Source organism: Silene latifolia, chromosome 11 (genome assembly GCF_048544455.1).
Source record: "Silene latifolia isolate original U9 population chromosome 11, ASM4854445v1, whole genome shotgun sequence".
NCBI lineage: Eukaryota > Viridiplantae > Streptophyta > Magnoliopsida > Caryophyllales > Caryophyllaceae > Silene > Silene latifolia.
This window is the reverse complement of record NC_133536.1, coordinates 189,867,415-190,011,593: the sequence shown is the minus strand read 5'-3', so window position 1 is coordinate 190,011,593 and position 144,179 is coordinate 189,867,415.

Genomic DNA, 144,179 nt, shown 5'->3' with positions numbered 1-144,179 from the left:
TGTCCCATGGCAATTTAACTATAATATCTACTTAGTTGAGTGCACGCTTCTAAGTTATCTTTAATCCAGTTAATGTTACTCCTAGATCGGAAGATTGGATTAAATAGACCTGCTATGAACAGTAGACTACCCTAATGAGGACGGAAGTTAAGTTAGTGGAAATCTAGGATAGAAAGTGGACCGGAAGGACCTTTCTTGTATCCCTCTCACAGTAGATTGTCTAGGCTATTTGCAGCTGAGTCGATAGACTACCATGGTGAACCGAAATCCTAGCATGCTTTCTCTTATTTGATCATCTTTATTATATTTTCTATCTTTATTGCTCTTGTTTAATCTCTCTTTCCCTTAATCCTTTATTAGTTTAGAAACCAAAAATTAAAACCTCCACTTGTGACCTAATAGACGGACCTTTAGCAGATATCTTGCCTCCCTGTGGATACGATACCGACTTCCCTATCTATATTAGTTAGAGACCAGTTGGTTATTTTTGGTAGGTATACGATTAGCCTGTCACAAATCCTTCAAGAAAGCGTGCAAGAGATCTGCTTGAAAAGGATAGTCTGAGGCCTTGCCAAATGATAAAGGGTCAAATACTTTATTCATGATATGGTCTAATGAGTCTATAATTATTCTCCTAAACTAGGATGGCCAAATCTGGTGGTTTGCTCTGGAGTTTTTAGAGCATGGTATCAGTGTATAAAGCACTAGGATTTAAGCATAATAAGCCAAAGGTAAAGGGCATAGCTGATACCGTCATTTGATATCAAAAATAATATTTATAACCTAAATACTATTGGCAGTCAGGGTCGATCCGCAGGGAGGTAGGGAGATTAAAGTTGCTTTCATTTTTAGTCTAATGGTAACTGTGTGGGGGGGGGGGGGGGGGTTGATATGGATTAATTCTAAAGCTAATAACATAAACTAAATAAACAAATAATAGTAGCAAAAGATGTAAACAATGATAAAAAGAATGCTAAAACGGTCGGTTCACTGTAGCTACGACGATGGGTTCCTAAGTAAGTCCGAATAATCACGATAGGCGGGAAAATATGAAGTCCTCTCGGTCCATTCTTAACTAGTAGCGCCTCTCAGCCTATGCCACTGGTCCCTAGGTCTCACTAATACTAGCTCTTGCCCTGAAAAGTGATTCCTAATGCATAAACTTTATCTATCTTTCGATCTTGGTAAGATTTAGTCGTTTAAATTTAGTCCATTTCCCTCCCCTATCTCTCGATCTATGGGTCGGTCAATTCCTAAGTATTTAACAAGTCTCCTCTCGGTCTCGTTGTCAAATATTGCAATTAAAACATTGAAACGGTGCTATTCTATCGTGCGTCGGTCGATCGACCAGCTAAGCTAGTCGATCGACCAACATGTCCAGTCGATCGACTGATTAATCCAGTCGATCGACCATGGTCCTTCATCAGGTCACCTATTTTACGTCGTCCTCGCTACAGATCCCCTCGCATCTTAGCACGGGAATATTTAGCTACGCATGATAGAATTGATAACAACAACTAAATTAACAATTAACGAAAACGAATACATAATTGCATAAAACGAAATATTGATGGCTTTGGGAACTAATCTAATCAATTCTAAACTACTGAAACGAATTAAAGTAACGAATTAAAACTGAAATAAAAGAACAATTACCGAAACAAGAGGCAAAAAGAAGAATTGTAATTGAATGCAAAGAACGAACTTTTATTGAGAAATTTAAAGTAATTGCAAAACTAAACTATGGCGAATACCTAATCTTGGTATTCCCCGAGATTCCGTCCTCCTCCTCTACTGATTACAGGAGTCATCCTTAAATAGAGTAATCACACAACTCTTATTCCTAAACCTAAAATACAATGGGCTTTCTAATTCTCGTTCTTAATTTGCGTCAGATTCGAAGCTTGGTTGATCGACCACTGAGTCTAGTCGATCGACCAAGGTACCTGGCACATTAGCTTCTGGAATTCGCGCTCTGGTCGATCGACCAGAGGTGTTGTACAGTAATGCATTCTGACGAATTCAGCAGCGCGCAACGATCTTAAAACAGCTGCCATTTCTTCGTTACTTTGTCAAATCAGGCGTTCTACGCAGCGTTGGAAAGCTAAAAGGATAAGCTTTCACCTACAATCGAAATCACTCGATTATTAGATATAGAACTCGAGATATAGCCATCTGAATAAGGCTGCAATGTTGAGAAGCATTCTGACGGTCTATAGACCTTGTAGGTCAGTCTATAGACCACTGTAGCTGGCAATCCGCTCCTAAAACTCTCGCAAATATGTCTTTCAGGCCTTGAAATGTGCACTAAGTTCATCTCTCGAGTCACTACTCCATGTCAAATGCAATGCTAACTACTTGGGGGATGGATTTGGCTCTTTTCCCGCTGGATTCTTCACATTTCTGCAATATTATATAAAAACACGAAAGTAGACGAAAATAGGGAAAATAGTAGCATAAACTACATATTTGAGCTCTGAAATGCGTGTAAAATAAGGTGTAAAATATCATATAAATGACACGCATCAATAGCCTAAGAAGTTTTCAGGGTCCAAAGGTTTCCTTTTGAATTAAAACCTTCGAATGTTGAGGGGTATTTGTTAGCGCATAATTTAGTTAAAGTACTAAATTTATTATTTTAAGGGTATGTGGGCCTCATAACTAAGGAATAAAGTTATTGGGCCTAAGTTAAGTCAATCCAAGACAAACGGAGTCCAAGAAGACCAAGAAGTCTAAAAGGAGTAACGTTGGGCTAAGGAGCATGATAAAGCGCTCATATAAAACCTCAAGAAGACTCGACGGTTTACTAACCGCCTCCCATTAAAGAGTAGTTTCCAAAAAACAGGCCGATGCCTATATAAGGAGGCATTTCATTCAAGCAAACAACAACTTAAACAACAACAACTACAACTTAGTCTATCTTTACATTAGTCACTTAGGCGTAGCGTATATTAGTAGTAGAAGTAGAAGTAGCACGGAGAGCCCATCCGATCATGGAGGTAATCAACCATCTATCCCTTAGTCTGTAATTTAGTATCCACAAGTACTCTTGTGAAGACTCTAGTTAATGTTGTGTTATTGGAATCTTCTTGATATATAAGTATCGCTGGGAATTCTTGTGTTTAAGTTTTGGAATTATATCATTCATTGTTGAGGGACAAATTATTATAAGTAATTAACGATGTTTATTAAATGCATCTACAGCCGTAGCTCGAACCCTTACATTTAAGGATAGATCACAAAGTGTAGGAGGGTAATTACGACCTCCAAATATCTTAAGGTACTAATATTGTTTTCACACAAACAAACGAACGTTGTAATATGTTGACAAATGATTACACCAATATTTAAAAATATTCAAGTAAGCTAGTTGATATTTATGAAATCGATGTTTATAAAACTAGTACATAGTAGTATTTAAAATGAATAGTATTATAGTTAGTTGAGAAATATTTTTACCCGATATAAAATTTTCGGGTTACCCGGTTAACTTACCCTTTCTACTTTTACGGGTATGCATTTTTAATTATGGGGAAATAACACATGCATGCATATGAGATATAGGAAGAACCTGTATGTAACATTAAAAAAAAGCCTCTAAAACATCTAGAAATAACTCATTTTTTCACATGCAAATTGAATCAACTAAATGCATCATTAAAATGAAATTACTCAACTACTAGGGAAGGAGTATAAACCTTTGATAATGTGCCACTAATATAAAATACTTGAGCTACTCACATTGAATCAACGCAAAAACATTATTAACAATCTTCAATATTTTCTGAAATTTTTCATCAAACACAACTAACCACATGGCATTCAATGGTCCGTACCAATGCTTCCATGAAAAATGTGAAAATGAAACTGTTATATTTGATTCAAAATCGGATCTTAAAAAACACGGTAAAAGTGTTCATCCGAATTATAACATCCAATGTAGCATTTATGGTTTGAGGTTTCATTATACCGTGACCTACTACGATCATAGTCATGGTGATGGAGGACCACCCGTGCCACGTCTCAACCGCCGTTAAACTCAAACGTACTCTGTTGGCAGCTTTTCAATTTGGTTGCATTAAGTAACTGTTGAGATATTTACAAGAGAGTTAATAAGGTTTTAGGTGTCGGCATATCGTTTAATCATGATAACTAGTTCTTGTTTTTATAAAAGTGTTATGTATTACATAGTTTTATAATATATTGTGGTAAGGAGTATGGTTTACTTGAAAGACACTTAATTTTATATTTTCTCATCTTTGTTTTGGAGCCATAATTAGTTATATTACCCGTAAAATTTACGGAGTTAGATATGTTGTCACGTTAGTGGTGTTATGTAAAGCCGATCGCATTAGGCTATGAGGAAAAAATTCTCTCGTAAGAAAAAAAGAAGAATTATTAATCAATACATATATTGTCATACTATATAGTCAAAGTATATTTATGTTATATTTATGACCACAATATATTAAAATTTTGCCACGTATTATTGGTATTTTTTCATGAATATTATTATGTCTATTAATATTTTACCACGAATATTGTTATTGTTGTTGTCTTCGATTTTTTTATTCTATTTTATTATACTTCCTTTGTCTCGGTCTTTTTTTTGCTTTTACTGTTCTTTTATTAAAAACAGTTGAGTTATGTAATTAATTCAGCTTGAAAAAAGGTTTTTTTTAATATAGAAATTTCTATATTTTTATTTGTGAACAACAATTTAAGGTAGATTGAATGATTAATATTATTTTGAAATAATAATTTTGAAATAATATGGTGAGAACTATATACTTTAAAGAAAATAAGCGATGATTTTATCCGTAAAATTTAATATTTGTTTTGAGGTTTCATGTTTGTTACAACATTTTTCTTATTTTTTTTTTGAAAAAAAATATATTCATGATGATGTGGGATTTTTATTTAAGAAAATGATTTATAACTGACAAACACTAATACAAATAGGCTTTTTTATCTTTTTTTGTGGGTTACTAATTCAATTATCATTCAATGTATATATATATTTTTTAGAGTAAGAATTATCCATCAATGTTTTACTATCACTAATCAATTCAAATCGAATAATTTATAATCAATCAATTACTAAATACAAATAAATGGTAAAAGTGCCACGTGAAATAAAATTTAATGCTTTAAATAATCTTTTAGGTATATTGTATAGATTAAATAAAAATTAAAATAATGTGACGTGATTTGTATTTGTCTTATATAACTTATTCTAACAAAAAAAACTTAAAATGTAAAATGTACTCTCATATTTAATTGTTGTTTAATTTGCATTAAGAATAAAAAAAAAGAAATTTTAATGTTTGTACATTAACTTGTTTATACATTAACTTGTATTTAATGCGACTAATTTCTTAAATGTTTTTTTATAAAATGAAAATGTGACTTTTTAAAACTCTCATAAAAAGAAAATGATGCAATGTGGTTAATCGACTTACTTTTTTTATTATATTTATATATTTTTTCGTCTTTTAAGTCAACTAAAATCGAACTATAATTACTCGCAATTATTGTATATCATAATTTATTACCTTCCGTAAATTACCTAATGTTTCAGTTTGGGCCAAGCTTTATGATAGATAACTATAATTAGTAGCAACTGTTGTATGTATATCATAATTTACCTTACAAAAATTTATTAACACCTAATTTATCAGTTAATATAGGTAATGAAGTATGAGTTTGAAATGAGCCAAACCTATATCAAGTGCTTGATTGACAAAAGTAAAAGTTTCAAACCGTTACTATAATTCATTATCGTATGTATATCGTAATTTACCTTACAAATATTTACTAACACCTAATTCATCACTTCTAAAAACGAATGTGTAATTTACACATTTATAAAACCGACTCCACTACCGGGTAACAAGAAGATATAGGTAGTCAACCATGCAAATTAAGTAATGGTGTGCTCTCATGTGTGAAGTTAACTAGACTACTACAATATGGGTATAATTGTATCATGTGATATGTGATGTTGATGTACAATTGAATATAAGTTTGTTTTTGATGATATTAGCATGCAAATTAATGGGTAATTGGTATTATGATAGTTAATTATTTTTATTTGAAATGTTACACCCTCAGTTTCCGGGCCGAGTGGAGCAAGTGCGTCAGTTGCCTTTTCTCGAACAGTGCACCGGCGAGGAGCTACAACTGTGGCGGTGGAGGACGTTCCGGGCCGAGTGGAGTGATTTTTGCGTCAGTTTCTTTTCGGTGTGGAAATATGGGTCATAGAAGGCGGATTATAAAGTTAATTTGTACAATCAAGGAGGAGGATATGGCAATGGAAATCAAAGTTGGGTTTACCGTACCCCTATTTCAGGCTATGGGAATAATCAGAAGTCAGGAGGTTGGAGCACTGAGAGGAATTTCAACAACTATTCTAATCAGAATCGATTCAACAACAACTAAGGTAATGGAAGTAGAACTTTTCAAAAGATAATGAACAGTGAAAATCAACAAAATGGGTCAGCATCAGCTAGTCAGGGAAGAGCTAAGAGTAGTGGAAAGTTATTTATGATGGGAAAAGAAGCTGCAGAGGAGGATGCTCATGTTGTCATGGGTACTTTTCTTATTAATTCTGAGCCTACCTTTGTTTTATTTGATTCGGGGGCTACCCACGCTTTTATTTGAATTGAGCATGCTAGAGCAATAAAATTAAAAGTATTGGATGTGATAGAAGACTTTATTGATATACCTTCGGGGGATTCTATACATTGTAATCGTCTTTATAGAGATGTGGCTGTCAAGATTAGGGAAGTTGTCTTTCTTACCAACTTAATTGAGTTTCCCTTGGGAGGATTTGAGGTGATCTTAGGGATGAATTGGTTGGGTAAATATAAAGCATTTATTGACTATCATCAAAAGAAGGTCACCTTGAGTGGACCGGAGGGAGTAAAAGTGTCTTATAAGGGATTTGTAGTTAAACCTAAAATAAAAATTATCTCAACAATTGCCTTAAAATCTTACTTGAGGAAGAGAGTAACATTGTTCTTATGCCATATCATAGATATGAGGGAAGAGGCGCAAGGGGCGGCCTGTATAGATGTGGTAATACTTTCAGGATGTGTTTCCAGAGGAGATTCCGAGGTTACCACCTAAAAGGGATATTGATTTTGGCATTGACTTGAAACCGGGGTTAAAACCTATTTCTAAGGCACCTTATAGGATGGGACCTAAGGAGTTGGAGGAGCTTAAGAAGCAGCTATAGGAGTTATTGGATAAAGGCTATGTGAGGCCAAGTGTGTCACCTTGGAGAGCACCTGTGTTATTTGTTAAGAAGAATAATGGGAGTATGAGGTTGTGTATTGATTACAGGGATTTAAATAATATGACTATAAAGAATCGGCACCCTTTGCCTCAAATTGATGATTTGTTTGACTAGTTGAGTGGGGCTGGAGTATATTCTAAAATTGATTTGAGGCCGGGATACCATTAGCTGAGGATTAAGGATGAATATATTCCTAAGACTGCACTCAGGACTAGATACGGACACTATGTATTTGTTGTTATGGCATTTGGATTAACTAACGCACCGGCAGTCTTCATAGACTTAATGAACCGTGTGTTTAGTCTCTAATTGGATCAGTTCGTAGTTGTCTTTATCAATGATATCCTAGTGTATTCTAAGGATAAGGAGGAACATGAGAAGCATTTGAGGATGGTATTGCAAACTTTGAGGAAGCATAATCTTTATGCTAATTAAGTTGAGTAAATGTGAGTTTTGATTGGAGAAAGTTGCCTTTCTGGGGCATGCGGTGTCTAAGGAGAGAGTATCATTGGATCCAAGTAAGATTGAGGTTGTTGCTAAGTGGGATATACTGAAGAATGTATGTGGTATTTGAAATTTTCTAGGGTTTGCTGACTATTATGGGAGGTTTGTAAAAAACTTCTCAAAAATAGCTAAGCCTCTGACTACCTTGATGAGGAAGGAGAATAAGTTTAAGTGGGATGAGAGTTGTGAGAAGGCATTTTTAGCCTTGAAGGAGCGCCTGACTACAACTCTTATTTTAGCTTTACTTGAAAGCAGTGAGAATTTTGAAGTTTACACTGATGTCTCGAAAAATGGGTTGTGGTGTGTACTGATACTAAATGGGAAGATGATAGCCTATGCCTCGAGACAGTTGAAACCATATGAGGAGAATTACCCTACCCATGACTTGGAGTTAGGACCAGTAATGTTTGTATTGAAATTGTGGTGCCATTACCTTTATGGGGCTACTTTTAAGGTATTTTGTGATCACAAGAGCCTTAAGTACATTTATACCCAGAAGGAGTCAAATATGAGATAAAGGAGGTGGATAAAGTTGATTGGAGATTATGATATGGAGATAGTCTACCACAAAGGGAAGGCTTATAAGGTGGCAGATGCACTGAGTAGGAAATATGTTCATGCTTTGTGTACTGCCATGTCAAGGATGAAATTGCATGAAGAGGTAGAGAAGATGGGCATTTCTATGATTAAGAAGGGAGATACAATTGGAGATTTGACCATTGAGCCGGAGTTGTATGCTGAAATCAGGGAGAAGGAAGTGGGGACCCATGGATGGCATAGTGGTGTTCGCCCGTGGGCAATGTCGTGGAAGGTAATGAGGGATCACGGTTTTCCGTGGCTAATGATGGAAGTTTGAGATTTTATGGGAGATGGTGTGTACCTGATGATGAAAAATTAAAAAGGTAGATCTTAACTGAAGCTCATTCCACTCCATATTTTGTTCATCCTGGAGGAGATAAGCTATACAAAGATTTGAAGAAGACTTTTTGGTGGCCTAAGATGAAGAAGTAGGTTGCTGAGTTTATTACAAGATGTTTGGTTTGTCAAATAGTGAAGGGAGAGCATAAGAGACCTTAAGGTAAATTTCAATCATTAGATGTACCTGAGTGGGAGTGGGAGTGGGAGAGCATTTCCATGGACTTCATTGTAGGGTTCCTAGAACTCAGAAAGGGAATAATATGATATGAGTAATAGTGGATCGATTGACTAAGTCAGATCACTTTATTCCTAAGAAAGATACTTGGACTAAAGCTGAGTTGGTTAAAGCCTATGTCAAGTATGTGGTGAAGCTTCATGGTGAGCCTAAAGACATTATTTCTGATCATGATTCAAGGTATATATCTAAGTTCTGGCATGAGTTGCAATCTTTGATGGGGACTCAGTTGAAGATGAGTACAACATTTCATCCAGCTACTGACGGTCAGACTGAGAGGACGATTTAAACACTGGAGGATATGCTGAGGGCCTGTGTGATGGATTTTGGTGGGTCATGGAAGGAGAGGTTCAATTTGATAGCGTTTTCATATAATAATAGTTACCATGCTATCATTAGCAGAGTAGCTTTTGAGGCTTTGTATGAAAGGAAGTGTAGGAGTCCAGTTTATTGGGATGACAGAGCGGGTGCGGTTGTGTTAGACCATAAATGATACAAGAGATGGTGGAGTAAGTGCATATTATTTGACAGAAGAAACGTGCGGGGTAGGATAAGCAGAAAAGCTATGCAGATTTGAAAAGAAGTGGGATATAATTTACTGTGGATGATAAAGTCACTACTACAAATCCAGGCAACTACAACACCCCTTTAACAACGATTATTCACGAAAATCACAATAGACGTTGTAGAATGTATGGCGCGAATTTTACTAAAATAAATTACAACGGGTATGGTTATAAAAACCGTTGTTATTAGTTTTAACAACGGGTCACCCATGCACAACCGTTGTTAATAATTTGGCGCAAAATTGGCGCAAATTTAGTGAAAAGTAATCACAACGGTTATTTTTGAAACCCGTTGTTAAAACTTATTTAACAACGGGTGTTTTTTATAACCGTTGTCAAAACATATTTCACAACGGTTGTTGTTTAATAACCGTTGTCAATACCTTCCATACTATAAACCACACAAACACAAGTCTCCTGCAGCCACAAAACACAAACCTTAATACACAAACACAAACCAAAGAAGCTGAAGCCAAACACAAACACAAAACACACACTTTCTCATCGTCTCTTTCTCTCTTTCTCATCGTCGCTTTATCTTCTCGCCGTCCTTTGTTGATTTCATCGTCTCTTTACGTACGTTCGTAATTATCGGTTTGTTTCATCGTCATTATTTTATTGTTCTAATTATTTCATTTCAATGTATGTATTTTTATCGACCATTAGGTTCCGTTCAGCATCTGCTAATTATTTCATTTCCATGTATGTGTTTCTAATTATTTCATTTCCATCTTCTTTGGCGTCCTTGAGACGGATCGAGCATGTTTTAGCGATTAGGTTTGGAGAATATATTGAGATAATGGAAATGCATGTTAGTTGAGATAATGCAATGTATTTATACTAATGTGTGGGTTGAGTTGTTTTTTAATTAATATATATGTTAGGAAGTTGTGCCATATATGTTAGGAAGTTGTGCCATAATCAGATCTTGATGATGAGTGATAGATCTATGGAGTTGAAAAAATGGAAGCAAATCAAACAAGCATAACTTAACACTTTCAAAATGATCATTTCATTTAATTTTAAACCAAATACATTACAAAGCAATTATCGAAATCAAAAGATGTATAATAAGCGGAACAACCCGGTTAAGCGTAAAAAGCGCTTCTCAACCCGCCACCAATCACGCCACTCTGGTATACCGCTAACTTCCGGGTCATTGGCTTCATATTTTGCAATAACAGATTGAATATATGCAAGGACACGACTTGCATGTGGAGATAAGGTTGGAAGAGTACAACTCAACATATCTCTCGTTGCAGCCAAGTTCGATAAAACAGCCGACTAGGGTATGAAGATGATGATGATGATGATGAGGCTTTGTTGACAAGCCGGACCGCTTCACGCCTCTTAATCCAATAATTCCGTTGATGTTCAAGGGATGCTTTGATTAATGGGTGTTGATCGGCGGAAGCCGGCGAGAACCTTCCCATCATCTTCAATCGTTTGTGTAAGCCATTCTTCGTTGTTGATAAAATTAGGGTTCATTGCCATGTTGTTTCAATTAATGAATGTTAGTAAAGGATGCTTTAATATGTTGGTAAAGGATGCTTTAATATTTATAGCTAGTAATATTTAATTTAATTTTTTTTTATTTTTTAAGAACAAACAACAACGGTTATCTACAAACAACCCGTTGTCTTTAGTTATAACAACGGTTTTGTATATTAAAACCCGTTGTTATAACTTTCCCCCCAAAATTGAGTCACACTTTCCACAACGGGTTTTTATATTTAAAACCGTTGTTAATAGTTTTAACAACGGTTTCCATAAGAAAACTAACCGTTGTTAAAACCTTCTACAACGGACGCTTTAACAACGTCCGCTTTTTTATATAACAACGGTTTTTGACCGTTGTTATAGCCTGTATCTGTAGTAGTGAGTGTTCTTAAAAGTGTCTCCTATGAAGGGAGTGATGAAATTTGGAAAGAGAGGAAAGATAAGTCAGAAGTTTATTGGACCATATGAGATCTTGGACAGAGTTGGAGAGGTAGCTTATCGCTTAGCATTACCTCCAGCTTTAGATAAGGTCCATAATGTGTTTCATGTTTCTCAATTGAGGAAATATATGAGTGATCATACTCATGTATTAGAACCTGAGCATGTTGAGATTGATGAGCATTTGTCTTATGTTGAGGTACCTAAAGAAATCTTGGATAGAAATGTGAGGAAGACTAGTAATGGTAAGACAACTTTAGTGAAAGCTTTATGGTCTAATCATAAGGTAGAGGAAGCTACATGGGAAGTTGAAGCTATAATGAAGCAAAAGTATCCTGGTCTTTTTGTTTAAGTAAGTTGGTTACGGGGACGTAACCCTTTTTGTTTAAGGGGATAGGATGTAACACCTCGTGTTTTGTGAAATTTTGATGTTAATTTGATAATACAAGTATCTTTTAATGAATTTAATTTGTGTAGTTTGAGCTATTTGTTTCGGTGAATTGGGTGAACTTCGGGGACGAAGTTCTTTTCAAGGAGGGAAGACTGTAATACCCTCTATTTTAAGGCATGGTGAATGGTTACTCAGACAGTGGAAATATTAAAATGTGTTTTAGAAAGGTATTTTATAAATTATGTTAATTAGAGAATAATATTGCGAGACGGAAAATAAAATAATAAAATAATAATGAGGCAGGATTGCGAGTTGGGCGTGAGTTTTAGTCGTGTATGACTACTATGAAATAATAATATTACAATACAAATAACAGAATAATACTACAATAATTAGATAATAGTAATATTATAACATATTATAATATTAGGAAACTTAATTCATATAAGATTTCTTAAAACTGTATTCATATAAATCTCACAAATATACAAAAAGGAGGCTTGTCGTACCATAAGACTTTATTCATATAAATTTCACAAATATACAAAAAGGGATAGAGGGAGAAATAAAGAAGGAAAAGAAAGCATTCATCTTAATTAATCGTCTCATGGTAAGATTTCTTAAAACCGTCTCATAATATAACTCATCTTGTAATTATTTCATGTAACTCGTAAGTGTTGGGAAATGTGTCCTCAACAATAGTGCGATCACATGATTTAATATCATAATTAAATCTCATATAAAGAATACATAAGGGATGATTCAATTATATAGTCAACTGATCAACATTAATCGGTAACGGTTGGCTTGCTAGAGTTTGACGTTACTGTCGTGGGACGGTGGTGGTCAGTTGATCCCTTAAGGTCACACCTAAAGGATGATGCCCTTATCTATAAAGTTAATTAATTGTATGTTGATACAAGTTGATTAATTCCTTAAAAATGAAAAATTTATTTTTAATAAGAGGAAATATGTATCTTATGTTAATGTGATTAAATAAGATCACATTTAGTGGATTAATGTGTTAATTCACTAAATTATGTTGAGGTTATATAAATGTTTCGAGGTAGAGGTAATTAGTTATTTACATTTATAAGAGATTGTAAATTTAACTAACTAACTATTATGGGACCCATTATATGTTGATATAATGATAAAATATTACTCAATAAGTTGAGTGAATATATGTTTATTAATTTGTGTCATAATTGTTGTATGATCAAATTAATATTTAATTATGTAAGATAATTAAACATAAGACTTATAAGCATTTGTGGGACAAATATTATAAGACAAAAAAAATGGACCATAATAAGAGCATTGGACCGTTTTTTTTAGAGGTTGTAGGACACTTGTCCTAAGTCTTCTATTTTGTCTAAAAATATTAAGACAACCACAACACTTGTCATGCTCACTCTACCACATAAGAGACTTTCAATAAAGCATTTGAAAAAAATGTTTTGAGAAGTAAAATTTGCTCTTATTAAGAGCATGTGGCCGGTCCACACAAGTAAGAGACAACACTTTTGTTGTTCTTGTTTTACTCTCTCATACTCTCAAAAATACAACATGCAAAACCTCTCTCTTGTTCATAGTTTTTCCTCCAAAAACTTGAGAAGTTTGATTCAATTTGTTCATAAAGATTACTAATATTATTAGTGTAATATATGAATATTAGTAATCAATTTTAAGGTAAACTACTAAACAAATATCTAGCAAATATTATTTAGTGGGGATAAGGGATAATCTTGGGTGCAATCAAGAGGAGTGACTTCTATACTTGAGGTCTTTGGAGGATCATCCTAATACTCAAGAACAAGTGAAGGTAGGAGACCTTACTTGTGCCCATAAAACCGAAATTAACAATGTAAGGGACATTGTTTTCTTATAAATCTTTCATTTTGTTATGCATGCACTAGATCTAAAGAATAAATTATAAACCATTAATTTGTTCACTATTATAGGAGTCTAATAATAGGTATGTGAACCTAACAAGTGGTATCAGAGCATAAGGATGTTGCATGCATAATCGGTTATTGTTTTTCCGAGTTAAAAGGTTAACATATAAAACTTAAAAATTTGTGATTTGTAAGTATAAGCCACGAAATCACCATGCATGTTATATATTATGGTCCTAAAATGTTTTTAGGTCATTTTTATGATTCATGGAAATTTATTGCTCATTTTAAGGATTTTTGGTCATTTTATTACATTTTTATGACTAAAATGGGAATTAAAATGCTAAAAATAGTTAAATTTCGTTTCTGACCTTAGAAAATTTATGTGACCTCACATGCATATTTTACAAGTTGTGTGTAAAAGGACGAGTTAATTTGATTAATATTGCATGATTTATGATTTTTATGAGATAAAGATGGATTAAAAGAGGTAAAATGGTTAAAAATAGTTAAATTTCGAATTAAGCCAAGATATTTTAATATGATGTCACATGCAAGATTTGCAGAGAGTATGTAAATTTCTAGATTTAAATATCTTCTTTAGCATGATTTATGGATTTTTGAGTAAAAATGGCATAAATAGTGACTATTTTAGCAAAAATTAGCTAAAACGTATTGCATGGCTTGAGAAAATTATTTTAAGTTGCATTAATATCCCACTAATCAGATCTGAAGTTGTAAAAATTATTGGTTTAATTTTCGTATACTTTATACATTTTATGAGATAAAAACGATAAAAATGCAACTATATTTTCTCAAAATTAATTCGAAAATTTTAACCATGTTTTTTTGACATTATGAGTGTCATGGAATTATTCCGCAATGTTCAAAATTTTAAAATTCAAATTTTGAAACTTTTATGATTTAATTTGGATTTATTTCATAAATATTGTGTTTTTAAGGTAAAAAATGAGCATAAAATTAAATCAAGTTGAATTATTGTCAAAAATTAAGTGATGACTGATTTTTGAGTCCTAAAATGTGTTAGGATAATTAACTTGAGCTTAGATGTGATTTAAGTGTTAATTAGTGATTTTAAAAGGTTATTATCACGCATTTCCATGAAACCGGGTTATATGTACGACATAAATTAAATAGGGCGATTTGGCACATGATTTTTCATGATAGGTACATATTATAATGCTGCATATTTCAATTGTTGAATGTCTTTTATTTATATAATTTTGAATTATGTAATTTTATCTTAGTATGGCCTTAGTTTTAATCGATATTACCCGTAATGAAAGGGAATATTGATTCGGTTGTAATTTAATGTGATCTCGAATCACTTTTATTTTATTTTTATTAGTTTTTCCATTTTACAAATGTATAATAGGAATAGCTTTGTATTTTTATTATTATTTGTAATCATGGAGCATCTTCAAAGACGGTGCCATTCGGAAAGGTGATCCGACAAAGACGGTGTCTTGGGAGGCGTGCCATTTGAAGATTCAAGGGACCAAAGGAGTTTGTTTCCGAATATGTAATAGATTATTTGATTTTCTATTTTAGGAAGGTCATACTAGGAATTTTATTTATTGCATTGCATTTGTTTTAATATGTTGCATGCATTGCCAAATCGCCATAACAACACATGCATATCATATCGAGTCATCGACCGTGTCAATTATAATTATCGTAGTTCACCGCTTTAGTTCACTTAAAACGTGATAGATAATAAATTGACAAGACCTCTCACATATAATAATTGAGATAAAGCCTTACCAAATAGTAGAAACCCATGAAGTACCAATTTCATGAGGGAGTTAATCCGGCTTCACCGTAATACAAACCTTGTTACGTTGGCGAAGTGGGGTAGTAAAATGTTATTACATCGAAATTTGGATTGAGCTCAAAGGAAGTATTGTTGACCGTAGTCGCATGTGTTCCGGGCTAAAGATGAGAATTAGAGTAATTTTTGACGACCGAGAGTTCTAAAAGTAGAATCGATTAAAGAGTTAATCCATCGAGTTATATTAATAAGGGATGAATCGGCTCACCGTGCCCGAGTTGATATGAATTTGGATCTCGGAATCATTTATGTAGTTGGGTGGAGGTCACTATATAAATGAAATGCTTGTAGTTAAATTTACGAGTATTATTAAAACGATAGATGATAATTATTTCCTTTATTTCCATTTTTTGTAGTTAATTATACGCAATGAATTCGTCTAATACTTCTACACCAATCACCGTTGAAACATGGCTCCAATCATACGATGAAAAATGCTCCGATTATGACAATGAAACGATTAGAGAATTACGCATTGGCATTGGCCAGGATGGAAATTTTTGCTTCTTTACCACCTCCACTCCACCCACTCCAATATTATTGCCCACCACCTTGGAAAGAAAATATTGTGAAGAAAATCTTACAAAACCCAAGGCATCCTTGTTTGAAGAAACAATGAGAAATATCAAATTGAGTGGGAGTTCTAGCAAGAGTGTCCTTGCAAATGAAAGGGGTTTTGGTTTTAATAAAGGGAAGGCAAAAATGGGCGAGAAACCCAAACCTGATTATAAATTGGAAATGGATAGTGGGACTATCAAGACCAAGACCAAGAAGGGTGCCAAATCCTATGAGGAATGTCATTATTGTAATGTCATGGGCCATTGGAGGCGAAATTGCCCCAAGTATTTAGAAGATATCAAAGTTGGGTTTGTTACTCCAAGTGGGACTTGAAAATGTGGAAAAGCTAAACAAGAGTGATATGAATCTCCGACAATGAACTGGAGCTCGGGTAGCCGCCACTTCAAAGAGAAATTTATGTACTTGTTTTAGCAAATAGCTTTGAGTTATAGTTTACATAATTGTTATTATGTATCCACTTAGTCTAAATCATCATTTCCATGTGAGACATGAAAGGATCTATATTTTGTCATCAAAGACAATTGTTGTATTTTAATGAAAATAGACATGGATGTGAGCCATGTCACTTATCTTTATGATACACAAGTTTTAGACAGTTCCAACTCATGTAAAGATATCTATATAATACGATCCAAAAGACTCATAACTGGTAATCCAAATGATTTGTACATTTGATTTTTCAATTAGGTTACATAAAATGAGAAACGCATTAAACGCTAGTGTTGACTAGAATTATTGAACCATTTGATTTTTAATCATATGGAATATGCGAATCTTGTCTCCTTTGCAATATAATTTATACTTCCTTTAGTGGTAAAGGGACACAAGCAAGTGATTTGTTGAGACTAATACATGCCGATGTATGTGTTCTAATGAGCATCACCGCAAGGGGAATTTATGACTACTTCGTCACTTTTACCAATGATTCAAGTAGATAAGGGTATATTTACTTAATCTAATAAAAGGTGAAGCATTTGAGAGATTTGAGAAATTTCTAAAATGACGTAGAGAACCAATTGAATAAAGTTCTAAGCATTACGACCCAATCGTAGTGGCAAAGATCTAAGTAATAAATTTGATTTATTAAAGATGGATTATGACCTAGTGTCACTACCCATAAGATCAAACTAATATGAGTCGGTTTGAGTTGATGAACTCAATTTTGGGAATTTGCAATCCAAAATGGACAAGTAATTCTAATTGGATGGTCAACCATGAGATACCTAGAATAGAGAGTCTATTAAACTATATGACATGAATCAGACTGCCATATTGTATAGCTGCCATGTAAGGATGGCCCTTTTAAAGCTAATACATAGTCTAGATAAACTCCTAATACTCCGTTAAATATATATGTTTGTGCCTCACAAAACTATCTCTCAAGAAGATAGATGTATTTCTGAGAGATAGAGTGGGAGAAGATTGAATCGTCACAAACATCACTTATAGTTGAAATGTTACTTTTTGAAAGTAATAGAATTATAGAGTGGGAGTTGGTATTGAACTATTATCTATGAAGATAGTATGAGAGCATAGTTCAGTGGGAGTTTATCGCACATGTCTTATTGTTCAAAAATATTACTTTGTGAAAGTAATAACATCATGACCTTGTTACATACGAGCCGAAGCATTACAATCCGAAAATTGTTGCTCATGAATAGATTTACTTTAAAGTGAGGGTCTCTTTAAAAGTAAATAGAACTCCAGAGTACACAAATGCATAAGATTTACATGAAGATGCTGATCAAAATAAATTGTGTTAGAAATTGCCGCATTTCATTATAATGAAGAATGGCAAATAAAAATTCACTTTTCTAAAATGGGAATTTTGAGAAGGAAGTGTTTGAAACACAAAACCTTAGATGAAGATCTAAGAATCCTAACATATTATGCATTGCTATCTTAAGTGATCACAAGATGGTCTTAAGCTAGCATTAAAGGATTATACTTTTCGTTCATGTGATTATAGTGAATTGTTTCATTCACATGATTGAAGAATCATGATATACATGAAGTTAAGTGGGAGCTAGAATTGTTTTTCTATGTCTTGTATGTTGATAACATATTACTTATTGAGAATAATGTACCAATTCTCTCTTCTGGCAAGAGTGACTGGGAGACAGGGAAAGGGATGTAAAGTATTCTAGATTTTGAATCTATGTGAGAGAATATTGACATAGAGTTGAGAGTCTTATGAGGATAAGATATTTCACATCTGTTGAACAACAACAAAGTTGAATGGCTTATTCATGATGATGAAAGTGGAATTACTATGATGGAATCATAGTCGTTCACTGAACCCATAAAGTTGTTGATTACATGAAATCGATTACTAATGTTTCCGCCATTAGAACGATTATGTATTCCAATAGACGCACATGCTGTGATGTACCTTATGCTAAGTACATTATGAGTCAATAACAAATTAATTCATAAGAAGGGCTTGTGAAAGCCTTAAAGTGCAATTGATGACTTGTACACATGTTTGGATTATAAACTAAGATAAGGTGTTGAAGGGTTGCACCAACTTTAGTTTCCAAGCTTAAAAGGATTTGATGAAATCCTAAGCTAATGTTATTGACAAAGGAGTAAGAAACTAAGAAATGTGTTTTAGTTTCGCACATTGCAAATTCTACAAAAGGAATCTAAGTAAGTTATGATAAAATAGTCAACGTAGGGATTAAGGGTGAATCCCTCTACAAATGACTTTATCACATGTTATGCGATAACAGTGGGAGCATCTTTCAAGTTAAAGAGCTCAAGTCTAGTATGAAGTCTAGACATATACTTAGCGAAATTCATGTCATTAGAGATAACATTGAATGGAAGGAAATAGCAATTAATAAAGTTGGAATATATGGATATCGGGTATATCCACTTGCCAAGCTTGTATTGCATTTTAACTAGTGTTATTATACACTAAAGATTATAGAATATGAAGTAGTAATAGTGTATTGACTATTCATATGTGATAATCACATTTATTGTTTGAGTTTTATTAAACTCACCCGCTACCTTGTCGTATCCGAATGGGTTGTAGAGACAAATTGAACCCCATCAAAGTGAACTGGATTGACATGGTATTCGCCCCTAGTTACTTATATGAGGTGACGTCTGCAAGTGACTAGAGTGTGATGCGATTGATGGCAAGTTCAAGTGCCATAGAGTCATATGGGATGACTAGTCGATCACATAGGCAGACTGTATGGGACAATCTGTCGGGCAGTGTCCGCTTATAGAGTTCTGGTAATTCATAAAGCCTGGTCGTGGCAAGAGCTACTATAGTATTCTTATGAGTCAATTCTTTTGACTAGAGACTGTTCGCCCAAGTTGGCACAACTTCTGATTAGATTTGATTTATACTCTACGATTTCGTAAATGAGGTCAAACTGGGTATATTTTGGGTTATGATGGACTGTGGCTGAACGAAGGGAATAGGGCGATAGAAATTGTCCACCCCTTGTCAGGGTTGTTTGAAATCTCAAGGCCACTCGAGGAGTAGTTAACTGGAAATGCGTGGCCACGCTCGGAAGGTATCTATGATAGATAATTCCGGTCAGACAGTTAATCTCCAGATCGAGAAAACCACTCAAGATATGATCAAATGTAAGTACGACCTGCAAGACACCTTGCATTGAGTGGGAGATTGTAATAGGACAAGAGAATTGGTGATGCACACTTGTCGAGGACAAGTGGGAGATTGTTGAGAAATGTGTCCTCAACAATAGTGCGATCACATGATTTAATATCATAATTAAATCTCATATAAAGAATACATAAGGGATGATTCAATTATATAGTCAACTGATCAACATTAATCGGTAACGATTGGCTTGCTAGAGTTTGACGTTACTGTCGTGGGACGGTGGTGGTCAGTTAATCCCTTAAGGTCACACCTAAAGGATGATGCCCTTATCTATAAAGTTAATTAATTGTATGTTGATACAAGTTGATTAATTCCTTAAAAATGAACAATTTATTTTTAATAAGAGGAAATATGTATCTTATGTTAATGTGATTAAATAAGATCACATTTAGTGGATTAATGTGTTAATTCACTAAATTATGTTGAGGTTATATAAATGTTTCGAGGTAGAGGTAATTAGTTATTTACATTTATAAGAGGTTGTAAATTTAACTAACTAACTATTATGGGACCCATTATATGTTGATATAATGATAAAATATTACTCAATAAGTTGAGTGAATATATGTTTATTAATTTGTGTCATAATTGTTGTATGATCAAATTAATATTTAATTATGTAAGATAATTAAACATAAGACTTATAAGCATTTGTGGGACAAATATTATAAGACAAAAAAAATGGACCATAATAAGAGCATTGGACCGTTTTTTTTAGAGGTTGTAGGACACTTGTCCTAAGTCTTCTATTTTGTCTAAAAATATTAAGACAACCACAACACTTGTCATGCTCACTCTACCACATAAGAGACTTTCAATAAAGCATTTGAAAAAAATTTTTGAGAAGTAAAATTTGCTCTTATTAAGAGCATGTGGCCGGTCCACACAAGTAAGAGACAACACTTTTGTTGTTCTTGTTTTACTCTCTCATACTCTCAAAAATACAACATGCAAAACCTCTCTCTTGTTCATAGTTTTTCCTCCAAAAACTTGAGAAGTTTGATTCAATTTGTTCATAAAGATTACTAATATTATTAGTGTAATATATGAATATTAGTAATCAATTTTAAGGTAAACTACTAAACAAATATCTAGCAAATATTATTTAGTGGGGATAAGGGATAATCTTGGGTGCAATCAAGAGGAGTGACTTCTATACTTGAGGTCTTTGGAGGATCATCCTAATACTCATCATAGCTCAAGAACAAGTGAAGGTAGGAGACCTTACTTGTGCCCATAAAACCGAAATTAACAATGTAAGGGACATTGTTTTCTTATAAATCTTTCATTTTGTTATGCATGCACTAGATCTAAAGAATAAATTATAAACAATTAATTTGTTCACTATTAGAGGAGTCTAATAATAGGTATATGAACCTAACAGTAAGTTGGACCACCGTATAAACTAGCTACGCCGACCCTAACCGTGGACCACCAGGGGTTGACCGGACCTACTTTAGACCACCTTTGACCGTCGGGAAGTGGGATGTTATTGGTGTTTGCCGTAGTGGTTGGACCGTGGGTTACACAGGTTTTTAGCACCCTAACCGTGGTTGTTTTAGGACCAGGCCAGGGTGGTTGACTCATGGTGGGTGCGTTAACCGTGGTGGTAATCTTGGGATAATGTTGCCGGATAATTCAAACATGGGTGGTTGTTACGGGTTTTGGTTGTTAAACCGTATAATTTCTAGCAATAGGACCACCGTGTCTTGACCTAGACTTGACCTAGGATGGGTGGCTGATGGTGGGACTACCGTGGGTCATGGGAGACCACGGTGGTGACTGGGGGGAGTGGCGGTTGTGGATTAGGAATTGTTGTTATGTGTTGTTGTTGATTGGTGTCGTGAGGGTGGTAGCTAGGGCATGGCCTTGGCAGCCGTGTGTGGTGGTATGGTTGATGTTTAGTGATGCGTGCATTTTATATAAGGTGTTTACTCTATATTTGCATGCATTTCTATGTTATTTATATAGCATCTAGCTACAAATGCCCCCGAATAGTCTACTTTGTTTTGTTTGGCGTTACTTGCAGGTTTGAACCCGAAGTGGGCTAAATCAAGCCTTAACCTGTTCCGTTTGCATGCATTTTGGAGATAGAAGAATCGGGGCCCGGAATCTGTCACTTAGGGATGCGTGAAGTGGCTTCGGAAGTTTTTTTGAGTTCATCCGTGCTGGCACAGTGGTAGCTAACTCGGTCGACTAAGTTGACTGCTAAAACTAGTCCATCGAGTACACTTATGTGCTGAGAAATCCCGATCGAGAAGATGTGTATCCTCGATTGAGAAAGGTTTATGACGAGTCCCTCGATCGAGTACCTGCTTTGCTCGATCGAGGTGTTTGACCTCTATTATGCTCAATCAAGTAGTTTGTTTTTACTCGATCGAGTGGTTTTAACGCTAGAATATTTCTACGCAATCTTTTAGATTTACCTAATGAATATTTTTAGTTTTATCTGATAAAAAGGGAGAACGACGGCAGAACGAGGGCCTCTTCCTTCTCTCTCTCTTTTGGCTCTTTACTCTTTAGATCTAAAACTCTAGTTTTCTCTAATTCATTGTATTGGTTACTTTCGTTCCTTAACCTCAATTATTAATTATTGCAATCGTTCTTTTTTTTTGTCATCTCTTTTTTCTATTACTTTACATCTTGTTTTCTTTAGTCCAATTTCTAGTACTAGGGTTCATAATTTATCATCTTATTATCATGTTCAGGTTAATTGTTTCGTTTGTTATTATTAATTTCTCAATTTTCACCATGCATAGCTAATCTCCTTATGCTAGGACATAGGGGAGCCATGGTAATTAGGGAGGTTAAGATTAGGTGATTAGGCTTGGCTAGAATTAGGTTTGTATTGTTAATCACCGTAATTAATAGCAATTAGCTACTTGAGTCGACACATTTAGCTAGTTGATTTGATACATCTTGACCTAGATCGGAAGATTGGGAGGGGTAAGACCTTCAGTGAACATTTGGACATTCTAATGAGGGCGGAAGCTAAGTTAGTAATGTTTTAGGGCGAAAAGCAGACCAGAAGGACCTTTTCACTACCCTGCACCTAGATTGGATCCCTAGAAAACCATGGTGAACCGACTGTCCTAGCTGTTTCTCTCTTTCTTGTAATTTCATTAAAACTTATTGCTTGTTTCTTTACCGTTCCTTTTCTCTATATCTCCGTAGTTTAGAATCAAACAATCAACCCCCAAGAAACGGTTACCTAGGCAGACTTAGTTAGCATACAAAATTCCCATCTCCCTGTGGATACGATACCCGACTTCCTCTACTACATTTTATAGAGACCGGTTGGTTTTATTTTTGATAGGGTTGCGACAACCGTGTCAAATTTTGGCGCCGTTGCCGGGGAGACGGTGTTATTTTGCTTACTTTATATTAAGTTTGCCTCTAGTCTCAAGGAATTTATTCCTTGAGACAGTTCTTATATATTTCTCTAGTTCTATAGTTGTTTTGCAGGTGATCCGTCCTAGAAGAGGGCACTGAAAGATCTGATATTCTTACAATTTCATTTTCTAAAATGTCTAACGTCGCTAGTCACTCGGAACCTACTGTAGATTCCTTACCTAAGGGTTTCCTACTTCCTACTACAGATGTAGGCACCTTTGTAATTCATCCATCCTACATTTAGTTGGTTGAGAAGAATATTTTCAAGGGAGTAGCTGGTGAGGATCTGGGCAAGCATATGGAGTTGTTCACTGATTACTGCTCCGCTATTCCTTTAGTTGCAGGGGTGACACAAGATAGGGTCAAAGAAATTCTTTTTCCTTTTTCTTTAACTGATGACGCTCGGGAGTGGTTGAGAGATCTGGATAGGGAAGCTTTTGGTGTGACTGACTGGAATTCTCTGGCATTAGCCTTTTACAGAAGGTAATTTCCTCCAGAGCGCACCAACGCATTAAGAGGCCGAATCACTAATTTCACACAATTGGCCACTGAAGATTTGAATGAAGCTTGGACTAGGTTCAAGAAGCTATTTCGCTCTGTACCTCATCATGGCTTCCAATAATGGTTCCTTTGCAACCAATTTTATAATGGGTTGTATGACGATCAAAGAGCCATATTAGATGTTGCCGCCAAAGGAAGATTCTAGAAAAATATTGAAGACAATATGGGATGGCATCTTATTGAAGATATGGCCATTCATGTAGTTAAATATGGGAATCCCAGAGGAAGTAGGCGAGTGAGAGCAACAGATGGTGAATCCCTTGTAGCTGAATTAGAAGTTCTTAATGCTGGGTGTGACAAGTCAGAGAGTCCGACAATTATGGATGATCAACAGCAGGTCCATGCTATGATTGAGCAAGAGGTGTTTTATGGTAGATGTGGCGCGAAAGGACATGATCCTATTACTTGTATGGCAGAAGTAGAGTGAGTCCATGCTTACAAACAATACAAGCGAGGAATTCCGTTCTCCAAACTTTATAAAGATATAGCCATACCAAGTGCTTCTAGTCCTATTAATTTGATGCCGCAGTGAGATAATTCTTCTTCTTCTACAAATACAGAGATATCGGAGTTGAAATCCTTGGTGCTATCTTTGGCACTTCAATTCCATAAAAATGCGGAAGACAACGAGAATTCTATAGAGAAGTTAAAGGATCAATTCACATAATTTGCATCCGAGCAAATGAATCAAGCAAATCGATCACCTTCTTGCAACCCAATTAATGCAATTAATCTCCGAAGCGGTCTTACTTATGACGGACCAATAATGCCGGAAAATGATGATCTGCGTGTTGATGGAAATCCGGGAACTGTTTTGGTAGAGCAATTTGACGTCAACGCTGCTGAACCTCGTCAAAGTGCTCGATCGAGTGATTTGGATACCCGATCGAGTAGTTCTCCCTCTAAAAGTGCTCCATCGAACACCCGCAAAATTGAGGAGCTCGATCGAGCAGGTCGTTCCCCTCGATCGACCAAATCCCATGAGCAAAGTGATCGATCGAGTGGTAAAATTGCTCGATTGAACGCACGCAATGGCGAAGACGATGTTTTGAGGTCTAAACACACTGATGGGTCATCTTCCTGTGCTACGGAGATGCCAAGTTTAGACAAAGGTAAAGAGAAAGTCGCAGACCCGCTCATTGTTACCATAATTCCTTACCCGGGACGACTGAAGGATGCAAAGGTTGAGCGACAGTTCGGCAAGTTCGTGGAAGTGGTCAAGAACCTACAGGTGACCGTTCCTTTTACCGAGCTAATTACTCAGGTACCTTCTTATGCGAAATTTATGAAATATATTTTGACGCGTAAAAGAGAGCTTAGTGAGTTTGAGACTCTTGCCTTTATGGAAGAGTCCAGAAATTTAATTCTTTATAAGGCTACACCCAAACTGAAAGACCCGGGTAGTTTTTCTATTACTTGTACAATAGGAAATGAAGTTATAGAAAAGGCTCTTTGTGATCTAGGAGCCAGTGTCAGTGTCATGCCTTACTCTGTTTGCAAGAAACTTAATATGCTCCACCTTAAAGTGACTTGTATCACCCTCCAGATGGTTGATAGATCAGTCAGACGACCCTTAGGTATCCTAGAAGACGTGCCTGTCAAGGTAGGCAAGTTCTTTATTCCAGTAGATTTCATTATCTTAGACATAGCTGAGGATGCCCGAACCCCGATTATATTGGGAAGACCATTCTTGTGTATAGTTGGGGCTATTATAGATGTCAAACAAGGGCGTTTGACTCTTGCGGTGGGGGATGACGCTATCACTTTCGATTTGCCTGGTACACTTGCTAGACCAATGATAGAGAATACTTGCTATTCAATTGATATCATTGATGAGTGTGTTTATGAGGTCTGGTCAGATTCCTTGATAAGGGATCCGCTGGAAGCTTTGATGTTTCTAGATGAGTGTGCAGATAACCCGGAGAACAATGACGCTGTGTTGGATCTGCTTGAAGCTGCAATAGATGAGCGTGAACTCACTAACGCCGAAGGAGAGAAGGTAAAATAGTTAGTAAACACTTCTTGCGCTATTGAGGTAAAGGTACCTGAGCGTAAGCCTCTTCCTTCTCATCTTAAATATGCATTTTTAGATGATATTGAGCAGTATCCAGTCATTATTAGTGTTAAGCTTGATGATAACCAGCTAACTGCTTTGTTAGTTGTTCTTAAGAAAAATAGGAAAGGGATGGGTTATTCTTTGGATGATATTCAAGGCATCAGCCTTGATATTTGCATGCACAAGATTGAGCTAGAGGAAGATCACAAACCTAGCTTGCAGACAAGGTCAGCGTAGGCTGAATCAGAAGATGCAGGATGTTGTGATGGCTGAGGTAAGGAAGCTACTTGATACAGGTATTATCTATTCTGTTGGTCATTCTAAATGGGTGAGTCCAGTTCAGGTAGTTCCTAAGAAAGGAGGAACTACCATGGTTAAGAATGATAAAAATGAGTTGATACCTACTAAAGTTGTGACTGGTTGGCGGATGTGTATAGACTATAGACAACTAAATGCCGCCACAAAGAAGGATCACTTCCCCCTTCATTTTATTGATCAGATGGTAGAAAGATTAGCCTCCCATAAGTTTTTCTGTTATTTAGATGGGTACTCAGGGTTCTTTCAGATCCATATTCATCCGGATGATCAGGAAAAGACTAATTTTACTTGCCCTCAAGGCGTTTTTGCTTATCGTAGAATGCCTTTTGGTTTGTGCAATGCCCCAACTACCTTTCAAAGGTGTATGATGGGAATATTTTCTGAGTTTATAGAGTCTATTATGGAGGTCTTTATGGACGATTTCAGCGTCTATGGAAGTGATTTTGATAACTGTTTCTCTAACCTTGATAAGGTGTTGCAGCGCCGCATTAAGGTTAATCTTGTGCTTAACTGGGAAAAGTGTCACTTTATGGTCAACGAGGGAGTTGTCTTAGGGCACTTAGTTTCTGATAGGGGCATCGAGGTCGATAAAGCAAAAGTGCAAGTGATTAAGTAATTACCTCTTCCTGTTAATGTTAAAGGAGTGAGAAGTTTCCTTGGACATGCTGGCTTTTATCGCCGGTTCATCAAGGACTTTTCTAAAATTGTTAAACCACTTACACAGTTGTTACTAAAGGATGCCCCATTTTTATTTATTGATGAGTGTCTTTCTGGCTTTAACAAGTTGAAACATGCTCTGATTTCAGCACTGATTATCCAGTGATTATGTGCGATGCTAGTGATTATGCACTAGGAGCGGTGTTGGGCCAGCGGAAAGACAAAGATTTGAGTGTGATTTACTATGTGAGCCGAACTCTGGATGAGGCTCAAGTGAAGTGTACTACCACTGAGAAGGAGTTGTTAGTTGTGGTTTATGTGCTGGAGAAATTTCGCTCTTATTTGATAGGTTCGTAGGTTACTGTTTTTACTAACCATGCAGCGCTGAAACACATCCTTCCTAAGAAGGAGGCTAAGCCACGATTGTTGAGATGGATAATCCTCCTCCAGGAATTTGATCTGCAAATCAAAAACAAGACGGGCGCCGAGAATGTAGTAGCTGATCACCTGTCGCGATTACCACACCAGGAGGGAGAGGATCCTTTACCTATTAATGATTCTTTTCCTGATGATACTTAATTTGCAATTGCTCCTAACACAAGTGTTGATTTGTGGTATGCAGATTTTTCTAACTACGTTGTAGGTGGTGAGATGCCACCTAACCTGTCTTATTAGCAGAGGAAGCGATTTCTTCATGATGTGAAATGATATTTCTGGGATGATCCTTATTTATTAAAGGAGTGTGCTTACGGTCTTTACAGACGGTGTATTCCGCAGTGGAAGACCAAAGCAATCCTAGAGGGATGTCATTCTTCCTCTTATGGCGGTTACCAAGGTCCATCGCAAACCGTGGCAAAGGTACTTCAGTCTGGTTTTTTTTGGCCTACTTTATTTGCAGATGCTAAAGTGTTTGTTTTAGCTTGTGATGCTTGCTAGCGCTTGGGAATATTTCTAGGAGACATGAGATGCCTCAAAATGGCATTCTAGAGGTCGAGGTTTTTTATGTCTGGGGCATTGATTTCCAAGGACCTTTTCCGTCGAGTAAAGGTAACACGTATATCCTAGTAGCTGTAGACTATGTGTCTAAGTAGGTAGAGGCTATTGCTTCACCTAACTTTTATGCCAAGACCGTGATTAAACTTTTTAAAAATATTATTTCCCCCCGATTTGGTTTCCCTAGGGTCGTCATTAGTGATGGGGGCATGCATTTTAAAGAAAAGAAACTTACAGCTTTATTGTCTAAAGTCGGTGTCCAACATCGTAGAGGTCTGGGGTATCATCTCCAAACCAGGGGGCAGGTTGAGGTCTCTAATAGGGAACTAAAGAAGATTTTGGCTAAAGTTGTTTCTAAATCACGGAAGGATTGGAGCTTAAAATTAGATGACACATCATCGGCATACCGGACTACCTTTAAAACACCGATTGGTGCATCACCATATCGGTTGGTTTATGGGAAGTCTTGTCATTTACCTGTTGAACTAGAATATAAGGCTTGGTGGGCTATACGTGAATTGAATTATGATTCTAAGTTATGTGGTGAGCACCGTTTATTTCAGTTAGATGAGCTAGAAGAGTTTAGGCTAAATGCCAATGACAGCTCGCGCATCTACAAGGAGAAAACGAAGAGATGGCATGACAAAAGAATCATACCGCGAGTATTCCATGTCGGGCAGAGGGTGTTGTTGTTTAATGCCCGACTGCGCCTATTTTCTGGTAAGCTGAAGTCCAGGTGGAGTGGCCCTTATACAGTGACTGGTGTCACAATGTTTGGGTCCGTTGAGTTAGAGAATTCCGAGGGCAGAAAATTGAAAGTGAACGGCCATCATGTGAAGCATTACTATGGAGCAGATCATTTTGTTGGCAACGTTGAAGTGTTCTACTTTGACCATCTATAGGAGCAAGATAATTGAAGCCAAAAGGTCGTGGGGGACCTCTTAAACCTGCGCTATCCGGGAGGCAACCCGACGTGTAATTTATTGTACTTTGCTTAAAACATTTAGTTAGTTTCGTGTGCTTTAGTTGTTAGTTTTACTGGCAATAGACTAGAAGGTTTGGACTTGTTTTGTTGGTTCTGTGGGCCGTTTGTTGCGCGTTTGCTAATGTTTCAACTGATGCCTAGGAGTTCGCGCATAGGGGGCTCTCGATCGAGCACTATCCTTTCTCGATCGAGTACTTGACCCTCTCGATCGAGCACTATCCTTTCTCGATCGATTAATTGACCCTCTCGATCGAGCGCTTTCCTTACTCGATCGAGCACCATTAGAAGATGACCTCTCGATTGAGTACTTGCTTTCCCTCGATTGAGCACTTCCGCAGTCCAATTCTACTCGATCGAAGTACTTTGTTCTCTCGATCGAGTTCGCTTGTCTTGACTTGTGTCTTGCGATGTTATTACGGGGCTATTTACGACCTCCCTTGTTGCTGGCTGGTTTGGGGAGGTCCCTACCTCGCGTTATCTTGTAAGTTTTCCGCGGCTACACTCTTCTTTTCAGTTTGCATTTCCTTTCCCTATTGTTGGGTACAATGAGGGCATTGTACGGTTTGGTTTGGGGAGGGTATAGGCATCCATATCCTTGTGTCTACATATTATTTTTATAGCATTTCAGTTTGCACGTTTTATTTTTGCATGCATTGTTTATCTTTATTTCAAAATTAAAAAAAAATCCACGTTTATTTGATTTGCATATAAGTTGACTCGGAACGGTGAGAATTTTATGCTACATTTAGTCTGTTTACCTTTACCTTACGATTTTTAACATTTCTATTGGCATAGTTAATTGCATAATCCACGAGTTTTTGTTTAAACTCAACTGAACGAATAGCCTTGACTCTAATATTGACAAACTACATATACATTATAATATTTAGAGCTTTATAAACTGGTGACATTCATGACCGGTTTTATTTAGGATGTGAGTAGTACTCCTTATAAGACATGTAACATCAAATTGCACAAACATGACACTCTTTTTTATAATACCTGTATGCATTCAGGTTCGTGGCGGTAACACATGTGGAGAGGTAACTTACGATACCTTCTCTCATTTCTACCAATGAGACTCACATAGCCAAATTGACATCTTTTAACCCATTATTTAACTACGATCCTAAATTTAGCCTACCCTGGTCAAGCTAGTTTAGTAGTTATTATGGGTATGTTGTGATTATCAATTTGGTATTCCGTCTTGAAGTAAGAGGATGAGGAGAATGAAAAGAAAAAAAAGTGAAATGGAAAGGATTGAAGAAGGGAAAATATGAAAAAAAATGATGAAAGAAAATTGAAAGAAGAAGAAAAAAAAAACAAATGAAAAAATTCGGAATAGGACTCCCATGCTTATCATTATTTTTCATGCGGAGTTTTTTGATGGTGTGAGTGATGTTTTGCCACAACGACACGATTTTATGTCCTGTATATTGAGTAATGAAGCGGAATGAGTTTATTATTTGGTTACGGTTGTACTAGTTGGCTTTACCTCCACTTATCCAATTTTTTTTTGCCCCTTCTGACCCAAGTACTTTGCCTCACATTATATGTAAGTCCTCGGCGTGTGTCTTGGTCCTGATTGGTTGGAATGCATATGTACGGTCGGTAGAAATCGGTTTCATGTTAGGTTGCATGCATGTTCTTATAAATCGAAGTTAGGTGCGCCGCTTTTCTTCTTCCTATCTCACAAACTTTTACTCACCTTTTGCTTGATCTGTGTGATGAGCGACCCGTGAGAGTCCGATATATAAGAGTCTTGTAAGGTCGACGATTCAGTGGTTTCAAAACATTGATTTAACTCGATTGCATTTGACCCATTGCTACTTTGTTAATCTGTTGCATTAAATTGGTTTGGGTGAACAATTTGTAGCTGGTAAGCTGTGTTGGAATATGTGTCCTCCGACAATAATGCGATCACGACTGTTGATCATGATGATCACATGTTTAAGTCTCATTATAAAGAATACAATAGGGAAGTAATTTTTACTGTCAACTGATCAACATATATCGGTAATGATTGGCTGGCTAGAGTTTGACATTACTGTCGTGCGACGGTGGTGATCAGTTGATCCCCTAGGTCATACCTATAGGGAAACACTCTTAATTGATCATTTAATTAATCGTATAACGTTACGAGTTAATTAAATTACTTGAAAATTGACGGACGATTTTGGAAGTAAAATTTACGTATCACATTGGAATTTGATTAAATGAGATACGGTCTGAGTAATCGAATTGTATTATTACTCAAATGAAATTATTGTTTAAAGAAACAATTGAAATTGAATGAATAATTATAAATACAAGTTGTTGTGATTTATAAATTGGTAAAATATTTTGGTACAAGTAATTATGAATTACTAAGTCGATTTTTGTATATGACGTATTTTTTATTAATACGTTGATTTTTAATATGTTAGAAATACATAACAATTTTTATGTGACATATGACATGTGACATATTGACAAATTTGACAAAAATAAAATGGGTTCCATTTTATGAAGGTGCCGAAATAAGGAGGAGGTTTAGGCTAATATTGTGTTTGTTTAATTAGTGGAGAGCACAATCATTTACCCTAATTATCTAGCCATGCACACCTAGTTTACATTGTGAAGACAAACAAAGGCATGCATTGACTCCCCTACCCTCCTCCTACCCGGTTTCTTGACAAAGAAAGGCAAGGGTTTTTGCTTTATATTTTTGATATAACAATACATAATTTATCGTAAGATTCATTCATTCATTCACCATCAATATTTTAGAGAGATAAAAAGATTTCTCCTTCCTCTTCTCCTCTCTTAAACTGGTTTTTAAGAGACAAAATAAAAATTATTTTGGGTCAATTTTCTACAAAGTTAATATTATCTAGTATTTATAATATTAATTTTAATTAAGTGTGTGCTTTGGGTATAAAGCTTTGGGAGAGATCCTATACTTGGATCTTAGTTCTTCCACTAAGGAAAGCATAAGAACAAGAGAGAAAGGTGATCTCTCTTGTACCCATTTAAACCGAAAATACAATGTAAGATGAACATTTCTTCTTTATCTTGTTTATTTGTTTGCATGCATAAGATCATTCTATAATTTTATGACAAATTAAATTATAATATATATGAATATGTAAGTATAAAGATATACTTTTCCTTCAATCGGTATCAAGAGCCATGGTTGTTTGCATGCAAATCGGTTAAAAGTTTTTCCGAGTTATAAAGATTAACATATAAAACTTATAAAATTTGTGTTATTATGATATATCACGAAATTAATTTATGCATGTTAAAATTTCTGGTCCTAAAATGTTTTTAGGATATTTTGGTTAATTTACGGATTTTTATTGTTCATATTATACAATAATGGCATTAAAATATGATTTTATAAGTAAAAATGTCATTTTCGGACTAAAATTAGCTATACTTCGTATTTTCCAGTGATGTTTGGATATGTTGTCACATATATTTTTTTGAGATAACCTGTAAATTTTCATAATTTTTGGACTTCTTATGCTCGAAAAATGGATTTTTCATTATTAAATTCGGATTTAGGTGAAAAATAGGTTAATATGAGATAAATTTCGAATCTGGTCATAGAAATTTAGTATGTTGTCACATGAAATTTTACAAGATGTGTGTAAACTAATAGGCTATAGTGAAGTCTTTTTGCATGATTTATGGATTTTTGAAGAAAAATAGCATGAATAGTGACTTTATTAGTGAAATATTGATAAAACATACTATATGACGAAAGAAAAACATCATATGTTGCATTTTATTATCTTTTTCAGATCTAAAATTGAAAAGTTGGTGAATATATTTTTTTTCTCATGTTTTTATGATTATTTTAGTTAAAACCGATAAACCGCAACATTGTTTTTCCGGATAAAATTCGAAATTTTTTAAACTAAGTTTTTGAACATTATGAGTGTCATGGTATTTTTCCAGAATGTTCATGAGTTTAAATTTCAAATTTTGAATTTATTTGAAATTTTGTGATTTATTTGAAGTTTATAGTTTATTTTTATAATTTTTGGTCCATTAATGAACAATTTTGTAGAAATATGGGTTAATTATGGTCAAATTATTAGTGAAGACTAAATTTTGAGTCCTAAGAGGTTAGGGTAATTAACTTATGCATAAATATGAATTTATGTAATTTTTGTGATTATAAAATGTTGAAATCATGCAAATTCGTAATAAAAACCGAGTAATATGCGATATTGGCTAATTAAAGGCGATTTAGCATAAAATTGGGCATGTTCATACATATTATAATGCTGCATTTTCTTTATGATTGTCATAATTTAATTTATGTAATTTTTACTTAGTATGACCTTAGATTTTAATTTGTATTTCCCGAAATGTATGGGAATATCGATTCGGTTGTAATTTTATTGTGATCTCATATCACCGTTTTGTAATTTAATAGATTTATTTTATTTTAGTTACAAATGTATAATAGGAAATTATGTAATTTATTATGTAATTTTATTTATCTCGGAGTTCCCCAAGACGGATTTCTTCAAGATGGCGATACATAAAGACGGTGTTACCTCGAGATGCGTGCCACAACCGAAGTTCAAGGGACCAATGGAGTTGGTTTCCGAATATGTAATAGTTAAATCACTACTACAGATACAGGCTATAACAACGGTCAAAAACCGTTGTTATATAAAAAAGCGGTCGTTGTTAAAGCGTCCGTTGTAGAAGGTTTTAACAACGGTTAGTTTTCTTACGGAAACCGTTGTTAAAACTATTAACAACGGTTTTAAATATAAAAACCCGTTGTGTAAAGTGTGACTCAATTTTGGGGGGAAAGTTATAACAACGGGTTTTAATATACAAAACCGTTGTTATAACTAAAGACAACGGGTTGTTTGTAAATAACCGTTGTTGTTTGTTCTTAAAAAAAAAAAAAAAAATTAAATTAAATATTACTAGCTATAAATATTAAAGCATCCTTTACCAACATATTAAAGCATCCTTTACCAACATATATTAAAGCATCCTTTACTAACATTCATTAATTGAAACAACATGGCAATGAACCCTAATTTTATCAACAACGAAGAATGGCTTACACAAACGATTGAAGATGATGGTAAGGTTCTCAGGGCTTCCGCCGATCAACACCCATTAATCAAAGCATCCCTTGAACATCAACGGAATTATTGGATTAAGAGGCGTGAAGCGGTCCGGCTTGTCAACAAAGCCTCATCATCATCATCATCTTCATACCCTAGTCGGCTGTTTACTTTCGCAACTTGGTGCGAGCCAGAGATATGTTGAGTTGTACTCTTCCAACCTTATCTCCACATGCAAGTCGTGTCCTTGCATATATTCAATCTGTTATTGCAAAATATGAAGCCAATGACCCGGAAGTTAGCGGTATACCAGAGTGGCGTGATTGGTGGCAGGTTGAGAAGCGCTTTTTACGCTTAACCGGGGTTGTTCCGGCTTATTATACATCTTTTGATTTCTGATAATTGCTGTAATGTATTTGGTTTAAAATTAAATGAAATGATCATTTTGAAAGTGTTGAGTTATGCTTGTTTGATTTGCTTCCATTTTTTCAACTCCATAGATCTATCAGTCATCATCAAGATCTGATTATGGCACAACTTCCTAACATATATGGCACAACTTCCTAACATATATATTAATTAAAAAACAACTCAACCCACATATTCTCCAAACCCTAACTGCTAAAACATGCTCGATCCGTACTGAAGGACGCCAAAGAAGATGGAAATGAAATAATTAGAAACACATACATGGAAATGAAGATGGAAATGAAATAATTAACAAACCTGATAATTACAGAACGTACGTAAAGAGACGATAAAATCAACAGTGACGGCGAGAAGATAAAGCGACGATGAGAAAGAGAGAAAGAGACGATGAGAAAGTGTGTGTTTTGTGTTTGTGTTTGTTTCTTCTTTGGGTTTGTGTTAGTGTATTAAGGTTTGTGTTTTGTGGCTGCAGCAGACTTGTGTTTGTGTGGTTTATAGTATCGAAGGTATTGACAACGGTTATTAAACAACAACCGTTGTGAAATATGTTTTGACAACGGTTATAAAAAACACCCGTTGTTAAATAAGTTTTAACAACGGGTTTCAAAAATAACCGTTGTGATTACTTTTCACTAAATTTGCGCCAATTTTGCGCCAAATTATTAACAACGGTTGTGCATGGGTGACCCGTTGTTAAAACTAATAACAACGGTTTTTATAACCATACCCGTTGTAATTTATTTTAGTAAAATTCGCGCCATACATTCTACAACGTCTATTGTGATTTTCGTGAATAATCGTTGTTAAAGGGGCGTTGTAGTTGCCTGGATTTGTAGTAGTGAATAGTTTTTCTATTTTAGGAAGGCCATACTAGGATTTATTTTATGCTTTGCATTTTATTTATATGTCACATGCATCGCTAAATCGCCATAACTAAAACATGCATCCATATCTAATCGAGTTTATCGACCGTGTCAATTAGAATTATCGTAGTTCACCGCTTTAGTTCACTTAAAACGTGATAGATAATAAATTGACATGACCTCTCGCTAAAACAATCAATTGAGACATAGCCTTACCAAATAGTAGAAACCATGAAAACCTATTTCGTGAGGGAGTGCACTCGGCCACACCGGGGTACAAACCTTGTTACGTAGGGGAAGTGGGTGATAAATGTCTATCCACCGAATTTATGTTGATAAGGGATGAATCGGCCACACCGTGCCCAAGTTAATGTGGGTTTGGATCATGGACACATTTATTCGAAATTTGGATTGAACTCAACAAAAGTTTTTCGATAAGGGTTTTATCGGCCACACCGTCCCCTTGTTGAATGTGTTTTGGGCTAAAGATAAATGTTAATGTAATATTATCGACCAAGAGTTCTAAAAGTAGAATCGATTAAACGTTAATCCACCGAGTTATATTGATAAAGGATGAATCGGCCCCACCGTGCCTAAGTCGATATGAATTTGGGTCTTGGAATCATTTATCTAGTTGGGTACAGGTCACTAGAAAAATGCTTAAAACTTGTTTAAATTATAAATTTTTACGAGTATTATCGAAACGACATTTGTTTTACTCCTTATATTTTGTTTTGTAGACCATCTCTTTTTCTCATAACAAATGGCAACACCAACCCCCATTGCAACGCCTCTCGCTAATTCATCATGGCTCCGATCCTTCATGGATCGATGTAAACTTGAAAAGAATGGGTCAAATTTCTCCGATTGGGATGCCCAACTCAAATTAGCCGCCCAAGGTGACGACAAGCTTCGTTACCTTACCGAGGCCTCTCCACCCGAACCTACTACTAGGTCGACCACCGCCACTAGGGAAGCATATAAGGCTTACCAAAAGGAGTCCGCCGCAATGAAAATGTCTTGATATTTGCGATGGAGGCGGATCTCCAAAGGAGAGCCTTTAAAATGGGCAATGCTAATGAGATTTACTCCAAGCTTGTGACAATGTTTTCACAAACTCCGCGGATCGTCCAATATGAGGCGGCCGCGGCATTCTTTGATCTCGACTTCAAAGAGGGCCAAAAGGTTAGCCCTCATGTGCTCAAACTTATGGAGCTTGTCGAGACCTTGAAAATTCAAAAGGTTGAAATCCCCAAAGAACTCATTGTAGATAGGATTCTACACTCCTTGTCTAAAGTCAAAGCGTATGTTCAATTCCGGGTGAATTTTAACATGCAAGACAAGGATGTGTCTCTTGAAGAATTGCACAAGTTACTTATGCAAGCCGAGAGGGACATGGGGTTAAATGTGAACCCCCCAAAGGATGTGCTTAACATAAGCACTAATTAGAGTAAGGGGAAGTTCAAGAAGAATGGGAGGAAGGGTAAGAAGCAAGCTCCCACATTCACCAAAGCTAGGACTTATGAAGCTTTCACTTCAAAAATCAAGAAGGGTCCTCTTGATAAATGCCATTATTGTAATGGTATGGGACATTGGAAATGAAATTGTTCCAAATACCTTGGTGATATTAAGGCTGGAAAGATTACTCCAGTAGGTAAATGACTATCTTTTCTTTTATGTTTATAATTCAACTATGGTATTGTGATACAAAGTTGTGATAATGTATCTCCCTTTTTATTGTAAATAGGGCCTCCACCAAGCAAAGACAAAGGAAAAGAAAAGCAAGCTTAAGAAACCATCAAGGAGCTAGGAATAGCTTTCATGGAGCTTCGCTTTTTATTGTCTTATTTTATTCATGTTTTGATTTTTAGAACCTTAAGTTTCCGTGTTCGACATGGAAAGGTATTTTGGATAATGGGTTGTATTTTGGATAATGGTGACTTGGATTGCAACCCAAGTCACCTGTTTTATCATTTTATCCTTTTGTTCTAAAATTCGTGTTTAAATGCCTACTCTTAGAAACATATAACTTAAAGTGATCTAATAGACAAATATAATGACGGGTTTCATTATATGTCCACATGCTTAAGGATTGTGTATGATCATTTATAAAGTGATTTTGAGTCTATGAACTCTATCAAAAGAATGTCAATCACCAAGTACACTTACGAAATCTAAAACTATTAGTCAACCTATGAGATAGTTCTCCTTATACTTCAACATCATTATATGTGTCTCATATGCTATCTTTGAATCTCTAGTGTATTTATTCTAAAGATAGAGTGGGAGAAAAATGAGGACACAACACACGAGGCAAGATATATTTTTGTGTACTTGTGTAAATGAGATCTACGCAAGAGAGAATGATTTGAATAAAGGTATATCTATTCACATAGTATACCCAATAGATGAGATCTATGGTCTCAAATAAGTTCTATATGACTATAGAGACCAAGTGAAGTAATCATAAGAGTATATTCTCAAGATAACTACACGAGGAGACCAAAAGAAAGTTTTGAAACAAAATGACTAATGTAAAGTCTTAACAAAAGTTTTTGACTAAGTTTATGAATATTTTGACCAATAGTTTCAACCTTGAGATTTACTTAAGAGCCTAAATGAATCAAAGGAACATACTAGTTATGATCGAGTTGCAAAGATTGATATACCGATATCTTCAATGGCCAAGTTATAACCACGCAGATGTCATTACTTAACCTCATTATAAAATGGTTAAACCTCCTTCCAAAAGGGTATTTCGAAGGACGTGTTCTAGATATTATTTATAATGACATTGCTACACATTATTATGACATGAGTGTGTTAGAGATTTAAAATCTCTTTCCATAAGGTTAAGATGAGACCTCTTCGAAATAGGAATTTTGAAAGGATATGATGGGAACTTATATGGTTTCATCTTAATAACTTTGCAAAGCAACATACATTCCAAATTTTGAAATGTGTTCAATTGAGTAATCAATTTCGAAACATGTGGAATTGAGTGGGAGTTAGGAAATTAGCATGTGAAGACATAGAATTTAGTGGGAGCAATCATCTTGTAAAAGGTTATAACTCATCACTCATTGAAGAATGACGAGCTAATATCTTCCTTCATTGAGGAAGATTTGAGTTTTCAATTCTGGATGAAAATGGTCTATGATGAATCTAATTACATCAAGGGATGTTGGATAAGTATTAAGAGATACACGTCGAATCAACATTCACATAGGTTATTCATGTAAATGAAAATGGAATTACCATTAGCAGTCATGGTCGTTCATTGAACCTTAGAACGGTTGATCTCATGATTATTAGTGACTAATGTTTCCGCCATTATAATAATCATGCACATGTCCAATTATGAATCATATGCATAAGAGCATGATGGATCATTGGTAAGCCATAATAGAAACGATGTAAACTGAGTAGGTAAGAGTTGAGCAAAACAACAAGTTAACGGAGTTTGACGTTAAACTTAGCTTAAGTCACATTTTGGAGCTATTAATTAAGTTTAGGGGTATACCGGATGATTCACAAAAAAGCGGGGTATATGGTAGAAAGTAAAAAAAAAATTGGAGGGAACATCGTAGAGAACCCAAAAATTATTCTCTGAACCAAACTTTGGCTGAAGCCATATGAACTATCTTAGGGTGTAAGACAGTCTTAGTGTATAATTTGCGTCATCTTTTTCTATACTGGTGAGGGCAATTGCTATACTGACACTTGCGATTAGAGTTACTGATATGTATGCATTTTGAAAGTGCAGCAAGTCTGATAGTGTGTGACATGATGAGAGATTGAAAAATTCAGCCTGCTCATTATATGATCAAGAAGTCAGACTCAAGTGGAATACCCTAGTGCAGATACTCCCTCTCTATTCAGCACTCTCGGGTCATACAAAATAAAACTCCTAATCACTCCAATGGTCTTAGTATCATAAACTTACTCCACAAAAGATAAGTCATACAAAATAAAACTCTTAATCACTCTTCACAATAAACTCCTAACAACCTGTCGCACTGAACTACTAAGTCCTAATGTCTTACACTGAACGCTTTCTCAATGAAACACAGCTAAAAGTCCATGAACAAAAGAAGCTAATCTTGAAGGATATTTCACTTCTCTTATTATCAAAAGCATTAGCTAAATTCTTGTCCTCTAAACACAGCATACACATTTGAAAGAACGAATGTCCAACAAAACATTGGATCACACGGATCACATATATTCAGGCCATTGTGGATTTGTAGTTAAATTCAGGGTACCTCGTAAATACGGAACAAAACATACAGATCTGGAAACACATTACAAGGAGACCAAGAAATTTGAGCTATCTACTAACTTACCTCAACCAAATCATACAATTTGAGCTATCTACTAACTCACCTAAACCAAATCATACAATTGACAAGTAAAGGTCACTAACTCACCTACTGAGCATTCTATGGCACTAAAAGAGGTTAACTCAAACATTCTGGTCAGGTCGAATAAATACGACAAATTACACACATAGCCAAGCAAATTAAAGTCGAATTTGAGCTATCTACTAACTCACCTAAACCAGCTGGCCAGTACAATAAATAGGGAAGGAAGGGGGATTTTAAACCTGTGATCTATATTGTCTCGATACGTCCGTCATAACCATTATACTAAGACCTGGTGGTAATACTAATATACTCATAATGGAGATGTAGACAAACCCAAAAGCTCAGTTAACTTAACCTTCACCAAATTGTACAGCAGTACCACATAATTTCTATCCTCACCAACAAGGGTGTATTTTTTGAGGGGTGGAAGTCAAGGCAGCTGGTAATCTGCAATAATAGTGGGCGGAAGGGTATTAAAACTTAGGTGGGGGAACCTGCCATCTGCATCTGAAACGGGAAAGAGCTGGATCATTACTGAAGTATTGTAGCATTATGTTCTTTAGTTATTTAGGTTTGCAGATGGCCATCTGACCGGAAGGTAATGTGCTTATTTAAATACACTTTAAATTTAGTTCTTAGTTCTGTACACAGGTAAACCTGAATAGCCTTTAAATTATCCTCAAATACTATCACCACATGGTCTGCAACGGACCAAGTTTCAGGCAATGTTTAGAACACACAAAGGGACATCTAGAAATAGCAAGGGCACATGGAACAGTGTTTATTTTAAAACAATAGTTCCACCCTTCAATTATCAAGCAACATCACAAATGCTATCTCAAGTCTCAGTTATCAAACAACACCACAGATGCAAACTAAAATCGTTAAACCCTACCTAAGGCAAGAACTATCTCTAATCCCCAAAATTAACACACTAATCAAATAAATCATCGTCATTATCATAACACCACAATTAATCATAAAATCGTGACATTAAACACCTACAAAAATGAAAATATGAGCAGAAATGAAATTAAAACCAAGCAGAAATTGCATGTTCTGAACAAAAACAAACATTTGGAGAGAAAAATTGAAAAGAAGAGAAAAGATTGATACATACCAAGTGTCTGAATAGTCTCGAGCAACAACTATCTGAATCTTATCAAGCACCGAACTATCTGAAATGGAAACCAATATAGTCAGTCAGTCCAGAATTCGGGATTGGACATGGCGGTGATAATGAAGCAAGGACAGTTCATGGATTATGGAGGGAGGCCTATAGAAAACTATGCTGCTAATGGTGCTGGTTCCTTGGAAGATGTTGTAACTTCAATGTTTCATATAGGCTCATCTTTAGTATCTCTGTATTCAACCTCAAAACATACATAACGAATGGTGAATATTATAATTGACGAATGTCCGTGCTCACCGGTATGCTCTATTGATAATCAATGTCAGGATCATATGAGCTTATTTGCTCTCCACTTCTCTGTACTCCCAAGTAATCAGCTTGTTTAGCATTTCTTTTAATTGAAGAAATTATTTACTGTGAGATATGTACTATATGTACCGCAAATGATATTGGTCATCTTTTCAAATAATATCTTGGTATTTGGGTGAATTTTGATGATAAGGGTGACCCTAAGCAGACCCTAACAAACACTGACCAGAATGTTAATGCTTCTTTGGCTTATAGTTGATGATACGTGTGAATTCTTTTTCCCTTACAGAGTGATGCAGACTACTGGTTGCTGTCGGATGCTGATGTTAGCATCAGTGAAATGTGGGGAACAGATTGTATCCTTTTGACGAATTGTTTCTGTACTTATTGCTCAATCTAATCGTTTGGCACCTTTGCCTAATAAACGCACTATTTGTTTGACACCCCCACGGTCCATCAACATTTTTATATCTTGTTTCTAATTTCCCTATTTTTATGGAGCGAAACACTCATATTAATCGCTAGTCTTTGGTCACGGATCATAATGGAAAAAGAAAAAATACGAGACGACTTAGGTCACTACACTTACTAGGATATTGTTATTGTTGATCTGATTTATAATAAGGATAATTTGGAAACAACCTTCTTCTTGTACATATCTGACCCCTTTACCCTTTAGCCTGCCTATTATAAGAGGCCTTGAGACACTAATAGAATAGCGTTATTTTTGTTGTATATCTAATTTCCTTGGCTTCTTCAAACCAAGAAACTGTTTACCTTGATTCCGCACAGTGGCAGTTGAGTGGAATGAACTCGAGACGGTTCATGAAGACTATGTTAGGGTTAATGTCAATGAACTTGAACCACAAAGCCCAAGTGCCACAGAAGCACCAACCGCAGACAACCGATAGTTGACGGCCATGGAGTTGCAAGTGGGTCTCTCGTTCACGGCATTTGCTCAAATTTAATTGAGCCCCTTATTGTTACCCGATTCTGTCCAGGAACACAGCATAAAAGAGATCCTAGGGTTTAACTACTACTTTGAATCAAAAACTTACTATTCATGATTGATCAATGACCTGAATTAGGAAGAACGCCCATAACCCTAACCCGATTATAACTTACTATTCATGACTGATCAATGACCTTAATTATGACCCTAACAAACACTGACCAGACCCTAAGCAATAACATAATAATATTTCTTGATGATCAAAATTAGGAAGAACGCCCATAACCCGATTATAAAGCAATTAAAATTACCAACAATAACATGCAACGATTGAAAATGAATGAGAAAACCGTACCTATGATTTGCAATAAGCATATTGTATCGTCTTTGTGCGGTGAAGAATTAGAATTGATTGGCAGCGTGAATCGTCTTTGCCGGTGATTGAACAGAAATTTGCTTATGAAATCCAGAATTTTAAAGGTTAGGGTTTCTTATCGATTTTGAAGATGAAATGATGAAGTTGGCGGTGCGCGTGAATTATCTAGCAGGGGACGATTTATTTTAGTGAATTTAGAATTGCGCCATCAGCTAATTTAGCCATAGATATGGCGGTTTTCCAAAAATAAAATTTGGAGGGTTATTTACGGGTCCACGCTTTATAAAAGCATCAATAGAAAAGTGTCATTAGTGTAAGGGATTTGTAGTAGTGAACGTCATGAATTCTCGAGGAGAATCCCATGAGCGATTTCAGTGTTTGTCAGAATACTCTTATATGTGTCAAGAGGTTGCACATATTAATGAAAATCCGAACACATGTAAGGATTTATGAGAATCCCAAACCTTTCAAGCTAGAAAGAGAAATAAGAAGTTTTGGAAAGATACTTAGTTGAATAAGAAGTTGCTCAAAACCAATCTTTCCTAATATACTAGGACTTGTGAGAAGTACTAGGTCAATCATCTTGACAAATTGTTGCAAGACTCTGCAAAACATATACCTAGTGCATTGTGTGTGAATGGAGCACTTGATCAGTACAAGTTATATCGTTCACCACAAATTCGTTCGTTATGTGATAATCGATAAGGAAGTTCTTTCAAGATAAAGAATAGAAACCAAGGTCGGGAACCTTGATGTGTACTTGGTAAGATTCATGCTATGAGAAAGAACATGAATGTAAAGGAAAATGCAAGTATAAGAAGTTTGAACACATGGACACATGGCATGTTCAACTTCTATTGCAAGCAATAAGTGTTTACACTTACGATATGCATCACAAGGTTGTAATATGGTATTGACTACCCGAGTGTGATGTCGACATTTGTCGTTTGAGTTATTATTAACTCACCTTATACTTTGTTACATCCAACGGGTTGTAGAGACAATTGAACCCCGTTTAAGTGAACATGGATTAGCATTGTATTTGCCCATAGTTACTTACATGAGGTGACGTCTCGAAGTGACTACAGTGTGATGCGATTGATGGCGAGTTCAAGTGCCATAGAGTCATATGAGAATGACTAGTCGATCACTTAGGCGGACTGTTAGGAACATTTTGTCAGGCCTAATGACCGCTTATAGAGTTCTGGCAAATTTATATAGCCTGGTCGTGGCGAGAGCTGCTATAGTATTCAAATGAGTCGATTCTTTTGACTAAAGACTATTCGCCTAAGATGGCACAGTTTCAGATTAACTTTGATTTGTGTTACTACGACCTTCGTAAATGGGGTCAAATGGGCATATTTTGGGTTATGATGGCTGTGGCTAGTTGAAGGGAATGAGTGCGATAGGAATTGTCCACCCCTAGTCAGGGTTATAACAATATCTCAGGGCCACTCGAGGAGTAATGAACTGGAAATGCGTGGCCACGCTCAGAATGTATCCATGGTGGATAAATCCGGTCAATCAGTTATTTTCCAGATCGAGGAAACCACTCTCGATATGATCACTTGCAAGTACGACTTGAAAGACACCTTGCATTGAGTGGGAGATAGTAATAGGACAAGAGAATTGGTGACGCACACTTGTCGAGGACAAGTGGGAGATTGTTGGAATATGTGTCCTCCGACAATAATGCGATCACGACTGTTTGACATTACTGTCGTACGACGGTGGTGATCAGTTGATCCCCTAGGTCATACCTATAGGGCAACACTCTTAATTGATCATTTAATTAATCGTATAACGTTACGAGTTAATTAAATTACTTGAAAATTGACGGACGATTTTGGAAGTAAAATTTACGTATCACATTGGAATTTGATTAAATGAGATACGGTCTGAGTAATCGAATTGTATTATTACTCAGATGAAATTATTGTTTAAAGAAACAATTGAAATTGAATGAATAATTATAAATACAAGTTGTTGTGATTTATAAATTGGTAAAATATTTTGGTACAAGTAATTATGAATTACTAAGTCGATTTTTGTATATGACGTATTTTTTATTAATACGTTGATTTTTAATATGTGAGAAATACATAACAATTTTTATGTGACATATGACATGTGACATATTGACAAATTTGACAAAAATAAAATGGGTTCCATTTTATGAAGGTGCCGAAATAAGAAGGAGGTTTAGGCTAATATTGTGTTTGTTTAATTAGTGGAGAACACAATCATTTACCCTAATTATCTAGCCATGCACACCTAGTTTACATTGTGAAGACAAACAAAAGCATGCATTGGCTCCCCTACCCTCCTCCTACCCGGTTTCTTGACAAAGAAAGGCAAGGGTTTTTGCTTTATATTTTTGATATAACAATACATAATTTATTGTAAGATTCATTCATTCATTCACCATCAATATTTTAGAGAGATAAAAAGATTTCTCCTTCCTCTTCTCCTCTCTTAAACCGGTTTTTAAGAGACAAAATAAAAATTATTTTGGGTCAATTTTCTACAAAGTTAATATTATCTAGTATTTATAATATTAATTTTAATTAAGTGTGTGCTTTGGGTATAAAGCTTTGGGAGAGATCCTATACATGGATCTTAGTTCTTCCACTAAGGAAAGCACAAGAAGAAGAGAGAAAGGTGATCTCTTATGTGCCTATTTAAACCGAAAATACAATGTAAGATGAACATTTCTTCTTTATCTTGTTTATTTGTTTGCATGCATAAGATCATTCTATAATTTTATGACAAATTAAATTATAACATATATGAATATGTAAGTATATAGATCTACTTTTCCTTCAAGCTGGTCCCGTTCCACTAGTTGTTTTTAGTTGCATCTATAGTTTGCTTCGGGACAGGCAAAGGTTTGGTTTGGAAAGGTTTGATGCGTGCATTTTATATAAGGTTTTTACCCTATATTTGCACGTATTTTTATGTTATTTATGTAGCATCTAGCTACAAATTCCCCGCGAACAGTCTACTTTGTTTTGTTTGGCGTTACTTGCAGGTTTGGACCTGAAGTGGGCTAAGTCAAACCTGAACCTGTCCTGTTTTCATGCATTTTGGAGATAGAAGAATCAGAGCCTGGAATCTGTCACTTTGGGATGCGTGAAGTGACTTCGAAAGTTGTTTTGGAGTTCATCCATGCTGGCACAGTGCTAGCTAACTCGATCAACTAAGTTGACTGCTAAAACTAGTCGATCGAGTACCCTTATATGCTGAGAAATCCCGATTGAGATGTTTATCCACGATCGAGAAGGGTGTATGACGAGTCCCTCGATCGAGTACCTGCTTTGCTTGATCGAGGTGTTTGACCTCTATTATGCTCGATCGAGTAGTTTGTTTTTACTCGATTCAGTGGTTTTAACGCTAGAATATTTCTACGCAATCTTTTAGATTTACCTATTGGATATTTTTAGTTTTATCTGATAAAAAGGGAGAACGACGGCAGAAGGAGGGCCTTTTCCTTCTCTCTCTCTCTCTCTCTCTCTCTCTCTCTCTCTCTCTCTCTCTCTCTCTCTCTCTCTCTCGGCTCTTTACTCCTTAGATCTAAAACTCTAGTTTTCTCCAATTCATTGTATTGGGTACTTTCGTTCCTTAACTTCAATTATTGATTATTGCAATTGTTCTTGTTTTTGTCATCTCTTTTCTCTATTACTTTACTTCTTGTTTTCTTTAGTCCAATTTCTAGTATTAGGGTTCATAATTTATCATCTTATTATTTTGTTCAAGTTAATTATTTCGTTTGTTATTATTATTTTCTCAACTTTTACCATGCATAGCTAATCTCCTTAGGCTAGGACATAGGGGAGCCATGGTAACTAGGGAAGTTAAGATTAGGTGATTAGGCTTGGCTAGAATTAGGTTTGTGTTGTTAATCACCGCAATTAACAGCAGTTAGCTGCTTGAGTCGACGCATTTAGCTAGTTGATTTGATACACCTTGACCTAGATCGGAAGATTGGGAGGGGTAAGACCCACAGTGAACATTAGGACATTCTAATGTGGGCGGAAGCTAAGTTAGTAATGTTTTAGGGCAAAAAGCGGACCGGAAGGACCTTTTCCTACCCTGCAAACCGAGTTTATGCCGACCTTCGACCTAGATTGGATCCCTAGAAAACCATGGTGAACCGACTGTCCTAGCTGTTTAACTCTTTCTCGTAATTTCATTAGAACTTATTGTTTGTTTCGTTAATGTTCCTTTTCTCTATATCTACGTAGTTTAGAATCAAACAATCAACCCCCAAGAAACGGTTACCTAGGCAGACTTAGTTAGCATACATAATTCTCATCTCCATGTGGATACGATACCCGACTGCCTCTACTACATTTTATAGAGACCGGTTGGTTTTATTTTTGATAGGGTTGCAACAGCCGTGTCATTTAGAGTGTGGTAGGATAGTAGGTGGTGGTGACTGACGGTAGAAGTGGTGGTTGGTTGTGTGGTTGGGTGAATACCGCGGGTTTTGTGTGGGTTGTGCAAGGGGATAAAACACGGGCTAAAACCGTGTCTGGTGAGGTGTTTGGTGGTTGTAAACACGGGTTGGACACGGGTGGTTTGTTATTTTGGGATTGTTAAGACGGGTTTGATAAATAGTAAATTACATAATAATGTAATTAATATAATTAAAAAGATAATTAAATCAACTAATTATAAATAATTAGTAATTTCAAATATTATTTGTGATAAGTGAAAGATTTGTTGAAGAATGCTTTTAATTGATTGTTGGATTGCGTAATTTGAATATTTGCTTGCCATGTAGGATATCCACTCAACTGTGTTTTTCTGTATTTATATCATTCATATGGGCATGTTTGATTGGTTGGACTATAGCCTTTGGCTGAGATATTATTGTGGATTGTTTCATGGAATTGTATTATCGTTCTTGCATTCATTGGCATGTCATATGCATTTTGGTTATCAGTTATTTTGATTTAGGCCCAGGCTGGTGCTGCAATTGCAGACTTGTCACTGGTGTCTTTAGATTTATTCTGGTTTAAGGCCCAGGTTGGTTCTGCAGACTTGTCTCTGGTGTCCTTGGGTTTATCCTGGTTGATTCAACTTCGAGTTGAGGATTTTCCCCGGGCCAGGGATTGGCGAGATGAACAGGTATCTCGGGTGATAAGCGCAGCTGCATTGCATTGGTATATCATACATATTTATAATTGTGTTTCATAATTGTTGTTTATATATCCTACTCGACCTTTTGGTTAATGTGTGTTTGTTGTGTCAAAATAAAATGATGCCTGTTTTAATTGATGGCGTCCTGTGGTGAATCAATTAATATTTTCGGTTAATTGGGGAACAGATTAAATAACATGTACTTTTTTTGGTATAATGTGAGTAATTGTATTAAAACAACTAGAAAAACGTCAAAAAAATATTTACAAGACCCGTCTAAAGGAACCCAAAAAGTCCCTTTTCCGGAAACCCATATCGCTCATACAACACATAATCAGATCATCCGATCAACAAAACCCAGATTTATCCAACACATAACAGGGACTTGAGTTGGCGACATGGGAGCACGGGATGCGTGAGGCTTGGGCAACATATTTAGTAGTCTAGATCACTTAGTTCATAGAATTGCTAATTTGTTATTCAATTTATTTATTTTCCGCTGCGAGATGTATTTAATTACTTTACAGTTATTCAATTTGAATACGTTGTAATAAGACCATAATTAATCGTTTAAATTATTTAAAGTACTTTGGTTACCTTTGCCTTTGTAATCACTGCCTCAGGAAACTGAGATGGTAACACTCACATTAATCTAGGAATGCCTAGTAAAGGCTCTTAAATAAATGGGGTGTTACAGTCTAAGCTTTTGAATCGCTCGATTAGGAGTTCAAATGAGCAAATGACTCCCATTTTTACAACCGTTGCTAGAGCTGAGCCATAGCTTGCTCGACCCAAGCTCAACTCGCTGAACCTATACCTCAGCTCGCTCGAGCTCATGTTCAAGGTTTCCTCTAAAGCCTAGAGCTCGCTTAAGCTCACCCATGGCTCGAGCAAGGCAAAAGTTTCTCGCCTTTCCGACACTTTACTTAGCCCTCTAATTAAACCTAAATCTTGTGAACCATATAAATACCCTCTTTGTAATAATTTGGGATTATGTCCTCTTATGCTTTAGTTAAGCTTCATTAGAGTAAATTATGCATCCTTAGTTTAGATCTGTCTCTCAAGATTAGAAGTATATTAGACTTAATGTAACACCCTCTTCTTACCCAGCCTAGGTAATTGGGATATGTTAATTACCATCTCGATTTCCCCAGGCAATGAAATTGGAGTTATAATTAAGAAAAAAATAGTATAAATAAAGTATTTAGTGGATTACATAGCCATAAATGAATAAATAAAGTGAATGATACAACTCATGACTACCATCCTATTCTAATGAGATGACACTCGGCTTTAAGTCCAAAGCTCGTCCCGTCTCCCACGTGATACCAACTCAACCTGTAGTCCACCTTCTCCCCATATGATCAAAAATATCATCTGTATCAACACTGGCCACCTCGGAAATAGGTGACAAGTACACAGACACACAACACGTAAGTTTCAATAATTTAATATGAGAGACAATATAGTAAATGAATATGCAATATGCCAAAATGTAAATGAGGTACAAATATCATGTCGGTATCGGGACACGCCTATACATACCCATAACCATCAGTGCCAGGGACACGCCCACGACACCACATCTCACCATAAGGTACCGGGACACGCCCAGACGTACCGGGTCTGGAAGCCAACCGGATCCCCTGCCAAACATCGTGTCTCATCGACATGAGTCCCCCCAATCTCAAGCCATTAATGTGCACATCCCTCTTGGAGTGTGAAGATCCAAGAGACGACCCGAGCATAAGACGGTTTTCCAACCGTCTTACGTCTCCTCAACATCCAAGTAACACCACCAATGATGTCCAATACAATACAACAATAACCACACATGGAAAATGGAGTACAACACCAAATATATGACTCATCCTGAACTCAATCTCAACATGTTATAGATAAAAATTCCTCAAATACCAACATCGTGTACAAATAGACTCACTCATGCAATGATGATGAAAGACGCACAAATATGTACACTAAGTATTGAAACCAAGTACGATAAACCTATATTTTAGCATTCTTCACAAGCTATTCGAATCCGACTCGATTGCGTCTCTTAAAATCATCTCATCCTAAACAAATCATACAACACTATAACAATGAATTCTACACTATAATACATTATGAAACCCATTATTATTACCCACTAATTACCCCTATTACATATATTAATTACTAATTAATCTCCCCTAGTAAAACCCCCAAAATTGAGATTAACACAAGACAAAAAAGAAAGGTGGGATTTTGACTTACATAGGTAAGTCGGGAATTAGGAGGGATGTTCCATATTCAGTCCAAGCTCGAAGGTCATGAGAGAGGCTTAGGGAGAACCTAGAGAGAGGGGAGAGAGTTTATGATGAAGGAGAAGAAGAATGAAAGGGATAAGAGGTTTGGATAAGATGTAATTCCGAAATATGATTTATCGGGTACTACACAACGCCACTCGGCCGAGTGACCGGTTCACTCGACCGAGTGCCACTCACTCGGTCGAGTATATTCTTTACTCGACCGCGTGCCAACCACTTAATCCGCTAGGAGCTCTACTCGGTCCACTGGGAGTCTACTAAGTCTTGTTTAGCTCTTACTTGTTCTAGTGTACGGTCATCTTTTACTTCCGATTACACATGGGTCCCCTCAAGTGTCCGAAGGTCCTTTGTGGGTCCCAAAATATCCGGGTATTACATTTAATCCTTCCCAAATTTACATTAATCTTTCAATTATTGTTCTTTCAATTTACATCTTCAATAGTTTAAATAATTGGATCTCTTCGGTATGTATTTGAAGACTAAGTGACAAATTTTCATCTTTATCCAAGGATGTTCCTTTATTCTCTTTACTTTCCAAGTTGAGCCAATTTGAATTATAAGACGAGTTAGATAAAAAAAAGGTAAACAAGTTAAATATGAAATATTAAATAGGTCGAGTTCAAGTTGTTAAAGGCTAACTGACGACCTCTATTTATGAAAATAGGATCGTCAGAAAAATGAAGTTGAAAGACCAAAAGAAAATGAAAAAAAGGAATAAACCATGTACGCTTGCACGGTCTTCGAGGTAAATACCGAGGCCAAAATTATCAATTTTATGAAGGGTAATATCCGTATAAAACCCATAAATTTTAGGACTATAACGTAAAATTTAACATGTAATTCATGGTCATAAACAAAAATACAATAGAAACGATAAAGGTAAAGAATCAACCTCGGGTCCTAGTGCAATTCGGCAAAATGAATAGAAATCAACGTAGATTTCCTCCTAATTGTTGCACCCAAGACCGTCTGAGATTATGCCCCTTGTGCTAGAATGTATTCTCTAATTGCTTTGCAATATTGAGAGAATTTGTTGTGAGTTTTACGAGATGTGAGATCTAGGTTTCAGAGGAAATTTTTCCAAAACCCTAGTTTTTGTGTGCAAAATGAATTGTCTAGGTCAAAAATGAGAGGAGCTCTCATTTTGTTCCCCTTGCTCGGTCCGTGGGTTTGATTAGGGAGGGAGTGGGCTTTCCACTTCCTCCTTATTAAACTCGTGATCCGACTTGAATTGCTAAAACGTATATGATGCGGTTTTATTATAAATCGTCATCGGTTATCGGTTATTAAAATATCAACTAGTAACATGACTCAGTCGATATATTAATACTTGTCCGACAAAGACAATATTGTATAATTAACTCAATATACATTAATTAAATATAATTCGTTTATATTCAATTTACGAATTAACTGCTTAATTCGTCTTAGCCATTATTATTTAATCCTTATTAAATAATTATCTCAACATCGTGTTTGACTAATTACTAGTCAATAACTCCGACTAACTGGTTAGTCATATTAGGCATCAACATGACTGTATTTTCATACCGTCACATCTCTCAAACGTATCCTATAGGTGTGACTTTTAGGGACCAGTTGATCACCGCCATCTGTATGACAATAACGTCAAACTTATCTAGCAAGCCAACCGTTATTGATAAACGTGGACCAACTGATATTAATACAAAAGTATACCCTTTGATCCTTTTAGAGATTTAAATGTTATTGCACTAACTGTAGAGGACACCAGCCCCAACAAGCTCCCACTTGTCCGTACAAGTGTATGTGTAATAACGTTATCCGCACTAGCTGGAGGACACAGCTCCAACAAACTCCCACTTGTCCGTACAAGTGTATGTGCGATAACCGATTCTCATATTCATTTAAAATTTCTCCCACTCAATGTAAAACAATTTGCAGATCCGGATCCGCAAAGGTCGTATTTTACAATCGATATGTATCAAGAGTGGTTTCCCCGACTAGAGAGTAACTCAACTGATAAAACGAATTCGTATTCGAGCATGGCCATGCATTTCGATTCTGACTCCTCGAGTGCCCCTGAGAAATATCGAGTACCTGATAAAGGCTGAATATTTCCTTCAACTCGACTCCTTCCGATCTAAGCATAGCATGAAATGACCCAGAAAAAATCTACTTGGCCCCCTGTTACGGATGACCGTGAGAAAGAAACCAAAGTCACCCAAAATCTGCCTTAGTCTCAAGAGACAGTCGATAGTCAAAAGAATCGACTCTTAGGATCACCATGGAGGTCCTATCCACGACCGAGCACCGAATGTTATAAAATATTTAGGACTCCACGTCGATGTCACAATTGTGTCCTACGAGATATCCGTATAAATCGCCTCTGTGATTGGTCAGTCAACCTTTTGACTTATGGTTCGTTGAACCCACCATCAACCAACGTCACAAAATAATTACCTTGAGTTATCAGCTCACGTGGGCAATTAAGGACCAAAAATATAATGTTTGTTCAGTTCACTTTGTGGTGTTCAAAATTGTCGTACAAAATCACATGAAAAACAAAATATATAAATATCAAAACGATGATGTCGTATAGAGTACATAAGAGAATGAATCTAACCCATAAAAGAGTACTACAACTTAGGAACACGTTTAATTCTCATGGAATTAACATGCCCTTCATGCTTATCTTGTCGTAATGGTTTAGTGAGAGGATCTGTTATGTTATCATCTGTAGCAATCTTTTCTATCACTACTTCCTTTTGCTCCACGTAATCTCGGATTAGATGAGCTTTCCGTTGTACATGTCTAGACTTGTTGCTAGACTTTGGCTCCTTAGCTTGAAGATGGCACCACTATTGTCGCAATAGATGGTGATCGGGTCATTCGAACTAGGCACTACGGATAGTCCTTGTAAGAATTGATGCATCCATATCGCTTCCTTTGCAGCTTCAGACGCGGCATAGTACTCGGACTCGGTCGTAGAATCTCTTTGTAACACTTTGTTTGGAACTCTTCCGGTGATCGCAGCGCCATTAAGAGTAAAAACGAATCCAGATCGAGATTTCGAGTCATCTCGATCCGTTTGGAAGCTAGCATCTGCAGAATCGGTTGCGCATAGCTTTTGATCGCCTCCATAAGTCAATGCCCAATCTTTAGTCCTCCGTAGGTACTTAATAATGTTCTTTGACCATCCAATGTGATTCACACGGATCTTTGTTGGAATCGACTTGTCATACTCAATGCATATGCCACGTCCGGACGTGTGCATATCATGGCATACATGATTGATCCTATAGCCGAGGCATAAGGAATCCTTGTCATGCGCTCTTTCTCTTCCGGTGTCCCTGATGCCTGAGACTTGCTCAAATGCACCCCTGGAGCCATGGGAAGAAACCCCTTTTGGAGTTAGTCATCTTTGAATCTCTCTAGGATCTTGTCTATGTAAGACTCTGACCGAGAGATAACATCCGACGTGATCTATCTCGATAGATACGGATGCCCAAAATTCTTTGTGCCTCACCCAGATCTTTCATCTAGAAATGGTTCTTTAACCATACTTTTACCGAAGTTAAGAGAGGTATGTCATTTCCAATCAGGAGTATGTCATCGACATACAATATTAGGAAGACAATCTTGCTCCCACTCGACTTGATATATAGACATGGTTCCTCGACCGATCGAGTAAATCCATTTTCTTTTATCACTTGGTCGAAACGATGATTCCAACTCCTAGAAGCTTGCTTAAGTCCATAAATGGAACGCTTAAGCTTGCATACTTTCTTAGGATGTTCTGGATCTATGAAACCTTCGGGTTGTACCATGTACAACTCTTCCTCCAAAAAACCGTTTAAGAAGGCGGTTTTCACATCCATCTGCTAAATTTCATAGTCATGAAAAGCGGCAATCGCTAAGATAATCCGAATGGAACGCAGCATGACTACGGGTGCAAAAATTTCATCGTAGTGCAAACCTGGCACTTGGGTGAAACCTTTAGCCACTAGTCGTGCTTTATAGATATCTTGTTGACCTTCCACAGAATGCTTTATCTTGGAAAGCCATTTGCATTGAAGGGGACGAACCTTAGCAGGTAAGTCAACAAGATCCCATACGTTGTTCTCATACATAGAGTCCATCTCGGATTGCATGGCCTCAAGCCATAACTTTGAGTCAGAACTAGTCATGGCACCTTTATAGGTTGCGGGTTCATAGGTTGCGGGTTCACTACTCGTTAAGAGTAGAATGTCATATATGTCATGTTCCTCGACCATACCAATGTATCTGTCCGGAGGAATAGAGACTCTTCCCGACCTCCTAGGTTCCTCAGGAATATTCACCGCAGCCGGGATTGAAGGAATTGGTTCCTCCAATGGTTGCTCGGTATTTGGTTCTGGAACCTCCGACAGCTCGAAGGTTCTATCACTCTTTGCATTCTCGAGAAATTCCTTCTCTAAGAATGTCGCACTAGCCGCAACAAAAACACGTTGTTCGGTTGGTGAATAAAAGTAATGACCAAGTGTTCCTTTAGGATAACCTATAAAGTATGTCTTGACCGATCGCGGGCCGAGCTTATCCTCGTGTCTCCACTTGACATAAGCCTCGCAGCCCCAAACCCGTATAAAGGACAAGTTGGGGACCGTTCCCTTCCATAGTTCATATGGAGTCTTGTCAACAGCTTTAGACGGACTTCGGTTAAGTATTAGAGCAGCTGACAGAAGAGCATAACCCCACAATGAGTCAGGCAACACGGTGTGACTCATCATGGATCGAACCATATCAAGTAGTGTTCGATTTCTCCGTTCGGACACACCATTCAACTGAGGTGTTCCAGGTGGAGTTAACTGTAGGGCAATCCCACAGTCCTTAAGGTGTTGATCAAACTCATGAGAAAGATACTCGCCACCACGATCTGAACGTAATGTTTTAATCTTTCTACCCAAAGAGGTTACGTACCCTATTCTCGGTATTCTTTGAATTTCTCAAAGGATTCACTTTTGTGCTTCATTAAGTAGACATAGCCATATATACTTAAATCGTCCGTGAAAGTGATGAAATACCTATAGCCTTCTCGTGCGGTGATTGACATAGGTCCACATACATCTGTGTGTATGAGTCCTAATAGGTCAGCAGCGCGCATTCCAACACCTTTGAAGGAAATTCGAGTCATCTTACCGATGAGACATGATTCACACGTGCCAAATGATTGAAAATCAAAGGCCGAGATAGCTCCATTCTTTATGAGCTGTTTTACGCGTTTCTCATTAATGTGTCCCATACGGCAGTGCCATAGATACGTTTGATCTTTGTCACCAACTTTTAACTTCTTATTCATTACGTGTAATATTTCGGTGGTCTGATCTAAAACATAAATTCCATTCATGGAGACTGCCTTGCCATAAATCATATCGTGTAATGAGAAAATGCAAGTATTATTCTCTATTACAAATGAAAAACCAAGTTTGTGAAGTGCAGAAACTGAAATAATGTTTTTAGAAAGACTTGGTACATAATAGCAGTTATATAAAAATAACTCAAATCCGCTAGGAAGCTGGATCACATATGTCCCCCTTGAGACGGCAGCCACTCGTGCTCCATTCCCAACACGCAGGTCCACCTCACCCTTTACGAGGGGTTCGATGTTTCGGAGCCCCTGCACATGATTACACAGATGAGAACCACAACCAGTATCTAGTACCCAAGTTCCGTAACTTGCGTGGTTAATCTCAATCATATGAATAAAAGTAGAAGAGGAAGAAGACATACAACCAGGTTTAACGCGACCTGCTTTTATGTCCTCATGATAAACAGGACATGTACGCCTCCAATGCCCAGTCTTGTGGCAGTGATGGCATTCCAAGTTTTCGGTCTTGCTCTTTGTCGCACCTGATGAGTTGCTCGACTCACCAGGCCCACTCTTACCTGACCCTGACTTCTTGAACTTCGGTTTGCCTACTGCTAGGTCTGCCTGAGCTTTGCCCTTACCCTTGCCCTTGTTTGATACAACGAGAACATCCTGTTTCAGGCTCCCACTAAACTTCATGTCCTTCTCGGTCTGTACGAGAAGGGAGTGCAGTTCATGGGGACTTTTCTTCAAATCATTCATATAGTAATTCGCTCTAAAGAGCGCAAAACCATCGTGGAGTGAATGAAGCATGCGGTCAATCACGATGTTCTCGCTGATTTTACAATCGGGCGCCTCCGATCTCTCGACATTCTCAATTATCTTTGAGAATGTGTGGGCTAACCGGTTGGCCCTTCCGGAGTCTCGCATCAAAGAAGCGAGTGGTATGCTCATAGGTCACGATTCTCGGTGCTTTCGAGAATTCCTTGGTGAGCGTGGTGAAAATCTTGTTTGCACCTTGGGCTATGAAGCGTTTCTGCAAATTGGATTCCATTGCAAAAATGAGTACGTTTTTAATCGCACCTGCTTCCATGACGAAATCGTTATACTTGGCGATCTCGTTAGCTCCAGCCGTGGGACCTGGGTTTGACGGGATGGACGTCGAAATTTGAGCTTCCGTCGTCGGCTGCGGCGGCAAAGATTCCGTAATGCCGCCTCCCAGTCCGCGAAGTTTGATCCATCATTCTTCAATCGACTTGACTGAGTCATCTGATTCATGAAGATCCGAAGCCAGGACTCACGGTCCAATGTGGCACTTGGCATTGGGTCGTCAGCACGGCCAGCCATTTTGTTATTAGCAGTTTAAGTGATCGTGATCTACACTGAAAAAGAAAAGGAAAAACAAAACGAAATAAGCAACTCATCGAGGTGATTTAAGTCTATTAAAAATTCATTTTAATCGTGTAGACTCATTGCACTTGCATAATTGATCTCCCTCAAGAATAATACAAGTGATCCCAAGAGTCAATTTCCGTAAATTGATAAGCCAACTGTTTAGCTAGTTTTTCCGTAAGAACTCTTGGTCGATAGATTTCCGTAAATCCTATCTATAGTCCACCATAATCACAGGATCGTACGAGTGACCATAGTGTTGAGATAAAATAAGTCAATCAGTTCCAACTTACCCGACGTAGAAGGGGTCATATTATGCCTACCGACGAAGAAGGGATTCATTGGAGTTTGACCTATAAAGACTATTCTCAATTTTTGGTTATACGAGGAAGATCCCATCAACTTAGTTTTAATTCATTTTAAGTGAACGAATAACTAGCATTACGTGAATGAATTAACTTAGGTGATGGCTTAAAATTGATCGTGTGACATAAGAATGTCAAAGAAAACTAACGCGTGACCTCTATATGAGTCAGTTTTCATGCAATTATTAGGTGGTTTGGTTTTAGGCGGAATATGATGCAATCTATCGTTACGATAAAAATAAAAGAATGCAAAACGTAAATAAAAATTCCTAGTGTGGCCTATCCTAGTAAAAAGAACATAATACAACTTTGGAATCCACCGTTGGACCCGCGAAGCTTGTCTTGATGTTCCATCTTTTTCATGCAGCGGGAGTGAGCATCCGGTCTCCATCTTTGGTCTTCACAAAATTACAATTAAAAATTTACAAAATATAAACCTATTTACATTCTAAATAAAAACTGTAATAAAGAAAAACAAAATGGAGATACGAGATCTCAAAATACAACCAAGACCGTGTTCCATCATTACGGTAACACGTTCTACTAAGGCCACACTAAGTTACAACCGTTTGTAAAAATAAATAAATACGTAATGTAAGCGTTCAAAACATCCAAAATAACGATAAATAAAATGCATCAACTAAATAAAATTTATTCGTGACATAATTCCGTAATTATGTTAAATTTATCCAAACCACCAAAGACAATTAAAATTATGTGACAAAACCGCTTTAATCAACTTAATTTTAATTCATTACAATCCGTTACTTTAAATCGCTTTAAAATAACTAAATGGTACGTGAGTGAACCGTTTCACTATCAAGCGAATGCATAAAATCCGTATTATGCACATGTTAAGGCCAAAAAAAAAAAAAAACTCAAATTTTTTTTTTCTTCTTCACGTCTGACCGTGAACAGTACCCAAAATTTTTTTTTTTTATTTTGAAACTGATTGCCGAGAGCTCATAGGCAGAAAAAAAAAACAAAATTCAGCGGTACAAAAAAACGAGAGTCTCAACAAACAAAAACAAGATCGATTTGTTAAAACCAATTGCAATTTAATCTAATCCGTATAGAATTGAAACTACAATTGATACAATTTTAACATATTGCAATAATTATCGATTAAAATTACAATATGCAAAGAAAAAAATGAAAACAAAACATCGTCTGATCAGACGGAAGCCAAAAAGGGCACGGTTTTCAAGAAAAACGCAACAGCCAAAAAAAAAAATTTCTGCCGTGACAAAATAGCTTGCTGCCGCACGGTTTTTCAAGCAAAAAAAATATCGATTCAATTTGTTTAATGAAAATCACATAGAAAAATTTACGTGGCCTCGCTCTGATACCACTTGAAGGGTAATATCCGTATAAAACCCATAAATTTTAGGACTATAACGTAAAATTTAACATGTAATTCATGGTCATAAACAAAAATACAATAGAAACGATAAAGGTAAAGAATCAACCTCGGGTCCTAGTGCAATTCGGCAAAATGAATAGAAATCAACGTAGATTTCCTCCTAATTGTTGCACCCAAGACCGTCTGAGATTATGCCCCTTGTGCTAGAATGTATTCTCTAATTGCTTTGCAATATTGAGAGAATTTGTTGTGAGTTTTACGAGATGTGAGATCTAGGTTTCAGAGGAAATTTTTCCAAAACCCTAGTTTCTGTGTGCAAAATGAATTGTCTAGGTCAAAAATGAGAGGAGCTCTCATTTTGTTCCCCTTGCTCAGTCCGTGGGTTTGATTAGGGAGGGAGTGGGCTTTCCACTTCCTCCTTATTAAACTCGTGATCCGACTTGAATTGCTAAAACGTATATGACGCGGTTTTATTATAAATCGTCATCGGTTATCGGTTATTAAAATATCAACTAGTAACATGACTCAGTCGATATATTAATACTTGTCCGACAAAGACAATATTGTATAATTAACTCAATATACATTAATTAAATATAATTCGTTTATATTCAATTTACGAATTAACTGCTTAATTCGTCTTAGCCAATATTATTTAATCCTTATTAAATAATTATCTCAACATCGTGTTTGACTAATTACTTGTCAATAACTCCGACTAACTGGTTAGTCATATTAGGCATCAACATGACTGTATTTTCATACCGTCACATCTCTCAAACGTATCCTATAGGTGTGACTTTTAGGGACCAGTTGATCACCGCCATCTGTATGACAATAACGTCAAACTTATCTAGCAAGCCAACCGTTATTGATAAACGTGGACCAACTGATATTAATACAAAAGTATACCTTTTGATCCTTTTAGAGATTTAAATGTTATTGCACTAACTGTAGAGGACACCAGCCCCAACATTTTAGTCACCCAATGCAAACGGAAAGGTGATATGCACGCAATTACGTACTATCGAGAAATTGGATTCATCCCCTATTTACTAAATGAATAGGCGAAACTCCAACCTTTCCCGCCTAAAACTTATTTCATAAATTAGTGCATGGTATTTTTAGCATATACCATAGGTATGGACATGATAGGTTATAAATAGACATAATCTTTAGTATTTAAATATTTATACCATTCAATATTTCACATTATGCACAAATTTATCTCCGATCTTTCTATGATAAAAATTTCCTTTTTTTTAAAGAACTTTATGATAAAAATTCATTGACTCTTTATGATAAAAAGTTACGGGTAAAAAAATATTATTAGTAAATATTTGTAAATTAACATAATTAATTAATCGGTAACAAAACAAAACAAAAAAAGCTTTTTGAAAATACTAATTTAATTACTTTTTACGATTTAAATTTTTATTTCTCTAATCAAAGTACAATGAGTAGCTAGAAACAAGAATAATAAATGAAACTCTATAGATACCGTGCATATATTGCACGAGGTCTATACTAGTGTATCTACTAAAAGATTAGGTGATCTCTATCATTTTCCCGCCAAAAAGCACATTTCAAAAAAGGAAACTAATGACATGATAATGTGTTCATTCATTAAATAAGGGAACTAACAATTACAATTAAATCATCTATTATATTTTTATTAAAATTAATCTTTTCATCAAATTATATTATTTTTACTAAACTTCAAACCATATTATTTTAATTAAAATAAAAAAAATTGATAGAAAACTATAAATTGTTAAATCTTTTATTAATCCCATTATTAGATGATGAGTTGACCCATATTCTGTATAAAACGATCGTTGTTATTATTTTCGTGACGGAAAAAATTGAACAACATAATATAAATTGAAACTCATCAGTTTTATGCTATAAAAATAGTTTTATTAAAATATATTTTAACTCATGCATTGCTCAATTCTCTTAACTAATTTTCAGTTCTAACTTTTATTTATCAAAGCAAAATAAATATAATCAATTATAAGGTACCAATATTATATTAGTAATTTTATAAAAATATGGGTAAATTGATTATTACTCCCTTATATAATCCACTTTTTGAAACTTACTCCCTTATATAAATTTTTTTGAAACTTACTCCCACCACATGTAACTTTTATCACATATTGCTCCATTTAATTATTCTGGTCACAAAAAAGAGAATAGTCTGTCCAAAATTTGAAATTTGATACTAATTCTTGTTGCTTGTGATTGTATTGTCCTTTGCCCTATTACATGACCAATTTAAATCAACTTCATTCCTCCCAAATATTTTAAATCCCTTAAGCTATCTATCACTGTTTAACAAATTTGGGAGGACGGAGATTAATTTAAATTGGTCATGTAATAAGGAAAAGGGCAATACATTCATAAGCAACAAGAGTTAGTACCAAATTTCAAATTTTGGACGGAATATTCTTTTATAAGTGATCGAAAGCATTAATATGGGAGCAATATTTGAAGAAAGTTACATATGGTGGGAGTAAGTTGCAAAAATAATTATATAAAGGAGTAAGTTTCAAAAAATGAATTATATAAGGGAGTAATAACCAATTTACCCTAAAAATGTTAAACTTTAAGTACCGTGCATCTAATACACAGGGTCTAAAATAGTTTTAGATTAAGAAAAGTTGCAAATTTCATTACATGTTAGTTCGTTTAGTCTTATATCTCTAACGAACTCGTTTTTTGATAACTTGAAATAAATCGTCGATTTAATCATTGTTAAATAGCAAAATTTGCCTCGAAAATCGTGTCACGATTGCATGAATTAAATAAAAAAAGATGGCAAAAGGGCTCGAGTAACAAGTGTCATATGACGGTATTTAGAGAGGCCGTTTCTAAAATTGAACTAAACTTGTTTTAATTAATGCCCTCTTCCAAACACGGGGATATGTATTTTAGAAGAGATTATTGGCCAATCTAACAAATTTAGTCTCGAATCAAGTCAACGCGGGTGTTTGAAATGGTACTTTAGCTCATACTCATATTAGATTAGTTTTGAAGTTAGTTAATTAGACGAGATCGGACGATAATATACAAAAGGAAATGATACGAAACAAAGGTATAAGAACATAATGAAACCGGAGAAATAAAAGGGAGAAGGAGATAATTTTGATGCACCCTCAACCTACATGTATCTTGCCACCATCTTGGATCTTAATCAATTGCAGATCTTGTCTCGAGGGCCCCTCCTTGACGAAAACAAATTGATAACTGAACACGTTTTGGAAATCTGAACTGCGTTTTTCAAACTTGAATTTCTCACACGTTTCTCAATGAAAATTTGATTTGAAAGATATTTTGGAATCATGGAAGAGATTTTGAATATGTAAACAAACAGAGGTCATCTTTATTTAAGGTCACAAAAAAAGCGAGGCAGCGCAGGAAGGAATCACGCTAGAAACAGCAACAAACAGAGCATTCAGCTCTGGTTTTTGTACCAGTTTCAAGAGCTTTTGAGGGTTGTTTTCGAGTGTTCTTGCGTGTGGGTTGTGTGTGACTATATGTAGATGATAGGGTATTGCCAAGGGTTCAAAAATGAAGGAGAATAGAAGGTATTTATAGGGGTTGAATTAGGATTGAAGTCGAATGGCTTGAGAAAGGGGGTAGGGTTCCATCGGTTGCTATGAGCTAAAATGAGAGGATATTTTCTAAGTTTTGAAAGGTTATATATGCTAGGTTGCTGGAAGGATGAGTCATAGGTTGAATGTAGATGAGTGCTAGCTTGAGGGAGGTGAGGATGAGACGGATTTGAGGTTGAAGTGGAGCCGAGTTCATTGCTTGGAGAAGGCAAAGCTTGAACACGGTTTCGAGGGAGATATTTTGGAGGGTTTTTTGTGATGATTGTTGAGCGGATAATCTAGGATATCTGGATTGGAGTGTTAGGTATGGGTAGGATTTGGAATACTCTTGACGTTCGAGGTATAGAAGCTTCGATTGGGCTAGGAATGGACACGGGTCGCGAGTTGGCGTGGGCCCGACAATAGGTTTTGTTTGGGTTGAAATGGAGGGAATAAATGGTAGGCCTTGGGACATGTGCATGGGGCTTCCAACACCTAACATGGGGGTGTAAAATGGGTCAAAACGTGTCTCGAATTTCGAGCCCTAACTAGCTAGAAATCGAGGTACAATCAAGCTCAATTACCGCGTAAAAACCGTCGTAAAACTCGAGTCTTCAAATCAAAATTATAAAACTATTAAAATTCAAAAAATGACTTTTCAAATCAAATTTAATAAACTTCACATCAAATATTTATTCTATTTTCAATAAATAAAGTCGAGAAAATAAATCTAATTTAAAATAAATAAAAAGAATTTATTTTAAAAAAAACAAACATTAATTTAAATATCATTCAAATTAATAAAAATCCATCAACGCTGCCCATTTTATATCGTAAAAGGAGCTCCAAATAATGACTATGTCAACTGATGAATATGTGTTGTGCTATCATCATCAGGTATTTGACGGGTTTTCTGTAAATTTTAATATCGACAGATACGGGTATCTACAGGATAAAGTTTGAGGTGGACATTCTAAGGTACACTTCATTATCGGATTGTGCTATTGAAGTATTATTACGCACAAACACGATAGAACTTAGTTGTAGAACCAAGGAAATACTTGAGTGTTGATATCGTTAAATGTATTGGTGGCACTTGTGGTATAACTTATCAGGAGGGATGAAATCATAAATTAAGGTTGTAATTATGTATAATCGTGATAGTATTGAGGGTGATGAGTCAGAGTGGGCTTTGATGGTTTTGAGTATGAGTGAACTTCAGGGACGAAGTTCATTTTAAGGAGGAGAGAATATAACATATCATTCTGGTAGATGTCCTTGCTTGGTGAATATCATTAATATTGAGGTTTTAGTATTGTGGGACGCATAGTGACGATGATAGGTTGAACGTGATATTGGTTGTAATACTTGGAAGTTGGTGTTAGATTAGTGGATTAGTAGTGTTGGTGTTATGGAGTTTGATAGGTAATACAAAGGGTATTGAGGTAGTATGAGTCACGTGTAAGGTTGACCTTGCCCGTAGAGTTGTTGTTATGTGTTTTAGAGACCTATCGTGGGATGTTGTTGTTGGGACTCAGAGACGAGAGTAAGGGCGGAGGTGTCTTGTAAGGGTCGGGTGTGAACTTCGATGATGAAGTTCGTTTTAAGGGGGAGAAGACTATAATACTCCTGATATTCTAACTGTACACTCGGCCGAGTACAACAAAGTACTCGACCAAGTGAGTAGACCGAGTTTTAACCCATGTCTTGTTTAGGTGCCACTTGGCCGAGTGGCTGGTGCACTCGACCAACTGCCTTTGTACACTCGGCCGTGTATACGGGTTCAGACCTAATTTCTGCGTGTTGGGCTTTGCTATATATACTCTCGTTTCAACTATTCAGCTGCCTTCTTCATTTTTGAAACCCTAAACACCTCCCACACTCTCTCAACCACCCATAACTCTCTAAAACCTTCTCCATACACACTAGAAAGAAAACCAATCTAGCTACATTTGGATGGATTGTTCACCAAGCTTGATTCTTTCTTTTTCTTTTCCGTTTTTAAGTTAACATTCATCCCTCTCTTTCAATTTTATATTGACCCAAACCATAGAACTTAGGAGTCTTATGAGTAGTATTAGTTACTAATTATAATTAGTTTTATGAGTAATTGATGGGTAATAATAAGGGGTTTTGTGTCATAAAAGATGATAAGATGTGTTGTGATAGTTAATATGTGATTTGTGTAGGATAAGACGGTTTTATAAGGTGAATCTTGCTTGTTTCGAGTTGGTTTTTATGTATGCTAAAAGGTAGGATTTTTCAACTTGGTTTTGGTAATATGGATGCTTAATTGTGTGTCATTTGTCATTGTTTCCATGGTTAAGGTAGTATTGCATCTTATTATGATATTGAGAAATGTTGTGAGTCTCATATTGAGGTCGGAATTACATTATAGCATGATAATGAGTTACATCGAATTAAAGCGTTGGAATCATTGTGCAATTGTTGTCATGACATATATGGGATCGTGTCTCATGAAGAATCGCATATTTGATTGATTATGTTGTATTTTGCATATATATGTTCATGTGGATGTTGGAGGTCGTTCATGGGGTTATGATTGTGTTGTATTATTGTTGAGGAAACGTAGGGCGGTTGGGAGACTGTCTTACACTTGAGTCGCCTCTTGGAGCTTCTCACTCCAAGAGGGACATGCACGTTAATGGCTTGAGTTATGGAGGGACTCTTGTGGTGTCACGACGTATGGCAATGTTCTGGTTAACGCCCGAGCTCGGTACCATGGGTGTGTCCCGAATACCTATTTTACGGGCTGTAGTCCGGCTGTCTGATGGCAGGAGCTGTTGTTTAGTACCCTGGGTGTGTCCGCGGTACCGGTTAGGTGATTTTGGAGGTCATTTTACTTATTCTTGTATTGCAATACATATCATATTCACATGTCATTTCATAAGTATTTGTATTATTGAAACTGAAGTGTATTAGATGCGTGTAAACTGATGCCTGCTTTAATTGGGGTGGCCTGTGATGAACCATATGATATTTCTGGTCATATGAGGAGCAGTTCGAGCATAGATTTAGATATGGTGATGATCGGGATTCGAGCCACGCTACGAATGCTTTGAATCGAGTTGCATAGGCCCATGGTAGATGGCATAGACCTTAAATAAGTTATATAATATATGTGTAATACTCGTCATTTTGATAAGTTAAGTATAGCGGAGTCGTCGTCTATCTTTCTTTTATGCATGGCTACTTGGTGCGTGTATGAGGTAAGTCGATCGACTAGTATTATGAGTCGATCAAATAAATGGGAGTTTTGTAAAATTTAGCTTTTGTCACACACACACACACACACACACACACACACACAATCCAACGTGAGAGAAGATGAAGGGGAAGGGCTCGTAATTCCATCACAACCCCGCCACAATGATTCTTCCATAATCATTGTAAGTGATCTTTTGTCAGACTTAATTGATTAGATGTTTTATCGTTATCGTAGGAATGGTACCCTAACACTATTGTTGTGACTTAGCCGAGCAATTGCGATCTATGAGGTTGTTAGTACACCATTTTTATCAATTTCTCACCTATTGTTGTCAGACTGACGTTCTAAACCATTTAGCCATATGAACGAGACAATTATGGAGTCGTGTAGATATCACCGTGATATAGGGAAGGGTTACTTTATTTGTTTATTCCGTTATTGTAGTATGTCATTGTTGATTGTATGTTGTGTTAAATTCGTAATTACGTGGATTCGTTGAGGAGCTGTTCTAATTATTGATATCTTGTTTTGTGGAGCTATTGCTAAGAGGTAGGAATATCCTACTCTACACTCTTATGATATGATTGTGCAAAGTAATAGCGTATGTATGCAAGTTAATGTGAAACTAACGATTGTTTGCAAGGTTTATTTTATTCAATCGACAGGCTGTTTTGGTCGATCGACTTTTCTAGGATGTAGTAGGTGGTCGATCGACTGTAATAATGGTCGATCGACTATCTAAGTATTACACTGTGTGGTGTTATTGTTGTGATATATACATATATTACATTGTGAATTATTATAGATACGAGTATTGAGATGAGTTGTGCATAGCACTGATAGTGCTACTGTCGGTTGTGCATAGCAAGAGAGTTGCTAATGCCAGTTGAGCATAATCCGGAGGGTACTACTGTCAGTTGAGCGCGGTAAGAAAGTACTACTACCAGACAGTTGAGCATGACATGGTGTCGAGGGGGTTATGGTACTGGCAGTTATATAGTTGAGCATAGCACGGTGTTGAGGGAGTTGTGCTACTGCCAGTGATATCATTTACGTGTATTATACGATTGGATGAGATGACGCTGGTTTGAGATTGGTTGATTGTGCTACTGTGGTCATTTAACTATATTGAATTTATACTGTTGTTTAGCTTATTTCTACTCAACCTTTGGTTGACTTGGTTTCTGTCTCGTGTCAAAATTGTCACCTATTTTCGGGGTGGCCTGTGTTGATCCATTCAATAATTTTTGATCGAATGGGGAGCAGTTAACTAGGTAGGTTCAGGTTAGTAACTGATGTGATGTTGTGGTTGGGATTGTGGGACGAGTGACGCAGAGTGCATGGAGTTTAGATATCACAAGACTTACTTTAGTAGTGAGATGTCATCGTTTAATATTTTCAATTTTAAACCTTTGGTGTTTGATAGTGGGTTTTGAGATTAAATTTTATTCGGTTTGAGATCGTTTTAAGTATTGATGTAATCTTTAAAAAAGTATCTTGTATTGTTCTATTTGATTATCATTGCCTCGGATTACCGAGATGGTAACAATTTCATTTAATCGGGAATGTCTTGCTAAATGGTCCTGCTTAAATGGGGTGTTAAAAAGTTCAATCCTAGGGCCAAAACCAATGAATATAATGAAGATAGGATGTGTCGTATAAAGTGAACCTCGTGTATAAACTGCTAGGAGCCCCATATTTGGCTGGGGATGAGTAGGGCCCCTCACTCCAAACCCTGTCCCTCACAGTTTTGAACTGGATAACGTGGGGAGAGTAAAGAGTGTGGCTAGTTAGAGTGCTATGTTGTATGATTCTTCTCTTTTGAGATGATGTAAGTCCATTAGTAGTTATTGCATTGTTAAAGAGAATTCGGATTCTATGATATGATGGTATTAAGTGATTGATGGAAGATGGAGTATGAAAGAGTTGTGCGGTTTAACATGTCAAGAATATTTTTAGTACGGTTAGAAATATGGATATTGTTATGAGATTGGAATGTTTTGAAGTATTTATGATAGAAACAGGGAGATGTGATAATCTCTAATGAGAATAGATTGAACCTGGGTGATGACTTAATTGTGTGAAGCATGTTTATGATGTTGATTTTACTCGGCATAATGCTAGTTGTTAGGAAAGTGAAAATGTGTAAGTATGAGATGTTTTATTATAAGGTAATTTGTATGAGTGCTACAAGTATTTTGCATGATAAATTAACGACATTGTTAACATGTGAATTAAAGTAACTGTACCACATGATAGAAATATGTTTAAATGGATGAATTATGTGATTTTATGAATTTAGTTCCTTTCCTAACCCCCCCCCCCCCCCCGCGTTTAGTATAAATAGAGGCCTTCGCCTCACATATTTTTCATGCGAGTGTCCACCCTTCTCTTCTCTCTTTGCATTCTAAGACTACGAGCTTTTTCTATTGACGCCTACGTGCTTGATCACTCGACCACGTAAGCCCAGATCCTTCTGCGTACCAATCTCGTTGCATGACCGACCAATTTGACCACTACACAATCACATTAAATAAATCTTTTAAAATCTTTTTTCAAAAGCACTTTCTTATTTGTATAGATCGAGTCGAGTTACCACTAAAAACTCGATTTTAGTTAAATCTAGAGACGGTAACATGTAAGTCTGAGGGTGTAAAACCTACTTTAATATTGCTTTTTTATTTATTAATTTTGTAATATATTGTACGAGTTTATGTCATAAATATGCTTATTAAGTCATATTATTTTCATTAAAAATAAGTTTTTTAAAACCTTTTGATGTAATGAAACGGTTGAGATCTGACATGGGGAAGAATCGCATCAGCCGATGCGCCTTTTGGAAGATGTTACCCCAGTTGGTGCACTTATTCTTCTTCCTCGGGTTTTCGTTTCTTTCGCCTTTTATCTTTTTTCTTCATTCATTTATTCTTATTTCATCTAATAATTTTCAAATTAGTTCTTATTACTTAATCTTATCAAATCGTTTGGACTTAAATCCCTTCTAGACAATATTTGCGATTTTTCATCATAAATTCAAACCGGATTTAAGAGACTCGGTTTATCCATATCAAGTCCTTTGAATTCGTCCTTTGTACCTTGGTTTCAACTTGATTTTAGTTCTACTTCTTTAAACTCCGTTTTAATTTTGGTTTTGTTTTAACCATTAGAGTTTTGTATATAAAAATCCATCCCGATTTCGTAAGTTGTTTAAACTATTGTAATAATTCGGTGTAAATTATTTAATATGACATATGACGATCTTCAGTATATTAACACGACTAAATCACTTCTACTTGAGTCGTATATCAATAAGATATAAAGTAACCAACGAACAATAACTATTCCGCGGGTATGACTTTCACAGTCAGAACGCAGCTCAGGAACAGACGCATGAACTGATGCGCCTCTTCTAGAGGTCGCACCAGATAATGCGCCTGTTCTGGGTTGTCTTCTGCCTCTGAACTCGTCTCGTTTTGATGTAGGCTTTCTAATTAGCCTTCTAATCAACTATTATGCGTATTAACACCCTAATTCGACATATTTCATATTTCAAAATTTAATTTATTCACTTTTTATTTATTTTCTTATTTTTCTTATTTTACTTCTTTTTGAGCATGTTTATAACGTAAATTCGATATCCCTTTGTAATTTATATTGTTTACTCACCTCTTGTATGATTTACTTATCTGACAATTCACATATAATAAATATAAATTCTCCACTTCAGCCTTTAGTTGGATGCTAAATATTTTGTCAACCCACTTAGTCAAATATTCACATGCTAGGATTAATATGTGGATGTTGCATTGCATGCATATAATAAACAACATATCTAGTATAAATGACTTCCATGATCATTAGTGGAGGCCGCTATCGAAGCGGGCGGGATTAGGTGCTCAAATAAGAGCTTCCTCATACGTACACTCACCCTTTACTTAAATATCTGTGAGCTTCCGTGTTTATTGGTATCGCAAGAGTCATTATAGACATAGAATGCTACAGGTAACGGATTTTTTAGTTTTCATGTCGCTACTTTGTGTCTTGACATGGCACGAGGTATTCGAACGGTTCCAATTTTCCATAACAATTGGTGGCGACTCCACAAATGCAGGCTTGTTTAAATCTTTCACCGGTTTCAATGCCTTTCAAATTGGTAATAGCCCATAACGTACTTTGGCTCGCATCGGAGTTCCGTGGGAGAAGTGCCGCCACCTTAACGGTTTTCAACCGGACGCACAGGTGCGCGCTGCACGGGTGGCCTTGGTCAACAGTTTGGCGACTTCGTTGAGGATGATACATTTAAACTAAGTCTAGTGTTACCTAGGGTTGAAACCCTAATTTCACCGAGTATAAATATTCTTTCACTTCATTGAATTAATCTTCACCAAAATCTACTCTCCTCTAATTTAGCCTTCTTCTTCAAGTTCCTTAATTTCCAGATTTCAATCCTCGATAAATTTTCATCAACTTTTCTATTATGCCTGCAAAGAAGAAATTTTTTAGGGGAGTGATGTCTCCTGGAACTCCATTCGTTCAGAACCCTGAAGAAACCACCTCTGAAAATCTCCCTTCATCTTCTGCTGCTCAACCTCCTGTGGTTGAAAAACCGATTGATTCTCCTCTCGAGATGATTTCAATTTTCCATGGTGAATTTGAATTTAAACCCACAAAAGCTCTGAAAGATGATCAGTCTCTTTCAAATCGTCTGAAACCTGAATTTGAAAAGGTGCTGAAGGATAAGGGGAGTATTTCTGCCGATTCTGAAGTCTGGATCCCTGAAAACTCTCCTGTTAGGATTAACTGGGCATGTCCTGGTTGGTTCTATATTCATGACTGGGCCTTCAGGGCTGGTTGCAAGATTTCTTTCTCTCCACTTATGGTGGACGTTATCAAATAAAATGGTGTGCCTTCCTATCAGCTGATGCCTATGGTGTGGAAGGTGGTCTGCTCTATTGAATATCTCTACAAGAAACACAATATTTCATTCTCTTTGGAGGATTTGAAGACTTGTTATGCTGTCAAGACCAACAGTCCTGGCCGCATTAGCTTCAAGTTCAGGCCTTCTACTACCCCTCTTCTCAGCAATCTTGATAGCGGTCATGACAAGAACTGGGCTGCTGGGTACATGTTTATCAGGACCAATTCTGTGGGCCCTGATCTGGCGTATTTGAACTACGATGCTTGTGTTGGTGGTGAGTACTCTGGCTTTTCCTTTTGTCCTGCAGGTTTATTTGTTAGTTTTAAAATAAATAAATAAATTAAAATGAGTTATACCTCCCTTGTCCGCAGTTGATGATTGGGTTACTGATATTGAGTACCCCACTGCAAATATTTCTGCTTTTCTTGCTATTCCTCAAATGGAAAGGACCTGGCCTCTTTTTTGTGAGATTGGTCATCTCCCTCGTTGCCTGAAGACTGAAGGTGTTGCCAGGGTGCCAAAGCCTTCAAAAGCTGCCAGTGCTTCTACTTCAGGCAGTAAGTTTATTTTGTTATTTCTTTTCTATTCATTTTGGCTTTCTTATAATAGCCTGTCTTCATTGCTAATATAGTGTTTCGTGTTATAGCTAGTAAATCATCCACTCGCCTTGCTAGGTTTGGTATGGCTGACCTTTCTGCCAGGCTGGCCAAGATCAAGGAGGAGAGTTCCCAGGGAGGTGGTGATGCTGAACCTGTCATTGATTTAAATGAATTACCTGCTACTCCCAAGGTTTCTGCTACTCCTGTTGCCCCTGCTGAAACAAGTTCAGCAGCCCAGAAGAGGAAAGTGGAGGAGGTCAATCTGTCTGCTCCAGTCAGGGAGGTGCGAGCTAGGGTAGATAATGTGGGGGCTGCTAGGGTGAAAATCAGGAATTATGCTACTTCAAAGTCTGATGTTATGTTCACCCTTGATCCTATTGAGATTGCTACCCAGGTAGTTGCTTCAGTAGATCACTCTGTCAGCCTTTTGGCAAGTGCCTTGGCTGCTGTAAGAGAGGTATGTAGTTTTTGTTATCATTATATGTATTTTGTAATACGTCTATATTTTTTACTTAGAGGTTTTTATTATTATGACATAATGTTTATACTATTCTTGTTTCTGTTCAGGCTGATGCGGCCTGTCTCCATAACGCTTATCAGGCTACTTTTTTGGTGGCCAGGATTGATCTTATGAGATCTGATAATGGTAAGCTGAAGTCTGAACTGGATTTTGCTTGGGCTGACCTGGTTGCAAAGGCTGCCGATTTGGCGAAGGTGTAGGCTGAGAGGGATGCTGCCAAGGCTGAGGCAGGTTCAAGCAAACAACTTTTGCAGGAGAAGCTGGCCAGGAATGAGGAGCTTACCCTAGAGAGGGATGATTTGGAGTTCAAGCTTGATGATGCCTCCCTTTACTTTTATATTAAGGGGAAGGTGGCTGCCATGTCGGAGCCTGTGGAAGCCATGGCGAACTGGAACCCTGAAGCTGAGATTGCTTTTGCTACCTCCAAGTATCCTGACCTGTATAATATGGGCAATGAAAAGGAGGTCGATTCTCCAGGGGAGCAGGATGTTGATGCTGAGGCTGATCAAGCCAAAAGTGTAAGGGCTGACGCTGTCTCCAAAGGGGAGCAGTAATTAAAATTTCTTTGATGGTATTGGCCTATCCAGGGGGGATGTCCTTGGACAAACAATTTTATTTTCTTTGTTTCTGTGTAGGTCAGGGAGGCTATCCCTGGCCTTGACAAATATTTTGGTGCCTTTGCCCTAGGGGGTAAGGGCTTTATTATGGTAATGGCCTTTACTCGCTTATTTTGCTTATTTCCTGATGCTTTGTTGTTTTTTTATTTTCTTTGAACTAGTGAGCCATGTCCTTTCCATCCTGTCAACCTGATAAAATTTTGACTCTGTTAACCTGTCTTGTGATTGAAGCTTATCGTAAGTAATTCAACCATGTATGGTTTTTGCCATAGTGGTTGAAGGGGTGGGAAAACCGGCCTGTCAGGAGGGCTTATGTCCCCTGCCTGGCTGGAGGGCTTGGTATTCGGCTTGTCGGGAGGGCATTTAGACTGGGTCAGGATAAAACACCCTTGCACCGTCTTGCTGCGTCCAGCCTGTTGTAGATTTGTGCAGTAAATTTAGTCAGGTCAGGCAATTATTTCATGCCTGATTGATCCTGATATTTACTATATCCGGGGATGGTTACCAACTCGTTAGGCACAGTTAAGTGCAAAAATTTGTTTTAAAAACTGATGTACAGTAGAGTAGCCCTCAATCCTGAATAGTTATGCATATAAACATTTATCATGTATAATTGTTCAAGATTCAAAAATAAGAGAAATTGGGTTAGTTACATATATAGACGTGGATTGCACATAGAACATATGAAACACGTAAATTTCAGATGGCACGTCAGGTTGAATCACTGATAGTAAAGATATAGTTTTTTACCTGATTTGGGCCTGACATAGAATTTATACACGGAATAATTTCAAATGTGTTACATTCCAAGATCTTGGGATCATTTCTCCTTCTAGTGTTTGGAGCATGTATGCTCCTTGTCCGACGATTGAGTCAATTAAGTAAGGGCCTTCCCATGTAAGGACAAGCTTTTCTGCTGAATTTTCTTTTTTGTTTGGAAAAACTTTTCGTAAAACAAGGTCACCTTCCCTGAAGACTCTAATCCTGACATTTTTGTTGTAAGTTCTGGCTACTGCTTGTTGATATGATGCCAGCCTGATTTTGGCAGCGTCTCTTAGTTCTTCTGTCAGGACCAGGTTGTCTTACATTAGGTTGCTGTTTGCTTCGACATTGTTCAGGCTATATCTTGATGTTGGTACCCGAACTTCTGCAGGGATGATAGCTTCACAGCCATACACCAAAGAATAGGGTGTTTGGCATGTCGATGTCTTTGGAGTTGTCCTGTCTGCCCATAGCACTAATGGAAGTTCTTCAGCCCATCTTCTTCGACTTCTCTTTAGTTTCTTCTTTAAGCAGCTTATGACTACCTTGTTGCTGAATTCAGCTTGACCATTAGCTTTTGGATATCCAGGTGTTGATGTGACCAGGTTAATATTCCATTCTTGGCAAAATGCTTTAGTTTTTTCTCCACAAACTGGGTTCCGTTGTCACATACTATCTCTGATGGAACTCCATATCTGCAAATAATATTCGTCCTGATGAAGAATATTACTTCGTTTTCGGTTACCTGCCTGAAAGAGTCAGCTTCGATCCATTTGGAGAGGTAATCAGTCATAGCCAACATGAATACTTTCTGTCCTGGAGCCACATGCAACTTCCCTACAATATCCATGCCCCACTTCATGAATGGCCAGGGTGCAGAAATTGAGTGAAGAAGTTCAGATGGCTGATGTATTATTGGTGCATGAACTTGACAGGCTTCGCATTTTGAGCAGTATTCCAAGCAATCAGCCCTCAGTGTTGGCTAGTAATAGCATGTCCTGAGTATTTTCCTTGCCAGGCTCTTTCCTCCTTTATGGTTGCCACAGTGTCCATCGTGTATTTCTTGGAGTATTTGTTTAGCTTCATCAGGTTTTAAATAACTCAAATATGGCTCGGCCTGCGATCTCTTAAATAAATTGTTATTGATAATAGCATAGGTTGAAGCTCAAATCTTAAAAGCCCTTGCTTCATGCCTTCCCTAAGGTAACATTCCTTGGAGGAACCAATCATAATAAGGTTTGGTCCAAGAATTATTATCTCGATTGACAGGGTTAACCTATTCGGTTTTACTGATAGCTGGCTCTAATAAATGAACAATTGGTATTTTGTCGAAAACTGCAGGGGTAAAATTTGAACCTAGGCTGGCCAAAACATCAGCCTGCGTGTTCAGGTCTCTTCATATTTGATCTATATCAAATAAATCAAATTTAGCGGTAAGGTTTTTTGCATATTCTAAATACGACATCATTTTTGCATCCTTGGCCGTATAAATTCCCTTTATTTGATTAGAAATTAAAAGTGAATCAGTTTTTACCTTTAGGTTTTGAACATCGAGTTCTAGACATACCTTTAAGCCTGCTATTAGGGCTTCATATTCTGCTTTATTGTTGGTAGCTTTGAACTCGCAGCTTATAGCCTGAGCTATCACGTCTCCCTGTGGCAATTTAAGCACTAATCCTAACCATGTCTCCCTGGCATTGGATGCCACATCTATGAACAAATTCCATTCTTGGTCTGAGGTCTTATTTTCTAATTGGTTAACTTCTTTTTTCAGGTCAGGTTCTAGGTTAGGGCTGAAATCAGCCACAAAGTCTGCTAAGGCCTGTGATTTAATCGATGTCCTGGGTTCAAAGGAAATATCATATGTACTAAGTTGAACCGACCACTTGGCCATCCTACCTGACAATTCAGGCTTGCGTAGGACAGATTTCATGGGTAAGTTGGTCCTGACTATGATGGGGTGACATTCAAAGTAAGGACATAATTAAAGCTAAGACATATTTTTCAAGTAATCCATACCTCATTTCACCATCCAGCAGGCTTTCACTTACATAATAGACAGGATATTGTTGGCCTTCTTGTTCTTTTACTAGGATTGTGTTGACTGCTATGTCAGTGACGGATAAGTACACTGACAGAGGTTCCGCTTTCTCTAGTTTAGCCAGTAAGGGTGGAGATGATAGATACGATTTTAAGTCTTTAAAGGCTGCTTCATGCTCATCTGTCCAATGGAACTGCTTATTTTTTCTGAGTGGGTTGTAAAATGTTTTACACCTTTCAGAGGATCTTGATATGAACCGATTCAGGGCGGCTACCCGACCTATCAGTTTCTGAATATCTTTGACAAACTTGGGTGACTTAAGTTCCAGGATAGCTTTTATTTGTTCCGGACTGGCTTCTATGCCTCTTTTTGTCACCATATAACCAAGAAACTTAAATGCTACTTCCAAATGTTTCACATGATCTTCAGCATTTTTAGATTTTAATATCATATCATCTATATAGACTTCCATGATATCACCTATTTGGTCCTTGACCATCATGTTGACCAGGGGCTGGTACGTTGCCCCTGCATTCTTCAGACCAAAAGGCATGGCTGTATAACAGTATATCCCTCGTTCTGTAATGAATGTAGTACTTTCCTGGTCATCAGGGTGCATTTTTATTTGATTGAATCCACTGGAAGCATCTATGAATGTCAGCATCTCATGCCCTGCTGTGGCGTCTACCATGGCATCAATATGGGGCAAGGGGAATGGATCCTTAGGGCAAGCTTTGTTCAGGTCAGTGTAATCTACACAGACTCTCCATTTACCATTGTTTTTCTGCACAACAACCACGTTAGCTAGCCACTTAGGGTACATTACTTCCCTGATCATTCCCATATCCAGAAGTTTTTCCACTTCCTCGTCGATTATTGCATTTCTTTCAGGTGCAAATTTTCGTCTTTTATGTTGTACAGGCTTAAAAGATTGATCAATGTTAAGTTTGTATTTAATTACATCAGCACTAATTTCAGTCATATCAAAATGAGACCAAGCAAACCAAGATGATTTATTCATAAGGAATTTTACCAGTTCTAGCCTGACACAATCTGGGCGTCAGATCCTACTAGAACATACCTGTCAGGATACTCAGGGTCTAGGATTACCTGATCTATTTCCATTCTGGAAGGTGCTACATAAGTGCTCATGACAGGGTACGATAATTGCTATGCGAGGGACTTACCTGCCTTGGAAGGTTTCAAGGCTGCAGTATAGCATTCTTGGGTTGTCTTGTGTTCTCCTTTTATTATGGCTATGCCCCAATTTGATGGTACCTTGATACACTGATGATAGGTTGATGGCACGGCCTTGACATTGTGGATCCAGGGTCTGCCCAGAATTGCATTGTAGGACGACAAGCAATCCAGGACTCCAAATTTATCATTGGACGAGACTCCTTAAACGTAAGTTAGAAGATGAATTTATCCTAATGTGCTTCTTGTTTCTCCATTGAATCCTACCAAAACGCTGGATTTTTTGGTGATTTTATCTTCATCAATTTTCATGGCTTTCAGTACATCAAGCGTGATCAGGTTCACCGAGCTGCCTCCATCTACTAGGATCTTTCTCACTATAGTGGTTCCAATCTGCATAAAAATTGCTAGGCCATCATGATGAACATCAGGAATTCCTACCAGGTCACAATCACTGAAAGTGATTTTTGAGAAAGGATCCGGTTTACAAGGTGATGTAATCCTTGGCGTCCTAGCTATCTTCTTTGCTGCTAAACTGGTCAGGCCGCAAATTTCTGATCCACCAGATATGAATTTTTCTTCATAGATTGGGGGTGGTGGAGGAAGAATGCGATCCTGTTTAAGCTCCTGGTTCTCTTTGCTCTGGTCTGCATTCTGCCTTTCGTCTTGATCAAGTCCTTTAGATATCCGGATTTCAACTGATAAGCTACTTCTTTTCTTAGGGCCAAGCAATCGTCCGTTGTGTGTCCAATGTCCATGTGGAATTCGCACCATTTGGAGTTGTCTCTCCTTCGCTTGGGATTTTCTACCTTCCTGGGCCATATGACTACTGGTCCCATGTTGTTAAGCCTCTGGATCAATCCTGCAATATCAACACCGAAGTTATGCTCGGAAATAGGTGGAAAAACTTTAGCCTTACCTTGATACTCATGTGCCAGGTTGACTTCTGAATGGTCTGGCCTGGAATATGGAGTATGTCTGTAATTGTTTCCTTTGTTGCTCTTCCTATTGCTCTTTTCATAGTCTTTTGGTCCATTGGATGATCCGACTTTGTAGCTTTTGTCTTCTTCCAGCCTGATATATGCAAGAGTCTTGGCCTGGACATCTTCGAAGCTATAGCAGGGATACTTAGAGAGTTCATTATACAAGTCACTATGAGGCAGTAACCCTTGCCTGAATGCCTTCACTGTTGTTCCAACGTCACACCTGGGAATAGACACTTTCTCTTTGTTGAACCTGGCGAGGAATACCCTGAGAGTTTTCTCTGACTTCTGTGGAATCCTATAAAGATCACTTGACCGCTTCTCCAACTCCTTGCTGCTTGCAAACTGCTAGTTGAAGTTGTTAATCAGGTTGGAAAAAGAATGGATGCTCCCGGTTGGTAGGTTGATATACCACTATAGAGGAGGTCCGGTCAAGGTTGTCCTGAATCCCTTACACATGCAGACTTCCCTGAACTCACTAAGGATAGATGCAGCTAACATTTTATGTTTATAGAGACCTACATGATTCTATGGATTTGTGGTTCCATCATAAATTTTCATAGACGGAATTACAAAATTTTTAGGTAAATCCACTTTTGTTATTTCATCTATAAAAGGCGAATCAGCATAACTGTTAGGGGAAGCTTCTTCTAAACTGGCAGGAACTCCAGGTATCTTCTCGAATTTTTCATTTAGCTTCTTAATTTCTTGAACTACTGCCATCATGATGGCTGCTGCGGATTCATCAAGTTTCTCATTGTTGTTCTTTGGCTCACCATCGCCATCAACATTGATAAACTTAGAGCCACTTGGACTCCCAAAGCTGGAAAAATCAATGTTTTTGATAATTGATGCAAACGGTGTTCCTGGCTGGAATCTAGAGCCTGCTCCCTGGGTTTTTTTCCAATTTTTGTTTTAGAGCTGACTCAGATTCTCTCAACTGAAGGATCTTAGCCTCAGTTTGCGCTACCTTGTCTTTCAAACTTTCCAACTCAGCTATTTGTTGGAGGGCTGCATTCAATTGTTCTTCAATGGTAGGCTGGCCATTTTTTGTAGGTTATCTGGATTTTTGTAAGATAAGGAAAAAATATTTTAAAGAGCTAGATGCCCCACGGTGGGCGCTAATTGTTTTGCATGGATTTTGCGCAAGGTGAAATCAGGTCAGGGTAGGTCTAGGTAGGGTTAACTAGCTCGAATTAATTCGTGAGTTGGTATGACAGGGTATAAATCTATAAGTATAAAGTACGGTAAATAGACAATAATAAGACAAAGAATTTGTACGTGGAAAACCCTTAAATGGGAAAAAAACCATGGGCACCAAGCCAGAAGAGGATTTCACTATGATATTGTATAATTTGCACAGATATCTATAATTCAGCTCGTATTTGAGTATTGCTAGTATGTTGCTAAAAAATTATCTTGTCCCTTGCAAATGATCTAAGTGCTCCTTATATAGTTCAACGCTGAACGGCTGCGGGATCTTTCTTCATCAATGCTGGATATTCTGTCTTAATTACCCGGAATAATGCTCATTATTGCTCTCTTAATTGTTGTCCTTAATTGCTAAATTTTTCCAATTAATGCTCCAATTATTGCGCGTAGATTCGTCTAAAATATGATCTCTTGGTCAAATATTGTCCTGACATTTTGATCGTTGTCCTCTCCATGGCCTGGCGCCTGTCTTCTTGTGTCTTGGCAGCTTGACATCCTAACACCCTGATGGTCAGGCTGAGATTGAATGCCATCCTAGGATATCTGTGAGTTTCCAGGCCCAACAGCGTCACACCATCATTTTGGATCCCCTATCACCGGTCGATTAGGATTTAGACACTTTTTTGACACCTCAACTCACACACTCGAATCAAACATAGTGAATCCTCCTAATGTCACGTTCGGGTACACACATACCCAAACCTCGAGTCAAGTCTGTCCTAACCATACGTCTTAGCATCACGTAAACTTTAAATTCGCCAATAAGGTCATTTGTCTAAATGTCACCCCGTTAAAGTCAACACTCGAATCTAAGGTCAAAGTCAAACACCGTGAGTCCAAACACAAGAACTCGCTCACGACATTTCATGAATTAACAAATCAAGAGTTTAGTTATCCTCTCTTGTCCTCATATATTTTCCTTCGTATATCCCTTGTTTGTCCCCTTAATATGCGTGATCCCATACTGAATCAAGTACTGACGCGCGTCATTTTCTTCTCGGTAAGAATTTTGCGATTTCCAATGAAAATGTTCAAGAACGTTTATCTATCATCGTCGAAGGACTAAGTTCTTCAGACCACCGTCGAAGAGTTGATCCCTCGTGTCATAAATATAGAATACCAGATAGACATGATGAAACCTTCACCATCTTCTCGTACCCCAAACTCAGGTCATAGCTCTAACATGACCCATCAATCTAAGCAAGTCAATGAAGATAAGGGAGCCAACCTCTTGGAAACTCCACCCAAAAGGCCGGGACAAGCTCCTAGGGAATTCGTTGACCTAGGAATCACATATGAAATGGCTTTTCAAGGACTGGTTGTTAGTATTTTAGACCATATTAGACTCATCTTATGACAATAAAATTACTAGCCAATTTTATAAGACGGTCTAAAATCAACATGCATGCAAAGATTATGAGACATAATTTTCTTACATTTGTTTTTAGGCAAATTTGGGCACTACAAAGGTCTCCTACCTTTGTAGTTCTTGAGCTAGTAAGGTTTGGATGATCCTCCTTAAGCTTCTAACTTGAAGCCTCCTCTAAGTGGCACCCAAGAATCTACCCAAAATACTACTAGAATTACTAACTAGGTAATTGTAGTAATAAACCTTGTAATATGTAATATTATTACACTAATAATAAGAGATAATGTATATTATTATATGTGAATTTTTTTTTTTGATTAATATTACCAATAATTTGATCAAGTTTTGATGAGGAAAAATGAAGAAAAATAGACTCTTTTCTTCTCTCAAATGGACCGACCAAGGTGAGCTTTTTTAGAGAATTTTTTTCTAAAAATTTCATCCCTACGTGCTAGTGTATGTGATGATATTTATAGGCAAAGTAAGGAGACAACAACAAGTGCAGAATGCCAACAACATTGACTCTTGTTGTGTCCTAATAAATCCAGTCCAATGATTTGTTTTCGGGTCCATTTTGATTTTCGACATTTCTCCCACAAATGCTTATAAGTATTATATTTAATTATTTTACGTAATTAAATATTAATTTGATTATTTAACATTTGAATAATACAAAGTAACAACTAATAACCACTTAACTCTTACGTAATTATTAGACCATTTTATCAATATAAAATGTGTCTTATGAACCCTTGTTAACTAATTTTACAACCTCTTGTACATTTAAATAGCTAATTACCACTGTAATACCCCATAATTTAGTAGTAATTTATGAGAATAATTTATGTAATTTAAATAATTAATTAATGGCATTTCTGATAATAATTGTAAATAAGACATTAATTAAATAATAAAGCAAGTAAGTGAGTCGGGAATTTAATTTCAAGTCAGATGAGCCTTGGACAGTGTAAAATAGTTATGGGCTGATTATATTAGGACTACTATGAGTAGTGGTCGGGATTTGAAGCGGGATTTAATAATAAAATAATAAGTATAATAATAATATGGTAATTTCTAATAATAATCGGAATAAGGCAATAGTTTCCTAATTGGCCTCATATACTCTCTAATTCTAGACTATAAATACCATGATAGCTGAAACACAATTCATAAAAATAGAAGAAGGAGTTTTAAGAGACGGAATGAGCGAATAAAGCGATAAAAGGTAAGATCGTCTTAACTAATGTTTATTGTTGGGAAATGTGTCCTCAACAATAGTGCGATCATATGATTTAAATATCATTATTAAATCTCATTTCAAGAATACGGAAGGGATGATACATTACATATATATAGTCAACTGGTCCACACATATCGGTAATGATTGGTTGGCTAGAGTTTGACATTCTTCGTCGTTGACGGTGGTGATCGATTGATCCCTTGAGGTCACACCTAAAGGACGATTCCCTTAATTGAAAAGGTTAATTAGTTGTATACCGATACAGATTAATTAATTCCTTAAAATTGAACAATTTGATTTGTGAGAGAGAATATTGATATCTTATTATAATGGGATTAAATAAGATTTATTTTAGTAATAAAATGCTTTATTGCTAAAATTAATTATTGTTTGAGAAACAATAAAGATAAGAATGAATGGTTAATTATAATTACAAGAAGTTGTGAATTATAACTATATGACCCATTTTATTTATGTGATCAAGTATCACTAGTCAATTTGTTGTATGAAATTTAATTAATTCATGAAATGATATTTATGTGATAAATATGCATTAAATTAATTAATAACATTTATCATACTACATGTGACATATTGTGTGACAAATGACAAATTGACAAAATAAAATGGTAGTCCATTTTATGTACATGGACCGAAAAATGGAGGGTGTGTTAGTGGGTTTTGGTTGTTTTATTTTAATTGATAAAATAAACATAATGATGCCTACCTACTACTAGTCTTACACATCTACCATTTTGAGAAGAGAAAAAGAAAAGTAATGATGCCATTTTGGCTCCTAAAACCGTGTCACTCCATCTCATTTGATGGGAGTTGGTTGCTTTATTTTTCTCTTACACTATCATTCATTCTAACAAAAATCACATGCAAGTTGTTCATGGATTTTCCTCTCTTCTCTCTCCTTTATCTTCATCAAAAAGATGAGATTTTAATTAAAATTGTTCATGTAAGATTACTAAAATTATCAAAGTAATATATGAGTATTAGTAATCAAATTTAAGGTAAACCACAATATAAACATCTAGTACATGTTAGTTTGTGGGATTAAGGGATAGTTTTGGGTGCTACTAATTGGAGAATCTCTACTTTGGGATTTTTGTATGTTCATCCATTATTGGAAAGCTCAAGAACAAGAGAGAAAGGTGATCTCTCTTGTGCCCATTAAATCGAAATATCAAATGTAAGAATATGATTTCTTCTCTTTTATTATATTGTTTGCATGCATAAAATCCATGTTTAATTTTATGACAAATTAATTTCGACATATATGAGTATGTTAGTATGTATATGAATCTACATTTCCTTCATTTATATCGTCTTAATAATTTAAGTTAACATTTGTACACCGTATAAACCACCATGATCAGTACCGTTGACCTTAGTAGCTACCTTTGACCACCGTGATTCCCTTAAGACTGTTTGTGACAGTCGTCGACCACCGTGGGTGGCGGTTTGTGTAACACCCCCATACTCCAAGTGCCTTACCAGGACCACTCAGGTATGAAGGTATTACCATCTCGGTTACCCGAGGCAATGATAATCAAATAAACAATAAAGAAACAACGTTTAAATAGAAATACTTAGTGAAGGGTTACAATTCTCGAAACCAAAACCAAAAGTATAATACATGTCCTCAAACTGACTGTTTACTGTTCTAACTGAAATGTAAAGAAACTACTAAGCTACAGCGGAAGACTTCTATCATCATATCGTGGCAATCCCAGCTATCCCAGTACTCATCTCATACCTGCTCAATATCTGCTCACCATCCCCGAATGGATCACCGCAGGTTTACAAAACAACAACCGGGGTCAGTACTAATCACACAATTCAATATATATAACAACAATAAGATAAAGCAGACGACTTGATCTGTCACACACACAACCACACCAATTCCAATCATCTCAATCACCGATCGTCCCTTTGGGACCACACGCCGATGGGGCACCGCACCGTACCTACCAAATCCCCACTCCTCATAATGAGCGATAACCCTGTCCATTAATGTGCACATCCCTTCGTGGCGGGTTCCATGTAAGGCGAAACTAGGGCGTGAATCCACTCCTGCAAGTGACCCCACTCAGCCGAGGACACGCCTCGAGGACCATAGACCACAATCACAATCACAATCACAATCACAATCACAATCGTCACAATACAATTACTATATCAAACAATCAATCTCAACACATCAACAAACATCCCATTATGGGACTAATACTGAGTAGGAAATCCTACCTGGAAAGCACACTATCAAACGGTCTCTACTGCTGTATCAAAAAGCTTCCTCTACGAAACCTCCTCCTATCATACAACATACAAATGCTACCAAATCACATACTACTCAAAAACCCCCAAATCCTTATATTAGAGTTTAACCAAAACAAAGGAAACACAACAAAAAGGGTACATAGATCTTACCCTCGACGCAAGGATCTCAACGGTATAACCAACGATGAGAACCGACCTTCCAAACTCCGGGATTTGCTAACGATGCGATTAGGATTAAGAACGTACTTGCTTTCTCTGTTTATCAGTAAATTAGGTTTTGCAAAAGTGTTTAGAATAATGACGACGAAGGTTATATATCTTAATCGCATAATTAACAAAACCCGAGAAATACTCCCCGTAAACCGGCTACTCGATCGAGTACCCCCTTACTCGATCGAGTATCCTAGTTACTCGATCGAGTACCCAACAGGTCAGAAACTTTTCTAAAACGCAACTTACCCTTACTCGACAGAGTAAGGCCTACTCGATAGAGTACCCAAAGACTCATAAATACGGAGTATTACAGTCTTCCCTCCTTAAAAAGAACTTCGTCCCCGAAGTTCAAACCACTACTAAACAAAGGTACTCCCATAACACTCCCGACTCAACAACCAAAACAAAATCAATCATAAAACATGGTACTAACCCAACTCATCCCGACATACATACCGACACAACATACAAAAAGGGTATAAAACGGTTAAAAACTCTAAAAAACTCGTCGCGATCATCTCCTACCCCCCTAAAAGAAACAAGGTTACGTCCCCGTAACCATACATACCTGATCAAACAGAAAAGGGTATCGCTCTTTCATAGCTTCCTCTGGCTCCCATGTAGCTTCCTCAGTCTCGTGGTTAGACCAAAGGATCTTAAGCAAAATTGTCTCGCCACTCCTAGTCTTCCTAACCTTTCGGTCAAGAATCGCTAGGCACCTCAAGATATGATAAGGACTCATCTAGCTCTAAGCTCTCTGCCTCTAACACATGTGACGGGTCACTCACATACTTCCGCAGCTGCGATACATGAAACACATTATGCACTCTTTCTAACGCATTTGGTAAAGCCGGACGATATGCAACTTCCCAACTCGCTCTAAGATCTCATAAGGCCCTATAAACTTCGGACTTAGCTTGCCTTTCTTCCCAAATCTCATAACCCCACGCATAGGAGACACTTTCAAAAGAACCTTGTCCCCAACTTGAAACTCTATGTCCCGACGATGTAGATCCGCATAACTCTTTTGACTATCCCGAATTTTGTCCTCATCCGTTCCCCGATCATCTTAAACTGTTCCACCATCTCATGCACCATCTCTGGTCCTAAAACCACTGCCTCAGCACTATCGTCCCAACAAATCGGACTCCTACATCTCCTCCCATACAAAGCCTCTAACGGTGTCATCCCAATACTAGTGTGATAGCTGTTATTGTAAGAAAATTCTATCAAGTCCAACCCTGTTCCCACTACCACCAAAATCCATCACACAAGCTCGCAACATATCCTCAAGAGTCTTGATTGTTCTCTCGTCTGTCCGTCTCGCGCAGGATGAAATCTTTGTACTCATCTTCAAAGTTGTTCCCAACGATTCTGCAACTCTTTCCAAAACCTCGATATAAATCTCGCATCTCTGTCAGACACTATGTCCTTAGGGACTCCATGTAACTTAAGCACGTTCTTACGATAGGCCATAGCCAATTGTGCTTTAGTCCACGTATCTTTCATTGGAACAAAGTGAGCTGACTTGGTCAGTCGATCCACTATTACCCAAATCATGTTGTTACCTTGTTGACTCTTTGGCAAACCCACAATAAAATCCATAGAAATGGATTCCCACTTCCACTCAGGTACCTCTAAAGACTCAATCTTACCTTGTGGTCGTCGCTGTTCCCCTTTAACTCTTTGGCATGTCAAATAACGGGACACAAACTCAGCTGTCTCTTTCTTCATCCCAGGCCACCAAAACATTTTCTTCAAATCCTTGTATAGCTTGTCACCACCTGGATGTACTGAATATGGTGTACTATGTGCCTCTGTCATGATTGTCTTTTTCAATTCCTCATCATTAGGGACACACCACCTACCATAAAACCTCAAACTACCATCTGTATGAATAGAAAATCGGGACACTGTCCTTTTCTCCACTCCAGCTCTCCACTCCACTATCTTAGGATCCAACGCCTGTTTACCTCGAATGTCATCATAAAACTCAAGCTGTACTGTCATATCACCCATGGCATCTCCTTTCTGCATCATATGTATCCCAAACCTCGCTACCTCATCTCTCAGCCTCATCAAAGATAGAGCTGTACACAGAGAATGTACACTCTTCCTACTCAAAACATCAGCAACTACATTGGCCTTCCCTTCATGGTAGATAATTTCCATGTCATAATCGCCAATCAACTCCATCCACCTCCTCTGTCTCATGTTCAACTCCTTTTGAGTGAAGATGTACTTGAGACTCTTGTGATCAGAAAATACCTTAAAGATTGCTCCATAAAGGTAATGTCTCCATTTCTTGAGAGCAAACACCACCGCACCCAATTCCAGATCATGAGTAGGGTAGTTCTCCTTATAAGGCTTCAATTGCCTAGAAGCATAGGCAATCACTTTACCATTCTGCATCAACACACATCCCAACCCATTCTTTGAGGCATCTGTATAAACCTCAAAGTTCTCGCTCCCTTCAGGCAATGCTAAGACATGAGCTGTGGTCAAACGCTCCTTTAATGTTTGGAACGCCGTCTCATAACTCTCATCCCAACGAAACTTGTTCTCTTTCCTCATCAACGCGGTCATAGGTCTCGCTATCTTGGAGAAATCTTTCACGAACCGTCTGTAGTACCCAGCTAAACCCAGAAAACTCCTGATCTCAGCAACATTCTTTGGTGCTTCCCACTTTGTCACTGCTTCTATCTTTGCCGGATCCACAGCTACCCCATCTTTAGAGATCACATGCCCTTAAAAGCAACTTTCTCTAACCAGAACTCACACTTGGATAGCTTAGCATACAACTCATGCTCCCTCAAAGTTTGCAACACGATTCTCAGATGCTCCTCATGCTCCTCTTTAGTCTTGGAGTAGACTAAGATATCGTCGATAAACACCACTACAAACTTATCCAAAAACTGTCTAAAGATCTTATTCATCAAATCCATAAACACTGCCGGTGCATTAGACAACCCAAACGGCATCACCACATACTCATAATGGCCATACCTCGACGTGAAAGCTGTCTTTGGTATGTCCACCTCTCTAATCTTCACCTGATGGTACCCCGACCTCAAATCAATCTTAGAAAAGACTGATGCACCACTCAACTGATCAAACAGGTCATCTATCCTTGGTAAAGTATACTTGTTCTTCACCGTCACTTGGTTCAGCTCTCTATAATCTATGCATAACCTCAGACTCCCATCTTTCTTCTTCACAAAAAGAACTGGTGCTCCCCACGGCGATACACTAGGTCTAATGTATCCCTTCTCTATCAGATCATCTAACTGCTTCCTGAGCTCCTCTATCTCCTTAGGACCCATCTGGTACGGTGCCTTAGAGATTGGCCCCGTCCCCGGTTTCAACTCAACGGTGAAATCTATCTCCCTCTTCGGTGACAACCCGGAATCTCCTCCGGAAAAACATCGTAAACTCTCCCACCACTGGTATCTGATCAACTGTCGGACTCTCTATCCGGTCATCTCTCACATGGCACAAGATCAAAGGACATCCCTTCCTCAGATAAGACTTCAAGGTGACAGCTGCAATCAACTTAACTTTGGGTTTGACTAGAAACCCACGATAAGACACACTAACGCCCTTAGGACCTCTTAAGGACACTTTATTTTGATGACAGTCTATCTTAGCTTTATACTTTCCTAACCAATCCATCCCGACTATCATCTCAAAACCGTCAAAAGGACACTCTAGCAAGTCTACAGGTAGATCAACTTGCCCGACTATCATAGATACATCTCTAAACAACCTCCCACATGATACAGACTCACCCGAAGGTATAAAACTTGCTCACTAACAGACTCATATACCCTCAAACCCAACCGTTTAACATGACTCGAAGATACAAATGACTGAGAAGCCCCCGAATCAAACAAAACAAAGGTATGAATACCATTAACAAGGAATGTACCGGTGATAACGTGTGCATCCTACTCAGCTGCTTTCTTCTCCATCATGAATAGCTTTCCATCGGTCTTCCGTCCACCTCCCGGACAAGATCTTGGGTGAAGTGGTCGGCTTAGCACCCGACCCTTGATTGTTGTTGTTGTTCGTTGGTGGTTTCGGATAAGAATTACCGCCGTTGCGGTTGCCTCCACTCTGGTAACTCGACTTCCCGGTTTGCCCACGATCCGGCCGGTCTATTGCTCGCGTAGCTGCGCAGTCCGGAATGTTCCGGTGCACTTGTGCACTCATGTCTCTTGTGGCCTACACCACCACACGCCTATAACAGTCACTCCCCAACTACCACTAACACTTCCACGGCCACGCCCAAAGGAAGCCCAAAGATCGAACCCCGACCTAGAAGAAAACCCCTTAGGATCGATTGTGGTTGCCTTTCTTGTGATTAGATTGGCCACCACCCTCGCTCTCTGACTTCCTTTTCTCACCACCCGACCTCTCCGAGCCATCTCCACCAACCTCTCGGCTCTCCCACCCCTCTCATAAGCTTCCTTAACATCGTAAGGACTCCCACGGGTAACTTATCCATAATCTTAGAGGTCAACCCCCTCTCAAACCTCAACGCCAAATTCTCCTCACTCAAACCCATATCCTCAACATACCTAGACTTGTCATTGAACCGCTGTAGTACTCGGCCATAGACATCTCGGCGGTCATCTTAAAACTGTCAAACTCTTCTCTCAACTTACTCCTCACATGCTCCGGCACAAACTCCTTTCTCACGACCCCTACGAAACTCCTCCCAAGGTATAGCGGGTAAACCTTGGTTTGTATATATCTCCTTAGCACTCACTTTCATTGTATCCCACCACTTGCCAGCTGCCTCCCTCAGATAGAACGCAGCCTGTTCCACCCTCATCTCATCATGACAGTGAACCAAATCTAATATATTCTCCATCTCTCTAAGCCAACTATCAAGAAGGTTAGGCTCCCCAACTCCCTTATACTCTTTCGGGTTAAACCTCGCTATATAGAGGCTGATTTTAGAATGATCAACCTCCTTCTCCTTATCCTTATCCTTATCTTTCCCCACAGTCTTTAAAGCCTCAGTAAGAGCATCCTGATGCTCCAACATCTTAACGATGTCATCCATGGTCATAAGCTCAGCTCTCGCATACAAAGCAGTCTTCTTGGGCGGCATCTTGACACTATATCAGAAAAGGGGTGGATATAAACCTACGCGTTAAAACCTCAAAACACGAAAACAAACTGCCCGGACCCTACTCGATCGAGTTCCCAAACATACTCGATCGAGTACCGGGCTACTTGATCTACTGCACACCATACTCGATCAAGTGCCCCAACACCAGACCCCAAACAGACCTTCTGATCTCTAACATACTCGACCGAGTAGCTAGGCTACTCGACCGAGTAGCTAGGCTACTCGATCGAGTGACCCCCTACTCGATCGAGTGCCCGTGGTACTCGATCGAGTGCCCAAAAATACGATTCTGGACTCAAAATCGTCAAAAACCCACCCGATCAAGTCAGTCCCACTCGATCGAGTCATGCTAACTCAAAAACGCTACCCGCATGCTATGTCATATGCTAACATGCTAAAACTTTAAAAAATCAACATTATAACATAACTAAACATACAATGCTACGCATCCTTTCATACGATTCACGAAATCATTATATCATGCTATTAAACGCCACATTGTAAACATCCAACATGTTTTCATTTCAACAACAAGTCTACATATATCATTAACCTTTCTTTCATATTCTCAGCTTTCTACCTCTCCAACAGTTACACACACTTCATCACATTCTCACACAAGTTAACCAAACAACACATATGACCTTGACTTACACCCCCCATGTGACCGGTTCAAAATTGTAGGGCAAGTTCGCGACTTTAGGACGTCTCCCAAGCCTTTGCATTAGCTCCTACAACTTTTACCCCGGGTTCATTTTAATTGACTCCCTATGTTCATTAGGTTCATTGGTTATAGGTTTCAGGATCGTAACTCTGATACCATTTGTAACACCCCCATACTCCAAGTGCCTTACCAGGACCACTCAGGTATGAAGGTATTACCATCTCATTTACCCGAGGCAATGATAATCAAATAAACAATAAAGAAACAACGTTTAAATAGAAATACTTAGTGAAGGGTTACAATTCTCGAAACCAAAACCAAAAGTATAATACATGTCCTCAAACTGACTGTTTACTGTTTTAACTGAAATGTAAAGAAACTACTAAGCTACAGCGGAAGACTTCTATCATCATATCGTGGCAATCCCAGCTATCCCAGTACTCATCTCATACCTGCTCAATATCTGCTCACCATCCCCGAATGGATCACCGCAGGTTTACAAAACAACAACCGGGGTCAGTACTTGATACGTGCCTAATGTATAGTCTTTTTGGCCTATTTCAGCACGTATTTCTATGCATTTATATACTGTTTTTATAGTATTTTGCCCCGAATTGGCTACTTTGGTGTATTTTGTCCTTTTTGTAGGGATAATCGCGAAAGTAGCAAAACCATGCTCCATTTCGTCCTTTTTGCATGCATTTAGAGGAGACGGGATTGTCCCGGAGTGAGATGCTGCACTTGAAGTGTCGTGGCACGCATTACGAAGCATTTGGGTGATTATTTTATTAAATATGTTGTCACATATATTATTTTGAGATAACCTGTAAATTTTCATAATTTTTGGATTTGTTATGCTCGAAAAATGATTTTTTCATTATTAAATTCGGATTTAAGAGAAAAATAGGTTAATATGAGTTAAGTTTCGAATCTGGTCATAGAAAATTAATATGTTGTCACATGCAATTTTACAAGATGTGTGTAAAATAATTGGCTATAAAGAAGTCTTTTAGCATGATTTATGAATTTTTGAAGAAAAATGGCATAAATAGTGACATTATTAGTTGAAAATTACTAAAACATAATCTATGACTTAGAAAAAATGGCATATTTTGGGTTATGATGGCTGTGGCTAGTCGAAGGGAATGAGTGCGATAGGAATTGTCCATCCCCTTGTCAGGGTTAAAACAATATCTCAGGGCCACTCGAGGAGTAATGAACTGGAAATGCGTGGCCACGCTCGGAAGGTATCCATGGTGGATAAATTCCGGTCAATCAGTTATTCTCCAGATCGAGGAAACCACTCTCGATGTGATCACTTGCAAGTACGACCCGAAAGACACCTTGCATTGAGTGGGAGATAGTAATAGGACAAGAGAATTGGTGACGCACACTTGTCGAGGACAAGTGGGAGATTGTTGGGAAATGTGTCCTCAACAATAGTGCGATCATATGATTTAAATATCATTATTAAATCTCATTTCAAGAATACGGAAGGGATGATACATTACATATATATAGTCAACTGGTCCACACATATCGGTAATGATTGGCTGGCTAGAGTTTGACATTACTGTCGTGCGACGGTGGTGATCAGTTGATCCCTTGAGGTCACACCTAAAGGACGATTCCCTTAATTGAAAAGGTTAATTAGTTGTATACCGTCTGATTAATTAATTCCTTAAAATTGAACAATTTGATTTGTGAGAGAGAATATTGATATCTTATTATAATGGGATTAAATAAGATTTATTTTAGTAATAAAATGCTTTATTGCTAAAATTAATTATTGTTTGAGAAACAATAAAGATAAGAATGAATGGTTAATTATAATTACAAGAAGTTGTGAATTATAACTATATGACCCATTTTATTTATGTGATCAAGTATCACTAGTCAATTTGTTGTATGAAATTTAATTAATTCATGAAATGATATTTATGTGATAAATATGCATTAAATTAATTAATAACATTTATCATACTACATGTGACATATTGTGTGACAAATGACAAATTGACAAAATAAAATGGTAGTCCATTTTATGTACATGGACCGAAAAATGGAGGGTGTGTTAGTGGGTTTTGGTTGTTTTATTTTAATTGATAAAATAAACATAATGATGCCTACCTACTACTAGTCTTACACATCTACCATTTTGAGAAGAGAAAAAGAAAAGTAATGATGCCATTTTGGCTCCTAAAACCGTGTCACTCCATCTCATTTGATGGGAGTTGGTTGCTTTATTTTTCTCTTACACTATCATTCATTCTAACAAAAATCACATGCAAGTTGTTCATGGATTTTCCTCTCTTCTCTCTCCTTTATCTTCATCAAAAAGATGAGATTTTAATTGAAATTGTTCATGTAAGATTACTAAAATTATCAAAGTAATATATGAGTATTAGTAATCAAATTTAAGGTAAACCACAATATAAACATCTAGTACATGTTAGTTTGTGGGATTAAGGGATAGTTTTGGGTGCTACTAATTGGAGAATCTCTACTTTGGGATTTTTGTATGTTCATCCATTATTGGAAAGCTCAAGAACAAGAGAGAAAGGTGATCTCTCTTGTGCCCATTAAATCGAAATATCAAATGCAAGAATATGATTTCTTCTCTTTTATTATATTGTTTGTATGCATAAAATCCATGTTTAATTTTATGACAAATTAATTTCGACATATATGAGTATGTTAGTATGTATATGAATCTACATTTCCTTCATTTATATCGTCTTAATAATTTAAGTTAACATTTGTACACCGTATAAACCACCATGATCAGTACCGTTGACCTTAGTAGCTACCTTTGACCACCGTGATTCCCTTAAGACTGTTTGTGTGATCGTCGACCACCGTGGGTGGCGGTTTGTGTAACACCCCATACTCCAAGTGCCTTACCAGGACCACTCGGGTATGAAGGTATTACCATCTCGGTTACCCGAGGCAATGATAATCAAATAAACAATAAAGAAACAACGTTTAAATAGAAATACTTAGTGAAGGGTTACAATTCTCAAAACCAAAACCAAAAGTATAATACATGTCCTCAAACCGATCACATCGTTCTAATGAAATGTAAAGAAACTACTAAGCTACAGCGGAAGACTTCTATCATCATATCGTGGCAATCCCACTATCCCAAAGACTCATCTCATACCGCTCAATATCCGCTCACCATCCCCGAATGGATCACCGCAGTTTACAAAACAACAACCGGCCGAGTACTAATCACACAATTCAATATATATAACAACAATAAGATAAAAGAACTTGACTTTTGTCACACACACAACCACACCAATTCCAATCATCTCAATCACTGACTGTCCACTGGACCAGCCCTGCCAGTGGGGCACCGCAGCCGTACCTACCAAATCCCCACTCCTCATAATGAGCGATAACCCTGTCCATTAATGTGCACATCCCTTCTGTGGCGGGTTCCACAGAAGGCGAAACTAGGGCGTGAATCCACTCCTGCAAGTGACCCCACTCAGCCGAGGACACGCCTCGAGGACCATAGACCACAATCACAATCACAATCACAATCACAATCACAATCACAATCGTCACAATACAATTACTATATCAAACAATCAATCTCAACACATCAACAAACATCCCATTATGGGACTAATACTGAGTAGGAAATCCTACCTGGAAAGCACACTATCAGACGGTCTCTACTGCTGTATCAAAAAGCTTCCTCTACGAAACCTCCTCCTATCATACAACATACAAATGCTACCAAATCACATACTACTCAAAAACCCCCAAATCCTTATATTAGAGTTTAACCAAAACAAAGGAAACACAACAAAAAGGGTACATAGATCTTACCCTCGACGCAAGGATCTCAACGGTATAACCAACGATGAGAACCGACCTTCCAAACTCCGGGATTTGCTAACGATGCGATTAGGATTAAGAACGTACTTGCTTTCTCTGTTTATCAGTAAATTAGGTTTTGCAAAAGTGTTTAGAATAATGACGACGAAGGTTATATATCTTAATCGCATAATTAACAAAACCCGAGAAATACTCCCCGTAAACCGGCTACTCGATCGAGTACCCCCTTACTCGATCGAGTATCCTAGTTACTCGATCGAGTACCCAACAGGTCAGAAACTTTTCTAAAACGCAACTTACCCTTACTCGACAGAGTAAGGCCTACTCGATAGAGTACCCAAAGACTCATAAATACGGAGTATTACAGTCTTCCCTCCTTAAAAAGAACTTCGTCCCCGAAGTTCAAACCACTACTAAACAAAGGTACTCCCATAACACTCCCGACTCAACAACCAAAAAAAAATCAATCATAAAACATGGTACTAACCCAACTCATCCCGACATACATACCGACACAACATACAAAAAGGGTATAAAACGGTTAAAAACTCTAAAAAACTCGTCGCGATCATCTCCTACCCCCCTAAAAGAAACAAGGTTACGTCCCCGTAACCATACATACCTGATCAAACAGAAAAGGGTATCGCTCTTTCATAGCTTCCTCTGGCTCCCATGTAGCTTCCTCAGTCTCGTGGTTAGACCAAAGGATCTTAAGCAAAATTGTCTCGCCACTCCTAGTCTTCCTAACCTTTCGGTCAAGAATCTGCTTAGGCACCTCAAGATATGATAAGGACTCATCTAGCTCTAAGCTCTCTGCCTCTAACACATGTGACGGGTCACTCACATACTTCCGCAGCTGCGATACATGAAACACATTATGCACTCTTTCTAACGCAGCTGGTAAAGCCAGACGATATGCAACTTCCCCAACTCGCTCTAAGATCTCATAAGGCCCTATAAACTTCTGACTTAGCTTGCCTTTCTTCCCAAATCTCATAACCCCACGCATAGGAGACACTTTCAAAAGAACCTTGTCCCCAACTTGAAACTCTATGTCCCGGCGATGTAGATCTGCATAACTCTTTTGACTATCCTGAGCTGTCCTCATCCGTTCCCTGATCATCTTAATCTGTTCCACCATCTCATGCACCATCTCTGGTCCTAAAACCACTGCCTCAGCACTATCGTCCCAACAAATCGGACTCCTACATCTCCTCCCATACAAAGCCTCTAACGGTGTCATCCCAATACTAGTGTGATAATTTTGTTATTGTAAGAAAATTCTATCAAGTCCAACCTCTGTTCCCAGCTACCACCAAAATCCATCACACAAGCTCGCAACATATCCTCAAGAGTCTTGATTGTTCTCTCGTCCGTCTGTCGCCGCAGGATGAAATGTACTCATCTTCAAAGTTGTTCCCAACGATTCCTGCAACTCTTTCCAAAACCTCGATATAAATCTCGCATCTCTGTCAGACACTATGTCCTTAGGGACTCCATGTAACTTAAGCACGTTCTTACGATAGGCCATAGCCAATTGTGCTTTAGTCCACGTATCTTTCATTGGAACAAAGTGAGCTGACTTGGTCAGTCGATCCACTATTACCCAAATCATGTTGTTACCTTGTTGACTCTTTGGCAAACCCACAATAAAATCCATAGAAATGGATTCCCACTTCCACTCAGGTACCTCTAAAGACTCAATCTTACCTTGTGGTCGTCGCTGTTCCCCTTTAACTCTTTGGCATGTCAAATAACGGGACACAAACTCAGCTGTCTCTTTCTTCATCCCAGGCCACCAAAACATTTTCTTCAAATCCTTGTATAGCTTGTCACCACCTGGATGTACTGAATATGGTGTACTATGTGCCTCTGTCATGATTGTCTTTTTCAATTCCTCATCATTAGGGACACACCACCTACCATAAAACCTCAAACTACCATCTGTATGAATAGAAAATCGGGACACTGTCCTTTTCTCCACTCCACTCTCTCCACTCCACTATCTTAGGATCCAACGCCTGTTTACCTCGAATGTCATCATAAAACTCAAGTTTGACTTTGTCATATCACCCATGGCATCTCCTTCTCGCATCATATGTATCCCAAACCTCGCTACCTCATCTCTCGGCCTCATCAAAGATAGAGCCGCACACAGGAGAATGTACACTCTTCCTACTCAAAACATCAGCAACTACATTGGCCTTCCCTTCATGGTAGATAATTTCCATGTCATAATCGCCAATCAACTCCATCCACCTCCTCTGTCTCATGTTCAACTCCTTTTGAGTGAAGATGTACTTGAGACTCTTGTGATCAGAAAATACCTTAAAGATTGCTCCATAAAGGTAATGTCTCCATTTCTTGAGAGCAAACACCACCGCACCCAATTCCAGATCATGAGTAGGGTAGTTCTCCTTATAAGGCTTCAATTGCCTAGAAGCATAGGCAATCACTTTACCATTCTGCATCAACACACATCCCAACCCATTCTTTGAGGCATCTGTATAAACCTCAAAGTTCTCGCTCCCTTCAGGCAATGCTAAGACATGAGCTGTGGTCAAACGCTCCTTTAATGTTTGGAACGCCGTCTCATAACTCTCATCCCAACGAAACTTGTTCTCTTTCCTCATCAACGCGGTCATAGGTCTCGCTATCTTGGAGAAATCTTTCACGAACCGTCTGTAGTACCCAAAGCCTAAACCCAGAAAACTCCCGATCTCAAGAACATTCTTTGGTGCTTCCCACTTTGTCACTGCTTCTATCTTTGCCGGATCCACAGCTACCCCATCTTTAAAGATCACATGCCCCAGAAAAGCAACTTTCTCTAACCAGAACTCACACTTGGATAGCTTAGCATACAACTCATGCTCCCTCAAAGTTTGCAACACGATTCTCAGATGCTCCTCATGCTCCTCTTTAGTCTTGGAGTAGACTAAGATATCGTCGATAAACACCACTACAAACTTATCCAAAAACTGTCTAAAGATCTTATTCATCAAATCCATAAACACTGCCGGTGCATTAGACAACCCAAACGGCATCACCACATACTCATAATGGCCATACCTCGACGTGAAAGCTGTCTTTGGTATGTCCACCTCTCTAATCTTCACCTGATGGTACCCCGACCTCAAATCAATCTTAGAAAAGACTGATGCACCACTCAACTGATCAAACAGGTCATCTATCCTTGGTAAAGTATACTTGTTCTTCACCGTCACTTGGTTCAGCTCTCTATAATCTATGCATAACCTCAGACTCCCATCTTTCTTCTTCACAAAAAGAACTGGTGCTCCCCACGGCGATACACTAGGTCTAATGTATCCCTTCTCTATCAGATCATCTAACTGCTTCCTGAGCTCCTCTATCTCCTTAGGACCCATCTGGTACGGTGCCTTAGAGATTGGCCCCGTCCCCGGTTTCAACTCAACGGTGAAATCTATCTCCCTCTTCGGTGACAACCCCGGAATCTCCTCTGGAAAAACATCTATAAACTCTCCCACCACTGGTATCTGATCAACTGTCGGACTCTCTATCCGGTCATCTCTCACATGGCACAAGATCAAAGGACATCCCTTCCTCAGATAAGACTTCAAGGTGACAGCTGCAATCAACTTAACTTTGGGTTTGACTAGAAACCCACGATAAGACACACTAACGCCCTTAGGACCTCTTAAGGACACTTTATTTTGATGACAGTCTATCTTAGCTTTATACTTTCCTAACCAATCCATCCCGACTATCATCTCAAAACCGTCAAAAGGACACTCTAGCAAGTCTACAGGTAGATCAACTTGCCCGACTATCATAGATACATCTCTAAACAACCTCCCACATGATACATACTCACCCGAAGGTATAAAAACTTGCTCACTAACAGACTCATATACCCTCAAACCCAACCGTTTAACATGACTCGAAGATACAAATGACTGAGAAGCCCCCGAATCAAACAAAACAAAGGTATGAATACCATTAACAAGGAATGTACCGGTGATAACGTGTGCATCCTACTCAGCTGCTTTCTTCTCCATCATGAATAGCTTTCCACTGGTCTTCTGTCCACCTCCCTGGACAGTACTGGCTGAAGTGGTCGGCTTAGCACCCGACCCTTGATTGTTGTTGTTGTTCGTTGGTGGTTTCTGATAAGAATTACCGCCGTTGCGGTTGCCTCCACTGGTAACTCGACTTCCCGGTTTGCCCACGATCCAGCCGGTCTATTGCTCGCGTAGCTCTGCGCAGGTCTCTGGAAAGTTCCCGGTGCACTTGTGCACTCATGTCTCTTGTGGCCTACACCACCACAGCTATAACAGGTCACTCCCCAACTACCACTAACACTTCCACGGCCACGCCCAAAGGAAGCCCCAGCACTGAACCCTGACCTAGAAGAAAACCCCTTAGACTGATTGTGGTTGCCTTTCTTGTGATTAGATTGGCCACCACCCTCGCTCTCAGAATTCCTTTTCTCACCACCTGACCTCTCCTGAGCCATCTCCACCAACCTCTCAGCTCTCCCAGCCCTCTCATAAGCTTCCTTAACATCAGTAAGGACTCCCACGGGTAACTTATCCATAATCTTAGAGGTCAACCCCCTCTCAAACCTCAACGCCAAATTCTCCTCACTCAAACCCATATCCTCAACATACCTAGACTTGTCATTGAACTGCCTGTAGTACTCGGCCATAGACATCTCAGCGGTCATCTTAAAACTGTCAAATTCTTCTCTCAACTTACTCCTCACATGCTCCGGTACGAACTCCTTTCTCACAGCCCTACGAAACTCCTCCCAAGGTATAGCAGGTAAACCTTGGTTTGTATATATCTCCTTAGCACTCACTTTCATTGTATCCCACCACTTGCCAGCTGCCTCCCTCAGATAGAACGCAGCCTGTTCCACCCTCATCTCATCATGACAGTGAACCAAATCTAATATATTCTCCATCTCTCTAAGCCAACTATCAAGAAGGTTAGGCTCCCCAACTCCCTTATACTCTTTCGAGTTAAACCTCGCTATATAGAGGCTGATTTTAGAATGATCAACCTCCTTCTCCTTATCCTTATCCTTATCTTTCCCCACAGTCTTTAAAGCCTCAGTAAGAGCATCCTGATGCTCCAACATCTTAACGATGTCATCCATGGTCATAAGCTCAGCTCTCGCATACAAAGCAGTCTTCTTGGGCGGCATCTTGACACTATATCCAGAAAAGGGGTGGATATAAACCTACGCGTTAAAACCTCAAAACACGAAAACAAACTGCCCGGACCCTACTCGATCGAGTTCCCAAACATACTCGATCGAGTACCGGGCTACTTGATCTACTGCACACCATACTCGATCAAGTGCCCCAACACCAGACCCCAAACAGACCTTCTGATCTCTAACATACTCGACCGAGTAGCTAGGCTACTCGACCGAGTAGCTAGGCTACTCGATCGAGTGACCCCCTACTCGATCGAGTGCCCGTGGTACTCGATCGAGTGCCCAAAAATACGATTCTGGACTCAAAATCGTCAAAAACCCACCCGATCAAGTCAGTCCCACTCGATCGAGTCATGCTAACTCAAAAACGCTACCCGCATGCTATGTCATATGCTAACATGCTAAAACTTTAAAAAATCAACATTATAACATAACTAAACATACAATGCTACGCATCCTTTCATACGATTCACGAAATCATTATATCATGCTATTAAACGCCACATTGTAAACATCCAACATGTTTTCATTTCAACAACAAGTCTACATATATCATTAACCTTTCTTTCATATTCTCGACTTTCTACCTCTCCAACGATTACACACACTTCATCACATTCTCACACAAGTTAACCAAACAACACATATGACCTTGACTTACACCCCCCATGTGACCGGTTCAAAATTGTAGGGAAAGTTCGCGACTTTAGGACGTCTCCCAAGCCTTTGCATTAGCTCCTACAACTTTTACCCCGGGTTCATTTTAATTGACTCCCTATGTTCATTAGGTTCATTGGTTATAGGTTTCAGGATCGTAACTCTGATACCATTTGTAACACCCCCATACTCCAAGTGCCTTACCAGGACCACTCTGGTGTATGAAGGTATTACCATCTCATTTACCCGAGGCAATGATAATCAAATAAACAATAAAGAAACAACGTTTAAATAGAAATACTTAGTGAAGGGTTACAATTCTCGAAACCAAAACCAAAAGTATAATACATGTCCTCAAACCGATCATTTCATCGTTTTAATCGAAATGTAAAGAAACTACTAAGCTACAAATGCGGAAGACTTCTATCATCATATCGTGGCAATCCCAGCTATCCCAAAGACTCATCTCATACTGCTCAATATCCGCTCACCATCCCCGAATGGATCACCGCAGGTTTACAAAACAACAACCGGGGTCAGTACTTGATACGTGCCTAATGTATAGTCTTTTTGGCCTATTTCAGCACGTATTTCTATGCATTTATATACTGTTTTTATAGTATTTTGCCCCGAATTGGCTACTTTGGTGTATTTTGTCCTTTTTGTAGGGATAATCGCGAAAGTAGCAAAACCATGCTCCATTTCGTCCTTTTTGCATGCATTTAGAGGAGACGGGATTGTCCCGGAGTGAGATGCTGCACTTGAAGTGTCGTGGCACGCATTACGAAGCATTTGGGTGAAGACGTGAGCTGAATTGAAGACCCAAGTGGTCTATCGAGTTGACTGGTGGTCTATCGAGCTGTTTGGAGGTCGATCGAGTGATTCTAAGACCCCCTGAGGCTCGATCGAGAGGTTCCTTCCTCGATCGAGTAAGCTGCCTTTGATCAAGCCCTCGATCGAGAACCCTGCTGTTCGATCGAGGAGTTCCTGCTGAGATATTGGTCGATCGAGTGGTCTAATCCACTCGATCGAGAGGATTTTGACTTCGTGGGCTTAATCAGTCCGTGTTTTAGTATATTCCGCATAAACACTTAGGCTTTTTGGCTATATAACCTATGTTTAATTAGGTTATTAGGCATCTTTTAATCTCTTTTTATCTTTTGAACTATCCTTTATTCTCGGATTCCTTTTACTCTCTAGTTCTACACATTAGACACTGCTACTTTTCAACGTTGGATTGCTTGTTCGGATTTCGTTCTTTACGCCGGAATTTCTCGGATTGTAATCCTCTTTTCTCCTTTAATAATAATTAACCTTCTGTTGCTTTCAATTCTTGTTGTTGTTCTTATTTTTCTTCTGCCCTAATTTTTATCATTGCTTATTATTATTATTTCGCCATGTTTTCTGCTGGGAATTTATATGCTGCTAGATTAATTACTAGTATGAGTAGCTAATCTCCCTTCATGTTGGGATTAGGGGATCTGCGGTAGAATAATGACGACGTAGTGAATGAATTAGACGAATTAGTTAAAGAGACTCTGTCACTATAGCAATATAACTGTAATTATCGACCTAGTTGAGTGCACGCTTCTATGTCACCCATTAATCTGGCTACAATTAGTCCTGGATCGAAAGATTGGATTAAATAGGCCTGCTATAAATAGTAGACTGCCCTAATGAGGACGAAAGTTAAGTTAGTGGTATTTTAGGGTGGGAAGTGGACCGAAAGGACCTTCTAATATCCGTCTCACATTAGTTCGTCTGAGTCATTTACTGCTAAGTTGTTAAACTACCGTAGTGAACCGAATTCCCGACATGTCTCCCTCTTATTGATAGTTAATTCGTTTTCTGCTTATTTGCTCTCGCTTTATTTCTCTTTCCCTTCATCTCCGTAGTTTAGAACCAAAAATTCAATCAACCCCCATTGTTACCATAGGATTAGAGATAGACAGCTGTAATTGCATTACCTCCCTGAGGATTCGATACTCGACTGCCTCTACTACATATTTAGTTGAGACCGTTAGGTTTTATTTTTGATGTACACGACATGTGCGTGTCAAATTTTGGCGCCGTTGCCGGGGAGGCAATTGTTCCAATTACTAGCTGTTTTTATTTTTAATTCTTTTTAGTTTAAGGAACATCGTTCCTTAGACTGTTCTCATATCTTGTTTGTAGTTTCGTCTTATGCGCAGGTCGCAAGGTGGTCCACTACTACCTTTTGATCCCGAGATTGAGAGGTCTCTGCACGTAAAAAGGAGACTATTTCAAGAGCAACAGGAAGAGGAAGAGCCCAGTTCTCGCGGCAGTTTTTACGAGAACGAGCTTTTCGAAGACAATCCACCGTCTTCTCCAGTTTCCAATTCATCACTTGAGTCTATCACTTACCCAGAATTTCCAGAGATGGCCGAGGAAGCAACCATTGCTAGTCACTCCGAGCCTACAGCTGACAATCTTTATAAGGGGTTCGAACTGCCTGGAGATGCCAGAAAGTTCGAATCGAAGCCGTCCTACATCAGTATGGTAGAGAAAAACCAGTTCGGGGGAGCTGCGAAGGAAGATGCAGCTCAGCATATGGAGACCTTCATTGATTACTGCTGCTCCATACCTCCTCCCACTGGTGTGACAGCTGATCAGATCAAAGAAACTATGTTCATTTTCTCACTCCGCGATGCTGCAAGGGAGTGGTACAGGGATTTGGACCGAGCTGCTCATGGCATAACGGATTGGAATTCGCTAGCATTGGCATTTTATAAGAAGTATTTCTCTGCTTCGAGAACCATAGCCATCAGAGCCCAGATAACCAGTTTCAAACAAGGGCCCGACGAGAATTTCCATGAGGCGTGGCTTCGTTTTAAGAAACTGGTGCGAACCATACCGCATCACGGTTTCGAGAAATGGAGTCTGTGTAACCATTTTTACAATGGTTTATATGATGATTAGAGAGCTATACTAGATGCGGCAGCCAACGGTCGATTTTCTGACAACTTGGGGCCGACGAAAGGATGGAAGATCATAGATGATTTAGCCACTCATAGGGCTGAATACGGGAATTCAAGGGGAAACCAAAGGAGAGCCGCTGAATCCTCTTCAGTGGCTGCATTAGAAGCCCTTACTGCTAGGTTCGACAAGTATGAACTGGGGGGATCTTTCAAGCCAGGGATGTACCAGGTTAATGCTATGACAGACGGTCCTTTCGTCTGTACGAGGTGCGGGGTAGACGGACATGTGTCTGATTTCTGTCCTAGTCCTTATGAGCAATGTGCTGCCTTCCAACATTACAGGCAAAACAACGCTCAATACGAGCCGAATATCCACCCCAATTTGAGGTGGAGTAATCAGAACAACGTACTCAATCCCACCGCTCCTCCGAACCAGCAGCAGCCTTATATTCCGCCACATCAGAAGCAACAAGGCTATCAGGAGCCTCCGTCTTTCAACCCTCCTAACCAAGGTGCTTCGTCATCTAGTGGGGTGAGTGAGATAAGTGAGCTAAAGACCATGATGCAGTCCATTGCAAAGCAGTTACAACAAAAGGACACGGCATTCAAGGCACTTGAAACCCAAGTTGCGCAATTGGCTGAGAATCAATCCTCCAGGAAGCCCGGTCATTTACCGACTCAAAACGACAAGATCCCGAACGAGACGGTACATTTGATAGAGTTGAGAAGCGGTCTCTCTTATGAGGGACCAGAATTGACGAAATCAGACCTGGAAGCAGCTGCAACTGATAGTGAACAGTGTTCTGTTAAGAGGAAAGGACTCACGACACAAGAGTTACTCGATCGACTGAAGGCTGGTGCTGAAACAGTTCGATCGAGTGGAATTGGTGAGGAAAGCTCTTGATCGAGTAGTCACTCTGCTCGATCGAGTGAACTGGAAGCTGAAGAGGGTCGATCGAGGGGGACTGTTGCTCGATCGACTGAACTTGATGAAGAAACAGGTCGATCGAGTGGCCACATTGCTCGATCGTCTGATATTGTTGACGGGAAGCTTATTCGAGAGCCTGCTAGTGCTCGTTTAAGCGATGAATTACCAGAAAGGCCTCGTTCGAGAGGTAAGAAGCGCCCAAAGGACACGGAACTTGCTCCGGAAGACACTTTGGAGGCGAGAAATAAGGGACTTGAGATTCCAATTACGGTTCCCTTCCCGAGGCGGCTGCAGAATACCAGGATTAATCAACAGTTTAGCAAATTTGTTGAGTTGTTGAAGAGTTTGGAAGTTTCTGTACCGTTCACTGAGTTGCTTACTAAGGTACCCTCTTATTTACGATTTATGAAAGATATTTTAGCACGTAAGAGGACCATTAATGATAATGAGATCAGTAGCTTTGATCGAGATGGGGGCTCACTGTCTCAAAATAAGTTACCTCTCAAGCAATCAGACCCGGGTAGTTTCTCGATCCCTTGTCACATAGGAATGCAGTTGATTGATAATGCGCTATGCGATTTAGGCGCTAGCGTAAGTGTTTTACCTTTGTCTCTAGCTAAGAGACTTGGTGTGACAAAGCTGAGTTGCACCAATATGACTGTCCAGATGGCCGATCGTAGTCTATCACGGCCACTAGGTGTAGCGGAAGACGTACCTGTTAGGATCGGGAAGTTCTTTATTCCCGTTGACTTTGTCGTCCTAGATATCCCCGAGGATGTGCATACCCCTATCATTTTAGGGAGACCATTTTTGTCCACTGCCCGTGCAGTGATAGATGTCGGGGGAAAGACTTTGACCTTCCAGGTGGGGGATGAGGAGCTGACTTTTCATCAGTCCAAGTTCCGGAGGGCTCCCATGCAGGCTCAGCCTTGCAATGCCCTCTCTTCTGTCGACCCTATTATTGACACTCCAATTTTGGAGAATATTGCCGTTATTGCTAACCCTCCGCCTCATACTGAGAGCAAAAAGGAGGAGAATTCGTCTGTTTTCCTTACTGCAGGTACAGATGAAGGCAAGAAAGGAGTTGTCAAAGGACGTGGTAAGACCAGTATCAATCAATCTGGAGCAAAGGATGCCAAGGAAGATGACAGAGGGGCGAGAACGAAGGCAGTTCGAACCTACATAGATTGGAATTATGTTCCTCCCCCTCTCAAAAATTCAAGTTCATGGAAGTCAAAGAGGACAGTTAGCATCGCTGAAGTGACGTCCTCCAGTCAGAAGCCCACGAAGGGGCTACTGACAGTTAATGGGAATTAAACGGGGAAATGCCCCGTGTAACAAATTGTAATAAATTTTTAGTTTGAATTTCTTTTAAACTTATTTATTTATTACGTTTTAATTAGGACAATTAGTTTAGACAATTATTTTTTTTTTTTTTTTTTTTAGCGTAAGACTAAGACTATAGACTGTGTTCTGCATATTTGGTATTTTGGGACGTGTTTTATGCAGGTTTGGGGAAATGCATGCATTTCGAGGGAGTAAAGACGGAAATTCAAAGGAATTTACACGAGGAAGTCCTCGATCGAGTACTTTTGTACTCGATCGAATGGAAATTGGTTCGATCAAGTCTGCTGGCTACTCGATCGAGGAAGGCCAAAAGGAAACAGGTCGATCGAGAGGCTTCTTGTTCGATCGAGCAGAGGACATCAAAAAGTCCTCGATCGAGTGACTTAAAAATCACTCGATCGAGTGAAATGAACAGTGGACGGGAGTTTCTTTACTTAACTCTTTATTTCCCTAATTTATTCATTTCACTCTTAATTTCCGTCTAACCCCTCTAATTGCGATTCCCATTTCCCCCAAATCCCCATTTTTTTGCCCAAATTTATCAAATCCAACACCTACATTCTATTGCTAGCTAATTAATCTTCAATACCCCCTTATTTTCCCCCTCTTTTATGCTCATTTTCTCGGTTTTTCAAGGGGATTAGGGTTTGCGGTTTTCCAATTGAAAATCCGCCTTTGTTGCGTGTTAGTTGAAGTTTAATTGCTAAGTTGTAGGTCAATCATCATCAAGTAAGTGTTCATTCAATCTCTTTGCATTTTATCTTCAATTATTTCGAATTTTTTGAGGTAATTTGAATTAGGGCTCGAAATTTCTATGAATAATCACTTTGCTTAAATGGTGTTTAATTGCCCTTGAATAGCTTATTGATGATGTTTTCGCAATTCCTTACTGTTTCTACATATTTAATTCGAATCTTGCGCGATTTTCGCGATTAGGGTCCCTGTGAGTCGAAAATTTCGACTGTTAGACGGTTGTCTTGCTGTCATGTTTTGTTATTTGCGGTTATCGCCTACTTGTCACTGTTGTTAACCGCTGTTAACTGTTTTTCCGTCCCCTGTCGCCATTACATGCTTTGAATCATTGAGAATCTCGCGCTGTGGGTGGTTATTCTCGACTGCCCAGAGTCATACTTGTCCCCATTTTCGGGTTTTCATGCTGTTTTAGCTCTTTTGCAGTCACTGCCTTATCGTTTTATCACCACTCACTTGCCACTCTTCGAATCTTTTTGAGGAATTGTTGGTTTTGTATGCTGGAAGTCAGTTTCCTCGACTATTAGGGCCTTTATTTGCTGTCACATGCTGGTTAACGCCTCATTTTAGCCACGGTTAGCAGTCTTTCCTTCTTATCGCGCCCTTTGATAATTTGCAGGATGGACGCGAGTTCCTTGTCTTCTACTAGCACTTCCTCCAGCTCTTCTGTGAGCGAGCAAGTGGCCCCTGCTGTTGCCACTAGCTCTGCCTTGGTCACCACTGCAGCACCAGTTTTACTTGTCTCAGCTGCAGGGACAGTGTACGGCGCACCTAGCTCAGCCGGGAGCTCGGTTCAGGCTTCACCAGCCATCACTCCCAGGCCTTTCTCTTTGCTGGACTGCGGATTCACACCCCGTTTTCCGCAGCTTGGTATGGTGCCACCGAGGACACACCAGCAGGCTAGCCAGTTAGCCATCACTTCCAGCCCTTCTGCGGCTCTTTCTACGAGGGAGAGCGCACTCACACCTCTACCGAAGATGCCTTCGGTACGTTTCACTTCAGAGGCTCACCGGAAACGGTTAGCCGATTTACTTCGTTGCCCCCTCTCCTCCACCCGTTTTCTTGCACGAGCTGACCTAGAGACCTTAGGCATTTACGAGGAGGTCTGTAGTTTGTTGAACGGGACGGGTATGTCGGGTCTGATTACCATGCAGGAGGCTACTATTCGTACCCTTACTTACGAGTTTTTTAGCTCCTACCTTTTTGACACCGACACCTACCAGGCTGACCACTCCAGTGCCTGCATTCACTTCCGACTCCGCAATGAGTCACATCACTGGACCTTGGCCAGGTTTGGGCAGGTTTTGGGACTAGTTAGTGATGGTCCCACTGCCCCACCTAGAGAGCTCCTTCAGCCACTTTGGGCTGCTCTCTCTCACACTCCCTTCCAGACACGGAAGGGAGCTCATGTTCACTTACCTGCGCCCCGTTACTACTTGCGTCTGTTAGGAGAGACCATTTTTGGGCGCCCCGAGCCCAATAACGTTACCAACATTGAGCTAGCTATTCTCGCGGGGTACCTCAACATTGACTACGGTACCTCGTTTGTTCTGAACATTGCCTTTCTGGTAGCTCAAAGCATTGGAACGGTATTGGGACTCGGGTCAAGACCTCAGTTGTCTGCGGCGGGCTGGTGACTAGGATTGCCCGCCACCTTTACCCCACTGAGCCCGGACTCAGTGCACCTGATGAGGTGGCTTACCTTGACCTGGATGCCATGGTTACCTTGACCTGGTTTCCCAAGGCGAAGGGGAGCGCGAGGACGTGGAAGATCTGTGGTTCCACGTCTGTCACCTTGCCGTGCTCTACCCTTCCCCCACTTTTACCGCTCTCATCTGCTGTTGAGGGAGCGAGGCCACCTCCACCTACCTACCACCTTACCTTCACCCCTCCTTCCTCTACGAAGAAGAGGAAGCGGGATGCCGGAGCATCTTCTAGCTCCTGTGCTCGGACTCGAGCCCAGCCGGACCGACACCCACGCCTCAGCCTACACCCACACCCACTCAGTCTCACACTCCACCTCCACTTGACCCTCCTTCTGGTTCGGTTTTCCCGGCCAACTTTGTCTGCCCTCCTGCTTTAGAGGCGCCCGAGGTCACGGACCAAGGGCGTCGTGATGCCTTGTCTCCGGAGTTGTGCAGGTACCTTACTGAGATGAGACGGGATATGGCTTTGGCTGTATTCCCACTCTACGAGTTCCACATCCGGGCACGGCGACCGATTCCAGAGGGGTGGCCGCATCCTTCCTTCTACCGATACCCAACGGAAGGGTACCCTCCACTATCCTCTGACTCAGATGAGGAGCCGGAGAAGACAGCGGTAGCACGAGAGGTGCGGTTACGGGCAGAGCAGGTGGCGGCGAGAGCTGCCAGAGAGGAGGAGAGGGATCCCCCGTTCGTACCCGGTCCGGAGGATCAGGATGGAGATGACTGAGTCTCCCCCTTGTTTGTTGCTGGTTTGGGGAGACGGTTTTGTTGAGTCGGAGTACCTGAGAGACAGCGGTGCCGACGACAAGTAGCTACTGGTCTACTCACTTCCCCAGTTTTCTGGCTGGTTTGGGGAAGTTCGTGTTTTGTATGTTCTCTCACTCTTTTTATTCTTCGTCTCCTTTATTTTTATTTTTATTCTATTGGTTGTATACTCCCATCCCCCATTTTTCTGCTGGTGTATGCTGGAGGACAATGAGGGCGTTGTCCGTTTTGGTTTGGGGAGGGTATTGCATCCTTTGAGTCTGCATCTGCATTTGTTTTGCATTCACGTTTAATTTTTCAGTTTGCATTTGCTGTTTATTTTCATTAAAAATCAAAAATCCAAAAAAATTAGAAAAATGTTAAAAATTCAAAAAAAAAAAATTTCACGTTTATTTTTGCATTTAGGTTGAGTCGGAACGGTAGATTCCCGTGATGAAACTGCACTTAACTTGTCTATTCACTTGAGCCTTGCACTTTATTGATAGTTATTAGCTTTGTCATACGCATAATCTACGAGTTTCTGTTCAAATAATAGCTGACTGTTTAGACTTGACCTGATAAACTGGCAAACTACCTAAAAATTCTGAGTTTTAGAGCCATAACTGGTGACATTCATGACCAGTTCATTAGGAATTTTGAGTAGTACTCCTTGCATAGCATGTTCGTCTCTTTTGCACATTAATGACATTCAATTTCTCGTTAAATGCACATATTCGGGTTTGTGGTTGGTGTCACATGCAGGGAGGTGTTTGCAAATTCCCCTTTCTTTACATTTTTCACCCATTTAGCTCCACATTGACCAAAACTTGCCTTTTTGACCCATTAGCCACATTCCAAACTAAGCCTGCCTAGTCAAGCTAGTTAGTATGTCCTTTTGTGGTATGTTTTCCGTTGCAGTTTGGTCCGTATTCCCCGTTTGGAGTTGGTGTTTGAATTAAGGAAGGAGAAAGAAAAAGAAAAAAAAAGTGTTGGAAAAAAAGGAAAAGAAACGTGAAATAAGAAAAGAAAAAAAAAAGAAAGAAAAAAAAAATGTGAAAAATGTGGAATTCACGTGTACAGTGAACAAAAGAAAAAGAAAGAAAAGTTGTGAAAAAGTTGGACCCTCTTGTCAGAGTTGAGAAGATGTTTGAAGACGTACAATCGACAAGAGGGTTGGTTGTTTCAGTTAGTTGTCTCAGACGGTGTTTAAAAAAGGGAACTTTGTGACCGTCTAGCTCCTCCACTCTTATTTTATATTTTTTTTGAGGAGATTGTGTTTCCAGTCTAGTGAGTTTTGTGCCAAGTGAAGGGCACCTGTGTTTAGTCTTTCAGACAGTTGAGATCCGGATGGTTTATCATGGTCCTGTTAGGAACTAGCTTGACGCTTTTACCTCCACATTTCCATAACTTGTTTAGCCTTTTCTCACCTGAACCTCACTATTCCCATATTATTTGCAACCCTCGGCTGTGACGGACATTATTGGTTGGAGTGTGTGCATTAGTACTTGAATTGTCTTTCATTTTTGTTGCATGCATGCTATGTAGGTCGCAGTTAGGCGAGTGACTGTTTTTCTTCTCTCTTTTACATATAACATTTGCCCTTTGCTTCATGAGAGAAGAGTGACCACGTGAGAGTCCGGTTTGTTGGTCTTGCAAGGTCGATAGGTCAGCTTTATTTTTGAACAGCTTATAATTCGTTTGCGTATTGACTGTCTAGCTTTAACTGTTGATTTTGTTGCATTAAAGTGGTTCAAGTGGACAAGTTAGGCTAGCTCTGAGTTATCATTTCCGTTCCATTAGTTTAGTTTTGAGTTTACTCGAGGGCGAGTAAAGGTTTGGTTTGGGGAGATTTGATACGTGCCTAATGTATAGTCTTTTTGGCCTATTTCAGCACGTATTTCTATGCATTTATATACTGTTTTTATAGTATTTTGCCCCGAATTGGCTACTTTGGTGTATTTTGTCCTTTTTGTAGGGATAATCGCGAAAGTAGCAAAACCATGCTCCATTTCGTCCTTTTTGCATGCATTTAGAGGAGACGGGATTGTCCCGGAGTGAGATGCTGCACTTGAAGTGTCGTGGCACGCATTACGAAGCATTTGGGTGAAGACGTGAGCTGAATTGAAGACCCAAGTGGTCTATCGAGTTGACTGGTGGTCTATCGAGCTGTTTGGAGGTCGATCGAGTGATTCCAAGACCCCCTGAGGCTCGATCGAGAGGTTCCTTCCTCGATCGAGTAAGCTGCCTTTGATCAAGCCCTCGATCGAGAACCCTGCTGTTCGATCGAGGAGTTCCTGCTGAGACATTGGTCGATCGAGTGGTCTAATCCACTCGATCGAGAGGATTTTGACTTCGTGGGCTTAATCAGTCCGTGTTTTAGTATATTCCGCATAAACACTTAGGCTTTTTGGCTATATAACCTATGTTTAACTAGGTTATTAGGCATCTTTTAATCTCTTTTTATCTTTTGAACTATCCTTTATTCTCGGATTCCTTTTACTCTCTAGTTCTACACATTAGACACTGCTACTTTTCAACGTTGGATTGCTTGTTCGGATTTCGTTCTTTACGCCGGAATTTCTCGGATTGTAATCCTCTTTTCTCCTTTAATAATAATTAACCTTCTGTTGCTTTCAATTCTTGTTGTTGTTCTTATTTTTCTTCTGCCCTAATTTTTATCATTGCTTATTATTATTATTTCGCCATGTTTTCTGCTGGGAATTTATATGCTGCTAGATTAATTACTAGTATGAGTAGCTAATCTCCCTTCATGTTGGGATTAGGGGATCTGCGGTAGAATAATGACGACGTAGTGAATGAATTAGACGAATTAGTTAAAGAGACTCTGTCACTATAGCAATATAACTGTAATTATCGACCTAGTTGAGTGCACGCTTCTATGTCACCCATTAATCTGGCTACAATTAGTCCTGGATAGAAAGATTGTATTAAATAGGTCTGCTATAAACAGTAGACTGCCCTAATGAGGACGAAAGTTAAGTTAGTGGTATTTTAGGGTGGGAAGTGGACCGAAAGGACCTTCTAATATCCGTCTCACATTAGTTCGTCTGAGTCATTTACTGCTAAGTTGTTAAACTACCGTAGTGAACCGAATTCCCGACATGTCTCCCTCTTATTGATAGTTAATTCATTTTCTGCTTATTTGCTCTCGCTTTATTTCTCTTTCCCTTCATCTCCGTAGTTTAGAACCAAAAATTCAATCAACCCCCATTGTTACCATAGGATTAGAGATAGACAGCTGTAATTGCATTACCTCCCTGAGGATTCGATACTCGACTGCCTCTACTACATATTTAGTTGAGACCGTTAGGTTTTATTTTTGACAGGTACACGACAGGCGTGTCAGTACTAATCACACAATTCAATATATATAACAACAATAAGATAAACAGACAGCTTGATTGTCACACACACAACCACACCAATTCCAATCATCTCAATCACTGACTGTCCACTGGACCAGCCCTGCCAGTGGGGGACCGCAGCCGTACCCACCAAATCCCCGCTCCTCATAATGAGCGATAACCCTGTCCATTAATGTGCACATCCCTTCTGTGGCGGGTTCCACAGAAGGCGAAACTAGGCCATGAAGCCACTCCCGCAAGTGACCTCACTCAGCCGAGGACACGCCTCGAGGACCATAGACCACAATCACAATCACAATCACAATCACAATCGTCACAATACAATTACTATATCAAACAATCAATCTCAACACATCAACAAATATCCCATTATGGGACTAATACTAAGTAGGAAATCCTACCTGGAAAGCACACTATCAGACGGTCTCTACTGCTGTATCAAAAAGCTTCCTCTACGAAACCTCCTTCTATCATACAACATACAAATGCTACCAAATTACATACTACTCAAAAACCCCCAAATCCCTATATTAGGGTTTAACCAAAACAAAGGAAAGACAACAAAAAGGGTACATAGATCTTACCCTCGACGCAAGGATCTCAACGGTATAACCAACGATGAGAACCGACTTTCCAAACTCCAGGATTTGCTAACGATGCGATTAGGATTAAGAACGTACTTGCTTTCTCTGTTTATCAGTAAATTAGGTTTTGCAAAAGTGTTTAGAATAATGACGACGAAGGTTATATATCTTAATCGCATAATTAACAAAACCCGAGAAAAACTCCTCAGAATCGGCTACTCGATCGAGTACCCAAGGTATTCGATCGAGTACCCCCTTACTCGATCGAGTATCCTAGTTACTCGATCGAGTACCCAACAGGTCAGAAACTTTTCTAAAACGCAACTTACCCTTACTCGACAGATTAAGGCCTACTCGATAGAGTACCCAAAGACTCATAAATACGGAGTATTACAGTTTGGGCGTCTAAAAAGGTGTATGCCGTGGGTAGTTAAGACGGGTTTTAACCCATGTATACATGACGACTTGAACTGGGACTTGGGTGGTTGGTCTTGTCGGCAGTGGGCGGTCCTAGGGATGGTCAGAGGTGGTTTTTGGTACGGTGGTTGCCGGAATTACGACCTAGGGCGGAATCGTTGTATAAACACGTTGGAACCATTTATATACTTGTTGCCTTGACCTGGGTAAGGTGGGGATGGAACCTGGTGGTTGTATCGACCAGATTGGTGGGTGTTGGGGTGGTAAAGGTGGTGGTTTGTGGTGGTGGCAGTTGAAAAACCGTGAAACAGGGGAGGTGGTGTGGAGTTGGTGTTGTGATTGGTTGTGTCGGGTTTTAGAGTAGTGTTTAGGGCGTGGGTAAGTGCGTTTGGTTGCAGGTTTGTGGTGGCTAGGTTGGGTGGCGCTAATGGAGGCTAGTGGTGGTCGTAAGTAGTAGTTAAACATTGAGTCATGTCGGGTTTTCGGTATTGGCATCATTTGTTATGTGGTGGTTAGGGCAGGATAGTGTGGTCGTGTGTGGTGGTTACTGGCGGTGGCAGTGGTAAGGTAGTGCTGGTGGCGGAGGGAGCTGGCGTTGGAGGCGTTTGGTGGAAGTATGGGTGTTAGGTTGGTGGTGGTTTAAGGGTGTTTTGGGTTAGTGTTTAACACGACTAAGAGAGGAGTGTGTCGTGAGTTTTTATGGGTTGGGTTTTGGGTTTTGACTTATTTGATGTTGTGACGGGTTTTTGTTGGGTGATTCGGGTTGTTTTGGAATCGGGTTTTTACGTAATATTTTACACGGGAAATAATTAATGTAATTAAATTATAATTGATTAAAATAATGAATAATGAATATAATTTTTAAATAAAAGTATAAATGAATTAATATTGGAATAATGATATTTTATTAGGTGACGGAGTTGTTAAGACGATTTAATTAGGGTTTCTACGTGTTGGATTGCTTTGCTTTGCATGGAGCGTTGTATACGGAATATTTGCTTATCAGGTAGGATAACTACCACCTGGTTGTTATTGTTGTATCTCACATGAGTATTGTGGCTGGAAGTATACTTGTTATATCGTTGTGGTTGATTATTGTGGATTATATCCAGCTGATTATTATTATTTATCGTTGCATTCATATAAGGATGGCATTTGCATTAGTTAGCAGATTTATTCTTGAAGACATTACTTATAGCAATGTATAGTGGTTATCAGATTTATTCTGGCAGACATTACTTATAGTAATGTATATTGGTTATCAGATTTATTCGGGCAGACGATATTTATCGTGATTTCTAGAGGCAGGCCCCAGGTTGGTCTGCAGCCATCTGGTGGATATTTATCAACTGTGTGTTGAGGAAGACATTACTTTATAGTAATGTAGTGTGTTTTCTCACCTTCGGGTTGAGGCTGCCCCGGACAGGGATTGGCGGGATGAATAGTGTTGCGAGTGATGAACTCGGCTGAATGGATCTATTAAGTCATATCATGTATATTCATATTGTTATCTACTATTGTTAGTTATTCCTACTCAACCTCATGGTTGACAGTGTATTCGTGAACACCTATGATGAACCATAATGGGGAGCAGATTTGACAGGCACTAAAGATTAGCTGACTTGGGAGCATTGGGACGTGAGCTTGACCTGGACCATAGTTGCTGTCTAGATCACATAGATTAGTAATCACATTATTTATTCCGCTACGAGTTGTATCAAGATTTATATTATATCTAGATTGAATAAGTTATAATAATATATAATCTGTAAGTTTTAATTAAAGTACTTTGGTATTGTTGTACTTTGTTATTCACTATCTCGGGAAACCGAGATGGTAATAGTCCTATTTAGTTGGAAATGTCTAGCTAAAGGCTCCTGATTAAATGGGAGTGTTACAACCACCGCCTCAAAACATATACACATACTATATAAATCTAATTAATTAACAATTAATTAATAAAGTCTAATTTATATTTATCAATTAATTATCACGTAATTAAACATTAAATGTTCTTGGCCCGATTTCGTAACCCGTCATCAAATAATACATTCACGCGACTTATTAAAAGTCAATTAATACAAGGATTTAATTAATTTGTATCTAATACAAATAATTAGTTTTTCTATTTGGGCATCATCCTATAGGTGTGACCTAAAGGGATCAGCTGATCACCGCCGTCATACGACAGTAATGTCAAACTCTAGTCAGCCAATCATTACCGATTAACGATGACCAGCTGACAAAAAAAGAATATAAATCCCTGATATTCCTTTTACGAGATTTAATATGTATAACGCACTTATTGTAGAGGACACTCACTCCAACAATCTCCCACTTGTCCAACACAAGTGTGCGTTACCAATTCTCTTGTCCAATAATATCTCCCACTCAATGCAAGATGTCTTCCAGGTCGATCTTGCACGTGATCATATCATAAAGTGGTTTCCTCGATCAGGAGAATGACTGTCTGACCAGATAATCTACTATAGATCTCATCCGAGCGTCGCCACGCATTTCCAGTCACCTCTCCTCGAGTGGCCTTGAGATAAAAATTGACATGGGTGGACAATCCTGTTGACCTATTTTCTTTGTTTGATGCAGATCACAATGACCCAGTAAATGCTCATTGGCTTCCTTTTACGGCACGACCTATAGCAAAAACCTCAGCCACCGGAAAACCGCACCAACTCAGACAAATAATCACCAGTCTAAAGAATTGACTAGAAGGAATAAGTAGAAATCCTCGCCACGACCTAGCAACAAAAGGACTCTATAAACGGTCACTGTCCGACAAATCGTCTCACAATCTGCCTATGTAATCGACCAGCCATCACTATGACCAAATGACAGTCGAACTTGTCATCAATCGCCTTACAATCTAGTCACTCCGAGACGTCACCTTATTAAGTAACTAGGGACAAAATACAATGTTAATCGAGTTCACTTTAAAAAAGGGTTCGACATTGTCAATACAACCTATTTGGACAAAACAAAGTATTTAAATTCATATAAAACTGAAGATAAGAGTTAAACGATAAATGTAATTATCATATATGAAATAATAAATACAATATCTTAATTATTATATATCGCATAATTTACAACAGTTCTGGCATTCGTCTCAATCCCATAGAAACTACATGACTATCATGTTTAGTTTGAGACAATGATTTGGTTAAAGGATCAGCGATGTTGTCAGCTGTCTCAACCTTACAGACTTTAATTTCCTTCCTTTCAATTAAATCTCTAATTACATGAAATTTTCTAAGTACATGTCTAGACTTATTACTAGACTTAGGCTCTTTTGCTTGAAAAATTGCCCCACTTTATCACAATATAAAGTGACAGGATCCTCGGCAGTCGGAACTACTTTCAGTCCCTCTAAGAATTGCCTAATCCAAAAAGCTTCCTTTGCAGCTTCAGAGGCTGCAATGTACTCAGCTTCCATTGTAGAATCAGCAGTCACAGACTTCTTAAAACTTCTTCAGCAAACCGCTCCTCCGTTCATCAAAACGATCAAACCAGCCTGGGATTTCAAATCATCCCTATCGGTTTGGAAACTGGCATCCGTATAACCTTTTACACGTAATTCAGATTCTCCTCCAAACACCAAGAATTAATACTTAGTCCTTCTCAAGTACTTAAGAATATTCTTGACGGCTATCCAGTGACTCTCACCTGGAGTTTTCTGGTAACGACTCGTCATACTCATAGCATACGAGATGTCTGGACGAGAGCGCATCATAGCATACATGATCGATCCAACAGCGGAGGGATAGGGAATCGACTTCATGCGTTCAATATCCTTAGGCTCAGTAGGACATTGCGACTTACTCAAAGTAATCCCACTGCCTATAGGTAGAAAACCTCTCTTGGAGTTTTTTATATTGAATTGGTCAAGAATCTTAACGATATAAGCTTCTTGACTCAAAGCTAATATCCTTTTAGATTTAGTTCTATAGATCCGGATACCCAAGATGCGCTGAGCTTCTCCCAAAACTTTCATTTGAATGTGATTTCCTAACCAATTCGATCGAACATGGATGTTACTCGATCGAACTCTTCTCTATCAAAAACTACTCGATCGACCATAAAAGCTTTCGATCGAGTGACTTTGACTGAGCCAGCTACTTGTTTCATTAATTTCAGCATTGACTTGGTGATTTAGCTTCCGAAATGACTTCACGCATCCCATAACAGCAGTATTTCCGCTCCAAATCTACTCATCCTCCAAATGTATGCAAAACGGACGATAAAAGGCTTGATTTCACCACTTTCAGGTCCATTCCTACAAATAAAGCAAAACAAACCAAAGTAGAATATTCGGGGCATTTCGTAGCATAAAACTACGAGAATAGCATAGAAATACGTGCAAAAAGAGGCCTAAAAAGACTATATAAAATGCACGTATCAAATCTCCCCAAACCGAACCTTTACTCGTCCTCGAGTAAACTAAATGCGAACTAATGGAACGGATATGAAAACTCAGAGCTAGCTACAAATGCCCACTTAAACCAATTTAATGCAAGCAAACTAACACTCATAGCGAAAACCGTCAAATGCAAACGAGTTGTAAGATGTTTATAATAAAGTTGAATCGTCGACCTTGTAAGACCTTCAATGATGGACTCTCATGGTTCACTCTTTTCTTATGAAGCAAAGGGTGAACATATGAATGTAAGAGAGAGAAAGAAATATAGTCGCTCACCAAAACTACGACCCACATAAACATGCATGCAACTAATATGATAGACAATTCTAACTACCGTACATACATTTCAACCAAACAAGATCCTGTCACAGCCGAGGGCTTACAAAAATATGGTAAAGTGAGGCCATGGGTAAGAAAAGGCAAAATATTTTTGGAAATGTGAGGGTATAGGCGGCCAAGCTAGTGCCTAAACATAACCAAATAAGAACATCCAATTCTCAGCTGATTAGAAAACAAAGCACAAGTGCCCTTCTTTTGGCATTCAAACTCACCAAACCAAACTGAACATACTCCTCAATAGATATAAATAAAGCATAGGAGCAGAAACTGTCGGAGTTAGTGTCCTCCACAATAGTGCGTTTACATGATAAATCTCATTAAAGGAATATCATCAGATATTTAATTATTTGATCCTCGTCAGTTGATTAACGTAAATCAATAACGGTTGCTGACTAGAGTTTGACGTTATTGTCGTGAGACGACGGTGATCAACTGACCCCTTTCGGTCACACCCAAAGGAACGAACCCCAATTGACAACTAATTAATTGTATGAGATACAATTTATTTAGTCCCTTGATTTATAGACTAAAAGGTTAGTCTATTATTTTTAGATAGATTTCGACTTGCGAACTCGAGGTACGGCAGTTATTATTTAATTATGCGATAATTGAATAATAAATTTTGGGAGACGGGTTTTAGTTAATTAATTGTTAATTCACTAAAATTGTACTAATTGATTAATGTGATTAATATTAGTAGGTAAATAATATGTGTAGCGGTACACGTATATTTACAGAGTGATTTGAACGAATTAATTATGGAAGTATTTAAACATGAAACGATGTTTAAAATAAAATTACACGTATTTGTGCGACAAATATAAGAACCGACCCGTAAATGGGCAAGTGGACCGTGTAAAATAGAGTTGTGGATAATTAGGAACATAATCATTTCACCTTACTTTATATTCTTCCATAAGTTATGAGATAATCTAGTTTGTACCCATATTACCATAAAATCAATGTAAGGAAATTGTTTTTCCTTAAACTTTCATTTTTATGCTTTTATATTTGCATACATGTTACATAGATCACCAAATTGATAAATTATGAGATAATTTATTTTTATTAGAGAGTCTAATATGGATCTATGATCTTTCAAGTGGTATCAGAGCTTAGGCTTGTAATTTGCATGTTGATTTTAAGCAGATTAATGAATTATGTGATAATTTATAAAAACTCAAAACATGTGCTAGAAGAGGTTTTAGCACGAAATTTTTGGAGCATGCATACCTACTTATCTCAAAAGATTTGTGGTTAAGTTTGGTGATTTATGAAGTTATTTTGCTATTTTTAATGATTTTTGGTAAAAACAAACCGAGTCAAAATGCCGTATTAGTTAAAAATTGACTAAAATTAGTTAAAAGTTGATTCAAGCCATGGAATATTTATGGTGTTTCATGCATATTTTCTACTGATTGTATGCAAAAGGTTGAAGGTTGGTTCAAATTTTTTGCATGTTTATTGATTTTATGAGATAAAAGTCGATAAAAGTGAAATAAATTAATCATAATTTCGTAACAATTGATTCTGCACTTGATAAATTTATTTACATTTAAAAATATTATTTAAATATTAAAAGTGAATTTTAAAATGTGTTTTCACCTTGTTTTGATGTTTATTGGTTTTAGTGGTTAAAAACCGATAAATATCGATCTTTTTCTTCATAAATTTTATCCGAATTTTTGGGGCAATATTTCTGATGTTTTAGTGTTCTTAGCAGTGTTCCAAAATACTCAAAATTTTTGTTTCAATTTTTTGGGTAATGTTTTCAATTATTTTGGATTTTTTTCTTAAAAATTATGATTTTACCGATTAAATTAGCAAAATATCACCAAATCAAACTAATTATTCATCATAAAATTATTGATGACTAATTTTGAGGTCCGAAACAGTTTGGACAATTAGTTTGGACTTAAATGAGATTTAAGAGTTGATTATTGATTTTTACATGTTAAAAATCGATTAAATCCACAAAAACCGAGATGGATACCAACGATTGATAGATAGGGCGATTTTGGCATTATTTTACAGCATTTTAAGCATATTTATTTAAGTTTAATGAATGATTGTCATTTATTTAAAGTATTTATTTTATTGTACCTAGTATGGCCTAGTTTATTTTAATCGTTATTACCCGAAATGAATGGGAATAGCGATTTGTTTGTAAATTAAATACGATCTCGTATCGTCGGTTTGTAATTAATTAATAGTTTTATTTATTTTATTAATTAATGTATAATAGGAATAGCTATGTAATTGAATTGTAATAGTTATTCTTACCGGCGTTTCCAAAAGACGGATTACATCGAGACGGAATCTATTTTTGGAAGGTGTTCCAAATCCCACAAGAAGGAGCTACTTTTGGAATGAAGAAGCAAGGGACCAAGGAGTTGATTTCCGATATGTAATAGACTAGTTTTTTATTAACTAGGTGGCCATACTAGGATTTATTCATATGCTTACTTGTTTGCTTGTTTTATTTTCGCACATGCCAAAATCGCCATTCACATGCATTTTATTTTCGCGGTTGTCAATTCACATCATTTACATTCACCGACTTAGTTCACTTATAGGGAATTTATGACTAAATTGACAAGATCTCTCACATAACTAAAATTGAGATTAGCCTTACCAATTAGTAACACCTATGAATCTCTTGTTCATTAGAGTCACGCTCGCCCAAGCGGGGTGTTCTCTTTTTACCTTGGGTAAGTAGGGTGGTAAACGGTTCTCACACGCTAAAATTGGTTGGACTCAACGGGATATAAGACGGTCATGTGTTCCGGAGCTAGTAGATGGATTTAAGGAAATTCGTTGACCAAGAGTTCTAGAGGTAGAATTAGTCAACGTGACTTACCGAATTTACACAATTATGGGATGTTTCGCCCAAGCGATGCTCATTTTTGTTTAATATTTGGGTTTTGGAATCATTTATATAATTTAGTGGGAGATCATTATATAAATGTTAAAACTTGTTAAAGACGTTTCACAAGTAAAATTAAAACATTGAATGTTAATATTTCTTATTTTTCGTTCATTCTCATAAAAGTATGACATCGCGCACTTCATCCTCCTTTCTCTATTTATTGTTATACTTTTTTCATTCTTTCATAGAAAGCGGTTTCTTTGAAAGAATTAATGATTGGTAACATGATTTACCAATTCACCTACATAAGCTTACAACGATTTTTGCGGTTATTATACAACTTAATTAACGTCCATACATATTAAATAGGGGTTTCATGTTGCAAACTCATATTACGAGTTTAAAAGGAAGTCACATTTTATCAAGAGAGTCTTGATTTCGGAAGTGACACCTCCGTCATGATGATGACATATTAGTTTTAATTACTCAAGAGTAATTTAAATGTTTGCGAAAAGAGTTTTCAAAAACACAAAGAATACTCCAATATGATACCGTCAAATGGCTCAATTCGAGAAAGGCCAAATCGATTGTTTATGCACTAAAGAGTTTAGGCATATGATAACAATTGAACGGTTAGGTAGTCAAATTTCGCAAGAAGTTGAGATTTTGCCACATGTTACACTCACTTTATAGTAATTCACTCTTACTAAGTGTGTAAAATATCACGAATGATATGAAGAGAGGTCTTCATGAGATTCTTTTTTGCTTGATTGAAGCAAAGAGGAATGTGAAAGTGAGTGGGAGTTAAGAAGTATCAACCCTAGATGTATGCGATAGAACAAAGTTGAAAGAGACATCTACTCAATGGATAGGCTAGTTCCACTATCTTGGTATGAGATACCAAGTACGGGTCATTTCTTTGTAAAGAAATTTACATGAATTGATAAAACGTGACGTCTAGCATAGGACATTTTTGTATCGAAGTGGTGCTAGAGTAGCAATGATTTCGATAAAGACAAATGTACCTAAATTTGGTTTTAAAAGAATGTAATTATCTATGTTTATACATAGAAGGCATCACTCATGTGATTTAAAACAAAATGTTGTACCTACTCCTATGATAACTTGGTGGTTGGTTTAGACCACTTAAGTTAGAGGAATTTTACATTCTTCACGAAAACTAAATGTTATACTATCTTGTAGATTTTAAAGTCTATAATCTGGTGAACCCAATTGATCAAACCTCAAGTAAATTCGTTTCAAACGAGTAAACGAAAAACACATTGAACAACCATTTGATTGTGAGTCTTATGGTATCTATGCATGTATTATGTTTTCTTTTGCAGAAAAGAAACACAAATAGTGAGGTGATTGACCATATACATACGAATGTGTAAGGCAAATAGTAGCTTTAATATACTTCGTTACTTTTACCGTAATGTTAAGTACATATGAATACCTCATACTTATTTAATAAGACATAAAAGTGATTTTTGAAACGTGTAATATTTTCAAAATGAAGTAGTAAAGCAAAAGCACGACAAGATCAAGATGTTGATCGGAAGATTCAAAGTAATGACTTTGAAGATCAAATGGGTAATATCAAGTAATGACCTTGATGATCACTAAGAAGATTGTGAACCAGTTCACATATACCTTCTTCTAAGGACACCATAGAGTATGGTGTAGTCAAGAAGATAAACCGAACTTTATGTGATATAGTTTGAGATTTTTGCAATTTTGTAAGCTATTTTCTCACTAAAAGTTTAAAACCCGACTATAATAGCCTAAATGACTCCATATGAGATATGGATAGGGAGAGTCCTTAACTTGTCTTTTTATACATTTGGGATCATAAATGTTTATGTTCAGAACCAATTTGTGTATTTGTGAGGGTTATCCAAAATTGAACCACTTGGTTTTCACTCCTCCAAAACGACAACAAAGAGTTTGTGGCTCATAATACTGTCTTTCCAGAAAGATTTTCGTTTTCTGGAAGACAGAGTGGGAGAAATTTTGAACTTGCGGAAGTCCAAGACCCAAAAACTGAGTACAGCGCAAGAATATGTTCTTTATTGACACTCAGTGGTTATAAGGAGATAATTTTGCGATAATATTGCGTTACTTTTTGAAAGTTACGAATCTTCAACCCTCATCAAAGGCTTTTCTATAGTATGAACTCTATCTCATGGCGTGTCACCATGCAATTCGAATTGATTCCCTTACACAAGATGTGATAAGGAAGGAAACACGAGATGTTTCCGAGACTTGATTTAGGGCGAATACTTTGGTAGGTTACCTTGATCTTGTCGTACAGGTTACATAAGATGTTTAAAATTTGGGCTTGTTATAGAGAGTTTGTGACAACCCAAATGCCTTTATCAATTCGTATGGTCTTAGCAATATAGCCTCTCATGAGGATGAGCTTAGGCAAAAGGATAACGAAACTTTCTCCTTGAATGTATCTTATGAAGGGATAAGTTTTGTTGATGTTGTCAATGCTAAGAAGCCTAGCATGCTTGAAAGATCCCTTTTGTGATCTATATACGTCAAAGAGTTGGAACTTTGGGTTCAATCATGTCGTCTATCAAAACGGTATTTCTCGAGTGTCGAGATAACATGATGATACATGGAGTTTAGTGGGAGCTAAAGTGAGTTTCTTAGTCTAAAATATGTGCTTGACATATTATTGACTAGAAATGTAGCTAATGTGATAGTTCTTAGTCTAAAACATGTGTTTGACATATTAGTGGCTAGAATTATTCTCGGGTGAATACTTGAGAGTAGCATGGCGCATATTAAATATCCGGATCTAATGAGATAGATCTCTATGAATATTAGCATTATAGTCAAGAGACTTATGGGATGAGATTCTTGACTCGTTCAAGTTGTTGAACAAATTAATAGTATCTCTTGTGCTTCCGCTGCAGGATCTATTAAATATGCTAAAAGCTTCTCTCGTCGGGACTTATCATGTTGAGAATATGAGAAGTCATTACCAATCATTTCCTAGTGAGTGTCACTAGATGATTATCAAGAGCATCCTTGAGTACTTGAGAAGCACTGAGGATTTACTCTTGTAGTTTTGAGGAATTTATGAATTTTGTGTAAAAGGATTACACGGAAACATTCCTACGCTTATAAGATGTTATGGGCCTCGTTAAGGATTGGTTAGCATGTAAAAGTATGTGCATAAAGAATAATATGTATAAGAAGTTATACATATATGTATGAGGAGTCATACATAAAAGATGTCATATGAAGGATTTGTATAAGAGTTATACGTATAAATCATGAACGAAAGCTAAGTACATTACAATATCCGATATTGTATAAGAGATAGTTGATATCCGGAGTTTAATGGAACTAGAGTAGTTCTGTTAGCCGAATATCATCTCCCGAGAGACTGTGAAAACAGTGGGAGTGTTTGACTGACTTTAGAACCAGAGTCTAAAAACTTGTTTAGACGTGTACTTAGAAATGCTCTATGTGATAAAAAGATTGCATAGAACAAAGGAAAATAGAAATGGAAATTAGAGTGATGCAACTGTTGCTTATCCTCTAACCAAAGCCGTAGCCATGATGGTTATGTCAACTCAATGCGAATTGAGGAGTATACCTTAATTACTAAAGATTGTTATGTAAATATTGGATACAGTATTGATATTTACATAAGTGATGATCGCATTCATTGTTAGAGTTTCTTTAAGAACTCAATTATTCAGTTTGACTGAAAACATTGAATACCTTGTTTATCTGAATAAGTTGTGGAGACAATGTTGAACACTATTCAAGTGAACAAGATGAACATTGTATTTTGTCCCTAGTCACTTAATGAGGTGACATTTCGGAGTGACTAGATTGTAAGTCGATTGATGGTTGTTCAACACCATAAGGTCATACGTGATGACTAGTCGATTACATAGGCAGAGTTTGTGACACTTTGCCGGACAGTGACCATTTAGAGAGTCCCTAAGTTCTATTATAGACGCCTGGTCATGGCAGGGATCTCTAAGTTGTTCCTATGAGTCAATTCTTTTGACTGGAGACTATTATCTGAGCAAGTGCAGTTTCCGAGTGACTTTGGTCTTTGTCCTAGGTCGTGCCATGAAAGGAGGCCAAAGGACATTTACTAGGTCATGGTGATCTGCATTGTGCAATAGGATAGATAGGGCAGACAAGAATTGTCCACCCACGTTGAGTAACTATATCTCAAGGCCACTCGAGGAGTTAATGACTACAAATGCGTGGCCACGCTCGGAAGTAATCTGTGAGAGATTTTTCCGGTTAGATAGTCACACTCCCGATCGAGAAAACCACTCGCGATATGTTCATCTGCAAGTGCGACCTGAAAGACACCTTGCATTGAGTGGGAGATTAAAACGGACAAGAGAATTGGTAGCGCACACTTTGTGTCGGACAAGTGGGAGATTGTTGGAGTTAGTGTCCTCGACAATAGTGCGTTTACATGATAAATCTCATTAAAGGAATATCATCAGATATTTAATTATTTGATCCTCGTCAGTTGATTAACGTAAATCGATAACGGTTGGCTAACTAGAGTTTGACGTTATTGTCGTGAGATGGCGGTGATCAACTGACCCCTTTCGGTCACACCTAAAGGAACGAACCCCAATTGACAATTAATTAATTGTATGAGATACAATTTATTTAGTCCCTTGATTTATAGACTAAAAGGTTAGTCGATTATTTTGAGAGAGATTTCGAGTTGCGAACTCGAGGCACGACAGTTATTATTTAATTATGCGATAATTGAATAATAAATTTTTGGAGACGGGTTTTAGTTAATTAACTGTTAATTAACTAAAATTGTACTAATTGATTAATGTGATTAATATTAGTACGTAAATAATATGTGTAGCGGTACACGTATATTTACAGAGTGATTTGAATGAATTAATTATGGAAGTATTTAAACATGAAACGATGTTTAAAATAAAATTACACGTATTTGTGCGACAAATATAAGAACCGACATGGACCCGTAAATGGGCAAGTGGAGCGTGTAAAATAGAGTTGTGGATGATTAGGAACATAATCATTTCACCTTACTTTATATTCTTCCATAAGTTATCTTATAATCTTTTTTTGCATGTTATGTAAGATTGACAAAAAATAAGAAAATCACTCTCACACTCCACCTCCACCTACCCGGCCTCATCCCCCATATACACTCCATCATTTGTTCATTTTTTCTACAAAACACTTGAACATTTTCATGTGTTCATCTATCTTCTCTCTAAAAATAATAACCATCATTTTACTAAGTTGTTAGTAAACTAAAAATAATAATTAAGATTGTTAGTATTATTTACATATTATCAAGGGTTTATTTTACAAGTATCTAGTTAGTATTTGTAAGATAATTTGTAGGTGTAGTTCTTGGGTGCAACTTGAAGGAGACTTTCTTTTTGAAGGTTTTTCAAGGAGGATCATCCATATCTTTTTAGCTCAAGAACAAACTGGGAAGGTGATCTAGTTTGTGCCCATATTACCATAAAATCAATGTAAGGAAATTGTTTTTCCTTAAACTTTCATTTTTATGCTTTTATATTTGCATGCATGTTACATAGATCGCCAAAATGATAAATTATGAGATAATTTAATTTTTATTAGAGAGTCTAATATGGATCTATGATCTTTCAGAAACCGTAAACAATCGAATCCTTTTTTTTTCTTTTTCTTTTCATCACGTTTTTTCTTTTTTTTTTTCTTCTTTTTTCAATTCTCTTTTTTTTCTCTTTTCATCTCATCCTCCTTCTTTCTTTTCTACCAACTCCAAATCAATATAATACAAACCAAATTCGGATCACTATAAAAAATATATACCGCAAAAACATACACTAACTAGCTTGACAAGGCATGCTAAATTTGGAATGTAGTTAAGAGTCAAAAAGGCAAATTTGGCTAAATGTGGAGTTTATGGGTAAAAATAGAAGAAAAGGTAATGTAAGCACCTCTTTGCATGTGACACCAACCACTAACCCGAATGTATGTAGGCAAAAAGCAATTGAATTTCATATATGTGCAAATTAATGTTATATGTTATGCAAAGAGTAACTACTCACAATCCTACATGAAACTGGTCACAAATGACACTAGTGTATAAGGCTCTAATGTCTTAGAAATTATAAGTAGGTTGCCAAAATTTCAGGTCAAGTCTATTCGTTCAGCTAAATTTAAACATTAACTTGTAGATATGCAATAAGACAAAGCTAAAAGATATTAGTTAAGCAAGGCTTAAGTAGAAAAGACAAATTATAGTGCAATTTCATCATTGAAATCCACCGTTCCGACTCAACCTATATGCTAAATTTTTTTTGAATTTTCTAATTTTTGTGAGATTTTTTATTTTTATAAAAATAAACAACAATGCATACAGAAATTAAACGTGATAACAGAAATGCAATAAAAACAACATGCAGACACAGATATGGATGCATAACCTCCCCAAACCAAACCGTACAATGCCCTCATTGTACTCAAAAATAGGGAAAGGAAAATGCAAACTCAAAATGAGAGAGTGGAAATGCGGAAAACTCACAAGATTACGCGAATAGGAGACCTCCCCAAACCACCCTGCAACGTGGGAGGCCGCTAATAGCTGCAAAACAGCGTCGCAGGAAGCGAATCCAAGCAAAAGCACTCGATCGAAATGACAGAATGATCGATCGAGTGACCCGGGCATCTACACAGTTCGATCGAGGAAGTAGGGCTCTCGATCGAAAGATCCTCTTTGGCAGGCACTCGATCGAGAAGAGGTTGTGTTCGATCGAGCGAAATCAGCAGCAAAAAGGACTCGATCGGGTGTATAAAGTACTCGATCGAGCCATCCATAATAGATTCCTGCAAAGACACAATAAAACAGCCCGCGAAACTAACAAAATAAGCTTAACTGATCCAACCTATGGTTTAAAAACCAATTATTACACACAACTAAAATGTTTGAAAAGCAACTAAAAATTAAAAACTCCGCGTTGCCTCCCGGTAGCGCTAGTTTCAGACAGGTCCCAGCTCGACCTTCTTTTCTTCGAGCCTCTCTAATTTAGCCTGGTCAAAACAGCTCAAAGCTCGCAGCAACCGATCAAATAGCTACGCATGTGCTACACAAAACTGTAAGTAGCACCATAATATAATAGTAACATAGGAAAATAACATGTTCAATCGTTTAAGCCTAACAAACGTCCTATGACAGCTCCCAAATTTATCCACAAAGTAATCCTGCCCTCCAGCTACGGCCAGAATATAAAAGCTCAAATTATTCGTCAGTGGAAAATAAGAGAGCTTGGGAGAATTTAAAAATAAGCTAAGGCACCGTTTCAGTTTAACGATTTTTTGATGACAAGTATGGTGAAAGATTGTTAAATTATTTGTCCATCTGGGAGGGGGTAGAGCATCAAAAGAAAAAACATGAGTCAAATGAGATAGCGTACTATTAGTACTAACAATAATTAAATTATCGTTAACTACCTCAGGTTGGTCGCTCTCAATGTCAGAATCATTGACAAAAGAATATATTACCTCTTCCATGCTAGGAGCAATCACTGACTCAGTTGTCTTCTCGTTACCCTCCTCTGTGGGTTCTATCCCGTAAATCGCAGCCTCTAGCACGTCCAGCTCACCATTGAAAATGGGGGATTCACCATAACCATTGTCTTCGTTCATATCGTCATCCAAGGCGGACCAAAGTGACATATTATTACGCTCCATGGCCAATATGGTCGATCGAGTAGAGATAGAACTCGATCGAGAGCTTTCCTCTTGATTTTTACTTGATCGAACACAATAATCTGCTCGATCGAGGTCTTCCTTATAATAGCTGTTCGATCGAGATGTAGTTTTTGTTCGATCGAACATTTCCTCTGATAATCCACTCGATCGAACACTATTACTAGCTCGATCGAGTGATTTTTCTAGTGCAGCGCAGAAATCTTCGTAGCTTGCTTCATTTTCAGATAGATAATCGCATTCCGATTCATATAAATCGTCAACGTCGATAGGCAACTCGGGTCCTTCATGGGAAAGACCACTCTCTGCGTGCCTAAGGTTCGTCTCAGCGGCTAACTGAGCTATTTGAGACTCAAGCTCATCGATTTGAGCGTACGTACATCTATCATACTCTTGCATTTTAAATGCAAGTGTCTTGATCAAAGATTTTAGTTCCGCAATCTCTTCTTTCTGTCTATCAGGAGGAGGAGCTTGTTGTTGCGGTGGCCAAATGAATGGAGGCTTTTGATAGCACCGTTGATAAAGCGGATGTGGCGGCACAATTGCAAAAGGATGATTGGCTTGTCTACGCTGCTTAAACACACAAACTTCATCGTTCCTTGTCAAACAAACAGTGGCATTGTGCCCAGCAGCACCACATCTCTTACAGTAAACCACCTGATGCGCCATAGGATTGAACATAGGTGGAGGATTAAAGGTACCCAAGCCTTCCCTTTGACGATATTTTACCTAGAATTGTCTAGGTAGGACCTGTAGGGCCTATCAAAACAACACTCAAGGAAAAAGATAAGAACTGCCTCAAGGAATAAATCCCTTGAGGCTAAAGACAAACAAAAAGAAACAAGTAAATAAAATAGTTGCCTCCCCGGCAACGGCGCCAAAATTTGATACATATCGTTTAAGTATCAAAAATAAAACCTAAGTACACTAACATAAGCTAGCAGTAAGTAGGGTCAATCTCCACAGGGAGGCGGTCACTATCTACTTGTCAATTTAGTCCGTCTGAGGTCACAAGATGGGGGTGTTGTAATTTTTTTCTAAACTAATCAAGATTAAAGGCAAGAGGGATTAAGGATAAGAGGGATTAACAAGAGAGAGAGAGAAAACTAGGATTGTCGGGTCATCAATGAATGTCAAATAATTACAGCTAAGGTCACAGATCAGTCGATCGTATCGGTCTAAGGGGCAACGAATATCTCCTTCCGGTCTCAATTCGCCCTAAAATACTATTAGCTTAGCTTCCGCCTCCACTAAAGCATCCTATTTTTCACTGCGGGTCTCACCCCTTCCAACCTTCCGGTCTAGGTCAAGGCTTACCAAGATTAATTAGGCTAAATGCATCGATTTAAGTAGCTAGTTATAGTTAATTGCAGTGATTAACAACATAGACATGATAATAAAGAAAGATCTGTAAACCTAATTAGCAATTAACAACAATCTATTGACCCCCCTAAACCCTAGCAGGATATTTAGCTAGACATAAATAAGAAAAGAGCAAGAACAAGGGATAGAAGAATAATAAGCATTAAATAAAGAGAGTAAAGGAAAGAGAAAGTTACATAATAAGATCCAGAAAATAGAGAGAAAAACAATGTTCCATTGAGAAAGGGAGAAAATTAACGTATATTGTGATGTAAAGTCCCCCAAGTCGTCTGTCGTCTTTCCTATTTATAGGAAAGACAATTATTTGACCTAAAAACGAAATAAAACTGAAAAAGCCTGAGCCCAATAGATAACTACTCGATCGAGCCATTTTAAACTGCTCGATCGAACAGAATCATAGCAAAACCTCTCGATCGAGTAGAAAACCTACTCGATCGAGGAACTCCAATTATGCGCAATTCGATCGAACATGGATGTTACTTGATCGAACTCTTATGCTATCAAAAACTACTCGATCGACCATAAAAGCCTTCGATCGAGTGACTTTGACTCAGCTAGCTACTTGTTTCGTTAATTTCAGCATTGACTTGGTGATTTAGCTTCCGAAATGACTTCACGCATCCCATAACAGCAGTATTTCCGCTCCAAATCTACTCATCCTCCAAATGTATGCAAAACGGAAGATAAAAAGCTTGATTTCACCACTTTCAGGTCCATTCCTGCAAATAAAGCAAAACAAACCAAAGTAGAATATTCGGGGCATTTCGTAGCATAAAACTACGAGGATATCATAGAAATACGTGCAAAAAGAGGCCTAAAAAGACTATATAAAATGCACATATCAGGCATAAAAGCAAATAAAGTAAAACAATAAATCTTCATATGGCACCTAGTTAATCCTATTAACTTAAATAAAAAATACACTTCGAAAACCAACTCATTGGTCCCTTGAGTCTTCATAAAAATGGCCTCCGTCTTTAGAATTTCGGAACGCCTTTTCGAAATTCACCGCCTTTATGAAACTCGTCTTTAGGTTTTTCATCTAATTAATAATTAATTAAATTACATAGAAATATCCTATTATACAATTTGTAATAAAAAAATAAAAACTATTAATTAATTACAAATTTGGCGATGCGAAATCGCAATTAATTACAAAACACGTCGATATTCCCTTACATTTCGGGAAATACCAACTTCTAACTATGGCCATATTAGGTAAAAATTACATAATTAAAATACTTAACATCATTCATCCATATGAATAATAAAATGTATTGTGTAAAATGTCATGCCAAATCGTCTAACTTACCAACAATGATCAATTGAGCATGTAAGGCAGAATTTTTACCATTAAAAATTCATGATTAGTTCTTAAAACAATTTTTAATGTAAATACCTCATACTAATCTGGTCTAGTATAAAAATAATTATTCCCACTAATTAACTTGATATTATATGGGTTTAAAACATTTTTATAATAAAATGTCATAACAATTCATAATTATTATGTAAAAATTCCATTTAATTAAATTATTTATGAAACATTAAATTTTAAAGTTTTTTACACTCTGGTATTTCACCAAAATGACATGCATGTGAAAAATTTTGGTTTTAAAATTTATTTAAAACAATTTCACAATTTTCCCGATAAAACGGCAATTTTTACGATTTAATTCCAAATTAAATCATAAAAATTGAAATAACTTCAAAATAACATTTGTACATTTTGGAACAATTTTCAGGAGCTGAAAAACAAAAAAATTCGAGCCCAAAAATTAAATAAATATTTACTTCTAAAATAACCATTATTTACCATTTTTTTATCAAATAAAAATCAATAATGTACCTAAATTAATCACATTAATTTAAAATTTATATTTCTTATAAATAGAACATGCATATGATTATTTTTAAATAAATATGCATAAAAATTAACATGCAATATAATTTAGTTAACTCTTAATTAATTTTAGTACATTTTAACCAAATTTTATGCCATTTAAGTCATAAAAAGTAATTATAAGTGATTAATTATTACAAAAATTAAATTTTTGACCCATATCTTTATAAGACCAGATTATATACATGCAAGACTATATTTTGTGATAAAACTAATTTTAACAACAAAATGTCATATTTTAACAATTTTATCGTATAAACTCGTAAAATCGTCTAAATGTTACATGTATGTACTTAACATTACTCTGATACCACTTGTTAGTATTTTAAACTATATTAGACTCATCTTATGACAATAAAATCTACTATCTAATTTTATAAGACGGTCTAAAATCTACATGCATGCAAAGATTATGAGATACGTTAATTTTATAAGACGGTCTACTATCTAATTTTAAACTGCTTCAAGTTGTTTAAATCCATTTTATAAGACCATTCAAGTTTTGTATATAAAAATCCATCCAGACTTCGTAAGTTGTTTAAACTATTGTAATAATTCGGTGTAAATTGTTTTAATCTGACGTATGATGATCTCCAGTATACTAACCCGCCTAAATCACTTATACTTGAGTTGTATATCAATAATCGATGTAAATTAACAAACGAACAATAACTAACCCGCGGGTCGGACTTTCACAGTTAGAACGCGGCTCAAGAACAGACGCATGAACTGATGCGCCTCTTCCAGAAGTCGCACCAGATGATGCGTCTGTTCTAGGTTGGCTTCTGCCTCTTAACTCGTCTCGTTTTTACGTAGGCTTTCTAATTAGGCTTCTAATCAACTATTATTCGTATTATGACCCTAATTTGACATATTTTATATTTCAATATTCAATTTATTCAATTTATTCACTTTTTATTTATTTTCTTATTTTACTTCTTTTGGCGCATGTTTATAACGTAAATTCGATATCCCTTTGTAATTTATATTATTTATTCAGCTCTTGTATGATTTACTTATCTGGCAATTCACATGTAATAAATATAAATTCTCCACTATGGCCTTTAATTGGATGCTAAATATTTTGTCAACCGACTTAGTCAAATATTCACATGTTAGGATTAATCTGTGGATGTTGCTTTGCATGCATATCATCAACAACATATCAAGTATAAATAACTTCCCTGATCATTAGTAGAGGCAGCTATCGAGACGGGCGGGATTAGGTGCTCAAATAAGAGCTTTATAATACGTACCCTCACTCTTTACTCAGATATCTGTGAGCATCCATGTTCATTGGCATCCGAGAGTCATTCTAGACATAGAATGCTAAGGGTGATAAATTTCTTAGTGTTCATGTCACTACTTTGTGTCTTGACATGGCAAGAGGTATTCGAACGGTTGAAATTTTCCATAAAAATTGGTGGCGACTCCGCAAATGCAGTCTTGTTTAAACCTTTCACCGGTTTCAATGCCTTTCAAATTGGTAATGTCCCATGATGTGCTTTGGATCGTACCGGAGTTTCGTGGAAGAAGTGTCGTCGCCTTAACAGTTTTCAACCGGACGTACGGGTGCGTGCGGCGCGGGTGGCTTTGGTCCATAGTTGGCCGAGTAAGAAGGGGTTGTTACACGAGCCGTCTACATGCTCGAGAGATTGGAATGGATGAAGTGTCACCTACCCTTCCATTTCAGTTGTTTAAAGTCGTACCATTCAGATAAGAAGAATCCTTACTGCAAAAAAAAAAAAAATTGTTGCGCTGACATTCGTTGAAGAGCACTACTGATGCAACCATTATTTGAGCATATTTAGTCCCCTAATTGACCCTATTTTGCATACTATTATAATATTCTATGGCCATTCTATCCGTCAAAACCTTCCTATTTGCTTTTCTATCGCATTTCATATGATTTGTAGGAAAGAAGATAATAAGGCGGAAATTCCCGTCTTTCGTGCGTATTCGGAAGCTATTTGACGATGTTTGATTTACTACTATGGAGAGGAAGCGAGAACAAAAGACCAATCCTACAAGAATAAAAAGAAAGAGAAGAAAAAGGATTCTGGCACAGAAGACGAGCGGCTTGCACACAAGACGCCCGTCTTGAAGTGACAACCCGTGCGTCCCAGCCACAAAGACGCCCGGATTCCTCCAAAGAATCCGAGCGGATTCCCATGAAGACGCCCGTACACCACCACAACAATCCGCCCGTCTTCCTCCTCGGACGCCCGGATTTTCTTACAACAACTTTCGTCTTCTTTCTCCATGAAAGATGCCCATCCTTCTAAAAAGACTAGCGTTTCCCTGCTCTAAACTCAAAAGTGTAATTACTAATTTAGCCTTAGTTAACCTAATGAATCCCTACTATAAACACCCCATTTGTAGTAATCAATAAAGGGGATCTCTCTTAGCTAGAACAAATCTTTCCTTAGATTCAATTAGGAGTAGATTAGAATAGATTGCTCTTTAATCTTTCCACAAATTACACATTAATCTCTCCTTAATTATTGTTCAAGCTTGTTACTTTTGGGTAATTGAAGATTATTGGGTTATTATTGGAGGATTGACAACCCTTCATCAATCAATCAAGTTTCTTCTATTATTCTTTGCTTTATTATTTGGATCATCTCAAGTTTGGTATAATTCCTTTACTCTTTAATCTTTATTGTTCATTTCTTCATTCTATTATCATGTTTATACTTGTTGTGATGATTGACACCATTAATGACATATTTCCCATGATAATGAGTGAGTAGTTTCTTTAAGCTAGGATTAGTGGGTAATTAGGGGAAACCAACATGGGATTGATTCATGCTTAATCTAATATGTTTTCATGATCAAATTGCTTGCTTGTTATGATGTCAACTTTATGCACATGTTATGTTTGATGAAATGCTAAGCCTATGAATCCTTGCATTTACAACCATCTCTTACCCACTCAACTTGACTTGTAAGATATAAACCAACTCGAGTCTTGTTAGACCATGCATAGAAGTTGAATATGAGGAAAGTAAGTCGACTTGTAGGTGTTGTACAATCTAATCGATTCGGCTCCGGGACCCAACTCTTCCTATGAACCGTAAGACATAAACCAACTCGGTTCCTCCACAACATTAATTGCTTGCAACTTTGTGAACATGTTTGTATGATCAACTCCCATGAATCCCTTATGAACCCATGACATCCTAGCACTTTTAACCATTTATTTACATCCTTCTTTCTATTGCTTGTTTTACTATATTGCTTGCATTAGTTTAGACACAACTACAAACCCAAACAAATTGTGACACTAGCATAAATTGAGATAGATAGGCTTAGAACCCAAAGCACACCGTCCCATGGATCGACCTCGACTTACCACTAACTAGTTGTATGTTGAGTATTATAAATGTGTTTGATTGGATGTGTGACGACCAACTCTTGTCCGACCAAAAATGGCGCCGTTGCCGGGGACGGTGCTATGTGATTAAGTTCTTACTTGTTTGTCTATTTTGATTTTGCTTTCACCTTAAGGAACTCGTTACTCAAGGATTGTTCTTACCGTTTTTGTGTAGTTTCCATGCTTGTAGTTGTTTCCTTGTCTTAGCTATGATGGCTCAAGACTTGACATTTGGAGTATGTGGTGGATCTTTTGAGTATGACTATGGGTATGGGGAGTTTGAGGATCAAGTCAACACAAACCTACCTTACAACTCATACAATGAAAATCCTAACTACTACCCCAAATTTTCCAACCAAAACACTCACATCCAATATCCACAACAATCACCCACTCAATACCCACTTCATAATGAGTTTCAATTGCCGCAATACAACCACTTTCACATTTACCCACAACAAGAAAATGAACCCATTCAAAATGCGATTCTCCAAATGATGGAAGATCAACAAAACTTCTTCAAACAAATGCTAGAAGAGAGCAAAAAAAGGAACAATGTTCTTCAAGGCATTGTTGCCCAAGGTGAGGAATTGGAAATTCAAATTGCCCAAATGAAAGAATCACAAGCAATCACTCCCCACCGTTATTTGGACATTCAGCATGAATGCGAATTTGAAGTGGTAACTTTTGACATAAAAAGTGAAGAATGGGAAGAGCCAATCTCCTTGAGCTCTTGTGACTATGAAAGTGTTGTGTTCGATGAGGAAGACATGAGATTGAGTAAGCCAAATACTCTTAGCCTTTGCGAGTATGAGGGTGTGTCCTTTGAAGTGAATGTTGAGACATTGGAGAAAGAGTTAAATGAAGCCCCCATCTATGATTCGTATGAAGATATCAACAATGATGATGAGCCTAAAGGATGGGCTCGTAATATCACCTTGCTTGAGGAGCCTATCCTTGAGACATTTGAGATACCCTATCATGAAGAAGAACGTTCTTCCTCTATTTCTCATGAAGACTACTTGACACCAATCATGGAGCCAATAATCATTGAAGAGGATATGGTGGACCTTCTCCAAAAGGCCAAGGTATCGTACAAAAGCTACTTGGTGAAAAAGCTCAAAGAGAAGCTCGCTCGTAAAGCTACTTGTGGAGATTTGGCACCCACAATGACAACTTCTAAGGAACTCGATCATTAAAGCCATGAAATTCACCTCCCACCTTAGAAGGATTGAGAAATCGAAATGCTATCATCATTACCGGAATTGAAGAAGAGGTTGGTGAGTGGAAGTCTACGGATGAAAATGAACCATACTTCATGGGAAAGAGTCATGGGCATGTTTATTGGAAGCATTGGGAAGGCTCTAATGCCAAGGACAAAGCAAAAGAAAGAGAATTTTACAAGCTTCCTTGGCCAAATTTCATGTTCAAATGGAGCAACCCATACTTGTGTCTATTTGGAGCTTGTTCACAAGCTTTTGATCTCTTGTTAAGAGCCTTGAGCTCTATGGACAAGAATTTCTACAATTTGAACTAGTTTGGTGGAGTCCTATCTCAAACCACCATTTGTATGATATTTCTTGGACCCTTTTACTTTTATAATATTGTACATTCTTGCATTTGCATTTGATTTCTTGCATGAGAGTAGTGAGAGAGAGAGTCATCTTACATTTTTATTGAGCAAATTTCTGAAAAAGATAAGGAGGAATAGCAAATCGATGAAAGGGCATGATTGTGAAAGGAAAAAGAAAGAAGAAGAAGAAAAGAAGCTGAAGACGCCCGTCCCGAGACCTGGACGCCCGTCCAGGGCCCTCTTCAAAAAACTGGTTGGCACTGTCTCAGAATCCGGGCGGATTCAGAACAAGACGCCCATCCTGAAAGAAGACGCTCGTATTCCCCACGGGGTGCCCGTCCTGAATGTCATCTGAAATAAGATTTTGAGACTGCAAGGATATCCGAGCGGATTCTTGAAAATCCGCCTGTCTCGAACAAGACGCCCGTCTCAAAGCAGAAGTTGTCCGTCTTCTCCTTGCTCCCGAAATTGTTGAACCCCTGTCTTAGAATCCGCGCGGATTTGAATGAAGACGCTCGTCTTCCACAGGCACGAGACGCTCGTCCCGCATGAAAGCTGCCCGTATTGTTGCCTTTTTCTCGAATAATCCGGCCGGGTCCCACCCTTATCCGCTCGGATTCCCCCTTCTCCTATAAAATCACCCCCTTTCTCCCTCATTTCTTCACCTTATCAAACCCTAAAACACTCATATCCTTCCTCAAAAACACTCCCCTCACATATAAAGCCAACAAAACCCCCATTTCCTCAACTTTAAGATGATGAACCTTAAGGGCAAGGCTAAGAAGTTAGTTGAATCCACCGGAAGGAAGTGCAAGGGATCATCGTCATCAACTCCGCGAGAGGTAGCGCTACCAAGGGACTTCCGTCCCATAATGAGAGGAGGAATTGAACAACTTGAGTACTTCCAAGAGGTGCTTTTTGAATCTGATGACCACCGCAAGAACTTTGTCAAATTGCTAAGTAAGAACTATGAACCCACTCAATTCATAGATACTAGGGTGTTGGAAACCCTTAGGATAAGGTACCCTACCGAGATGTTCATTGATGGCCTTGGGATTGGGAAACTTTTCCATGCCCATGAGGAGACGTACCTTAGTCTCACCCTTGAGTTTTTGAGTAGCCTTCGCATTGTAACGAATACTCGAACAACTGTGGGCATGGAGTTTAGGTTGTGCAACCTAGACCATAGTATTTCACTTGATCAATTTGCCTACATGTTCGGTCTTGAAGTGCCCACCAACTATACCGATAAACCCGATAATTTCGATGTGGACCATCTTTGGAGGGCTATTTCCGGGAGGAATTTTACGGGTTTAAAGCAATGTTATACCTTCGCCATTCAACATCCGGTGATTCGAATCACCGAGCGCTTTGTGGCCGGTACCATCAATGGGAGGTACGAACAAGATAGGTGTACTCTTATCGATTTAACTTTTCTTGAGTCCTATTTGAATGTTCGGGGGACGAGGCGCTATAACTTCAACACACTCCTTGAGATACTTACTAGGTTTCATGATTTTGCTCAAGGGACCTCCAAACTCAAGACCTTCGTAATGGGAGGTCTAATTACTATTTTGGCCAACAACCTTTGCCCCGGGTTCAACGACCATGGGATCTATACTCCTCTTGAGGCGAGGACTTTGATTGATGAGCACACCGTCTTCACCCATCACCGTTGGTGTAACTATACTCAAGACGGGAGTGTAGAGTGGTACACCAAAGGATGCACCTCAATCATCCTTGAGGGTTGGAAGATATCGGGCATTGACCCAAGATTGAGCCCATATTCGCCTCCACCAAGCTACCTCCTTGATATCCAAATTCTCGACAATCCCCCTCAAAGGGAAAAGCCACCTCGCCAACAACAAGTACCTTGTGGGGTACCGGGAAGGCCTACTCGCCCACCTTCCTATGTGCCTATCCCACCATACCCTATCCCTCATACCAAATTTGAACCGAAAATCCCCAATACCCCAGGCATTAATGATTTGATGGCACTCATGAATAGAGTGGACCTCGGGGTACATGAAGGGAGGGTCGACAACTACTTAGCCCTTTATCCCCAATACTATAACATGGCTCAACAAGGGTATGTTGACCCTAATGGCCCTTTGCCCACTTGGGCCCAACCACAACACTTCTTCTCTAATCAAGGGAACCAAGCTTGGGATCGCGACGGCGGAGGGCATTCTAGCCAAGTTGGAGGGTACTCGGGTCAAGGGGGAGAGTTTGACCAAGAAGGGTATTGGGGCCAACCAAGAGGGTATGACCAAGCTGGGAGCTCTCACCAATATGGTTACCAAGATGAGGAGGATGACGAGTGAAAGAGTCCTACCTCACCGCCTCCATTTGTATGATACCCCTCTCTCCCTCTCTCTTTTGTATATACATTGCATTTAGTGTAATTTTCGCATGCATTTGTATCATATCTCATTTGCATTAGTTAGTTCATATAGTATAGTTTGCATTGTAATATATCTCACATGATTCATGTAGATAGTTGCATATAGACTAGAATTCATGCATAGTCACTAATGACCAATCCTACTTTTTTCTACACTAGAAATAGTGTTTAAATCGGTTTGGGGAGGTTTGATCATAAGTGACCATAGGTTAAATCATGCATCATCTAGTATAGTGTAGATTGCATTCATTTGTTATTTATGTCATATAGAATTACATTTAGTTAGAGCATGCATTCATTCATATCATATTGCATTTGTACTTTATTTCAAAAAATCAAAAATCCAAAAACATGTTTTCCTTTTTATTCCTACTCCTACATGTACATTGAGGACAATGTCCAAAATAAAGTGGGGGATGGGAATTTATATTCCGAAAATGCATAAAAATTGAAAAATTTCGAAAAATCCCAAAAATATGTTCTTTAATTTCATAAAATCAAAAACCATAAAAATTGAAAAATTGAAAAATCCAAAAACATGTTCATTTCCTTTGTAGTGTAGTCTTATATATATTATTGTATATATTATGTTTGTCTATCCTTGTTCACATTGATTGACTACGCCACATCCGAGACATGAGGATATTGAAGACCGCATGGTATGATCTTTCCAATCTCCTTTTTCCTCTTTATGTTAATGACTATGTGGCATTATTTTGATTGATGCGGTATAAACAATGTGAATTTAGGACTTGCATTTAGTTTATATGTCATATTAGTTGGTAGAATCATTTGCATTAATATGTATATATGCTAGTTGCATCATGGCATGTAGTTTGCATGTTAGAAAAATTTTGCGAAACCGTCTACTTGGGAAGCCTGACAAGTGTACATAGGCCCTAGTAGATGATTTTTCTTCTTAAGACTTTGCTTGTTAGAATACTTGTAAAACACCCTAGGATGTGTCATGCTAGTATCCTTTGACCCATGGATTAAGGCCTAGTCAAGAGTACCTTGTGGTGTGATAACTCCTTGGCTACCGTTTATTCCAAGGTGACCCTTGAAACCATGCATCCATCCATCCATCATCCATGTTCTACCACATTTTTTGTCATCAAAGGGAATGGCACAAAAAGAAATTGATTTGAGTTCAAGAAATGAAAAGAAAGTGAAAGAAAGTTTGCAAAAAACAAAAAAAATGCATCAAATGAAAAGAGGAGCAAAAATAGAACTCCTAAAGCTTCAAATATAAGCCACCCTCACTACATATGGGGTGACTTTGAAAATGTTCAAAAGAAATGCAAAGAAAAGTTGAAAGTTGTCAAGTGTTGAAATGCCGAAAATCAAAAAGAAATGGCAAGAAAGTGTTCTCAAATGTTATATGCCACATGAAATTGGGGGGAAAAAACAAAAATGAAAGCAAACTCCCAAAGTGAAACTCAAATATCTATTGATCCCTTTATCCACCGTATCCATTTTTGTGCATGGTAGAGAGGGGACGACCCTTCTTCTTGTCTAGGAAAGAGGAGGAATTCCGCGATCCTCCAGTGTTTCTAACACCAAAGGGAGTCTATTCTTGACAAAAGCATTTAACGATTGAGGACAAAGGTACCCTAGCTTGACACAACTTGGAGGTGATTTATTGGTATCCTTCTAGGCTTAGTAGTTTGAAGAAATCATATCTATGAAAGAGTGTGTACCCTTTAATTGCTTCCCTTGTAGATAATTTCCGCCACTTAGATGAGGAAAGTGGCTATTCTTTTGTAGATGCATCCATTATTTGATTTTGTGTGCTTAATGTTTGGATGTGTCGCCATTTTGGCAAGACCCACCTTGCCTTGCAAGAAGGCATCCTACCTCATGGTTGTCTTGTTGTGAGTTGAAGGGGTGGAGTGAGACCCGCTAATTGTCTCATATCAGTTATATTAGTAGGATAGTTTAAATAAAGGTCTAGTTTCAGTCACCTCTTTACTCGGGACGAGTAAAGGTTCGGTTTAGGGATATTTGATGTAACCATTATTTGAGCATATTTAGTCCCCTAATTGAGCCTATTTTGCATACTATTATAACATTCTATGGCCATTCTATCCGTCAAAACCTTCCTATTTGCTTTTCTATCGCATTTCATATGATTTGTAGGAAATAAGATAATAAGGCGGAAATTCCCGTCTTTCGTGCGTATTCGGAAGCTATTTGACGATGTTTGATGGACTAGTATGGAGAGGAAGCGAGAATTAAAGACCAATCCTACAAGAATAAAAAGAAAGAGAAGAAAAAGGATTCTGGCACAGAAGACGAGCGGCTTGCACACAAGACGCCCGTCCTGAAGTGACAACCCGTGCGTCCCAGCCACAAAGACGCCCGGATTCCTCCAAAGAATCCGAGCGGATTCCCACGAAGACGCCCGTACACCACCACAACAATCCGCCCGTCATCCTCCTCGGACGCCCGGATTCTCTTACAACAACTTTCGTCTTCTTTCTCCATGAAAGATGCCCATCCTTCTAAAAAGACTAGCGTTTCCCTGCTCTAAACTCAAAAGTGTAATTACTAATTTAGCCTTAGTTAACCTAATGAATCCCTACTATAAACACCCCATTTGTAGTAATCAATAAAGGGGATCTCTCTTAGCTAGAACAAATCTTTCCTTAGATTCAATTAGGAGTAGATTAGAATAGATTGCTCTTTAATCTTTCCACAAATTACACATTAATCTCTCCTTAATTATTGTTCAAGCTTGTTACTTTTGGGTAATTGAAGATTATTGGGTTATTGTTGGAGGATTGACAACCCTTCATCAATCAATCAAGTTTCTTCTATTATTCTTTGCTTTAGTATTTGGATCATCTCAAGTTTGGCATAATTCCTTTACTCTTTAATCTTCATTGTTCATTTCTTCATTCTATTATCATGTTTATACTTGTTGTGATGATTGACACCATTAATGACATGTTTCCCATGATAATGAGTGAGTAGTTTCTTTAAGCTAGGATTAGTGGGTAATTAGGGGAAAACAACATGGGATTGATTCATGCTTAATCTAATATGTTTTCATGATCAAATTGCTTGCTTGTTGTGATGTCAACTTTATGCACATGTTATGTTTGATGAAATGCTAAGCCTATGAATCCTTGCATTTACAACCATCTCTTACCCACTCAACTTGACTTGTAAGATATAAACCAACTCGAGTCTTGTTAGACCATGCATAGAAGTTGAATATGAGAAAAGTAAGTCGACTTGTAGGTGTTGTACAATCTAATCGATTCGGCTCCGGGACCCAACTCTTCCTATGAACCGTAAGACATAAACCAGCTCGGTTCCTCCACAACATTAATTGCTTGCAACTTTGTGAACATGTTTGTATGATCAACTCCCATGAATCCCTTATGAACCCATGACATCCTAGCACTTTTAACCATTTGTTTACATCCTTCTTTCTATTGCTTGTTTTACTATATTGCTTGCATTAGTTTAGACACAACTACAAACCCAAACAAATTGTGACACTAGCATAAATTGAGATAGATAGGCTTAGAACCCAAAGCACACCGTCCCATGGATCGACCTCGACTTACCACTAACTAGTTGTATGTTGAGTATTATAAATGTGTTTGATTGGATGTGTGACGACCAACTCTTGTCCGACCAACTACCATCTACCTCAACCAAAGAAGATGTCATGACATGTTGCGTTACCGAGGACAACAACAAGTTTAAGTGGGGTAGAGTATAATTATCGGCGAGCATTGTCCTCTTACTTCGACCCTTAGTTTTTATTTTATGCACTTACGTATTTTTATTTTCGTTATTATTTTCTAATAGTACTGCTAGATTATTTCAGGTATTTCGAATATTGGAGTTGATCTTTAGTTTAAGTTATGTTTTCAGGCTTTTAGAAAACGTATTGTTACTTTACATATTTAATCTTCTAGACTTGTAATAACAATTTTTTGTGTAAATGAAGTGCTAGTCAATCAATCCATTTCCTAGCACATGCTTTGTTATTACTCTTTACTTGCATTCAAATATGAATTGTTATCTTCAATTCTCTCAAACGAATATGTGTGTGTTAACCGTTGAAAATCAAGAAAAATATCACGACACACAAATACTGAAATCGCTAAGTGAGCAAATAGTGGGTGATTCCTGCGGAATACATAAAAACGCTCAATATAATAACGTAATTACTAAATCCCTCACACACTTTGTCCTGAATATTCCATTACTACTAATTCATTAACCTAACCAATTAATTAACAAGTCGACAATTATAGATCGTAATTCGCACATACCATAAGTAATTTTTTCGTTTTATCGACGACTTTATTAATATCGGCTTTAAATTGATTTATTTTTTTTTTATTATTTTTTTTTACAATTTGGGTTTGGATTGATGTTGATTTAGTTTTTTTTTTAGAAGAATACCCGAAGGCATAGACTATAGTAATAATAAATCAAACCGTACAACATTGCATGCAGCCGGAGGTAACGAATCCGACCATACACATCAACCAATAATTCTAGGTTCGACATGCGCAAGGGCATGTTCCACACTATTATTAAGTCTACGAGTAAAAGACCAAATAACTGAACTAAAAGACTTGCAAAGGAAAAAAATATCATCTAAACTTGATTAAAAACACTTTGGGCATGCTGCAACTTCTTCAACGCGTCCACAACTTCAAGGAAATCGCTCTCCAATATAACATTAGCATGACCTCGGTGCTTAGCTTCCAACAATCCGTCATAAGTAGAAACCGCTTCAACAATCCGAGGCTCTCACTCTTGCACCTTAACATACGAAAACCCCCACAAAACTCATCCTTCCTCATCTCGACACACCGCTCCCACACTTACTCCCTCACCGTCTTTAACCCCGCCATCCACGTTAACCTTTACAAATCCCACCAGAATACCTGTCCAACCCTCACTCCCCTCCTCCACGGTCCTCCTACTGTCACCCCCACTTCCTTGCTGCCTCCTTACCCACCCGTCACTCTCAGTCTCCTCCACAACATCACGGACACGCTGAATAACCTTCCACGGATCAGGAGTTATCGCCTCAAAAATAGTCTTGTTGCGGTGTTCTCATAAAGCCCAGCACCCCACCATAATACGACAATACTCCACCAGGCCTATATCCTTCCAACAAGCCTCTACCTAATCTCTCACACTTCCTCCATCTCCATCATCTACATCGCAAACCAGTTCCATACCCTCCCAAACCCGTTGCACGACCCAACAATTTTTAAATAAATGACGACTCGATTCAACATGTAAATTACATAAAGTGCAAATAGAAGACTCGCCTCCCACTCGAGTAGCAATATTCGCTCTTGTCGCTAAAGCTTCGTTGCACAATTGCTAGAAGAAGAGCTTTACTCGGGGCCAAACTGGAACTTTTCAGGGCTTATTCCATAACCATTTATCCTTTCCCAATTCGAAGTATCACCCATATCAAGAACTTCCCGAGCAAGAAGTCTATACGCCAACTTAACCGTATACTCCCCATCCTGCTCAGCCTCCCAATACCATGAGTCAACCGATCTATTCACACTAACACGAATATTCGCAATCCGCTCAGCTTCGAAAGGAAGGAACAGCGAACTCAGAATGTTACTCTTCCAGCCACCTGCCTCGTAAATAAGGTCATCCACAACCATATTATCTTACCCATCCGTGAATGGCAAGATGATACGACCAGTCTGCGTCCCTAGGATCCAAGCATCCCGCCAAACCTGTGTAGTTGCCCCATCACCAATCCTTCGTCTCAACCCACAATTCAGCACCGTTCTGGCCTCATAGATTCCCCGCCAAGTATAACTTGGATTATGTCCGAGAATATCAGCCATAAAATCACAAGTGGGGAAATATTTAGCTTTAATTACCTTTGCCCATAGAATCTCCATCTGAAACGCCAATCGCCATGCTTGTTTCTCGAGCAATGATTGGTTGAATAAGCGAAAATCTCTAAACCCCAAGCTACCATTACACTTCGGAAAATAGAGTTTGTGCCAAGCTACCCACGCCATGCCACGCTTACCTTCCTCATGGCTCCACCAAAATCGAGACATCATCGATCAAAGTTCATTGCAAAAGTTACCGAAAATTTTAAACACACTCATCACATAGATAGGGAGTGAATTGGCCATCGCCTTTAAGAGAACCTCCTTACTCGCTCTAAACAATATTTTCCCGCGTCAACCATGAAGTCTTTTGCTAAGTTTATCCCGCAAAATATCCGTGATAACCTTCTTCGATCGACCAACAATAGTAGGGAGCCCAAGATAGTGTGTCTGGTCTTCTACTTCAACAATACCCAAACTACCCACTATATCATTCCGTCTTCAACTCGGCACACCCCTGCTAAAAGAGACTGTCGTCTTATCTAAATTGACAAGCTGACCAGAGGCATCCTAGTATTTTTGCAGAATATCACGGACCACAGCCGCTTCTAGCATTGTGGCTCTTACAAGAAATATGGAATCCTCTGCAAATAAAAGGTGTGAAATCTCGGGTGCAGCAGTAGAAATTCGGATGCCACTCAAAGATCTATTCTCCACAGTGTTGGGAAATGTGTCCTCAACAATAGTGCGATCATGTGATTTAAATATCATTATTAAATCTCATTTTAAGAATACATGTGGGATGTAATTTTTACAGTCAACTGGTCCACACATATCGGTAATGATTGGCTGACTAGAGTTTGACATTACTGGCGTGCGACGGTGGTGATCAGTTGATCCCCTTAGGTCATACCTATAGGGAAATACTCTTAATTGATTATTTAATTAATCGTATACCGATACGAGTTAATTAAAATTGCTTAAAATTG